Source organism: Parambassis ranga, chromosome 17 (genome assembly GCF_900634625.1).
Source record: "Parambassis ranga chromosome 17, fParRan2.1, whole genome shotgun sequence".
Lineage (NCBI taxonomy): Eukaryota > Metazoa > Chordata > Actinopteri > Ambassidae > Parambassis > Parambassis ranga.
Genome location: NC_041037.1, coordinates 21637046 through 21779517, shown reverse-complemented (window position 1 = coordinate 21779517; position 142472 = coordinate 21637046). Strand labels below are relative to the sequence as shown.

Below are 142472 nucleotides of genomic sequence, written 5' to 3'. Positions count from 1 at the left end.
CACTTGGTGCCAAACCCAAAAAGGCACAGAGTGAGAAAAAATAATGCTGCATCACCAGGCATGCAGCTCAGACACAAATATCAACCACTGTCTGAACTGACTGTCAACGAGCCAGTAAGAAACGGACATAATGTTGTGTTCAGTGAGGAAATTGGACCCAAATGCAGACCAAAGTAGCGTTTAAACAAAGGTGAGCTTTAATGAAGCCAAAAACACAGTCCAGGGTACAAGAAGGACCAAACTAAACTACGACTGAGCAACAAAAAATACAAAGCAATACAACAAACCTGGGGAGAAGAAGTTCATGGCACGGGGAGTGACAAACACAATGATCTGACTAAGACAAAGGGAAGCACAAGGCTTAAATAAGGAGGGTGAAACACAGGTGAACACAATCAGGGGGGAGCTAATAATCAGGGCGGAGGAACAGAAGGAGAGAGGGAAGGACTGAGGAGGAGCAGAGAAAGAGGAACCAAATCTCAAAAATACTAATAAATGACAAGAGGGATAAACAATAAGAATACAAAACCAGGAACAAACACAGGATCATAACACATAAAGAATAAAACAGAGAGGGAGATGAAGATGAAACATCGGGCACACAGAGACAGAGAATCCATGTCAGAAGTGAAGGACAAAGATATCTTGCTGCTTGGAGACGGCGCTATCAGTGAATCGGAATCAGAATCAGAATCATGTTTATTGCCATGTAAGTGAAGAGGATTCACATTACTAGGAATTTACCTTAGTGATTGGTGCGTACATAAAACATATAATAATTAACATGAAATGAAATTAAATTAATTAAGAAACCTTTATTAGTCCCACAATGGGGAAATTGCTTAAGGCAGCCCAGCAAAAAGCGCCATACACCCGTGAGTACACTGGAGGCTATGCATGTAAAGTGCCTTGCCCAAGGACACACAACAATAAGATAATAAGATAAAACCAAGATAAAAATAAGGTAAATAAGATGAAATAAGGTCAAGTAATCTAAGAGTAAAGCTATGAACTGACATGACATTACAGACACACAATGAACAGAACAGAACATGAGTGGTGGTTGTAATGGCAAACAGACCATGATATGAACAGTGTAACAGCTACCACATGGATCAGTGAGGTGGTACTGGTGTGCAGGTAGTGCAAGATAGACGTAACAGTGCAGAGAGTCATCATTATGCAGTGACTATACACAGTGACTGCCGCAGGAAGTACATCCTCTGCTGGGCCTTTTTGATGAGGGAGCTGATGGTGAGCTCCTACTTGAGGTCCTGGGTGATGGTGGTACCCAGGAAACGGAACGAGTCCACTCTGGAGATGGGGGTGTCTGTCAGGGTGAGGGGGGGCGATGGAGCTGGCACTCCGAAAAGTCTACAGTAATTTCCACTGTCTTCTGGGCATTCAGCTCCAGGTTGTTGTCAGCACACCAGGACACCAGACGGTCCACCTCCATCCTGTAGGCAGACTCATCCCCGTCTGAGATGAGTCCAATGAGGGTGGTGTCATCAGCAAACTTAATCAGCTTGACAGACTGGTGGCTGGAGGTGCAGCAGTTGGTGTACAGGGAGAAGAGCAGAGGGGAAAGTACACAGCCTTGGGGGGTACCGGTGCTGATGGTCCTTGTGTCCGAGACATTCATCCCCAGCCTCACATGCTGTCTCCTGTCTGTCAGGAAGTCAGTGATCCACCGGCAGATGGAGTCTGGAACATGCAGCAGGGACAGCTTGTCTTGGAGGAGATCTGGGCGGATTGTGTTGAAAGCAGAGCTGAAGTCCACAAACAGGATCCTAGCATAGGTTCCCAGGGAGTCCAGATGCTGCAGGGTGTAGTGAAGGGCCAGGTTGACAGCATCATCCACAGATCTGTTAGCTCTGTAGTTGAACTGCAGGAAGTCCAGGAGTTCAGTTCAGTTCAATACAGTTTTATTTATATAGCGCATATTACAATCAGAAATTGTCTCAAAGCATTTCACAGAAACCGTGAGACCCAGAGCCTGAACCCCCTTAAGAGCACTGTGGCAAGGAAAAACTCCCTTTAAGAGGAAGAAACCTTGAGCAGGACCCGTCAACTTAAGGAGGAACCTTCCTGCGGCCAGTCAGCCGGGTAGAGGAGAAGAAGAAGAGGGAGACAGGACAGAGCGGATGAAGGAGAGAGAGAGAGAGAGAGAGAGAGGAGCAAACATGATACAAACATGATACAGTACAGAGCAAACATGACAGCAAGATGAAACAGTAATTATATTATAATGGATATCTATATATATCGTCAGTCCATAAGTAGTGATAGTAATTTGATAGCAAAGGTGAGCAGCAGGGGCTGATGAAGTCAATGAGACTTCTGCAAAGAGAGAGAGTGAGCGAGAGTGAGGTACAAAACTATGAGAAAGACAGTGAACACAGATTATGAGATTAAGGAGAGTAGAGGAGAGGTCAGAGGTCAGAGGGAAACTGCTCAGAGGATCATGTTTGTGCCCCCTGACAGTGTAGGCCTAGAGCAGCAAAGCTGTGCTAAAAGTTAAGATTTTGTCAGCCCTATGACACCTGTTATACCTGTGGCTGAGGCGACTGTATCTATACCTATCAGCCCTACACACTATGTTTGAGGCTAGCAATGTGGGCATCCTGACAATAAAGAGTTGCAGTAGTTCAGTCTTGAATTGACAAAAGCATGGATGAGCTTTTCAGCATCACTCTGAGAGAGGATGCTCCTGATCTTAGTAATATTACGCAGGTGAAAGAAAGCGGTCTTGGAGACCTGTTTAATATGAGAGACAAACGACATGTCTTGATCAAAGATAACTCCAAGGTTCCTCACAGTCATACTGGAGGCCAGAGTAATTCCATCCAGAGAGAAAGTATTATCTGATAAACTAGTTCTGAGATGTTTAGGTCCAAAAACAATGACCTCAGTCTTGTCCGAGTTTAATAGTAAAAAGTTGGAGGTCATCCAGTCCTTTATGTCCTTTAGACACGCCTGTAGTCTGACTAGCGGCTCCGTTTCTTCAGGCTTCATGGATAAATACAGCTGGGTATCATCAGCATAACAATGAACGTTTATGCCGTGCTTCTGGATGATGTTTCCTAGAGGGAGCATGTAGAGGGTGAACAGGATCGGTCTGAGCACAGAACCCTGTGGAACACCGTGAGTAACCCTTGCACCTGTGGAAGAAACATCGTTAGCATGAACAAAGTGAAATCTGTCAGATAAATATGATTTAAACCAGCGCAGTGCAGTTCCTGTAATCCTGATCTCGTGTTCCAATCTGTGTAGCAGGATGCGATGATCTACTGTGTCGAAGGCAGCACTGAGATCCAGTAGAACGAGTACAGAGACGAGTCCACGGTCCGATGCCATGAGGAGGTCATTGGTGACTTTAAGCAGTGCTGTTTCTGTGCTGTGATGGGCTCCGAATCCAGACTAGAAAGCATCAAGCAGACTGTTTATCATGACGTGACAAGATGCTGTCTGCTCAGCTTCATCACACACACTAATGCTTATTATATTACTCATGTTATGAGGACAGTAGATGATAAACATGATGCTTGTACAGCATTGGAAGATTAGAAAATGTTTCTTTACTTACCAGAGACAGAGAAAACCAGCGCACAGCAGTGACTCAGACACACACACTGCAGTATCCTCCTCTCCTCTTCCTTATTGGCATGGCCACTCCCTTATTGATCCACCTCAGGACCCCAGGTCCAAAAGTGCCTGCATAACTACAACCCTGACCATAACAATAAATGTAGAGATATCCCACATCATCATGGATCACAACAATATTACTAACAAAAAAACACAGACATGATAATAATAACTAATAAATCGTTTTCACTGTCACAGCAGGATGTTTCTGAAAACCTGTTCAGCAGAACGCTGTGAGATTCTGAGGCTGATCTCTGGACTCTGAGAGGCCTCGGACTTAGAAACGAAACCAAGATCATTTTTCAGATGTGACCTGTGTGAATTCCTCAGGTGTAGATGAAGCAGAGCATGAGTTCCTTCCTCATTCTTCACCACTCCCAGAACACATCCTGTACAAACCTGTTTCACTGCAGTTTAAAGGAAACAAAAATAAGTCCAAACCAAAGCCGCCCTGCTTTAAGGTGATCAACATTCACAGTGCTGTCAGTAGTTAGAAAACATTTCTTAAAGTCTTCAGGGCTCAAATCTGTTCAAAGAAGACGCTTCATCTGCTCCTCCGATCAATGAGAGGGAGAGAGAAAACAAAGGAAGCACACAAGTATGACTCGGGGTCATGATGCCTGCTCACCTGAACAGGTTTACTGACTATAACTCACATCAGGATGGAGCAGGAAGCAGCAGGAACAACAACCTTTTCTAACAGCTTTATTGATCATCATCAAGTCGAGCAGCTTCCTGTCACACATGTAGCTCTTAGCGTAAGTTCAATCAGGAAGACTCAGTTTCCCATCATTCACCATTTATCCCGATCCGCTCCTAATCTCTCTCCCTCTATCCCTCACTCCACTGCTCCCCCTCTCTTCCCCCACTTAGTCAGACACTGAATAGAAAGCACCTCCCTCACCAATCAGCTGTCGCTTTCTGTCCCTCTCCTGACCAATCACAGCTTAGCACAAAATTTAAAAGTCTCCATCTCCTCTCCAGCTTTCTTCTGATCGAACCCGGCAACCCTCCTCCACCCCAAGCACCACCAGATCCACGCCAGTTCAGGCCTCCTATCTCCTGCCCTCCAGCTCTGCGCCACCACCAGGTCTAGACCCCGGGGGGATCTTCTGATCCAGCGGCCTCCCCTCTTGCAGTTTCCCCCTCTTCGGATGTGGTCTTCATGGCGGGGTCTAGGACGCCAATGCACATTCAAACTCTGTACTTAATAAATCTTTCTCATTCAGTTCGCCGAGTCTCTCGTGATTGAAATGTCTATGGGGGCGCCGCCATCTTGCATGTGGCAAAAGTGGAGCGAACCTCTGTATAGACGTGTGTGTGTGTGTGTTCATATGTTCGTAAATGTTCATCAATGTCAATATAAAAAATGATTTATGACAACGGGAATCAGATTATATAAAATAAGAATGAGAAATGTTGTCTTTGGTGCTGGTTTGATTTCCAAATATGTTACTGTTTGTGTGTGAATGGATCAATGATGGACATCAGCTTAAACACTTCGTAGAACGCTTCATTGTATTAGTTTAGTGGTAAATTTGCCACATCCAATATGGCGGTCAGGCTTACGTGCCGCAGCGGCGGGCCGACCCGCTCAATGAGGCGTCTAGGAATATATGTCTGTGGGCTCCCCCTCCCCTCTCGACATGTGCATATATCCACGTGAAGGCCCACGCCCTGTGCACTTCGGTTTTGGTTCTGCCTAGCTTTGCTTTCCCCGCTTGCTTTTATAAGGTCACATTGTTCTATTATTGGGATAGTGTTGAAGTAATCCAAAAGTAACTGAAAGTAATCAAGTTACATTACTTGAATATTAAGTGTAACCCACATAACATAGAGCATCTCACTTCCTGTCACCACTTTATTGTGGCAGGGTGTGTTTCCTATAAGTTCCGGGGCACAACCCCGCACTTCCGCATTTCCTCTTGCTCCATGGCTGCTGCTGTCCCTGTGGTTGGCGTGCTCCGGTTAGCATTCGGGAAAAATTAATGATTAAACTGCTTCATAACCCAAACAAACCCAGCCGATTGAACCTACCTCATCTCCGTGAATATCCACTCAGCGGTGAGTCAGTTATTACGACTGCAAACTTTGTTTTGTTATTGAATACGTTGCCGCGGTCGCCCATTTAACCCTCATGCGTTGTTCGGGACATTTTTGTCCTCTGAGAGAAATTTTTCTGTTTATTTTGGCCATAACTTTGTCAATATGTGGACAAATTGAATCATTTTTCCTCAATAAGCTTAATTTTACATAAATTTTGTTAATATGATTTTAAAATTTTTCATAGGTCAACGGTACACTGTGGGCAAATTTTACCCCCTAATGTGTTGTTCGGGGACAAAAACGTCCCCTAACTTTAACGGTTTTAAAAATATATTAGATAAATATTTTTTTGAAATTTTTTTGCATAGACCTTTTAATTAACTTCAGTTCTAATCAACAGTAGTGAAAAAATCATTTTCCCCCAGGATTTTAACCCTTTAATCACCAATTTTATAAGGGGTGGTGCTGAAAATTGAAAAAAAAACACACAAAATGGCTCATTTTTAATAGAAAAGGTGAATGTGGACTGGATTCTTTTTAACCTTTATTATAGTCTTGGTCATGTCAAACATCAGTAAAAAAATTGACTTTATTGCATTATTAGTTTTTGCACAGCACTGGATTTTCTTTTTTTCTCCCATTTTGTCCCATAGACTTACATTATAAACACACTTTTTTTGACTGCACAGCCATGGCACTAAATAATCATGCATTCTTGATTGTTGGTGGTTTACCCTGTTGGTAGGAGGTAACATTTGTGATTTTTACAGTTAACAACTTAATTACCATATTAACCCTTTACCTGCAGGCCTGTGCTCATGTACTGTAGTTTCTGGCTTAAGTATATGGAGTTATAGGGAGTATTTTAGCACATAATTGTGTGTCTACACACTGTGTGTGTATGTTAGAGAGGAAGAGAGCCATTTGCACACTGTCAGGGAAGGAAAGTCAGGAAAATAAAGTTACTAAGTAAGTGAAGTGTACCTAATTCAGACGTACAACGGCAATGCATAAGCATGTAAAATGAAAACATCCAGGAGTTCTGGCGTCTGAAGTTGTGGATGGGTAAAATAGCTGTTTTTTTTTTTTTTTAGCTTTCGGAAAACACGTCCTCCAGTAGAGTGACTTTACTTTTAGGTTAGTGTCTCAGTTGAGATCACTGAATTAGTCTAAGTGAGGTCTAAGTGCCCCTTTTCCATGGTGTGTTGCGCTCCACACGACCATACGTACATGTGCATGTTACTAAATAGACACCATAGATAGATAACTTGATAACATAATAAATAATCATTGACTAACCAAATCTAATCTACAGTTTAGTCCCCTACTAAAATTAGTATTAAAAGTAGTTTAGTAAAGTAAAGTAAAGTAAATTTGTTGCAGCCCTAAAAGTAAGTGCCGGGCCCTTTGATGCTGAGAGGTTCAGACTAAACAAAACAAAAACACTAGTGGACTTGCATGCATCCTCCTGGTCATTTAATGGTGACAAGAGCAGCAAGCAGCATGAAGAGAGGATTCACCTGTGCATGAGTGAAGGATTCACTTGTGAACGAATGAAGGATTCGCTTGTGAACAAGTGACGGATCTACTTGTGCAGCCTTCACAGCTTCACAGCCTGGCCCTTCATAGAGCCAGGCTGCACAATCATTTCCAGAGATTGTGCACAAGTGAATCCTCTCTTCATGTTGCTTTCTGCTCTTCTCACCATCAAATGACCACAAGGTCACATGTAAGACCACTTGCCTTTTTGTTTTGTTTAGTCTGCACCTGTAGACATCAAAGGGCCACACGTGCATAGCAACACTTTCTTTGTTTTTGTTTACTATGAAGACTCTGTGGTTGTGTGTACTCACAGACAACAAGATCAGTGTGCAAATGGCTCTCTTCCTCTCTAACATACACACACAGTGTGTAGACACACAATTATGTGCTAAAATACTCCCTATAACTCCATATACAAGCCAGAAACTACACTACATGAGCACAGGCCTGCAGGTAAAGGGTTAATATGGTAATTAAGTTGTTAACTGTAAAAATCACAAATGTTACCTCCTACCAACAGGGTAAACCACCAACAATCAAGAATGCATGATTATGTAGTGCCATGGCTGTGCAGTCAAAAAAAGTGTGTTTATAATGTAAGTCTATGGGACAAAATGGGAGAAAAAAAGAAAATCCAGTGCTGTGCAAAAACTAATAATGCAATAAAGTCAATTTTTTTACTGATGTTTGACATGACCAAGACTGTAATAAAGGTTCAAAAGAATCCAGTCCACATTCACCTTTTCTATTAAAAATGAGCCATTTTGTGTGTTTTTTTTTTCAATTTTCAGCACCACCCCTTATAAAATTGGTGATTAAAGGGTTAAAATCCTGGGGGAAAATGATTTTTTCACTACTGTTGATTAGAACTCAAGTTAATTAAAAGGTCTATGCAAAAAAATTTCAAAAAAATATTTATCTAATATATTTTTAAAACCGTTAAAGTTAGGGGACGTTTTTGTCCCCGAACAACACATTAGGGAGAAAAAAAGAAAATCCAGTGCTGTGCAAAAACTAATAATGCAATCAAGTCAATTTTTTTACTGATGTTTGACATGACCAAGACTGAAAAAAAAAAAACACAAAATGGCTCATTTTTAATAGAAAAGGTGAATGTGGACTGGATTCTTTTGAACCTTTATTACAGTCTTGGTCATGTCAAACATCAGTAAAAAAATTGACTTGATTGCATTATTAGTTTTTGCACAGCACTGGATTTTCTTTTTTTCTCCCTAATGTGTTGTTCGGGGACAAAAACGTCCCCTAACTTTAACGGTTTTAAAAATATATTAGATAAATATATTTTTGAATTTTTTTTGCATAGACCTTTTCATTAACTTCAGTTCTAATCAACAGTAGTGAAAAAATCATTTTCCCCCAAAATCCTGGGGGAAAATGATTTTGATGATGATGGCGAGCTGCCCGATCACCGCTGCGACGCGGTAGGATTACTATGGACCTATTTGAGTTTCCCCCATTTTTTTGTTCTTGAACTCAACCTTTTTTCCCTTTGGAACATTGAATGACCTATTCTCTCCGGAATGAACTGCCTTCTGTTATCACAGTTTTGATTACTTATTGTGAATATCATTATTGAATACCTGTATATATATATTACATAGTAATATATACATTTATTATAATTCATAACTTGCTATTACTGCTATTACATAATAATAATATATTTATTTGAGCTCTATTTTGTTGTTTGGTGTCTTATTCACACACTTAGGCTTCATAGCCGAACCTACTTCTGTCGCTTAATTACATCTATGGCCGCAGTCAGGCCCCTAGCCCCATAGTGCGTAATATGTGGCGAGCTAGCCAGGAGCCTTTGTGTGTGAATATTTTGGGTTGTTTTTGATCATTTATTACGTTTTTGGTTTAAAAAGGGAAAAAAATGGATTTTGTTGCGGAATCTGGGGTGATCGTATTGCAGTCTGTCATGATATCCGGTGTGACTAACACTAAATCCAATGAAGAAATAATAGACTGTTTGCGTAGTTATGGTAAGATAAAACGCACATTATATGTAAATGATTCCGCCAGTATTTTTTTCAAAAACGTGATCGTTGAGTTCATTGAAGCAACTACATTTGCCGCATTAGAACCACTTCTGCCTTACACTTATCCTTCTCGAACTGTTGCTGACCTTGTGTTCCACGTTACTGCTTTGGCTCTCGAGTACGCCGCCATAGAGGACAGCAGCAGTCACCCCCCTGACTACCTCACTGAGCTCAGACAAATCGCTGACCGTAGCGGATACCGCTTTGAAGACGTCCTCAAGACAGTAATGAGCCAGATTGGCCAACATTTATATGCAGCAGGAGCAGAGGACGATGATGATGATGATGACGATGATGAAAGAGAGGAAAAGAAAGTGGATAAACTTGTCACAGTACAGCCAGTGCCGGAACAACGAGGGCCACTGTCTTTACCTCCCCCCAGTCAGTCTTACACTGACCAGCAGGGGGCAAGACCCCGTCAAAGCCAACCTGGACCACCTCCAAGAGTCTCACTGTCAACAGATGACCTCAATCCATCACAAGTACAGAGGGTTGTTGTTGAACATGTGGTCCGAAACACTGATTTGAGTGCTTCAACTTTGCTTCGTCTTCGTGCCTTTTCTGGAAGGACTCCAAAGCCAAGTAATGAAGCAGATTTTGAGTCTTGGCGTTCCCAAATTGATCTACTGCTTGCCGATCCCAGCCTTTCAGCATTGCATGTCACCAGACGAATTATAGAGAGCCTGTTATCACCCGCTGCTGATTTGGTTAAGGGTTTCAGCCCAAGCACGTTGCCTTCAGTTCTTTTAAGTGTACTTGACTCAGCCTTTGGAACTGTACAGGACGGTGAAGAATTGTATGCACAATACTTAAATATTCTTCAAAATCCAGGAGAGAGACCGTCTGCTTATCTCCAAAGACTGCAGCTCACTCTCGGCACTGTTGTAAAGCAAGGAGGAATTTCACCTGATGACACCGATAAACATCTCCTGAAACAGTTTTGTCGTGGATGTTGGGACAACACTGTAATAACCAAGTTACAACTGGAACAACATAAAAATAATCCACCCCCATTCTCGGAACTGTTGCTGAAACTTAGGACAGAGGAAGACAGACAACTCGCTAAGGAGTCGCTCATGAAGAAACACATTGGTACGGCAAAACCGAAAGTTAACATCCAGTCCCAGAGCGTTCCTGTGGGCACGGTACGTCCAATGATGAGCTGAAAGAAATGAAAAAACAACTTCAAAAACTCCAGCAGCAAATGTCTCAGCTTCTGTCCAGGAAAAATCCAGCCGAGTTCAAGTCCATACTACAACCAAACAAACCAAATCGCCCTTCACCTCAGTCAGCTACCAAGCCCAAACCATGGTACTGCTTCAACTGTGGAGAAGATGGCCACCTTTCCTCCACCTGCACCAATAATGCCAACCCCAGTCTTGTTCAGCAGAAAAAGAAACTCTTACGCCAAAAACAGCAAGCATGGGATGCCAAGAACACAAAGTCGTTAAACTAGAACCAGCTTCTGCAATGGGACACTCAGGAGCTGCACTTACCAGAAGTCCCAAAGAACAATGCAAACTTCCATTGTTGCCAAGAGGTCTTGTGGGTACTAAAAGTACAGGTCAAATTCAAATCCAAGGAAATCACTTCAGTTGTCTTCTTGATTCTGGTTCTCAGGTCACCACTGTTCCTCACTCCTTCTACAATACTTACCTCTTGGATCATGAAATCAAATCAATTGACAATCTGTTGGAAATAGTAGGAGCAAACGGACAAGCAGTACCTTACCTGGGTTTCATAGAGCTCAAGATGACCTTTCCGCCAGATTTCCTCGGTTCACCTGTAGAAATCGACACCCTTGCACTTGTTGTACCTGACATGAAACAGTTTCACCCTCAGATACTCATTGGTACTAACACTCTGGATGTCGCATACAGCAAACATTTTGAAACTCACCCTGATCAGTCATTCCAACCCACTTCCTCCGGTTACATCGCTGTGTACAAGATCCTCCAGCACCGTCATGCCCAGAACTTGGATGACCAGTATTCCACTGTCACCTTACAGTCAAACCAGCCACTTACCATCTCAGCAGGCCAAACTACTGTCCTCGAGGGATGCCTGGTCGCAAGGCTGTTGCAAGGAGAAAAGGCAGTCATCCTAGAGCACCCAAGTTCCAGCCCTTTGCCAGGTGGACTCATGGTAAAGACCTCCCTCATTGACTTACCTCAGCACCGGCCATGTCATCTGCCTGTTGTGGTAAGCAATGAGTCTGACCATGAGATCCACATTCCAGCCCGAGCAGTCATAGCAGAAATCAGCACCTTCCAGACTATTGTCTCAAGAGAGCAAAGTGTCCATAATCCAGTCCAGTCTACAGAGTCGTCTCAATCGCCTTCACCGCAATACAATTTCGGAGACTCACCTCTAACTCCAGAGTGGAAACAACGCATCATTCACAAGCTCAACAGTATTCCCGAGGTGTTTGCAAAGCACGATCTGGATTTTGGCCGGACAGACAAAGTTAAACATCAAATCAAGCTGTCTGATCCAACCCCTTTCAAACAAAGGCCAAGACCGATCCACCCTCAGGATGTTGACGCTGTAAGGAAGCACTTGCAAGAACTTTTCAGTTCAGGAGTCATCCGTGAGTCAGATTCACCTTTCGCCTCTCCAATTGTGGTTGTGCGCAAAAAGAATGGGAGTGTACGTCTCTGTATCGATTACCGGAAACTAAATCTTCAGACAATAAAAGATGCTTATGCGTTACCCAAGCTGGAAGACACATTTTCTGCCCTTTCCGGATCCAAATGGTTTACGGTGCTAGACCTCAAGTCGGGCTACTATCAAATTGAGATGGAGGAAACTGACAAATCAAAAACAGCATTCGTCTGCCCGTTAGGGTTTTGGGAATTTAACCGGATGCCGCAGGGGGTTACCAATGCACCAAGCACATTCCAACGGCTGATGGGAAAATACATGGGAGAGTTAAATCTAAAAGTTTTGGTGTTTATTGATGACCTGATCATATTTGCACCAACCCTGGAGGAACACGAAGAACGCCTGATGAAAGTCCTCAACAGACTTAAAGATTTCAGCTTGAAATTGTCAGTCGAGAAATGTGTGTTCTTCCAGACATCTGTGAAATATCTGGGTCACGTTGTGTCCCAGAATGGTGTCGGAACAGACCCTGACAAGATCGCAACTCTCACGTCCTGGCCTGAGCCCAAGAACCTGAAGGAGTTAAGATCGTTCCTCGGTTTCGCTGGGTATTATTATTAGCAGAACGCAGATGCTGATGGTTTGTCTCGTAGACCTCATGGTGAGCTGTCTGATGATCCTGTTTCCCGCAAAGAACAGGAACGAATCCTGAGATTTGCCCAGCAACATCTCAATGAACCGGATTATGCCTCCATCGACCAGCACACCATAAAAGCAGTTTGTGAACGTCACCTGGTGTACAGCTCAAATCATGATTCTGACCATGCCTTGGTGCTATCCATGTCCATCCATGCTGACAGCTTGCCTGACAGTTTCATGGATGATGCTCAATTTGCCTCCTCTGTACTCCCTCAATTCTCCACAGCTGACATCGCAGCCAAGCAGCGTGACGACCCTGTCATCCGACACGTCATAGCCCAGCTTGAGCGGGGAGAATCGCCACCATCACAGTTGAGGGAAGAACTTCCTGATTTGCCCCTGTTACTGCGAGAAATAAATAAATTGGAGCTCCATAACACCCTTCTCGTCAGGCGGAGACAAGTGGGAAGTGAACCTTCATACCAACTAGTACTGCCGGAGGAGTATCGAGCTGTTGTTCTGCACCAACTTCACAACCAGATGGGCCATATGGGAATTGACAGAACTCTGGACCTGGTCTGCTCCCGATTCTATTGGCCCAAAATGTCTATGGATGTGATCAACAAAATCAGAACCTGTGAAAGATGTGTAAGACGCAAATCCTTACCTGAACGAGCTGCACCCCTGGTCAATATCAAAACTACTCATCCCTTAGAGCTGGTGTGTAAAACCTTTAGTGCATGCCTACAATTGCACCAAGAATGATGTTACAGGATTCTCACCGTATGAGCTCATGTTTGGCCGACAACCTCGCCTAGCTGTGGACAGTGATGAACCTGAAATTGTGTCTGAAACAATTGATCCTGCTGAAGTCTCTAGAGCTGAAGAAAATCCCGCTTCAGAACCTTACACTTCAGAGTTAGAGCCACACTCACCTGCTGAATCAGAAAGCATGAGTCTCGACGGCGAACCACCATTAAGGCGCTCACACCGCTCCAGAAATCCACCTGATCGGCTGCAGTACACTAAGCCCGGCAAGCCACTATTAAAGAGCATTCAAGCCTTGTTTCATGGCTTAACCTCTGCTTTTTCCTTTGCCCTTGAGGAAGAAGAGGAAGATGAGATGCTTTCACGTCCCAGCCAGCCAGCTATTCGCTGCCAGCCTGGTTCATGTCCGAGGACGTACATGAGATCAGGGGGGGACCCTGTAACCCACATAACATAGAGCATCTCACTTCCTGTCACCACTTTATTGTGGCAGGGTGTGTTTCCTATAAGTATAAGCACAACCCCGCACTTCCGCATTTCCTCTTGCTCCATGGCTGCTGCTGTCTCTGTGGTTGGCGTGCTCCGGTTAGCATTCTGGAAAAATTAATGATTAAACTGCTTCATAACCCAAACAAACCCAGCCGATTGAACCTACCTCATCTCCGTGAATATCCACTCAGCGGTGAGTCAGTTATTACGACTGCAAACTTTGTTTTGTTATTGAATACGTTGCCGCGGTCGCCCATTTAAAAGCCTTTAGGCTAACCGCTAAGCCAGCGTAGCTAACGCTGTTTATACCGGTCTTTATTTTAATAGACCATGCTATTTTTGTTACTTTTATGGCCGAACGTTAGGCATAGTATTGAAGTATTGACTGAATACTTTATTACTGGTTGTTTTGTTCGTTTTGTATTGTTTTTGTTACTTTTCTGGTTAAAGCCAAAACGGCATATGGTAATTCTGTATTGACCAATCGACATGCACAAACAAATTGTCTGTTTGCCTAGACATTTAAATGTTATGAACCTGTGATTAGCTTATTGCTAATTTAATTTGATTTATTATAAAGTGCACTACTATTAGCTTGAAACTTGAATGATTGATTCATATATGTGTTAAATGTTATCATCAAGATAACTTAAGTATATGCTGTATGACCAATAGCATTAATAGTATTATTTATTTAGCATTATTTATTGTTATTTATGAATGTATTTATTTACTTTCTTGATGGAAAATTATTTAATTCATACTGAATTTTAATTTGTGTGTTTGACCTTGTTTAGGTCAGGTTTTTTTTTCCTTTAGTTGAAATCGAGTTCAAGATGGCGAGCTGCCCGATCACCGCTGCGACGCGGTAGGATTACTATGGACCTATTTGAGTTTCCCCCATTTTTTTGTTCTTGAACTCAACCTTTTTTCCCTTTGGAACATTGAATGACCTATTCTCTCCGGAATGAACTGCCTTCTGTTATCACAGTTTTGATTACTTATTGTGAATATCATTATTGAATACCTGTATATATATATATATATATTACATAGTAATATATACATTTATTATAATTCATAACTTGCTATTACTGCTATTACATAATAATAATATATTTATTTGAGCTCTATTTTGTTGTTTGGTGTCTTATTCACACACTTAGGCTTCATAGCCGAACCTACTTCTGTCGCTTAATTACATCTATGGCCGCAGTCAGGCCCCTAGCCCCATAGTGCGTTACATAAGCTTCTTGGATTGTGTTACTGAATACATGTTTTAACAGGTAACTAGTAACTGTAGCAGATACATTTTTAGGGTAACTGTCCTAACCCTGCATATCTGTTACATTAAACACAGACATGATAATAATAACTAATAAATCATTTTCACTGTCACAGCAGGATGTTTCTGAAAACATGTTCAGCAGAACGCTGTGAGATTCTGAGGCTGATCTCTGGACTCTGAGAGGCCTTGGACTTAGAAACGAAACCAAGATCATTTTTCAGATGTGACCTGTGTGAATTCCTCAGGTGTAGATGAAGCAGAGCATGAGTTCCTTCCTCATTCTTCACCACTCACAGAACACATCCTGTACAAACCTGTTTCACTGCAGTTTAAAGGAAACAAAAATAAGTCCAAACCAAAGCCACCCTGCTTTAAGGTGATCAACATTCACAGTGCTGTCAGTAGTTAGAAAACATTTCTTTAAGTCTTCAGGACTCAAATCTGTTCAAAGAAGACGCTTCATCTGCTCCTCCGATCAATGAGAGGGAGAGAGAAAACAAAGGAAGCACACAAGTATGACTCGGGGTCATGATGCCTGCTCACCTGAACAGGTTTACTGACTATAACTCACATCAGGATGGAGCAGGAAGCAGCAGGAACAACAACCTTTTCTAACAGCTTTATTGATCATCACCAAGTCGAGCAGCTTCCACCTGGACCTCACAACACAACATGAACATGGTGACATTTCTCAGTACAGCCCAGACACCACAAACACAGCTTTGTGTTCCTGTGGCTGAGTGCTGACGCCTCCTCTCAGGCTGTTCTTCTGTCCACACTGTAAACCAGCATGATGCAGGAGCACCCAGCACTCACAGCAGGAGAACATCTGCAGAGCTTCACTCACAGAGTCTGTCGGAGAACAAACCTGAGTGTCTGTTCAGAGAAAGCAGTGGACATGTAGTTGTTGTTGTCGACAGTTGTGTCTCTGCTGTGTGTTTCTCCTGCACCGTCCATGCTGACAGCACAACAAACAGCCTGTTGTCAGTTCAACAAAGACAGCAGCTGAGTGTCTGCAGGTTTTCTCCACACACAACTTTCCATTTCATCCATTACAACCAACACAACAGCACCCCCTGCTGACAGAGTCTGTGCTGCACAGCCTGACAGCAGCTGAACTGCTTCCAAGTCACAATGAGTTCAAAGAAGGAGCTTTTTAAAGTGGTGCTTCTGGTCTGTCAAATAACAGCACATTCTGTGTGTTACTTCCTGTTTCAGACTGAACAGTGATGCTGAAGCCCTGAAGGATCTGAGTCTCACAGACTGTTTCCCTCCACAGATGTTCCTCCGCCGTGCTCTCCATGGGCCTTCATGTGTATCTCTAAGTTTCTGTGCAGTACCTCTAACCAGCACATTGTGAACACAAAGCAGGTTCACTCTGCCTTTCTCACTGTGTTCTAACCTTCTTCACTTACTGTAGAGACTGTAGCTGCTGAAAACTAAGCCGTACACAAAACAAACATCCAAAACATGGCAGCAGGTCGTGGTCGTGGCAATAAACAACAATGATAGAATTTAATTAGAAACTATTTACATTTTATAAACAAGCTGTTTAGACATCCAATAATCAATAGTTATGTTATTTTTGTGCTCATATGTAATCAATAACTCTGTTTTCCCTGTGTTGGAAGAATTCTGGAAACAACCTAACCTGTGTCAGCAGCATGGCCTGCTGGACTTTGTGGAGACAGTCTATCCATATGTCTTACTATGGAAATGATGTTACACCTATGATCTCATACATGATATGTTACTGTCATATATGATTGTGCTTGTGCCTATTCTAAGATGTGTGTATTTTGAGAAGTTGTGTCTGTTAGATAACAGAGGGTATAAGAAGGGAGCTGCTCTGAAAAGACCTTCAGCACTCCTACAGAGGCTACTGTCTGTGTGTGTGACTGCTCCTTCCTGCAGGAACAAAAGCACTTGAGTGATTAACAGCTGATATTTTGGGTTTTATTCCTAACATAAATTGGTCCTTCGAGCCGGATCCCAATACGCACTCACTTCTCTGGCGGCTGCTTGATAGTGCACACTGATGAGGGGTTTGCCTCCGCTAGAAGCAGGGAGCCGCTGGAGGAGGGAGAGCTGACGGGATCCTCATTTGAACCTGCTGTCTTTCACTCTCGTGTACACCGGTGAGAATTTTTTGTTTTTTGGGTTATTCTTGGCCGTAGCAAGAAACAGGGTTATTCTTGGCCGGAGCAAGAACACTGCTACCAGAATTCCTCTTTTCCCGAGGGTAAAGAGGGGGGAGTGTATAAGTCGGGGACTCACACTCAGTACACCCGAGACTCATTCATGAGAGTTTCAGTCTGGGTGGGGCAGGGTAACCAATTTTCACTAACTCTTTCATTTTAAAGATTCATTCTTTTGATGATTTTGGTTTTCTTTTGAAGTGACGGGGTCACTAAAAGGGTTACCGAGGAAGTCTTAGTCGCGGACTAAGCCTCACCGAAAGGGTGAGTTTTGTTTGGACCGTTAAGTCGCGGACTTAGCGAAGGGTACCGAGTACTTTTGAGTACAGAGTAGAACAGGCCTAAAAGTAAAAAAAAAAAAAAAAAAAAGGGGGGGATTATAATAATAAATATATAAAATAAAATAAAATAAAATAAAAATCAATAAAAATAATATAAAAAAAAATTTCTTTGACCGATCCTTCGAAGTCTCATGTGTCTAAGCATTGAGTAAAAAGAGAGCTGATACCTCACGGTGATAACAAAACTCTCTGCACTCATTTGCATATGGGTCAGTTGCTCGGGTGAACTCCATACAAACTGACTGGCTTGAGAATTTTGACAATAATGGGGTCAAACAGTTCTAAAACCCTTAGTGGGGATGCAAACTTTACGCAGACTAAGAGTGAGACATTAACCCACTTTTTCCAAGTGCGGGAAAAGGTATGGTATTAAGAGATGTTTGATTTTAAATGTGAAATGTGAAACACTTGTGAGCCTAATAGAGGCAGGAGTAGAAAGAAAGAGAGAAGGTCTAAACTAGAAGGTCTAAGGAGTGGCTGAAAGAAGCACAAAATAGACAGAGAGGCAAGGGAGAAGCAGCCGGACGACGGCTACTCATAAAGTTTCTGATGTGCATTTTTCTAGGGAAAAAGAGGACTTAATGTACGTTGTATTGGAGAAGGAATCCTCTCCCGGGACCCAGCGCTGACCCCCCACCTTATCCTCAGCCACCGCAACAACCGCACACCAGCTCTGCTCCCTCTGCACCCCCTCCCTCTCCTGAGCCTGCCGCTGCCTCCTCTCCTACCACCCCAACACAACAGACATCACTATTCTTTCTGGCTGTCAAATTCCACGGGAAGAGGACGCCTCAACAATAAGGTCAGGAACAGTTTTTCTGATTTAAACATAATGAAAAATAAAGAAAAAACTGCTAGAGACAATGCCAGCTCATGAATCTAACACTAAAACCAAAACCGCTAAAATGGTGAATGGGGAAGAATTTTTTTTTTTTTTTTTTTATCTTTTATTTATTAAAATATTCATTTAAAATATTTACAGAAAACAAAAAACAAAATACAATAATTCATTCGTGTCCTAAGAGGATACCTCAAAACCCCACTTTAGTAACACCCAGGTGAAAATATTTTCAGAAACAAAAATACACGATTTCATTCTCTATGTAAAATAAATTGTGCCCATTCAAAATCTTTGCCCGAAGGCGTGCTCCCCTCCCCACCAGTGCTCTTACATATTGTTTTAGTGTCAATGTGAAAAAATCCCAGGTGTTCAGTTTCCGGTTTTCCTTCAGTTTTGTGTTTCTTGTGATGTATATTGCATGTTTTGCGAATTGTCCAGTTAGGTTGATTATTGTATTGTTCTTGTAGTTGGATGTGTCCCCAAAGAGGAGGAACAGTCTCCACTCTTCCTCCTCCTCCCATGCCATGCCTGTTCCATCCTTGAGGAGGGTTCTCAGCCTCCTAAGAAAGGGGGTGAGCGCCGGACAGTCCAGGAACATGTGCTCTATGGTTTCCTCCGCTGCTCCGCAGATAGCACAGCCCCTGGCAAAGACCTCCTTATTTATCTGATGCAGCACGATCCCAGGGTCTGTCTTTCTGTGTCTTTGTCTAAAGTCGGTGTTATAGACATTGCCAGGGGCTGTGCTCCTCCTTAGGGTGGCCCAGATACGTTCTCCCCGCAGGCCGGGGAAGGCCCTCCCCCATGCCCGGTCAGCTGCTGGGGCTCTCCGTCTACCGTGGACAAACATCTGGTAGAGGGCCTTCGTCTTGATGTCACTAAGGTTGGCTCCGGCCTGCGGGAGAGAGAACTCGCACACATTCCCGTTAGTTGGTGCTGGCTGCCTCTTCTCCCCCAGTAGCTTAAGCCACCGCTGAGGGATGGAGGCAGCCAGCTTAGCACACACCTCCTGGATTGCACCTTTCCTGTGCCTCACCCCCTTCTTCCTCAGAATGGTCAGGATCTCCGCAGCATCGAGGCCACCGGCTTGGGTGACAACGTCCCCCAGCCTGACTAAACCAGCCCTCTCCATCACGGCGCAGACCACCTCCTTCCCTCCCCAGGTAATCTCTGGGTTATTGAAGAGGGGCTGCGCCCTCGCCTGGAGGACGTTGTCCACCCTAGCCTCCAGCAGAGGCCTCAACCCAGCCCACGCTGTCATGATCTCCTCCGCCAGAGAGTCGGTCACCCCCGCGCTCACGGAGGAGCGCCTCCGGCAGAGTGCCCAGAGGCCCAAAGGCGGCCCGAGATGCAGGTCCTGCATGAGAAAGTGTTTCCATATGAAGCTGTTGCTGTCGGGTGTTATGATTTTTTTGACCAGTTTGACTCTTGGTGCGTGTTTTCTGCAGTCTAAGCTGACTAGCCTCAGGCCGCCTTTGTCCTCCGGCTGGATCATGACATCGTGGGCTACCTGGTTCATCTTTGACCCCCACAGGAAGCTGCCGATGACCTCGTTGATGTTCTTTTCCCGCTGCGGAGACAGGGGACAGACAGCCAGCACATGGTTCACCAAAGAGAGCACTAGTGAGTTTATGACAGTGACCTTCCCTTTTATCCCCATCCTTCTCTGTTTCCACATGTTTATTACCTTTTGCATTTTTCCCTGCACTCCCTCCCAGTTCTTTTCGTTTGCCTTCTCTTCGTTCTTCCCCATCCATACTCCAAGTATTTTAACCATATCTCCCGTGTCCTGGAACCCCCATGTGTTCACCGTGCTTTGCTCCGCCCCACACCTCATGATTTGTGTCTTTTTTGTGTTCATTTTAGCTCCCGATGCCTCACAGTATGATTTTACTTTTCCCACCACCCTCTGAACGCTATCTTTATCCACCACTGTGATATTTGTGTCATCTGCATACTGCACTATTTTGCAGTACGCAGAATCACCCACCTCTACGCCCTGGATGCCCTCGTCACCATTGACCGCTGCCGCCAGAGGCTCCGTGACCAGGGTGAAAAGCATGGCAGACAGCGGGCATCCCTGTCGGATGGACCTGCCCAGCGAGAACGCACCGCTGCACATGCCATTCACTTTAACGCAGCTGGTGGCCCCGCTGTACAAAGTCCTGATCCATTTAATGTACCGCTCTCCGAACCCCAGCCTTTCCAGGACTCGCCACAAAAAGGCGTGTTCAACACGGTCAAACGCTTTTTCAAAGTCGATGCTAATCAAAAAACCCCCGGTTGTGCACATGTGTCTGATCAGGCACCTGACGGCCAGGACAGAGTCCGAGATGTCTCTGCCCGGCACGCCGTATGCCTGACCAGGATTTGCCAGTGTTTTCGCCAGAATTTTATAGTCAGTGTTCAGTAAGCTGATTGGTCTGTAGTTTTCCAGTTTATTTTCCTCCCCTTTCTTTTTAAACACCAGTGTTATGACCCCTTTTGAAAAGTTTTCAGTTGTTTTTCCCTTCTTTTCTATTTCTGTGTAGATCGCCAGTAGGATGGGGGCCAGTTGTAATTTGAATACCTTATAAAACTTGGCCGTCAGGCCGTCCCATCCTGGGCTTCTGTTGCTGTTAAGCCCATCAATGGCTACCATGAGTTGCTGTAGGGTAAGGTCGGAGTCACAGATCCCTCTATCGGCTTCATCCAGTGTTCTGTGTAGGTGAGCTATGTTTCTGTCCATGTGTTCTTCGCTGATGTTTTGGCTGGTGAACAGTTCTTTATAGAAATCCTGCGCTGCTAAAAGCACATCTTCGAATTCACTAACAGTTTTTCCCTCTTTGTTGATTATCTCTTTTATATATGCCCTTTGTTGTTTTTGTTTTTCCATGCCCAGAAAAAATGCGGTGGATTTTTCGCCCTCTATTAAGTACTCCGCCTTCGCCCTGATCGCTGCCGCCTTGCATTTGTTCACAGTTATATTGTGTAGCTTGGACTGAGCCACTGACAGAGCTGTTATGTCTCTTTTTGGGTCCTTTTCCATCTTTTTCTGTTCCGTCTGGATTATTTCAAGCAGTTCCCTCTCTTCCTGCTTTTCCTCCCACTTTTTCCTTTTGCAGTATCTGATGCACAACTTTTTGACTCTTTCCTTCACTCCCTCCCACCATCCCAGTAAGTCATCATTTTCTATCATTTCCTCTCGCACATCGTTCAAAAATTTTCTAGTTTTGTTAATGAATGTTTCGTCTTTTAAAATACTGCTATTTAAAATCCATAACCCCCCATTCCTGGACCTGCCGGCCATCCGTATTTGGATCTGGAGAAGTGAGTGATCGCTCCATCTGTTCTGTATATATTTGACTGAGTTTATGATGGGGACTACTCCAGGAGACACCAAAGCCAGGTCGATGCGCGATTGCTTCAGCTCCCCTCTGACTATCTGCCTCCTGGAGTAGTCCCTAGTGTCCGGGTTGAGTGTTCGCCAGATGTCTGCGAGGTTACGGGTTGAAATGAGGTGGTTGAGCTCTTGCCTGCTGACGTCATTTTTCAGTGTATTGCTGTTTGAGGTATCGTTTGCTGTTAAAATAATGTTAAAATCTCCCACCAACACGCATTTCCCAGTTATCCATTTATTTAATTTTTTCCTAATAAATTCTTTCCTTTCTGTTTCCTCATTACTTCCGTAGATAATCATGATTCTTAGTTTCTCTCTGTTCTTCCCCAGATCTGCCACGACTAGCCGGCCCCCGTCGCCAGCATGCACGCAGGACACATCGCCGGGGAGGCCCGGTTTGCACAGAATTGCTGCGCCTGCCTGGCCCGTGGGTCCAGGGGCATAAAAAATGTCCCCTCCCCAGTGTTTTTTCACCGTTTCCAACAGGTCGGTGCTCCATCGTACCTCTTGCAGGCAGAGGATGTCTGAGTGTGTGTTGTTTAGTATGTCCTTAATTTTTTCTATTGCCCTTACCCCCCTGATGTTCAGTGACGTTATAACAATCATGATGATAGTTAATATAGATGGTTTTATTTTCATTTCCTTGTTCTCCGAGTTACTCTCCCCGGTTTACTGTCCTGCGCTTTCTTCCTGTGTTGCAGTCTTGGTCCTATTTCTCTTTCTAAATCTGAATCTGAGGAGATCTGCTTGTGGCCCAGGAGGGAGGACCCAGGCGTGCTCTCCTTCGCTCTCGCCCTGCCAGCGAGCAGGGATGCGGTAGAGCGGCAGGCGGGTCTCAGGAAGCCGTCGTCTGACACGACGCTCTCGGCTTGGGAGACTAATTCCGGGCCAACGTCATCAAGGCTGGACCCTAAGGCCAGATCCACCTCGTCTCCAGGCGGCCTCCGGGCAGGGTCTGTTGCCCCCCCATCTACACCCGCCTGCGTCCTGACCCCTGCGCTACCCCTCTCAGGGGCGCCTTTTGGCCTGTCAACCTCGGGGACCAGGGCAGGGCCCTCTGCGTGAGCCCCCCCTGCCCCCTCCTCCGCTGGGAGAACGCCCTGTTCCCCACCTGCTTCCTGCTCTGCCACGGCACCAGGCGCCATGGCCTGGCCAGCATCGACCTGCATCCCTGCAGCAGTGGCACTGCCCTGCGCCCCTCTCTCCTGAGCCACTTCCTCCTCCATGCTGGACTCTTCCTCTTCCCCGTCTGAAAAAAGTTCCCTGTCCTCATCGTTGCTTTCCTCTGCACATATACAATCCTCCATTTTATTATAGCATATTTGACATTTCTGTATCTTTTTATTGCATTCCCGGGCGTAGTGCCCCTGGACCCCACATTTATTACAGAAAAACTCCGGGCAGTCCCTCACGATGTGCCCTGGCTGTATGCAGATCCGACAGATCTGGATGACGCGGAAGAACTCGGGTCCTGCTGCCGTACTAAACTTTGCAGAGTAGGGCAAAGACTGAACCGTCTCATTAAATTTTACTTTTACAAATCTTGTACCGTCTGCCACCCTGGTCCCCGGCCACATACGCCGCTTTATTGGGGACACTGCTGACACCTTCCAGGATTCTAACTTCTCCAGAATCTCCTGATCCGTCACATAGGCCGGCAGGCCCAGAAAAGAAACCACCAACTCATCATTTGAAATCTCCCTCCCCTGCACTGATGTGTTCCCAATCTTAAATCCATCCAACAGTTTGCCTTTTCCTGCTGCGCTCCCCATCGTCACCTCGTACCTGCTTTGGCCTGTGCTCCTGCATGCGTTGATGTTACCACACATTAGACGTATATAACGTATTAGCTCTACTGGTGAGACCACTTCCTCACCCTTTAGCTCCACCAACACTGTTAGCTCTCTTTCATAGCTCACCTCATTCGTTTTCTTACTGGCTGACTCCGACCTCTTGCTTTGCTGGCCGTCTGTCCCCCTCCTGACCATCCCTCCTTCAGTGTGTGATGTGTTCTTACCATCCTCAGATCCTCTCGGTTTTCCTTCTTTTCGATTCATATTTGTCTCCGGGTTTTGTCCATTTTGCTGAGCCGTGGTCGTTTGTCCGTTCCTGGGCCTGTCACCGGGGTTATCCATCCTGCTGATTTTTCCAGTGAAAAGAAAAACGATTGCCACAAAGAACCCAAAACACAACAAAAAACTACTCCCCGACAGTCCTAGGACCACGGGGAGCGACAAAACACACTATAAAAGAAATAAAGTAATCAAAACGAATAAGGCCAAAAACCAAAGAAGGAACTCTGTCTGTCCCCGTCTGTCTCCGTCTGCTCAAAGCTCGCGCTCTCTGCCACTCTCTCTCTGTCACTTCCGTAATCGGGCACGTTCAGAGTGGTGTGGACAATGCCAGCTCATGAATCTAACACTAAAACCAAAACCGCTAAAATGGTGAATGGGGAAGAATGGGGGTGCTAAACGCCATGCCAATACGTAAAACTAAACAATGTACAGGCCATGATCGTGATGTAGAACCAAAATGTGCATCACTGACAACTACCAAAGAGAATGCTATTCATGCAGAGGACGTACTAAATTGGGAACCAAAGGAAAATGGTGACTGAAATATTTATCATTTATGATAATAATATGGATGATGATTCTAATGCCTGTGGCACTTATTTCCGAGGTAACATGGGAAGAGGAGGGCAGCACGGAGGAGGAAAAGGGGAGAGGAATGGAGGAGAGGACAGGAGGGGAGATGTGTGCTACAAATGCGGAAAAGCCAGACATTGGGCACAAATCTGTAAAGTGAGAAAAGGAAAAAGACAGGATGGAGGGGGAGATGGCTGGCAACCCTGGGATGGATCAGCATGACTGACCGAGGAGACAGGTCACGCACAAAGACATAAACACACACATGTTCTAACTGATGAAAAGTTTTCACCTTCACACTTCACACTCACACTTTTCACTGCACACTCACACCAAGAGGAGACAAATGATGTTGTTGATGTTATTGAGCTGCACCATGTAGAGACATTGTTGAATCTCTCTGCCACAGCTGTTCAAAACAAAAGGTATGCAGATTGTGTGTACGTCAAAACAGCTAGTGGTCAAATCAGCAAAGATTTTTAATCTGCAAAGCTCAAGGTTACAGACCCAGTTTCAGGAATGAGTACAAAGTGTTCCTTTATGCTGTCTGACTTTTGCCCTGTTAACCTCCTGGGGAGAGATCTGATGGCAAAATAAGGAATTGAAGTTATTCCTACCCCAGCAGGCATGTGGACACCAAATTATTATTACAGTTTAGATATGACTACCAATGGACCTTAAGCAGTTGTAAATGATTTACTAAAACTCACAAAAACTATAGTTCTCCACTACGATCATTCAACAACCCAAAGACGTGCATTGTACAATGTGTCATTGATTACACACATGGGCTGGACAGCTAATATGAGCACAGATTCTGTGTGTATTGTCAACAGCTGTAAAGGCTGCGCATCTGAGTCACAATTTGAGAAATGTTTTTGCTTTCCTCTGAGGAGGAACATGCTTAAAGTATAGCGCCTAATAGTCTGTGGTCTACTGGGCCAGCAGATATTGGGACTATGAAAGATACTGAGCTTGTAAAATAACACCTAAGAGTTCATTCAGGCCTTTTCAAAGTCAATACCCCATAAGGCCAGGGGCAGATGAGGGCATTAGCCATTAAGGCCCTTAATTGAGTCTGGTGTTATCAGAGAATGTGCTGATTCTCCTTGTAACACACCCTTGTTTCCTGTGAAAAGGCTGCACCATTCACCAGTTGCAGGATTCAGGATTTACAGCTGTAAATCAGGCTGTTATACCCGCATACTTTGCTAAATGATGTGAAACCTGAGACCAAGTTTTTCTATTATACTGTAGATCAGGCAAATGCTTTTTCTCTGTATATCCATATCTATCCATACAGTCAAGTCTGATTTTTCTTTTTAATTTGAGGAAATAAAATACACATATAGAAGAATACCTCAAGGTTATTGTGAGAGCCCAACTATGTTTTCGCAAGCAATGTCTACAAACCTTGCTAAGTGATACTGTTATATGTTGATGATATACTTGTCTGCTCAAAAACAGTGCAGAGCAGACACACTGGCCCTTCTGTGTTATCTTGCAGGCCAGGGCCATAAGGTCAGTAACAACAAGCTGCAACTGTGGAGACAACAGGTTAAATATTTGGGCTGGGGCAGCAGTGGCTCAGTGGTAGAGCAGGGTTGTCCAATAACCGGAAGGTCGGCGGTTCGACCCAGCTCCTCCCTAGTCATTGTTGTGTGTCCTTGGGCAAGGCACTTTACCCGCATTGCCTCCAGTGCACTCACTGGAGAGGCCGTAGGCAGCCACGTCTCCATCAGTCTCCCCCTGGGGAGCTGTGGCTACCACTTGTAGCTTACCACTGCCACTGTGTGAATGTGGTGTGAAAGAATAATGCATCTCAATGTAAGCGCAAGAAGACAAACCCGTTTTACCTATATATAGATACACTGCTCTTCTGAGTCATGCCTCAACAGGAGGGATGGTATCTATAGTTAACAGAGCTCACAGAGCTTATGAATTCACAAATGATTAAAAAAAAAAAAAAAAAAAGGTTGGGCTGTATTATCTGTGCAAAACACAGTACCCCTTTCAACACACATGCATTTATTGAGCTAAATCGATGTGAAAAATACCGTTTAGTGATTCTGGATGTGTTAACTAGGTGGATTGAAATCTTTCTCATAAGGACACCTGATGCACTACCAGTGGCCAAAGCACTAACAAAAGAAATCATGCCATGCATTGGAAAACCTGAAAGAATCTTTTGTGATAATGGTACACATTTCACAAACCAGATAATTAAGAATCTGGCCAGTGTTTTTGGAATGCATATTAAACACCACTGTTCTTATCACCCACAGTCAGCAGGGCTAATAGAGTGAACTAATGGCACCGTCACGCAAAGTTACAGAAAATGATGACAGGGTGGATAAAATGCCTACCTCTAGTGGCTCTAAGCAGGCACATCTTACCCAGCAGCAGAGGCTTGTCTCCCTTTGGGATGCTATAGGCCAGTCCTACTATATACTAAGGTCACAGAAACAAACTCTGCAAAAGAAATACTGCAGATTATATGTTGCGAGGAAAAGATATTACCTTTTCTGTTTCTTCTCCTCAACAAGAAGTGCCTGACCACACCTCCACAGTGAAACCTGGGGACGGGGTATTCATCAAGGTGATAAAGAGAAAAACCTGGTCATCTGAGAGGTGGAAGAGTCCCTACCACATGTTGCTATTCACACCCACTGCTGTTTGTATTGCTAAGAGGGAGGCCAACCTGGATTCACCTGTCTCCTCTGAAAGAGCTGTCCAAGCCAGACGAACCTACAAAATAATCTCATCAATCACACCTGCTCTGTGGTAGTTAACACTGCTGGCTACAAAGGGGAGTGATACCAATAGGGGTACTCATCTCAAACCAGTGAAGAGATTGGCTATTACCTAAATCAAAACTGACCCCGAGCACTAGAGTGAGCCGGTGAGACATTACAGAATGTGGACAGTGGAAGAAACAACATGATTCCAGGAAGACACCCTTTCAGACACCTAGGACTCTGTGAACTGCAGGACACACTGGCTTCACCCTGATTGCCCTAACCCTGATGGTAGCCCTCCTTTGGATGGAGGAATTGAGAAAGCTAGAGGCCTGGAGAAACTACAGAATGCCGATGAAGAACACCACTACCATCAGCGGAGCTATGAACGTCACCCACAAAGTGAGGGGAAAAGAGCTGCTGATGATGAGAAGTATTCCCCTGCAGAGGATGGGGAGAAGTTTTCCTGTGAACAAAGGAAAATGCCTGGACTAACTCCCACATCAACAAAAGACAGCGCTGGTCCATGATAAAAGGACCTCTGCACCCATCCGCCATGAGAGATTGCAGAAGACTAGTAAACTCTGTCATTACTGTCAAGTAGCCAATTGCATCTGAGGACGCTGGAATCTACACTTTAGGAGTGGACAAGGCAGGAGCTGATCTGCAGGTGAAGCTGAAAGATCAGGTAACCACCTGTACAGGAGTCTTTCCACCCAGCCGTTATGCCACTTCTACATCATCACAAGGGAGCCACAAAGAACAACACAGTGATATCTGAGACTGGCTACATGGAGATCAACATGTGGATGACAGCTGGTCATCCCGTTTTACCTATTCCCTGCCGACGCGGGAGTCGTAGCAGCAGCATTGGAGTGCCCAGAGGAGTGCCAGATGAATTCAAAGCCCGGAATCAGGTCTGAGCAGGCTTTGGATCACCATAAACAAGAACAAGAACTACATCTACTACAATCAACAGCTCTTCATTAACTTCACCTGCAACACCGTGAAAGGACTGAGTGAACAGTTGGACAAGACAATGGCCTGATTGTTGTTGCCACAACCTGAAGGAGAACTCTCATCAACCAGGTCAGGCACAATCTACCACGCTACAAACACAGAGCATGTCTGCTGCACATTCACTCCCAACAACAATAACCCTGCACTCTGTCACCAGAGCCCTGATTGGGCTGGAAACGCTCAACTATGAACTGGCTGAGAATTCAGGTGTAAGTGATCCTTTCACACACCTGCTTGAGAGCTGGTTCGGAAAATGGAAACATCTTGTTGCATCTGTCTCCACAGGACAGTGTATCCTGACTGGTGTGCTGATTGTCTGTAGATGTTACTTTATCCCCGGCCTGATAGGGTTGCTGATAAGACTGTTTGACACTGCTTTGACTAAATGTTAATTTTGTGGAGTGTGGGTGGACATAAAAGGGATCAAAACAGTGATGAGAGTTCTATCTTGTCTGATGACCCTGGTGTGCACCTCACAAACAACAAAGCCTGTATGTTCTCTGAAGTTGAACTGTAATCTTAATTATTCACTTGCTGAAGATCAGAAATTAAGTTGCAAGTTGATGACGTCCTGGTTGGTAAAAATAATGAATAAGAGTCATGATTTTGTTTTTGTTGGTTGTTATTATTCTTTTCTTTTATTACAGTCCTTAATTATTTCGAATCTATATCTTGAAGCTTACATTGCTTATTTTACTGTCTAATCACTCAGGTGTATTTTAACATGCATTATATCCAAAGCTTGTGTGTGTGTTTGATATGATTGTGCTTGTGCCTATTCTAAGATGTGTGTATTTTGAGAAGTTGTGTCTGTTAAATAACAGAGGGTATAAGAAGGGAGCTGCTCTGAAAAGACCTTGAGCACTCCTACAGAGGCTACTGTCTGTGTGTGTGACTGCTCCTTCCTGCAGGAACAAAAGCACTTGAGTGATTAACAGCTGATATTTTGGGTTTTATTCCTAACACCCTGAATGTGCACTAATATAACCAGAAACACAGGAGGAGGCAGCACAGCAGCAGACATGTTGCTTCAAGTGAAAACTACCCAGAATTCAGTGCAGTGTGGGTCTGAGAGCTCTGGAGGACCTGGTGTGAACAGAAACAGGACAGAGGCCCCAACACAGCTGAGCTGGACCAGAAGGAGAAGCCGGTCCTCTTTGTAGTGAACTCACAGTGTGAACACAAAGAGAACTGAGTCCTGATTCTGTTGCTCCTGTTGTGTGTTTTAACAGGACCCAAACACAGACATAAGAACTTCAACAGAAGCTGAGCTTTATTCAAAAGCCGGGATCTAAATCCAAAACCCAAGCACAACGATACAAAAGACCAAGTCCAGAAGTAGACCAAAAGACCAAGTCCAGAAGTAGACCAAAATCTACAGGAAGACAGAAGAGGAAAACTGACCGACAAAGGTAATCCAGCGGGAGGACGGGAGGACAAAGGAGCATGGAGGACGACACGATGGGAAGACACAGGTAAGGCTGCAGCTCAGGGTAGGACAACAGACCAACGACCCGAACAAAGGGGAGCACAGGACTCAAACAGACCAGGGAGACAAGACACAGGTGAACACAATCAGGGAGGAGCCGGTCATCACAGGAGGCGGTAAACAAGAGGAAGTAAATTCACAGAGGAGACACAGGGAGGACAGGACTGTCAAAATAAAACAGGAGGCACGATACATCAACACATGAGGGAGGTCAGGGCAGGAAGGAAAACAATACAAAGAACCAGGATGTAGAACTAAACAGAGAACTGGCAAAAATGAGGAAAAAGACCGAGTACAAGATGAATTGCTGCACTTAAAGAGTGCTGGGTCGGTTCTTTTAACAGGGACCTGGTGTGAAAACAAAGACAGGGGGCGCCTCAGCTCGGCCTCCTTCATGTACGTCTTTTCATAGAGCAGTGTCGGCAGAGCGCCCTCTAGAAAAACTGCAGACACTTTCATCAGAGCAGCAGGGACAGGAAGTGGACAGGCTCTCTGCAGGACGGCCCGGCTGCTGCTTCTCCCTGTGTGATCATCAGGACACACTCCGTCCTCTTCATGGCCTCCACCTGCAGAGAGAAACAGCTGCACCCACAGGATGGGAACCTGAGTCCTTACAGCAGCAGAACACATAATGAGAGAGAGCAGAGAGTGCTGCTGGAGCAGCATCAAAACTAGAAACCCATAAGGAACAATTGATCAGAACATAGGATAAAGAGAGGAATCAGAATAACATCAGATATACAGCTGAGATCTGTACAGTGGTGTCTTTGCATCCTACATCATGAATATCTGCAACTTTATTTATAACACTCTAAAAACAGCAACATATAAAAGAGCAGAACAAACACAAACAATACATGGAAGAGGTCCAGGTCCAACCCCTCCCATCTGTCAGACAGGGTTAGGGTTATGTCACAAGTTGAACACAGATGTGATGGATACCAACAGACCTGAACTAATAACAAGGAAATTTAAAAAGACCTAGCTGCTGTTTCGTTTGTTCAGATTCTTCCTTCATGGAAAAAGTGGCCCACTCCAGCCAAGTGTAACCATGACGATGCTTCGTCCAATAAAGAAGCAGCATGACAGTGATACACAGGAAGTTAGACTCAGATAATGAGAGGAGGCAACACGGGGTCAGAGAGAATCCAGACTGTAAAGAGGGCTAGAGTCCAGCAGAGACAACAATGAAGGCCAGACCCCTGATGACCGAGGACTGCAGGGCCCTGAGTAGTCCTGCAGGGGGAGCAGATCAGTCCAGCCTGGACTCTTTACCATGTGCTGCCCCCTTCTGTCTCAAAAAGGCAACAGCTATGAGACAAAATAAATCTGTCAGATGTCGCCACCCTGCAGGCAGTAAACATGTACTGCTGTCTCTGTCTGAGGACTCCAGCATGACAGGTACAGGACAGACACACACTGACACACACACAACTTGAACAAACTGTTCAAGTGTGTGACGCCTCACTCACTCTTTATGTTCCAAAACATTCTCATGATAAATGAAGGACATGATGTGAAGCTGTCTAAGACAGACATGAGATCCAGATCCCTTCATGTGTTCTACTTTAGGAGCTTTCATGTTAAACTGCTGCAGCACAGGACTGTGAGGGGCTCCATGGTCCTGCAGAGACCAGCAGACCCACATTGAACTGTAAAGAAGCTGCAGGATGAAATATTTGATGTGTAGAAAATATCCAGCAGGCTCATTGTGTCCTGTTTACAGAGTCACTGCAGGAATCAGTCATTCTACACCATGTGTTGATGATGAAACACTGGATGGAAGTGACTGGATCTCTTGCGTCGCATGCACCTGAAGTCCTGAACATACTAATTTGCTTTTTGCTTATTTTTAGTACCTAGCTATCATCAGAACAGAACTCATCAATGTACAAGAACACATCAAAGAGTCAAATTCAATTTTATTTTATTTTATTTATTCTATTTTAGCAAATCTTACAATCACAAATTGTTCAAAGCAAAGGTCACATGATCACTGTGACGACATGAATACAGGAGAACACAGTAATAAAAGAAAACAATGATCAGCAGTGATTTTCCCTCAGTTTCACTAAGACTAAAATCTAAACATTGTTTACTAAATAAACTGCATGTCATATTCCTTAATGAGTGATTTGCTGTACCATTGGAGATACAGTACAGACAATGACATTTATGTAGAATAACAAAATCAAATGTGAATAGAAATTCAATAAAATATGTCAGGCTGCTTTAACATGAAAATAAGTTCAGTGTCTCCTCACACATATGTCCAGGAGTCAGCTTGTTTACAGTGAGGGCAGCTACTGAGAACACGGGTTCTGTTCAACCAGCATCCTGATTAAAAAGAAAGAAAGAAACTCCAAGAGCTTCATGAGCGGCGTATTCACAGCGAGCACAAATGAAAACGCTGATTAACACGCGGCAGTCTCCTGGTTTGATCCATTCTGGGACTATATTCTGACGGAGCACTGCTACATGCGCACAGAGATCACACAGCACCTGAAAACACACACCGTCAATATACCGGTGAAATACTGAACATGCATGTGAAATACTGACTGTTTACACACTGACTGTTTACACACTGCCTGTTTACATGCACATTTATGTATATAGCTCTACTTATTCATGGTTTATATTTTGTGTTGCATGCTCTTTCAATTTGCCCTTTTGTAAAGGATTCTTTTTTGTTATTGTAGCTTAAACCTGGCATGGCATTCAGTGTGAACAGCAAAGTAAGAGTTTCATTGTACAGGGAAACCTATTTCCTTGCTGTGCACAGGACAATAAATGCTTTGAATCTTTGGATCTTGAACAATATAAGTGAACATCCTGGTACTTCAAACATGCTCAGACTACAAATACCATCATGGTGTATACTGAAAGCATGAAGCATCATATTACATCTTGATGCTGATACTCTTCAGCTTATATTACAGATATATGTCAATACTAGAGATGGATAATATCATAAAAGCATCCAGACCTTTGACAGACTGAATCCTACAGACAGACAGCAGAAATTTCAGAATTTTATTCAGTGTGTTATTTGACGGAAAAAACGTCTCATCATAAAATGTCCAAACTGCTTCTCTTCCAAGCACTGAACCCGTCCCCTCCAGCCCGGTTTGGTCTCTGATTTCTCTCCTTCAATAATCAGATTTTTGTACGCTTTAGTGGAGAGAGGATTTGGATTCAGTGACATCTCTTTAAGTCTGTTCAGACTGTTGGCGGAATTCTCAATCACTTTGTTCACCTCAGTCCACAAACCATCATATTCACATCTCAGGCCGGATCTCAGAGCCTCATCAGCTGTCATGTTGTTGCCTTTCAGAAACTTTTCCTTCAGCGCTTCCAGACTTGGTGTTTCTTCCACTTCCTTGTACTGCCATCTGTACTGCTGTATAAAATGTACACTCTGGTGACATTTGCCTGGACACTTGGTGCAGAATCCATCTTCTCCTGCTGCAGTGCAGCTCCCTCTACCAGCATCACTGGATGGTTCACAGGTCACATGACACTGCTGACAGTTGATGAAGAAACTTCCAGAACCCGAGATCTTCTCTTTAAAAGGCTTCATGATGGTGACTTCAAACTGGAAGGTCTCAATTCTGTTAATCCTGTATCCAAGCTGAAAGCATTTCTCACGTGTCTCATTTAACTCGTCCAGCTTGGCTAACCCGACTTTGATCTCCTCCTGCAGATTCTCCACTGAGACCTCGAGCTGCCGTCTCTCTCTGAGGACCTCCTTTGTCAGGGTCAAGCTTTTAGTTTCAATCTTAGACAGAGCAGCAAAGAACGTCTTCATGCTGCTGGTCCCCATGTTCCAACACATCTTATCAAAGCTTCCACCATCATCATAACCATCACCATCATCATCATCATCACCACCTGTGCTCTTAGCTTCAGATGGTTTGTTGTGTGCAAACACTGCTGAATTGTTGAATTTGAAGTGGACTGGTAGTCCAGCTTTTGTTTTAGGACAGGGGACACCTGACTCTGTGATGGCCTCTAGGACTGCTGGACACTGACCATCTGCAAACGTCACCAGAATTCTGATGTTCTCTGCCACATCTTTGCCAAAGATTGAGAGCACAGAGTCAAACACGTATTTCTGTGTTGGTGTGAGTCGTGCTAAAGAGGCCTGAACCACAAAACACACAGCATCAATCTCACTGACACCACATGGATCAGAGAAGAGGTTTCTGATCTGCTCTGTGATCAGTTTGTCTCTACGTATTCCTCTGGTCCCTCCAAAGCCTGGAGTGTCAATGATGGTCAGAGAGAAGGGCTCTGTGAACCCGTCCTGGTGGTTGAGTTTGTACACGGTGACCTCAGAGGTCTGACTGTGAGCCTGTGATGTGGACTGATCTGCATTAATCAGTCTGAATCTGAAACAGTCCTTCCACTCCACACCAACTATGTAGTTGATCATTGCATTGATGAGGGTGGACTTTCCTGATCCGGTTCCTCCAAACAGTACGACTGTACGATTCTGCCTGTTGCTTCTTTCTCCAAACTCAAACCTCCTGCAGTCCACTATCTGGTCTTCTTTCAGAGGCAGCTTGTAAACTGAGGGCGAGTCAGAGTCCATCCTTTCACTGGTACGTGAGGGATTCTGGGAGTGTGACTGCTGTGGTGCAGACATGGACAGTGATGCTGTCTTTGCTCCTGCCAGCTGCTCCACAATCACACCTGACCCTGACTGCATATCTGGTCTCTGACTGAAGCCCTGAAATGACCCCCCTTTCACCTCCTGACATCATTTGTTTCCACTGCAGTTCTTCTTCTTTCTTCTCAGGGTCTGTTTCTGCGTACTCCACCACGTAGCTCGATATCTGGACATCCTGTCCGAGCTCAGCTGGCTTCTCCCAGCTCACTGATATGTCACATGAGGTTGGTTCAACATGAGGTTCTCCAGGAGGGCTGCAGGGTAAGGTCTTCATGGAATCACTGAGAACAGCTGTCGGCCCAACACCAGCTGAGGTCACTGCTCTGCATCTGAACTGGTACTCTGTGTTTGGCCTCAGGCCGCTCACTGTGACCTCTTCAGCTTTTGGTTCAGTCTTTTGCTGCCATCCATCCTCTCCACTCACACAGAACTCCACAGAGTAGGAGGTGATGTTCTCTGCTCCACATGTGGGAGGAGAAACCTTCAGCATCACACTGTCGTGGTTTATGTCTGCTGCCACAGTTTCAGGCTTTGAAGGAGGCTCAAAGTTCTCACTGACAGAGAAGCCGTCTTTATAAAGGTAGATGGTTGAACCTTGGCGTTTCTCGTCTGTTAGACCCACACTCAGGAACTTGATGTTCTGGTTTTCTTTGTTGGCCTCTGCAAAGTCTCTGAAGAGCTTTGCTTTGTCCCTCATGTTCTCTGCCATTTCTCTTGACAGGTGCCACTGCTCCTTCTCCACATCATGCCTGTGTGGATGTTGGGGGTCGTCTGGTTTGGTTCCTCCTCTTAAGTAGTCTGATAAAGCTGAGAGGAACGTTTCAGCACGTCCCAGTGAGGTGAAAACAAAACACACAGCCGTCTCTGCACTCAGACTTTCCCTGTACAGGAGGACTTCAGATGGGAGGATTTTGGTGTTTTTCATCATGTTGGTGAAAGACATCAAGGTGTAGATTTCTCTCTCTTTACAGTCCATCCAGGCATTCAGGTTTTTACTGTTGAAAGGTGAAGAACGTCTCTTCTTCAGGACTTCTGCGAGCTCGGCCTCCTCTTCTCCACCTCCTCGGATTGATGGAAGTTTCTTCGCCAGAGTTTTTTGGAATACCAGCTTGAACTCAGAGCACATTTCTTTAAAGTGTCGAAGCTTGTCGGTGATCTGTGGGAACTGCTGTGCTGTGGGGGTCCTCAGAGCATCGTTGCACCTCATGTCCAGCTCTGTAAAGTCCTCCAGGAAACTCTGTGCTTCTTGAACTAGTCCCACACTGATCTCATGGACGAGTTCGGCAGCAGAAGAATCTAAAGCAGTCAGAGGCAGCAGCCAGACCTTCACTGGTACGGCCTTTTCTCCGTCAGCTCCCAGTAGTTTTGGCAGGCTTTGGTAGACCTGAACTGCATCCTGAAAGGTTGTTGGAGTTTTCTCCAGTAAAAAGTCTCCGTAGAATCTGCAGGAGAATTTATCAGCCTTTGCTGTGTCCTCGTCTTTCATTTTCAGGGAGCCTTCACCCTCTACAGAAAGATGAGGGATCTTGTTGACGACCACCTTCAGGTTCCCCTCAACGTCGTGACGATCTTCCTTCTCAGACACCTCGCGGTCAAACACGAAGAAGGCCTGTGCCCCATAAAGAATACCTGTGACCACATGTGTTGCTAAGCCTTTATCAAACACATCCTGATGCTTCATGTTGCCTCTTCCAAGATGGTTCATCGACAGCTCCTGGAACTTTGTGGTCACCTTGTACTTCAGCGTTACCCTGGCCTGGTTTCTGGAGGTCTTACTGTCATTCAGGTATTTGGCTGAACCGTCAACCTGAACGAGCCCACTCAGGAAACTGGCCTTCAGAGAAGCTTCAACATTCAGAGCTGAAGATTTGCCCTCAATTGATTCAGACGCAACTATTTCAAAATCATTAGAGGACTGAGGCCTCTCTCCCAGATGTTTCATCAGGTCTTCACTGTCCCACAGTGTCACACCTGCAGAAGAAGAAGAAGAAAGTTCAGCCTCAAGGACTCCAGTCTGGTAGATCAAACATTACTAATAGAAATAGTTGAGACTTCACTATAAGAGTATTCTTTGGATCAGACCAGTGTTGTGTGTTTTTACTCTGACATGTTTCGACTGCTTCCTGCAGTCTTCTTCAGAAGTCACGTGATGTTACCGGTGACGTGTCTGCCAGCTGATTTTGTGCAGGTTGTGGCGCCGTTCTCCTACTACTCCAGGTAGTAGGGGAACAGCACCACCTGTAGTCTGGCTTCTTCAGCACAGGTGTGGGACAGTGTGAATGTCCCCTCATCCTGGTTCACTTGGCCTGTTTCCTGATTTCAAATGCCTCCTTAATCCAAGGTTTGAATCTGTTGTCCTCATTGCTGATTACCTTTTGCCCCACCCCAGTCCATATGTGTCTTTCCCTTTTGCAGTGATCCGAGATTGCTGATTTCAGGTTTTCTTGTTGTGCTTTCTGTTGTGTCGCCCTCGTGCTCATTCCAGCTGATTCCTTTTCACATTCTGTTTTATGTTCTTTTTTGCGTGTGTTAATTGATCTTCCTGTTTCGCCGCTGTACCGGTATGTTTTATTGCAAGACAGGCAGGGTATTCCGTATATGATGTTGCATTTATTGTCTGGTTTGATCTTGTCTTTGGGGTGCACCAGTAGTTGTCTGAGTTTGCGATGTGGTTTTATGGGTGTATTAATGTTGTGTTTACTTATTAGGGGTGGGCGAATCGATCTAAATATCGATAGTATCGATACCAACGTTAGGATCAGTAATTACTCGATACTAGCGTGATGAGATCGATATTTCTGTGGAAGTTTCTCTTCTATACCTTCAGCAGCTTTACTCGTATTTACTCGCGGTGCAGACAGCGCTCCTCTCTCACTCTGCTCAGTGCGCAGGCACACTCCACCCCTCCCCCTCCTTCTCCACTCTGCCGGAGCAGACGGAGCTCCTGATTGGCTGTAAAGTGCAGCTAGCGTGCTGGAGACAGCAGAGAGGAAGAGGAGCGATGTTTGGAGTTAATTCACAGCGACAGACGAGAAGAAGAAACTGCTACTGTGAGGTGTGCAGGAAAGCGACCTGCCACTGTGGAAACACAACTAATTTACACAAACATAAAGCAGCAGAGCCTAAAGACCTCGAGCTGCAGAGTAAACAGAGGGAGGAGGAAGAGGCAGATCCCCAAACATGAACCAGAGACAGTGGTCACTGACAAAGGCTTTACTGCAAAACACTCATGAATATCCAGGTAGATGATTTAAAGAAGTGAAGGTTTAGATCGAGTAATCTGCAGCATGAATTAATGGTGTCTTTCTGAGTGCAGTGATAAGACATGTAATTTTAGCAGAAAGACTGAACAGTCATCACATCACCAGCTGAAATAAATCTAGTTTTTCTCAAATTCCAAAATATATCTAATAATATAATTATATAAGTTTATATAATGATATGTATTTCAGTATGATTAATATAATTATGCTTTGGTGATAACTGTTGAAGTTCATATTTAGGCTACATGCAGATAGGTGTTAAACTTTTATAAAAGTATCTTAGTCATGCTGTTTCACCTACATCAGCGGTCCCCAACCTTTTTTGCACCACGGACCGGTATCATGTAAAACAATACTTTCACGGACCGGCACAGAAAAAAAAAAAAAAAGAAAAAAAAAGTGCATAAAGAGACAACTTACTCTTATGCTTAATTAGTGGGAGCCTTTGAGCTTTCTCAGCAATGAGGCGGTCCCATCTAGGGATAATGGGAGACATGACACCCGAAGTGTGTTTCTTATGTCCAGTCCACTCCGTAATTTTGTTTTGGCCATCATTAATTGCTTCAGTCGTTCTTGTTCATGTTTTCTTCCATGGCTTGTCTTTTAATGCAGGGTGCTCGGTCTCGCAGTTTTGAAGGCTTCGTTGCCTCATTTGCGAGTCTGTCGCCACATATCACTCAGAGCGGACTTGGTGTGTGAGAATCACCTGTTGCAATAAATCCGTATTTTAAATAGGACTCCTGATATAGTCTTTTAAATGCGGGTTTCTTTTTCTTTGATGGGGTAGGCTCCTCTTCTTCTGTCTCCTCGTTAGGCCTTTTCCCCTTTCCGAAGAAGCTCTCCAAAGACGTTTGTTTTTTATTCATTTTTGCTGCTTGTGGGCTTAATTTTGGGGTTCCGTATCCCGTGACCGAGACAAGCGTCTGGGCAGGTGCTTAAAGACACAGGCGGATGAATCTGATCGATTTATAAATGAAACAGCTTTCAGACTCAGATAATGAATAATATATGTTTTGCTCAGTCTTTCTGTGCGGCCCGGTACCAAATGACCCACGGACCGGTACCGGTCCCCGGCCCGGTGGTTGGGGACCACTGACCTACATGATTCACAAAGAGCCATGGCTGTCACAAGGAGCATTGCTGACATGATTGTGAGGTTAAAAACACTTATACAGTTTTGCACTTTTGTTTGCAGCTTGATTTACTTAACAAATGTTTTTTTGTGCATTATTCTGCTAATCACGATCAACTATTTAAAGGCAAAAAAAGAAGTCAAAAAAAGAATTTTTATGATCATGAAACTTCAAAGTAAAAGTATCTGTATTGGTATCGGCGATACTGGTCCTGCATTTACTTGGTATTGGATCGATACTGAAATCTTCAGTATCGCCCACCCCTATTACTTATTGCTCTTTGCTCTTTGTACACACACTGTACACAGTGGTCTGATCGAAAGAATACTCTTATAGTTTAAAAGGTGAAGACCAAATGAATCTTGTTGAAATAGTTGAAACTTCAGATGTGGGAAAATCTTCATTCACAGTCAGGGCCCCAAGATTCAGGCCTGGTTAAATTGTTTAAGGAACCAGGATGTGCTGCAATGCACAGGTAGATGAGATGCAGGAGGTAAGCCTGAAAGCAGTACACAGAGACCACAGTCTCTATGGCAGCCCCACCAAGCCTCGCACAGGGAGGATTAACATCAGGTGAGCACAGACATGTAAGACTGCAGTTGGGGGTCAGCTCAAGGAAAATAACAAGGTGCTTCAAGAGGCAGCAGCAGGTGAAGGCGATCACAGTCTGCAGGAAATGGCAGACCTGGACCAAGTAGAAGGTCTACAATAGGGGCCTCAAACTTGTGGCCCGCGAGCCGATATTTTGTGGCCCCCGACTTGACATCAAAGTTTAGTGTTAGTGCGGCCCGCACATTTTTACACACACTATTTGCTGAGGCTTGCCCTGTGCTTTTTATTTTTATTATTATTCGCCCGTCAGTATTTCTCTGATATTTAGTTTGGGATTTTTTTGAGTAGTGGCAGCCTCAGTTCTGGTCGGCGTGTCGTTTCTGTCTCTACAGGCTCGCTCATTTTTCCGCTGCTCTCTGTACTGTGCACAGAGGAGTTCTGCCCCAACACACACACACAGGCGGCACGCACACAAATGTGAGCACACTCCCACCAGCAGACAGAGAGCGCGCATTGAAAACTGTGTCAAGCGACGCTCTGTTGGAAAGTTGGAAATAACCCCTGGTCTACAAGAACCTTATTATTCTTGATGTAGGTGATTTAAATGTAAACAAAATGAAGGAGTCGAGAATAAATTGTTCAATATGTTCTAACAGAAAATTCCCAAAAAACTGACAAAGGATAAAAACATAATCTGACATGTCTGCTTCTGGGTTGTAAGTTCGTCTCTTGTATATAGATATTGTTAGCTCTGGCTAACAGGAGTTTTAAATGTCTATGTGCAGGAGGAAGGACCACGCTTGAGATGATTATCGTGGTTTCACTAACTTTACTGAACGTTGGCAGCAAACACAGGTGTGTTACATGCACAGCCGAGCGCTCCAGCTCCAGGGCGCATACACTTAGGTCCGCACTGGAAGAAGCGAGTGTCCATAACAGGCTGTCAATAACACAGAACTAATTCTCTACCAGACAGGAACTAGGTCTCTCCTACACAGTTCCGGGAGCAGTTAATAGTCATGAAATTATATAATGAAACCTTCTATGGGTTATTAAAGGTCAAAACAACAGAACAATATTAAGGGCACAACACTATTCTGCTTATACTGTGAGGTTAATGTAGGTTCATGTTGAGGTTACAAGTGTACCTAAAAGCTAAATGTTTAACTTGAAATTACTCAATCTGAGCTCTCAATGTTAAACATGTTAAATGGATATTCAACACGTCCTTATGACAGTGCCACATTCCTGCCAGATCCAACACGTGGTTAAGTCTGCCACATGGACCACATGGTAAATGGTCTGGACTTATGTAGTGCTTTTATTAAGGTACTCAAGGTACTTTACACTACTTCATATTTACCCCTTTTGCACACACACATTCACACACTGCAACCACTGGGAGCCTTGCCCAAGGACACAATGGCCTGCAGCCATGGTAGGGGACTAACATTACAGTTAGTAGCCAACAAGTCCACCACCTGAGCCACAGCCACGGACGTCCTTGACTTCTCAAATGTGCTGGACAATAAAAAATAAGCCACTGGAAAATGCATCTCAAAAAAGCCTTCCATACTGTTAATCTGAGGCTACCGAGGAGCAGCACAGAATGCCACAGGAGCTCCTTCCTGCCAGTGGCCATCAGACTGTATAACCCCTCCCCTTTTTGTAGGAGAGGAGCTAGATGATCATGTCAGGCATCACTGTCATTCCCTCCACTGGTCTCTATTTGTATTTTTAGCACCTTTCATCTCTTATTTTACAGCTATGCAACATATATTGTGCTCAGTCGTACTGCTTACTGTACTTCTGATTTGGATTTATATTGACACTTATACTTCTTATCTTAATCACTCCATCTTGTTCCAAACTAGAGGAGGGGCCTGAATTGCGTAAACAGTGATTAAACTGCAAGAGTAATATGATATATGGACATTCTTGTATTATATGATTGTAGCGGCGCGCTCAGGTGAGTCTGTTTTGCTGCTCTGGGCGCGTACCCAATTACAGGGCGGGGAGTGGGGATAAAAGGAGGATAGTTTCCTCTCTGGGTCTCTCACTTCCTGGCATGATGGCTCGCCCACTTCCTGGTTGTAGCATCCGGTTTCCCTTCTGAGTGCAGCTCTGATAGTTGCAGCTGGCTTCCTCACTCAGGCATGGCTCACCCTGACAGACACCCCCATCTCCACAGTGGACTCTTTCTGCTTCCTGGGTACCACCATCACTCAGGACCTCAAGTGGGAGCTCACCCTCAGCTCCCTCATCAAAAAGGCCCAGCAGAGGATGTACTTCCTGCGGCAGCTGAGGAAACTCCGAATGGGGCAGAACCTCACGCCACAAGAACAGCTTCTTCCCCTCTTCTGTTGGACTGTTGAACTGTAATTAATGCACTGCTCTGCACAGTCACTTCACAAGGACACTTTAGTATAGTCACTGAACAATGATGGCTATTTGCACTGTTTAAGATAAGATAAGATACTCCATCTTGCACTACTTGCACACTAGTACCACCTCACCGACCCATGTGGTACCTGTTACATTGTTACACTGTTCCACTCGTTCATATAAGGGTCTGTTTACCATTACATCCACCACTCATTTCATGTTCTGTTCATTGTATGTTGTTGTCTGTTAGGTCATGTCAATTTAGCCTTACTTTAGTTTATTTACCTTAATTTTATCTTAGTTCTATCTTATGACATGTTAATTATTATATGTTCTCTGTATGCACCAATCACTAAGGCAAATTCCTAGTAATGTGAACCCCCTTCACTTACATGGCAATAAACACGATTCTGATTCTGTCGCCCTGTTTAGCGAACTGTCTGCGTGTGTGTCGGAGTGCGGGCAAGTATCGGTGTCTGGGAGTACACCAGTGTGAGTGTGTGTATGTGGGGAAATGGGGACTAAAGTACAGGGGGTCGTTTATCTGTATTGTTTGTGGGTTTATTGATCCCGCTGCTTATATTTGCTTGGACGCAGCTATTGGTTTTGTTTGGTTTTTGTTTTCATTAGTTTCCTTATTTTGTTGCTATTTCAGTATTTTTATTGGTTCTAATCAATCATAATTTGTTAGTGGCTGGTGTACTGTTGGTGTCATGAGCCTGGGCTTTGACCCTTGTCTTGTTTTCCCATTGTTTATTTTTGCTATTTAGTTATAGGTTGTCAGTTTGATTCTTCTCTGTGTATTTTCCTCTTCTTCCTTTCTCTCCCTCCGGTCATCTTCTTTCTTCTCTTCTCCTTTTGTCTTCCCTGCTGCTCCTCCTCAGTCCTTCCCTCTCTCCTTCTGTTCGCCCTCCCTGATTACCAGCTCCTCCCTAATTGTTTTCACCTGTGCTGTCTCTTCCTTATTTAAGTCTCGTGCTCTCCTTTGTCTTCGTCAGTTCATTGCGTTTGTCACTCCCCGTGCCGTGTTCGTCGTCTTCCTGGTCTCCTTCCGTCCTTCCGTCCTGCCTTCCTCCCGTCCTCCCATGGACTACTTCTCCCTGGTTTGTTGTTTTTTATTCTCCTTTTCTCTTGAACTTTTATTTCTTTTATTTTTTTTTATTTTAGATACTTTAGTAATCCCAGTAACCCCAGAATCCCTTAAAGAATCCCAGATTCTTTAGTCATACAATGACTAGCAAGGCGCGCCACAGGCTAGGGTGAAGTGCTAACCCCTGTCTGCATTTGGGTCCTATATCTGCACGGCACACAGTTGGCCACTAACAGGAGCTTATGAGTTGATTTTGCTTTATTTAGCTTTCTTATTTTTACATTTTCCTTATTGATAATTTCTTTTTGTGTGTTCTTTTTATGATCCTCCTGACGGTTGGCTCTCTTTCTCCCTTTCCTTTTAGTAGCATTGGTGGCTGACAGTGGTGGCAGTGGTGTCCTGGGCGGTGGTGTCCTCTTGGTGTGCTGTGTGACTCGGGCTTAAGGTTTTGCACATTACTTTGGAGTGAGTGGCACGTACGTGTGGGGTGCAATGTCATGCAAGGCGTGCCACACAAGAGTTAGTTTGCAGTTGCAATTGTAGGGACCAATTTTTGTGTTATTCAGAGTTTGGTTTAAATGGTTTGTGGCCTATGTTTTTTGTTGATTCTGCCAGTAGAGGGCACCTTTGTTTTACCTTTAAAGCCACACCTTTTCCGGTCTTCCTGGGCTTAGTTGGTAGGAAGGCACACAGTTTTTCTACCGTAGCCGTAGCCGTGACTGTAGCCGCAGAAGTTTTAGTTTCATTAACAGTTTAGTTACTTTGACCGTGCCACTTTGTTTCTTGAAGCACCTTTGGAAATAAAGCAACAAAAACTCAATGGACACTGGATTTATTTTCTGCACTAAACGGCACGCGTAGATCAACATTCCAACTGAGCACAGAGAAAAGGACCATTCATTAGTAGAAAAACTACCCTCGTTGATGCTACGTATGGAAACGAGGCCCTTGATCTGCGTGCACCGCTGCATTGACCGTGAGTAAAGGAGACACGCGTTTGGGATACAAAGGAGCCGGGAGCGCGCATGGTGGCGTCGCTTCATGGACTAAATCATCCCAGCGCTGAGGACTTTATAGCGGAGGTTTCGAGACGTGGGGGGAGAACCTATGGTCCGCGTGGTGGAGCATGAGAAATCACGGAGCGTTCAAGCCAGGGGGACAGCCATGGAGGAGGGGAACGGCGGCGCATGCACACGGCCGAAACGGGCTGAGAAGCCTACTCTCCGAGCCTTGGAGGAGGCCTTGCAGAGAAAGATGAACAACAGAAGAGGTAAATTAAGCCAACTTACCTTAAAGAAGAATGAGCTGATGCATCTTATGGAAAATGACTGTAATATGGACCTAGTTAAAACAAAGTTATCAGTGGAATTTACTCCGGGTTTTGAGGACTTCAGAGAGGCCAATAATGCAGTCAAGGAACAATTTATATGCATGGGCTTGGAAGAAAATATGCAGTACGACCAACAGAGCTGGTTTGAGCCCAAAGAGACTGCCATCAGTCGCCGCCCATCAGCTGCAGCCCACGCAGCCTCAAGTCGCCGCCCATCAGCTGCAGCCCACGCAGCCTCAAGTCGCCGCCCATCAGCTGCAGCCCACGCAGCCTCAAGTCGCCGTCCATCAGCTGCAGCCCACGCAGCCTCAAGTCGCCACCCATCAGCTGCAGTGGACAATCCCTGACCGCACAGAGCCACAAGGAACACAAGGTGGTCACCTGCAACTGCCACCTTTTAGTGATCTTTTAATGGACAGTAGTAGCAACTACTCGGCTCAGCAAGAGGTTGGCGGTGCTGAAACTCTTTTCAGTGTACTCCAGCGTCAAAATGACATTACAGAGTTTCTGGTGAAGCAGCAAAGACTTGCTACACTTCCACCACAAAGCATCCCGATATTTAAGGGTAACCCCCTGGACTATAGACTGTTCATAAGAGCCTTTGAGCATGCTGTGGAGAACAAAACTGATAACAATGAAGATCGGCTGTACTTTTTAGAGCAGCACACCAGTGGTCAACCTAAAGAGCTGATACGAAGCTGCCTACATATGGATCCAGAACTGGGGTATCGGATGGCAAAGAAGCTCCTCAAAGAACACTTTGAAAATAATTACAGCGTGGCGATGGCATACATCGACAAGGCTTTGAGCTGGCCTACAATAAAGCCAGATGACGGTGAGGCCCTGAATGCATTTGCCTTGTTCCTGGCAAGCTGCAACAATGCTGTGACAGAGATGGAGTTCAACTCTGGCTAATATGCAAGCCATCATATACAAACTTCCATACAAGCTGAAAGAGAGGTGGCGAAGTGTGGCCTATGACATCCAGGAGAAGCAAGAACGACGACCAAGGTTCAAGGACCTGGTGAACTTCATCAGTACTCAAGCTAAGGTGGCACTGCATCCATTGTTTGGTGAGCTAAAGGAGGGCTCAAAGGGACATCCCAAGTCTTCAGTACACACTATAACAGAGAGAAGAAACAAATCGGTTTTCAGTACCGCTGCATCACCAAATAACGTGCCTATCAATCAGCTTGAAGCTAGGAGCCCTAAAGGACTCTTGGACGAAGTAGAGACTGATTCCAGCTACAAGGATGCCTTTGCCAAGCCCTGTCTGTTTTGCCAAGGTAACCACAGCATGGCCGAATGCAACAAGATGAGACGAGCATTGAACAAGATTAAAATAGGCTTTCTTCGAAGCAATGGACTGTGCTTCAGCTGTTTAAAAGCTGGCCATATGAGCCGGCAATGTGGCAAGAAGTTGAGCTGTGAACTATGCTCAAAGACTCACCCAACTGTTCTTCACTTTAAGACGAGCGACAGGCCAAGGCAAGAGGAGGAGGCACACAGAGGGCAACAAGGTGGCAAGCGACCAGTTACAAGTGGTCTTGTGGACGCTAAAGGCGAGCCATGTGATGGTACTGGGGCCGGAGGTGCAGACATTATTCTTCCCATTGTTCCAGTTAAAGTGAAGGCTATCAAAGGAACTAAGGTTGTTGAAGCATACGCCTTCCTTGATCCAGGCAGTACAGCTACCTTCTGTACTGAAAGACTAATGAATATGCTGAAACTGCAAGGCAGAAAGATAAACATTCTTCTTACAACGATGGGGAACAAAAGAGCTGTTCCAGCTAATGTGGTGACCGGGCTGGAGGTGGGCAGTTTGACCAGCTGCAACTTCATCCAGCTGCCAGAAGTCTTCACCCAAAAGAATATACCAGCTCACCAAAGCAACATTCCCAAGCAGGCTGACGTAGACAGGTGGTCACATCTGAAGGGGTTGATTATTCCACATTTAAATGCTGGCATAGAGCTGCTGATTGGAACAAACGTCCCAAAGTCCATGGAGCCACAAGAGATCATCAAGAGCGTAAATGATGGACCGTACGCAGTGAGAACTCTTCTGGGTTGGACGATTAATGGGCCACTGCGGGAGGGCTACATTATGGACAGCAGGGCTACAGTGGCTGTTACATCCAACAGACTATCTGACGCCAAGCTGGACGACCTGTGGCACCAGCAGTTCAAGTGCGACTTCCCCGAAAGTAAGCAAGAAGAACAGTTTGAGATGTCAAGAGAAGACCTGCAGTTCTTGGAGAGGGTCACACAGTCAACAAAGATGGTGGATGGACATTACTGCATAGGTCTGCCCCTGAAGAACAAGACAGTCTGCATGCCAAACAATCGTGTTCTAGCAGAACAACGAGCTTTAAACATACGAAGAAAGCTACTCAAGAATCCAGTGTTTCTGACTGACTACATCAGATTCATGGCAGACATCATAAGCAAAGGCTATGCAGTAAAGGTACCACCGGAAGATCTCGCTCGGGATGATGGGAAAGTGTGGTACATTCCACATCACGGCGTGTACCACCCCAAGAAGCACAAGATACGGGTGGTATTCGACTGTGGCGCCTCCTACAAAGGTACATCTCTCAATGACCAGTTACTCCAGGGGCCAGATCTCACCAGCAGCTTAATCGGCGTCATTCTCAGATTCCGCCAAGCCGCAGTGGCTCTGATGGCTGACGTGGAAGCCATGTTCCATCAAGTAAAGGTCCCACCTGAAGATGCTGACCTCCTCCGCTTCCTGTGGTGGACCAACGGCGATCTCAACAAAGAGCTGTCCACGTACAGGATGGTTGTCCACATATTTGGTGCCACGTCATCACCAGCTTGCGCCAGCTACGCCCTTAGGCGCTCTGCAGAGGACAACAGAGACCAGTTCGATTCCACTGCAGTCGACACAGTGTTGCAGAACTTTTACGTAGATGACTGCCTGAAGTCAGGGGGAACGGACGCTGAAGCTATAAGGCTGTATCAAGACCTCAAAGCTATCTGTCTGAAGGGAGGCTTCAAGCTGATGAAGTGGATCAGCAATAGTCGTACGGTGTTGGCAGCCATACCAGAGGTGGAAAGGGCAAAGGAAGTGTCAGAGCTGGACCTGGATCGAGATCGTCTTCCTGTTGAGAGAGCACTGGGAGTCCAGTGGTGTGTCCAGTCAGACCAGTTCAAGTTCAAAATCACCATTCAAGACAGACCACCAACCAGACGAAACATTCTCTCTATAGTGAGTTCCATATACGACCCACTGGGAATAGTCTCCCCCGTGGTGCTACAGGCCAAGAAACTCCTTCAAGAGCTCTGCAGGTTAAAGACTCGGTGGGATGACATTATCCACGGCAGCCTGGCACATCAGTGGCGTGAGTGGGTTGGCAGCTTGCACCTGCTAAGCAACTACGAGATGGCAAGGTGCTTCAAGCCGGCAGATTTCGGAGAGGTAACTTCTGCCCAGCTGCATCATTTCTGCGACACAAGCCAAGAAGGATACGGTGTGGTGACCTACTTGCTACAGCATAATAGCAGCAACCAGACCCACTGCTCCTTCGTTATGGGAAAGGCTAGAGTTGCACCGCTCAAGCTCACTACCATCCCTCGCTTAGAGCTCACCGCAGAAACCATGGCAGTCCGCATAGACCACATGCTAAAGAAACAACTACAACTACAACTCAGAGACTCGGTCTTTTGGTCCGATAGCATGGCAGTGCTAAAGTACATCAACAACGAAACCACAAGATTCAGGACCTTTGTGGCCAACAGAGTGACAGAAATCCTCAAATTAACTACAGTATCTCAGTGGCGACACATCGGCACACATCTGAATCCTGCTGATTATGCATCAAGAGGACAGAAGGTAATACAGTTCGTCCATAATCGGAGTTGGACCAATGGACCTCCATTCCTCACAAAGTCCACAGAGACTTGGCCACAAAGCCCAGGCGATCTCAAAATACTTCCAGCTACAGATCCTGAAATGAAAAAGAATGCAACAGTCAACATACTTACCGTGGGCAGGACTGAGCCGATGGAGCAGCTGGTGCAGCACTTCTCCTCCTGGGACCGGCTGAAGAGGGCGGTGGCGTGGATCTCGAAGGTAAAGAGCTTCCTGCTGCAGTCAGTCAAAGACTCCAAGATCCTGCAGACTAAAAGGGCCACCAGGAACCAAACAAAGATCCGGAGCAGACAGTCTCTCACCGTGGCCGATCTTCAGGAAGCAGAGCTGGAGATTGTTCTTCATTGCCAAAGACACTCATTTCCAGACGAGGTCGAAGCTCTACAAAAAGGAGAAAACCTCAAGAAATCAAGTCACATCTACAAACTCAATCCGTTCCTGCAAGATAGTGTTCTTAAATTTGGGGGTAGACTCAGCCGTGCAGACATGCCTGAAGAGGGTAAGCACCCCACTATCCTCTCCAAAGACCTGAAGGTGACTGAGCTTCTCATCGAAGCCATCCATCAGAGAATTGGTCACAGTGGACGCAACCACGTGCTGTCTCACCTGCGCCAGAGATACTGGGTCCCCAACGCTCACTCAGCCATCAGAAAGGTCCTGTCTAGGTGTGTTGTGTGTCGACGGCTTCACAGTGCCATAGGCCAACAGCTGATGGCAGACCTGCCAAAGGATTGCCTCATCCCAGATGAGCCGCCGTTTACAAGAACTGGAGTGGACTACTTTGGTCCTTTCGACATCAAACGTGGGAGATCCACAGTCAAAAGTTATGGCGTCATCTTCACCTGCCTGGCCATACGTGCGGTGCACCTGGAGGTAGCCTCCTCATTGGACACAGAGTCCTTCATAAACGCTCTACGACGATTCATTGCACGAAGGGGACAGGTTTGTGAGATCCGCAGTGACAATGGGACCAATTTTGTGGGGCTGAGCGTGAACTGAAGAAGGCAATAAAGGAGTGGAACACATCAAAAATTGAACGCACCTTGCTGCAGCGAGGAATACAGTGGCGGTTCAATCCACCATCTGCATCCCATCAAGGTGGAGTATGGGAGCGACTCATCAGATCCGTAAGAAAGGTCATCAACGCCACTCTCAGGACTCAGAGTCTAGATGAGGAGGGCCTTCAAACCTTTCTGTGTGAGGCCGAGGCGACGCTCAACGGTCGTCCTGTCACCACCCCTTCCAATGATCCTAATGATGTCGAGGCCTTGACTCCAAACCACCTTCTCCTGCTTAAGTCCAGTATTACCACCAGGCCTGTTTCAAGAAGAGGACCTGTATGCACGTCGCAGGTGGAGGCAGGTCCAGTATATGGCGGATCTCTTCTGGAAGAGGTGGCTCAAAGAGTATCTACCGGAACTCCAGATGCGGCAGAAGTGGTCCAAAGTCAGGAGGAACTTTGCTCCAGGGGACATTATCCTGCTGGTGGATGAGTCAGCTCCCCGAAACTCCTGGGCCATGGGCAGGATAATCCAGGTTATCCCAGATGAACATGGACTAATAAGAAGCGTCAAAATAAAGACTCAAACCACTGAACTCATTAGACCTATCACAAAGGTCTGCTTACTGATTGAGCAGCCATAAAAGGACTTATTTGAGTAATTGTTCATTTTGTGTGTTTTGTAAAATTAAACAATTAGGGGCCGGAAATGTAGGGACCAATTTTTGTGTTATTCAGAGTTTGGTTTAAATGGTTTGTGGCCTATGTTTTTTGTTGATTCTGCCAGTAGAGGGCACCTTTGTTTTACCTTTAAAGCCACACCTTTTCCGGTCTTCCTGGGCTTAGTTGGTAGGAAGGCACACAGTTTTTCTACCGTAGCCGTAGCCGTGACCGTAGCCGCAGAAGTTTTAGTTTCATTAACAGTTTAGTTACTTTGACCGTGCCACTTTGTTTCTTGAAGCACCTTTGGAAATAAAGCAACAAAAACTCAATGGACACTGGATTTATTTTCTGCACTAAACGGCACGCGTAGATCAACATTCCAACTGAGCACAGAGAAAAGGACCATTCAGCAATACATACATTTAATTCACATAATGACATGATCCCATATTCGGGCTGTCTTCCGATGATATCAATCTGTCTTCGTCCTTCCCCAGATCAGGCTGAGATGTCACAGATCAGTTCTATAATCCGGCCCATCTTCAGCTAATTCAGCTGGGTGGCCACAGTTTCTGTTGACCGTAACGTAGCGTAGCATACATCACGCACCGTATACCTTTGCACGTTTCATCCCCGGTCTCATTCTTTTGGTTTTCAAGTTTTCATTTCCGCAATGCAGTGCTTCATTTCATGTTCATCTATACAATACATCAAGATGAAGACGGACTCAGCATCTTTTTTACCACACATCACAGTGCGTCATACAAATAGGTAGGGCCCATCCTCCTCTTCTGGCGACTTTGGAGTATGGAGGAAGTCGCTATACGGATTTTCATTAAAAAAAAATAAAAACATCCTGGTGAAGCAAATTCGATTGTGGTTGGTATAAAGATACCATTCCGACAACCTACTGGTTGGTGTTCGATCCATCACACCTTGCACATGAGGTATTTGCATTGTACTAAAATTCATTCTTTTTCAATTGCCATATACAGTGTATAGATAGATATTAACCCCTGTGGGGAAATTAAGTTATTAACAAGTTTGATAGAGCAGCATCTAATAAGCGTTTTAAGACTAAAATGGAGTCTGTAGCTTGAAATTTGTAGGGGGAGATACATTTGGCAGATGACCCTCGTTGAAGGGCTCTCCCATAGACTCGTATGTTAAAAATGACACAGAAAATGCTTAATAAGTGATGTGAAGATGGCAGCGCAAACACGTGCGGCGGCTTCTCTCTCTCCCGATTCTTTGTTGTTTTCGTGTTCTATGTTACACGTGCCGCAGACTTATAGTAAGTCATCGCCGTGTTTGTATGTCAGGAAGCGCACATACAGCCGTGAGCTACTTCAACATCAGCAGAACTGTAAATGTTGAGTTAGACCCTGCACTCGCTGAAGAGCTACGGGACTGTGGACTACTCTGCCTGCCGGCACCTCTACCGGCCCCTGAAACACCATCTCGCCCGTAGTGGAAGCGCCACAGACGGTGTGAAAGGAAGCAGAAGAGGGGCAAGCGCGGAGGGACACGGACCAGGCTAGCGGCTAACCCACATAAGCCGGCCATCCCTAGCATCGTACTGGCCAACGTACGCTCTTTGGACAATAAAATGGACTATATCCGGCTACTTCGCGCCACACAGAGGACTATAAGGGAGTGTTGTGTGTTTGTGTTTACGGAAACATGGCTGAATGACAGCATCCCGGACTCCGCCATTCAGCTCGACCGCCTAACGTGTTTCAGAGTGGACAGAGCCTTGGTTGAAGGAGGTAAGACCCGCGGCGGCGGGCTCTGTGTTTACATCAATGACTCTTGGTGTCGGGACGCTGCTGTGGTCTCCAAACACTGCTCGCCACTTGCAGAGCTTATGATTATAAAGTGCCGGCCGTTTTACCTGCCACGGGAGTTTACAGCTATACTGCTTGTAGCTGCGTACATCCCGCCGAGCTCCAGCAACAACAACAGGAGCGACGCACTGAATGAGCTCTACCTGCAGGTCAGTTAGCAGCAGACAGCCCACCCGGATGCTTTTCTCATCCTGGCGGGTGATTTCAACCATGCAGACCCCAAGACTGTTTCCAAAACTTTATAAACACATAGACTTTCCAACTCGTGGCAACAACACACTGGACAATGTTTACACCACCCAGAGAGGCCTCCCCCTCCCCCACCTCGGAGCTTCTGATCACATCACTGTTATGCTAATGCCAGCATACAGACCACTGGTAAAAGTTGCCAAACCGGTCCGAAAAGAAGTTAGAGTGTGGCTGGAGGGAGCCACAGGAGCTTTACAGGACTGTTTCAGCACAACAGACTTGGATGTGTTTAAGCAGGCTGCAACCCACTACAACTGCACTGACCTCCAGGAGTACTCAGAGACTGTCACTGCTTACATCACCAAATGCATTGATGATGTAACTGAAACCAGGACTGTCAGCATTCGAGCCAGTCAGAAACCATGGCTGACAGGGGAGGTTTACAGGCTGCTGAGGGCCAGGAACGCTGCCTTCAGAAGAGGCGACGACACCAGCCTAAGGTTAGCCAGAGCCGACCTGTCCCGTGGCATCAGGAAGGCGAAGAGACAGTACGCCCACCACTTCAGCGACAGCAGGGACACCCGGAGCCTGTGGCGGGGGATACAGACCATCACAGACTACAAGCCCCCACCACAGACTTGTGACAGCAACAGCTCTCTGCTGAGCCAGCTGAATGACTTCTTCGGACGCTTTGAAGCACTCAACAGCACTCCTGCACAAAAGATCACATCCTCTCCCACTGACCAGGTATTTTCCCTGTCCCCAGCCAGCGTGAAGACATCTCTCAGCCAGATCAACGCACGCAAAGCTCCTGGTCCTGACAACATACCTGGCCGTGTGCTCAGAGACTGTGCTGAGGAGCTCGCTGAGGTGTTTACAGACATCAACATCTCACTGAGCCAGGCTGTTGTCCCCACCTGCTTCAAAGCCACCACAATCATCCCTGTGCCGAAGAAGTCCACCCCCGCCTGCTTCAATGACTACCGTCCAGTAGCACTCACACCCATCATCATGAAGTGCTTTGAACGGTTAGTCATGAAACACATCAAGACGGCCCTCCCTCCCTCTCTGGACCCCTTCCAGTTTGCATATCGGCCCAACCGGTCAACCAGTGATGCTGTTTCCACAGCACTCCACACAGCTCTCACCCACCTGGAAAATAAAGACTCATATGTTCGAATGCTGTTCATAGACTTCAGCTCAGCATTCAACACCATCATCCCACAGCAGCTCATCAATAAACTGGACCAGCTGGGGCTGAACTCCTTGCTGTGCAACTGGCTGCTGGACTTCCTCACCGGGAGATCTCAGACAGTGCGGGTCGGCAGAAACACATCCAGCACCATCATAATGAACACCGGGGCTCCCCAAGGATGTGTGCTGAGCCCCCTCCTCTTCACTCTGCTGACCCATGACTGCACGCCAACACACAACACCAACATCTTTGTGAAGTTTGCGGACGACACAACTGTGGTGGGTCTCATCTCCGGTGGAGATGAAACAAACTACAGGAATGAGGTGCACCTTCTGGCCGAGTGGTGCAGAGACCACAACCTCTCCCTGAATGTGGAGAAGACAAAGGAGATGGTTGTGGACTACAGGAGAGCACACCCCTCTGACCATCGACGGTGCTGCTGTGGAGCAGGTGAGCAGCACCAAGTTCCTGGGTGTGCACATCACTGAGGACCTCTCCTGGACTAACAACACTGCATCACTGACCAAGAAGGCACAGCAGCGCCTCTACTTCCTCCGCAAGCTCAAAAGAGCCAGAGCCCCTCCCTCCATCCTGTGCACCTTCTACAGAGGGGCTGTTGAGAGCATCCTGTCCAGCTGCATCACTGTGTGGTACGGAGCCTGCACCGCCACCTGCAGGAAGACGCTTCATCGCATAGTGAGAGCAGCTGAGAGGATCACCGGCGTCCCTCTTCCCTCCCTCCAAGACCTCTACGACAGCCGTCTCACCCGAAAGGCTCTCCGCATCACAGGAGACCCCACCCACCCTTCACACCGCTTCTTCAGTCTGCTGCCATCAGGAAAGAGACTGCGCAGCCTCCGGGCCAGGACCAGCAGACTGAGGGACAGCTTCATCCACCAGGCTGTCAGGAAGCTGAACTCTCTCCCTGCTGCGCCCCACTTTCTCCCCCTTCCCTGACACCACCCCCCACCCCACCCCACCCCACCCCCTACCATAAGCCCCACCCCACCCCCTACCATAAGCCCCACCCCACCCCCTACCCCTACCCCTACCACCACCCCACCACCCAAGATAGGAACTCTTTGTACCAGCCACATTACCAAAGGAACTCTGTGCACCAGCCACTTTACCCTGTGCATTCTCTTGCACCTTAGTCATGTCATCAGAATCAGAATCAGAATCAGAATCGAGTTTATTACCATGTAAGTGAAAAACACATTACTAGGAATTTGCCTTAGTGTCTAGTGCAACAGTGCACTAAAAGCACCAGAGCGACCGTTCAAGGCGCCCTATTGGCTCTCGAAAATAAATTTGCAGATTGCGGTACATACAGACAATACAATCACATAATGACATTGACCTTTGATTACAGTACACGTGGTAACGTGATGGGATTTTTTCTTAGACATAGAGGATGGGGGGAGAAAACAACAGATACGGAGGCAGATGAGAAGGAAGGGAGGGGTAGGGAGGGGGATGTATGTGCGTCAGTTCCATGAGAAGTGTGTGCGATAGTATGACTGAGACCGCCAAGATGTTTACAGGCAGATCACCAGTTGTCCTTGACGGGAGATAGGAGTTGCACAGGAGACAGATAGGAGCACAGCTGCTGGGCTATACTTCAGGGCCGGGAGAGGGAGGGAGGGGAGACGGACAGACAGAAAATCAACCAAAATCATAACAACAATTTTCGATCTGTAATTAATTTGCCCAGATCAGTGATCAATAGGTCAGTCCGGCCTCAGTGCTCATTCGTCCCTCGCAGGTGCATGGAGAACCTTCGACATCTCTTCCAGCTTAACAGATATTCCTTCCATTGAGATCCTCAACTGGTCGGACTGTCTTCCGATGTTGTCCACCTGCTTCCAGCCCTCTCCGGAGCGGGCTGAGATGTTGCAGATCAGCCCATCCATCCGGTCCATCTTCTGATGTAATTCCGAGTTCCGAGGTCCCATGAGCCCAGGGTCTTGTTTTGTGTCCACGCTTAGCGGTAGTGCCAATTTGCCAGCAGCAGCTTTTCCAACTTTTCGGTACAGCAGGACAGCTCCCACGCAATTCAGAAGTATGCCTACTATCAATGTCCAATAGATGAATAGATCCTCCACATCTTCCAGGGTCAGTGGCTGGAGACATACCAGACGCCAGGTTTCCCAGGAATCACGGACATATCTACCAGCGAATGTCCCTTCAGGGCAGAGGGGTTCTCCCGGTGATGTCTTCCTTTGTGAGAAAACGCTGTCCAATGCACTGAGCGACCAATTTATTAGCTCCATGTCAAAAAATTATCCCAAGGATAGCAAAGCAGAAACACGTCTGCCCTCTTTGAAGGACAGATAAGAAGTCTCATATAAGCTGCTATAACTTAAACTATTCCTGGACTGTTTACATTATGCCAACTGCACTGTCTTGCACCATTACATCTTTTGCACTCTCATACCAGTCTCAATAAGCTGTTATAAGTTAAACCATTCCTGTTTATATTATGCCAACTGCACTGTCTTGCACTATACATCTTTTGCACTCTTACTGCATTGTGCCTTCATTTTGTGCCTTGTATTTTGTGTGTGCCTCATTGTAGGTACATTTTTTTACACTTTATATTTATCTTTAGTTTTTAGTTACATGTTATATGTTGCGGAGTGAAGAGTAACGCAATTTCGATTCTCTGTATGTCCAGCACATATAGCAGATTTGACAATAAAGCTGACTTTGACTTTGACTTGACTTTAATGCTTAAAAACTATAATTTTTTGAAAAAAACGTGAAGTTGACCTGGAATGTCCTCTGTGAGATGGACATGTTGATAGTTGAATGGCTGCGCCAAAAAGCCTGAGCCAGATGTAAGCCAATCTCTATATATCCCGGATATATCCGGATACAGCCCAAATCCCGCTCTAGCCGGATTGATTTCCCCAGTGTGAACATCTATGTGAATGTGTGCGTTTTGATGAATTGTAACTGTGTAATGATGGTTTAGAGTTCATAATTCATAATTCATTGGGCAGCAGTGGTTCAGTGGTATAGCAGGGTTGTCCAATAACCAGAAGGTTGGTGGTTCGATCCCAACTCCTCCCTAGTCACTGTTGTGTGTCCTTGGGCAAGGCACTTTACCTGCATAGCCTCCAGTGTACTCACTAGCGTATGGCGCTCTTTGCTGGGCTGCTTTAAGCAATTTCCCCATTGTGGGACTAATAAAGGTTTCTTAATTTAAATTAAATTAAATTAAATTAAATTAAATTAAATTAAATTAAATTAAATTAAATTAAATTAAATTAAAAACACATGTGACATCCAGCTGTAATTACAATACATTTATAACCATTTTCACAAGGAAAGCCACTCCTGTCATGATGCTGACATGTTAGCTTGTCTGGAAGCAGCAGGTTGTGCTGATCAGGGATCTCCATGTGTGTCTTCTTACCTGGTACGAGTGAGTCTCTGCGGCAGTCGTACAGCATCCCGAGGCGGAAAGGCTGGCCGAGCGCCGGCATCACCACGGCCCCCCCACCGTCCATCCCTCAGTGTGATTATTCAAACAACACAACACACACTGATGTCCTGAAATGAAGGTGTTCAGTTAGGCAGCCGTCATGTAACATCATGACATGTGTCTGTTCTGTTATGAGGACAGTAGATGATAAACAGGATGCTTGTACACTTGGACACAGGCGTGTATGGATTAGAAAAAGTTTCTTTACTTTCAAAAAACAGATAAAACCAGCGCACAGCAGTGACTCAGACACACACTGCAGTATCCTCCTCTCCCCTTATATTGGCATGGCCACTCCCTTATTGATCCACCTCAGGACCCCAGGTCCAAAAGTGCCTGCATAACTACAACCCTGTTTACTCACATCTATCTGACCATAACAATAAATGTAGAGATATCCCACATCATCATTGATCACAACAATATTATTAACAAAAAAAAAATGCGGAAAAAACAAGGAACAGGGAATGGCTTAGTAATCACTGTGAGTCCCACATATCACACACTGCAGGAAAGAAAGAGGAAGAGGAGATGTGTCCAAATTGAAACAGAGATCAGTCATATCTAAACACAGACGTGATGAAACAGAAGATATTTTGACATTTACTGTCACAGCAGGCTGTTTCTGTGAAAAAGTTTGAGTACTTACAGTAGAATGCTATGAGATTCTGAGGCTGATCTCTGGACTCTGGTGTCTGACTGAAAACGAAACCAACATGTTATTTCATATTTTGTTTATGTGACCTGTGTCCTCTGGTGTAGACAAAACAGAGAGAGCACGCGTCCCACAACACATCATGTACAAACCTGTTTCACTGCAGTTTAAAGGAAAGATAAATAATGCCAATGTCAATGTCACATTTATTTATATAGCACATTTCCAAGGCCACAGCCTACTAAAGTGCTTCACAGTAGAATACATAAAATATTAGTCACACACTGGTACAGTAAAAACAATAAAAAGATTAAAACTGCAAGCAGCGATGACGGGCCCTCGCACTCCTTGCGGTCCGCGAGACTCGCAGCTGTCACCCCCTATCGTCTTGCGGCCTCTGTCCCCCGTTACTGGCACGTGTAGTGGTCAGTAGGACAGAGGAGTACACCAAAATACATATATACAAAAGAATATCTGTGGCATATCAGCATAGCAATCTGTGCAGAGTCAGATGTTCAGCATGACTGTAAAGTTTCATCCACATTGGATGAAGTATGAGGGAGATACAGCCAAAAATACATCCATTACCTGTGTGTTGGCGAACAGTCAACTTCGTGGCGGAGCCACAGCCAGACCGTGTGACGAAGTGGTGCATTTTTGATAACTTTTGGTCCCTGACCCCTTAAGGGCAAGCACCAATTTTCAGCCATATCAAGCAATTCCCCTAGGAGGAGTTTACAAAACTGTGGGGAGTGCAAATTGGAACATGGAGTGTTTTTTCCAAAATGGCGGACTTCCTGTATGTCATGGAATTTTCATCCAAGAGGCGTTTTTTTCTAGTCACAAGGCGATACATCAGCGTACCGAGTGTCAAGCACTTGTGGTGAATATTTTCACACTTTAGGGGGAGCTGCAGAGCCATGCGGCCACACCCAGCAATAGCGACAGTGTCAAGTCACGTTTTTGAGCATGTTCAGGGGCTCAAACTCGAGATCCCGGGGGCGGAACAAGAGTGACGTATTATAAAAACTAGAAAAGCATTTCCTGAAGAAAATGGAAGTTTGATTACTGCAGCTGAAGCATTGCTTTACATGCTGATGTGAAGGGTTGTTCTGAATTTGTTGTAGTTTATGGGGAATTTGTTTTGTTTTAACCTGTGCTGTGTTCACCTGGCCTCCCGTTGGGAGGTGTGTTTTCTTAGATTGGCAAGGCGGAGTTCCTGGTACCTGAGCCTTGTTCTCTCATCCGCTAGGCATTTAAGCCTAGTTAAGTATAAATACATAAAAAATTACTTAAGTACAGTAACAAAGTACAAATACTTAGTTACTTTCCACCACTGGTTAGGATCAAAACTGTGGATCAGTTTCAGATGCTGTTGTGCAAAGACAACAGGTGGAGATTTTTGATTGAAATTGACTTTTTCAATTGGCAGATTCACCATTGGCACCCTGGGTTCTTCACGGATGAGAGCAGGTTCACACTAAGCACATGTGACAGACATGACAGAGTCTGGAGATGCTGTGGAGAACGTTCTGGGGCCTGCAACATCCTCCAGCATGACCGGTTTGGTGGTGGGTCAGTGATGTTGTGGGAAGGCATTTCTTTGGAGGCACAGCCCTCCATGTGCTAGCCAGAGGTACCCTGACTGCCATCAGGTACCAGGATGAGATCCTCAGACCCACTGTGAGACCACAGGCTGGTGCAGTGGGCCCAGTGGGTTCTGATGATGACAATGCTCAGCCTCATGTGGCTGAAGTGTGTCAGCAGTTCCTGCATGATGAACGCATTGATGCTATGGACTGGCCTGCCCGTTCCACAGACCGGAATCCAATCCAGTAGATGTGGGACATCATGTCTTGTTCCATCCACCAACACCACGTTGCACCACAGACTGTCCAGGAGCTGACTGATGCTTTAATCAAAGGTCTGGGAAGAGATCCCTCAGGACAACCTCCACCACCTCATCAGAAGCATGCCCAGGTGTTGTAGGTAGGTCATTCAGGCATGTGGAGGCAAAGAAGACGCTTCTCTGCTCCTCCAATCAATGAGAGGGAGAGAGAAAACAAAGAACACAAAGGAATCACACAAGTATGACTCGGGGTCATGATGCCTGCTCATCTGAACAGGTTTACTGACTATAACTCACATCAGGATGGAGCAGGAAGCAGCAGGAACAACAACCTTTTCTAACAGCTTTATTGATCATCATCAAGTCGAGCAGCTTCCACCTGACCTCACAACACAACATGAACATGGTGACATTTCTCAGTACAGCTCAGACACCACAAACACAACACAAGCTTTGTGTTCCTGTGGCTGAGTGCTGACGCCTCCTCTCAGGCTGTTCCTCTGTCCACACTGTAAACCAGCATGATGCAGGAGCACCCAGCACTCACAGCAGGAGAACATCTGCAGAGCTTCACTCATGAACATGACAGAGTCCATCGGAGAACAAACCTGAGTGTCTGTTCAGAGAAAGCAGTGGACATGTTGTTGTTGTTGTTGACAGTTGTGTCTCTGCTGTGTGTTTCTCCTGCACTGTCCATGCTGACAGCACAACAAACAGCCTGTTGTCAGTTCAACAAAGACAGCAGCTGAGCGTCTGCAGGTTTTCTCCACACACAACTTTCCATTTCATCCATTACAACCAACACAACAGCGCCCCCTGCTGACAGAGTCTGTGCTGCACAGCCTGACAGCAGCTGAACTGCTTCCAAGTCACAATGAGTTCAAAGGAGGAGCTTTTTAAAGTGGTGCTTCTGTTCTGTCAAATAACAGCACATTCTGTGTGTTACTTCCTGTTTCAGACTGAACAGTGATGCTGAAGCCCTAACTCTGTTTTCCCTGAATGTGCACTAATATAACCAGAAACACAGGAGGAGGCAGCACAGCAGCAGACATGCTGCTTCAAGTGAAAACTACCCAGAATTCAGTGCAGTGTGGGTCTGAGAGCTCTAGAGGACCTGGTGTGAACAGAAACAGGACCGAGGCCCCAACACAGCTGAGCTGGACCAGAAGGAGAAGCTGGTCCTCTTTGTAGTGAACTCACAGTGTGAACACAAAGAGAACTGAGTCCTGATTCTGTTGCTCCTGTTGTGGGTTTTAACAGGACCCAAACACAGACATAAGAAGTTCAACAGAAGCTGAGCTTTATTCAAAGCCAGGATCTAAATCCAAAACCCAAGCACAACGATACAAAAGACCAAGTCCAGAAGTAGACCAAAAGACCAAGTCCAGAAGTAGACCAAAATCTACAGGAAGACAGAAGAGGAAAACTGACCGACAAAGATAATCCAGCGGGAGGACGGGAGGACAAAGGAGCATGGAGGACGACGCGATGGGAAGACACAGGTAAGGCAGCAGCACAGGGTAGGACAACAGACCAACGACCAGAACAAAGGGGAGCACAGGACTCAAACAGACCAGGGAGACAAGACACAGGTGAACACAATCAGGGAGGAGCCGGTCATCACAGGAGGCGGAAAACAAGAGGAAGTAAATTCACAGAGGAGACACAGGGAGGACAGGACTGTCAAAATAAAACAGGAGGCACGATACATCAACACATGAGGGAGGTCAGGGCAGGAAGGAAAACAATACAAAGAACCAGGATGTAGAACTAAACAGAGAACTGGCAAAAATAAGAAAAAAGACCGAGTACAAGATGAACAGCTGCACTTAAAGAGTACTGGGTCGGTTCTTTTAACAGGGACCTGGTGTGAAAACAAAGACAGGGGGCGCCTCAGCTCGGCCTCCTTCATGTACGTCTGCTAACAGACCACACAGATATGTTTCCTGACTCGTCAAGTTCCCCTTTACTGTCTCAGATGTTTTACAGTGTCAATAATGACTGTAGCTCCATTCAGTTCTTTTCATAGAGGAGTGTCTGCAGAGCGCCCTCTAGATGAACTGCAGACACTTTCATCAGAGCAGCAGGGACAGGAAGTGGACAGGCTCTCTGCAGGACGGCCCGGCTGCTGCTTCTCCCTGTGTGTTCATCAGGACACACTCCGTCCTCTTCATGGCCTCCACCTGCAGAGAGAAACAGCTGCACCCACAGGATGGGAACCTGAGTCCTTACAGCAGCAGAACACATAATGAGAGAGAGCAGAGAGTGCTGCTGGAGCAGCATCAAAACTAGAAAGCCATAAGTAACAATTGATCAGAGCATAGGATAAAGAGAGGAATCAGAATAACATCAGATATACAGCTGAGATCTGTACAGTGGTGTCTTTGCATCCTACATCATGAATATCTGCAACTTTATTTATCACACACTCTAAAAACAGCAACATATAAAAGAGCAGAACAAACACAAACAATACATGGAAGAGGTCCAGGTCCAACCCCTCCCATCTGTCAGACAGGGTTAGGGTTATGTCACAGATGTGATGGATACCAACAGACCTGAACTAATAACAAGGAAATTTAAAAAGACCTAGCTGCTGTTTCGTTTGTTCAGATTCTTCCTCCATGGAAAAAGTGGCCCACTCCAGCCGAGTGTAACCATGACGATGCTTCGTCCAATAAAGAAGCAGCACCATTCGGACCAGAACCTCACGCCACAAGAACAGCTTCTTCCCCTCTGCTGTTGGACTGTTAAACTGTAATTAATGCACTGCTCTGCACTGTCTTCAGAAGGTCACTTTAGTATAGTCACTGCACAATGACGACTATTTGCACTGTTTACTCCATCTTGCACTACTTGCACACGAGTACCACCTCACCGATCCATGTGGTACCTGTTACATTATTACACTGTTCCATTCGATCATATAAGGGTCTATGTTTACCATTTCATCTGCACAGTATTTTATGTTCTGTTCATTGTATGTCTGTTATGCCATGTCTGTCATGTAAATTTAGCCTTACTTTATTTTATTTACTTAATTTTATCTTAGTTTTTATCTTATTGCATGTTAATTGTTATATGTTCTTTGTATGCACCAATCACTAAGGCAAATTCCTAGTAATGTGAACCCCCTTCACTTACATGGCAATAAACATGATTCTGATTCTGATTCTGATTCTGATTCTGACAGTGACACACAGGAAGTTAGACTCAGATAATGAGAGGAGGCAACATGGGGTCAGAGAGAATCCAGACTGTAAAGAGGGCTAGAGTCCAACAGAGACAACAGTGAAGGCCAGACCCCTGATGACCAAGGACTGCAGGGCCCTGAGTAGTCCTGCAGGGGGAGCAGATCAGTCCAGCCTGGACTCTTTACCATCTGCTGCCCCCTTCTGTCTCAAAAAGGAAACAGCTATGAGACAAAATAAATCTGTCAGATGTCGCCGCCCTGCAGGCAGTAAACATGTACTGCTGTCTCTGTCTGAGGACTCCAGCATGACAGGTACAGGACAGACACACACACAACACACACACAACTTGAACAAACTGTTCAAGTGTGTGACGCCTCACTCACTCTTTATGCTCCAAAACATTCTCATGATAAATGAGGGACATGATGTGAAGCTGTCTAACACAGACATGAGATCCAGATCCCTTCATGTGTTCTACTTTAGGAGCTTTCATGTTAAACTGCTGCAGCACAGGACTGTGAGGGGCTCCATGGTCCTGCAGAGACCAGCAGACCCACATTGAACTGTAAAGAAGCTGCAGGCTCCAACATGTGACTGGATGTTTGGCCTGGTCCATGTTGGCCCTCTGATGAAATATTTGATGTGTAGAAAATATCCAGCAGGCTCATTGTCTCCTGTTTACAGAGTCACTGCAGGAATCAGTCATTCTACACCATGTGTTGATGATGAAACACTGGATGGAAGTGACTGGATCTCTGTGGTGAGCTGTTCAAATGTTAAACACATCTCTGAAATACATGATCAAGCCTCCACTGCTGCTTTAGGACAGTTTACCTCCTGGTCTGGATCCTAGTGAACCCACAGCTGTCCTCACATGTTCCTATAGTTTCTAGAAGTCTTGAATCTGTTGAAGCTGCAGCCACCATGTTGGAGTGAGAGAGCCACAAAAACAGACCAGAGAACCTTCATGTGTCACAGGGACACTGCAGGTCCAACCATCAGAGACCAGACCTCTACACAGGAGACCACACACACACACACACGGTGAGTGGTGAAGACAAAGAAGAATTACATCCAACAATCCTTGAGTCCAATTGCCTCAATTTAAACTCTTGGAAATGACTATGACCTGGATGAATGAGAGCGTCCACAGATATTACATCCAATCACTTCTTTCTGCTTTATTGTACATGCATGTAGTAGATACATCTCATGCTGGCACCCAGCATCCTGCAGCAGTTTTTCACCCATGCACCTAGTCCTGTACATACTAATTTGCATTTTGCTTGTTATTTTTTAATGTCTACAAGAATACATCAAAGAATCAAATTCAGTTTTATTTATATGGCACATTTTACAATCAGAACGCGCCTCAAAGCAAAGGTCACATGATCACTGTGATGACATGAATACAGGAGAACACACACGAATGAAAGATCATGATGAAAACAATGATCACAAACTTCAGTGATTCAAAGATACTGACAGCATGAAGTAATCAATAATAAAACATACCTGATCAATCAGAATATAAAGGATGAACTGTGTGCTCATTATAGAAACAATCTTTGGAGTACATGAAGGATGACCTTTGACCTCTTCTGTTAAATCAGCAGCACAGGACTCAGCTTCAGTCCATGGACACTCTGCCTACTGAGGAGAAGCAGAATCCGAAGATCTCTGATGACGTAAGAGCTTCTCTCCTCTCTCTACTTTGGCCATGAGCTCTGCTTTTTGTCTCATGCTGATCAGAGACTGGACTTGCTGGTTCCAGCCTGGTTTGGCCTCAGATTTCTCTTCTTCAATCAGCAGGTCAATATATTCAGGAGTGGAGAGAGGGTTTGGTTTCAGTGCGATCTCTTCGAGTCTGTTCAGACATTCAGCAGAAGTCTCCATCAGTCTGACCACCTCAGCTTGTACATCATCATATTCAGCCTTCAGCCTGTCAATCACTCCCTGAACAGTTAGCTTCTCTCCTTTAGCTTTCTCGTACTTTTCTTTCAGGTCTTGTATTGTTCGTTTTTCAGTCACATCTTCATACCAAAACCTGTACTTCTGATTCCAATGTACATTCCAGAAACATTTACCTGGACACTGAGTACAGTATCCATTTGATCCCATTGCAGAACAATTTCTTTTATCTGAATCATTTGCTGTGCTACAGGGGTAGTGACAGATCACATGACACTGCTGACAGTTCATGACGTGTCCACTACCATAGATAGCTTCTTGAACAGGTTTTCTGACTGTTACTGTAAACTCAAACTTCTCATTTCTGCTGATCTCTGCTTCGTGCTCTTTAAGTTTCTCACTTGTCTCTTTTATCTCCTCCAACTTGTCTAACCCGACTTTACCCTTCTGCTGCAGATTCTCCACTGAGACCTCGAGCTTCCGTCTTTCTCTAAGGACCTGCTTTGTCAGGGTCAAGCTTTTAGTTTTAATCTTAGTCAGAGCAGCAAAGAACTTCTTCATGCTGCTGGTCCCCATGTCCCAAAACATCTTATCAAAGCTTCCACCATCATCATCATCATCATCATCATCATCATCATCATCACCACCTGTGCTCTTAGCTTCAGATGGGTTGTTGTGTGCAAACAGTGCTGAATTGTTGAATTTGAAGTGGACTGGTAGTCCAGCTTTTGTTTTAGGACAGGGGACACCTGACTCTGTGATGGCCTCTAGGACTGGTGGACGCTGACCGTCTGCAAACGTCACCAGAACTCTGATGTTCTCTGCCACATCTTTGCCAAAGATTGAGAGCACAGAGTCAAACACGTATTTCTGTGATGGTGTGAGTCGTGCTAAAGAGGCCTGAACCACAAAACACACAGCATCAATCTCACTGACACCATGTGGATCAGAGAAGAGGTTTCTGAGCTGCTCTGTGATCTCCCTATCTCTGTCTATGCCTCTGGTGTCTCCAAAGCCTGGAGTGTCAACGATGGTCGGAGAGAAGGGCACTGTGAACCCATCCTGGTGGTTGATCTGGTACCTGTGATGTGGACTGACCCTCATCAACCAACTTAAACCGATATGAATCCTCCCATTTAACACCTAGAATGTAATTGATCATCCCATTAATGAGAGTTGACTTCCCAGCACCAGTGGCTCCCAGAACCATTATGGTGCGGTTAGGTTTGTGTCTTGGCTTTTTCCCAAAACTGAAACGTTGGCAGCCCTGTACTTTGATTTTTTTCTGTTGAAGTGGAACTTTATAAATATCTGGAGGTCCATTCTGCAGCAGTTTGCTTTGTGCCTTAACAGTATGAGCCAGCTGCTTGGGGCCACCTGATCCTTTGAAGAAGGAGGATTTAACAGGATCTGGGAGTGTGACTGTTGTGGTGCAGACATGGACAGTGATGCTGTCTTTGCTTCTGCCGGCTGCTCCACAATCACACCTGACCCTGACTGCATATCTGGTCTCTGACTGAAGCCCTGAAATGACCCCCTTTCACCTCTTGACATCATTTGTTTCCACTGCAGTTCTTCTTCTTTCTTTGCAGGGTCTGTTTCTGCGTACTCCACCACGTAGCTCGATATCTGGACATCCTGTCCGAGCTCAGCTGGCTTCTCCCAGCTCACTGATATGTCACACGAGGTTGGTTCAACATTAGGTTCTCCAGGAGGGCTGCAGGGTAAGGTTTTCATGGGATCACTGAGAACAGCTGCCGGCCCGACACCTGCTGAGGTCACTGCTCTGCATCTGAACTGGTACTCTGTGTTTGGCCTCAGGCCGCTCACTGTGACCTCTTCAGCTTTTGGTTCAGTCTTTTGCTGCCATCCATCCTCTCCACTCACACAGAACTCCACAGAGTAGGAGGTGATGTTCTCTGCTCCACATCTGGGAGGACAAACCTTCAGCGACACGCTGTCGTGGTTTATGTCACCTGCTGCCACAGTTTCAGGCTTTGAAGGAGGCTCAAAGTTCTCACTGTCAGAGAAGCCGTCTTTATAAAGGTAGATGGTTGAACCTTGGCGTGTCTCGTCTGTTAGACCCCACAGTCAGGAACTTGATGTTCTGGTTTTCTTTGTTGGCCTCTGCAAAGTCTCTGACGAGCTTTGCGTTCTTCCTCATTTTCTCTGCCGTTTCTCTTGACAGGTGCCACTGCTCCTTCTCCACATCATGACTGTGTGGATGTTGGGGGTCGTCTGGTTTGGTTCCTCCTCTTAAGTAGTCTGATAAAGCTGAGAGGAAGGGTTCAGCACATCCCAGTGAGGTGAAAACAAAACACACAGCTGTCTCTGCACTCAGACTTTCCTTGTACAGGTGGAATTCAGATGGAAGGATTTTGGTGTTTTTCATCATGTTGGTGAAAGACATCAAGGTGTAGATTTCTCTCTCTTTACAGTCCATCCAGGCGTTCAGGTTTTTACTGTTGAAAGGTGAAGAACGTCTCTTCTTCAGGACCTCTGCGAGCTCGGCCTCCTCTTCGCCTCCTCCTCGGATTGACGGAAGTTTCTTGGCCAGAGTTTGTTGGAATACCAGCTTGAACTCAGAGCACATTTGTTTAAAGTGTCGAAGCTTGTCGGTGATCTGTGGGAACTGCTGTGCTGTGGGGGTGCTCAGAGCATCGTTGCATCTCATGTCCAGCTCTGTGAAGTCCTCCAGGACGTTCTGTGCTTCTTGAACTAGTCCCACACTGATCTCACGGACGAGTTTAGCAGCAGAAGAATCTAAAGCAGTCAGAGGCAGCAGCCAGACCTTCACTGGTACGGCCTTTTCTCCGTCAGCTCCCAGTAGTTTTGGCAGGCTTTGGTAGACCTGAACTGCATCCTGAAAGGTTGTTGGAGTTTTCGCCAGTAAAAAGTCTCCGTAGAATCTGCAGGAGAATTTATCAACCTTTGCTGTGTCCTCGTCTTTCATTTTCAGGGAGCCTTCACCCTCTACAGAAAGAAGAGGGATCTTGTTGATGACCACCTTCAGGTTCCCCTCAACGTCTTGACGATCTTCCTTCTCAGACACCTTGCGGTCAAACACGAAGAAGGCCTGTGCCCCATAAAGAATACCTGTGACCAAATGTGTTGCTAAGCCTTTATCAAACACATCCTGATGCTTCGTGTTGCCTCTTCCAAGATGGTTCATCGACAGCTCCTGGAACTTTGTGGTCGCCTTGTACTTCAATGTTACCCTGGCCTGGTTTCTGGAGGTCTTACTGTCATTCGGGTATTTGGCTGAACCCTCAACCTGAACCAGTCCACCCAGGAAACTGGCCTTCAGAGAGGCTTCAACATTCAGAGCTGAAGATTTGCCCTCAATTGATTCAGACGCAACTATTTCAAAATCATTAGAGGACTGAGGTCTTTCTCCCAGATGTTTCATCAGGTCTTCACTGTCCCACAGTGTCACACCTGCAGAAGAAGAAGAAGAAAGTTCAGCTTCCTGTTCACAAAAGGTGTTTTTATATCAAACAAGACCAGAAGCAAGTCTGCCTTTTTAAATCTATTCTCATGGTGCTGCAAAGATCTTTAATAACACAGATGTCCCACTCTCTCCTGATCACCCACAATCCACCCATAATCACAGCTGTGTTCCATTCTTACCTAATAATAGGACATGTTTAATCTCAGCCTGCAGCAGGACAAGCATCTCTACCTAGGGTGGGCTAAATGTTCCCTGAAAAAGATTTGACCCGTAGTTCTTCTATGAGATTGAATTTGTATACATGGGTTCTTTTTTGTTGACATTAATCATGCACAAGTTTACTGCAGGCAGCCCACAGCTTACAGGGCTTCCAGAGTAATTTAAAGACAAAGTGCACTCACCGGGGACAAGTGATTCTTGGCGGCAATCATACAGCGATGCCGAGGCGAAAGGGCCGGCCAAGTGCTGCCACCTCGATCGTGTTGCTGCCTTCAGAGGTCATATTGTATTCTAGAATACAGAATATGTACAGTGTGTTAATTCAGCTCACAGACTCACTGACATGTCAGACCCGAGTCCACTGTGTTTCTATAGGATGACAATAAAGATGGACAAAAACATCAGAGCTTATAACAGAAAGTCTGCTCACACCAGTGGAGCCAAACAGATGTTCGCATTTCTGGAAAGAAGCACAGATCACTTTTACTAATATCTGGTCTAGGCTGCAGCATTCACTGTCACATTGGAGCTGTTTTGGAGAACTTCACTTGTACAGCACGGACACTCTGATAGCAGGTTGTGTGTATAAGCACTTTTGGTCTAGTGGTGAGTTGTGACTAAGTGTTGAACCGGTGCTGTGCACCCTCAGAGCCCTCTGTGTTGCTGTAACCAATGGTGTGACGCACTGTGAGGACGCAGGCAGCAACAGACAATGGTCTGCTCAGAACATCATGTTACACAATGAGTCATATGTAGCTCTCAGCGTAAGTTCAGTCATGAAGACTCTATTCCACATCATCCACCTCTTATCTCTATCCCCTTCCCTCTTCACCATCCTCGCACTCTCTTTCACTGCACTCTGTCTAGTGACCTCCCACATAGTCAGGTGTTTAATAGATGGCACCTCCCTCACCAATCAGCTGTCGATCTGTCCCTCTCCTGCCCAATCATAGCGTAGCAAGAGATTTAAAAGTCTCTGTCTCTTCTCCAGCTGTCTCCCGATCGAATCCGGCAACCCTCCTCCACCCCAAGCACCTCCCCATCCTCGCAGTTCAAGGTCTCCCCTCTCCTGCTCTCCTGCTTCTACACCACCACCAGGTCTAGACCCGGGGGGGTCTTCGGATCAGCGGCCTCTCCGCTCGAGCTTTCCCCCCTTTCGGACGTGGTCCTCACGACGGGGTCTAGGACGCCAATGCACATTCACAATTATTGTATTAATAAATTCTTTCTCATTCAGTTCGCTGAGTCTCTCATGATTGAAATATAAATTGCCATTGCCTGTTGATTTTATATGATTTATTCTGTTTAGTAGGTGAGCCAAAAATAACACCATTTAAAGGTCCGGTAGGAGATTTCATTCTGATGCACTTTTTGTTAAATGTAGCTCTCAGCGTAAGTTCAGTCATGAAGACTCTATTCCACATCATTCACCTCTTATCTCTATCCCCTTCCCTCTTCACCATCCTAGCACTCTCCTTCACTGCACTGCACTCTGTCTAGTGACCTCCCACATAGTCAGGTGTTTAATAGATGGCACCTCCCTCACCAATCAGCTGTCGATCTGTCCCTCTCCTGCCCAATCATAATGTAGCAAGAGATTTAAAAGTCTCTGTCTCTTCTCCAGCTGTCTCCCGATCGAATCCGGCAACGATTCTGCGCTGCTCTATGCCGCAATCAACTGGCATTATTCCTCCTCCGGAACTCTCTCAATCCAACTTCAGATCCAATCCCATCTCCCCTGCCCCGCGCCGCAGTGGCTACCCGCGGCCTGTAAAAGGAGCAAGAAGTCAGCCTCCTCTGCTCCCAGGGCTACACGAGGGAACGCTTCTCGCTCTCCCGCTGCCGCTGCTCCGCTTTTCCCCCCGACACGCTCAATCAAACACTTCGGTGCCGGTCGTTGTTTCTTCGGTCAGTCGACCTCCACCTGAGTCCATGTCTCCTGCTCCTGTAGTCTCTGCCGATCCAGCCGCTTGCTCTCAGCCGCTGATCTCCCGTTCTCCTCCGCCATCTTCCGCCGCTACACTCTGGCATCTGCTCGGCCTGTCCCTCCTACAGGTAGGCCCTTCATTCGCAATCCACTAAAATATGAGGGCTTACTTCTGCAGGCAGAGACAATATTTTAGTAAACCTCATCCTGTAATCTCCTCAGCGTCATAAATTTGTGGCCAAGAATGGTCTATCTAGCTCTAACCGGAGACCTCCATCCCAATAGCCGGAAAACATATTCAATCAATATCACTAGCACTTCCAGTAAGCAGCGCTTATTCTCACTATTCGGCTACTAGCCTGGCCTGGTCTGTGGACTCCGAATTTGGCCTTGATCGCCGTGGTCCCAAATGATCTCAGCAAAAATGTGGCGCTCGCGGGCTCACTGCTCCGTGTCCCTCTGTGCTTCAGCCTACTTTTCTCAATCTGCACGGATATACAAGGCCGTCAGGCGTGCAAAAAAAAAAAAAAAAAAAAAAAAAAAAAATCGTAGCGCCTACAAGGCAAGCCATACGCAATACTCCTGCAGAATGGCATTATTCGATCTGTCCGCTCCTCACTCCGGCCTATTTCGGCAATTAGTCTTATTACGCCCGAACCTCTGTCCCCTCTTTATGCCAGTGGACAGCGCTTTAAACTTATTTATTCATGGACCAGGGAGCCGACTTCTCTGATGCATTTAGATTCCTCCATTCACCTGTTGCTATGGTATCTTTCGGCATTAAGTGGGATTTAAAATATATTTCTCTGTTCGTCTCATTTGCATTAGTACCTGCATCTTCAATCTCGCGTCAAACTCCTTATGCCAGATTCTGCTGAAGAAGCTAGTGTTCCCTCTATGCTCACATGCTGGATGATTTCCCCCTCAGACATCCCTGCTTAGTCATCTTCGATCGTGCTGCATGGAGCTTACTGCCTGATGCGCGTATTGATAATGTGAGTCGATCCCTGTACAACGCTATCACAACGATGACGTAGTCGAATTGTCTGCATATTAAGTAGCCATGTGCTTGTGTTTACATGCATTAGACGGTGAGTTCGCTATTCTGTCGTTATAGCTATTGTGCTACGTTTAAATTCATATGGTTCGATAGGACAAACGGTTAGATATTACTAATAATTAAAATAGTTAAATACTGGTTTAAAAAAAAAAAAAAAAAAAAAAAAAAACTCCCACCCGGAGTTCCTCAGCATACGCTCATCCCTTCCGACATGAAACCATCTCTCCCCGTTAGAAATGCTGATATAATTTAATAAATACAAATAAATGAATAAATAAATTTAGAGCGCTTCAAAATCTGCATTCAGATATCTCCAAGCAGCAACTATACCATTCATAAGGCCAACCTTTCACAGCTCCCTTTGGACGGTCCTCCACAGTTCCTAACTTCCGTGTCCATGTTGCCTCGAACCAAGGCTGCAGCATGATCGGTGGACCCGGTCTCTCCTGCTATGAGCTCGCAACATGGTGTTGTTCTTTTAATGATGACGTAGTGCATTCATCCGATTTTCTCAGGTTGTTCACAGATGGTGCACATCCGTGGGTTTTGGGGGGTTCTTTCCTCCAAGGGCAGTGGTCTGCTAGATGCCGGCCTTTAAATTCTCATTGCTTCATTGGAAACACATTTGGTTTAGATAAGGGTGCTCATACTACCTTTCATCAGAACCGTGGCAGCTCACATTCAATTCAATCTCAGGTTATTTATCAAACCATACTATTTAAAGGCATTCGAAGGCTTCTCCCTCTCCTCTAGACTTCCCGTGGCCTATAACCCTTTCAATTCTCCACTAATTGGTTTCAACCCAGATCGGGCGTATTTCTCCTTCCGTTGATCCTCTCCCGGAAACCCTCTTCGCGTAGCTTTTGGTTTTCTTAGAGAAGGCCTCCCATTCCTTCAATCCCTCTAGAAGTCACCTTCGCAGAACTAGTATTCCATCGAACTACTACAAGCTGTTGCAACACCCTAAATGCAGTGGCGCATGTTCAGTAGTCATAGCCTGCACAATTCGTCCTTATGTCCTTTTAAATACATGAGTGGTTCTCTACAGGTTCGTCCCATTCAGATCCTCAAGTCCCTCTGTGACCACAGGAATCTCTCCCTCTGTCTAGGAACTGGTCTTTGCTCATACAACCTCTCGTCAGATCCCCATTGTCCCTTAATCATTATTCGGGTCATCCCTTTAGAATAGGTGCAACTACTTCAGCAGCAACTCAGCGGCTCTGGTTCATGCAAGGCCCTTTAGCTATACTATCACAGCAGTGGGTTCTTTTCATGCAGGCCACATAACCAATGAATTCCTGCTAATCGGCACGCTCGGTCATCTTCTCTCTTCACATTCGTCTTCAGGCCCACCTGGCCTAGCTGGTAGGATTGTTAATAATATTACCGTGATTTCATCATTGTGAGTTTTTCATCATATTACTGGTGGTGGTGTAATGCTCGAATCATGCATGTTATCTCCATGCCCTCCTTTTCTCTATCCTCTCAGCTTTCCCTCAAGCTTTATAATTAATGTACTGTCAGCCGACGGGCTTCGTTTTATTCAAGGCAATGCATCTCAGCTAGTGGGCTTCATTCTGTCAGCTCAAGGTATCCCCTTCATCTCTGCAATCACTTGGTCGATGGTCTTCACTTCCTGTATTGGCCAAAACACCGGACACATGCTCGCATCTCAGAAATCTCTCCGTCCCTGGTGAGTTTCACCTATTATTGCTGTATCGTCAATTCATGTCTGCTAACTTAACTCTCACGGCATTCTCTAGGCCTCATATCAATGCACCAATGCTGGTGGGCTTCATCACGCAAGGCCTTAAACCATCGCATCCATAGCCAGTGGGTTTCGCTCATGCAAGGCCGTAATTCAATGCATCCATAGCCAGTGGGCTTCGTTCACGCTACCCTAAAAATCAGTGCATCCATAGCCAGTGGGCTTCGTTCATGCTACCCCAAAAAATGTATGCATCTATAGTCAGCGGGCCTAGATTCACGTAACCATATCCCCTTATTCACAGCTAGTAGGCTTCGATTCATGCAGACCATACCCCCATGTATTTATAGCCAGTGGGCGTCGATCCATGCAGACCATACCTCCATCCATTCATAGCCAGCAGGCTTCGATTCATGCAACCATATCCCCTTTATTAACAGCCAGCGGGCTTCGATTCATGCAACCATATACCGTTCATTCACAGCCAGTGGGCTTCGATTCATGCAACCTTATCCCCTTTATTAACAGCCAGCGGGCTTCGATTCATGCAACCATATCCCCTTTACTAACAGCCAGCGGGCTTTGATTCATGCAACCATATCCCCTTTATTCTCAGCCAGCGGGCTTCGATTCATGCAGACCATACCCCCATGTATTCGTAGTCAGCGGGCCTAAATTCATGCAACCATATCCCCTTTATTCACAGCCAGTGGGCTTCGATTCATGCAACCATATCCCCTTTATTAACAGCCAGCGGGCTTCGATTCATGCAACCATATCCCCTTTATTAAGAGCCAGCGGGCTTCGATTCATGCAACCATATCCCCTTTTTTCTCAGCCAGCGGGCTTCGATTCATGCAACCATATCCCCTTTATTATCAGCCAGTGGGCTTCAATTCATGCAACCATATCCCCTTTATTCACAGCCAGTGGGCTTCGATTCATGCAGACCATACCCCCATGTATTCGTAGTCAGCGGGCCTAGATTCATGCAACCATATCCTTCTTATTCACAGCCAGTGGGCTTCGATTCATACAACCATATCCCCTTTATTATCAGCCAGTGGGCTTCGATTCACGCAACCCTATCCCCCATTATTCACAGCCAGTGGGCTTCGATTCACGCAACCATATCCCCTTTATTAACAGCCAGTGGGCTTCGATTCATGCCGATCTATCCCCACGTAGTCACAGTCAGCTGCCTTCTTTCATGCAAAGTCTTCTTCCACGCCTTCCCTGCTTCCAGCTCAAGTATATGCTTGCTAAACTGTCTCTATAAATTTTCCCTACTTGAGCGGCACTCGCTAAACTCTCTCCACTCTCCCCTTGGCTTGAGCGCATGCTCGCCAAATCCTCTCTACTTTCCATAGCTCGAGCGCATGCTCGCTAAACCTCTATTCCTCCCCTAGCTTGAGCACTTGCTTGCTAAACACTCTCCCTACATTCCGCAGCTTTAGCGCACGCTCGCTAAAATCCCTATACCTTCTTCGGCTTGAGCGCATGCTCGCTAAACTCTCTCTATACTTAGCTATCCTTAGCTCAAGCATTCGCTCCCTAAGCTCTCTATTCTCCTCTCTATGCTTCGAATCCAACTGCATCTGATTGTCGTAATTTCATTTTGCATGCTGCCTCTAACAATTGTCTTTTCATGCTACATGGTATCTGTTAGTGCCCAAATCATGTAAGTATCAAACTCAATTTTCATCTCCTTCTCTTTTGGGGGGGTCTTTGGATCAGCGGCCTCTCCGCTCGAGCTTTCCCCCCTTTCGGACGTGGTCCTCACGACGGGGTCTAGGACGCCAATGCACATTCACAATTATTGTATTAATAAATTCTTTCTCATTCAGTTCGCTGAGTCTCTCATGATTGAAATGTAGCTCTCAGCGTAAGTTCAGTCATGAAGACTCTATTCCACATCATTCACCTCTTATCTCTATCCCCTTCCCTCTTCACCATCCTAGCACTCTCCTTCACTGCACTGCACTCTGTCTAGTGACCTCCCACATAGTCAGGTGTTTAATAGATGGCACCTCCCTCACCAATCAGCTGTTGATCTGTCCCTCTCCTGCCCAATCATAACGTAGCAAGAGATTTAAAAGTCTCTGTCTCTTCTCCAGCTGTCTCCCGATCGAATCCGGCAACCCTCCTCCACCCCAAGCACCTCCCCATCCTCGCAGTTCAAGGTCTCCCCTCTCCTGCTCTCCTGCTTCTACACCACCACCAGGTCTAGACCCGGGGGGTCTTCGGATCAGCGGCCTCTCCGCTCGAGCTTTCCCCCCTTTCGGACGTGGTCCTCACGACGGGGTCTAGGACGCCAATGCACATTCACAATTATTGTATTAATAAATTCTTTCTCATTCAGTTCGCTGAGTCTCTCATGATTGAAATTAGTGTAACTTCTCTTCTTCTCTCTCAATCCGATAGCAACCGAGTTAGTTCGGCAGTTTCTCATTAAACCGAAGAATATGAATCTGTGAAATCTGTGAATCTGTGAAAGCTATAAAACACTAAAAACATCAGCCAATCCTCCAGGTGGACCCTGTAGGAGTATTGACTGGTTGTCACTCTCTTCCTGCTCTGCGCACCAGAGAGGTACGTGCATGATGGCTGAAGTCACAGACCGCAACTTGTCTTATGGGGGTGCGCGTCCATGTGATTGGAGGCGTGGCTTCGGGGTGAGCTCCGAGAGAAAGGGGCGTGTGTTTATTTTCCAAATCTGGCTGACTCTCACTGAGTTTTCAAAATCTCCTACCCTACCTTTAAGACCATATAAAATCTGTATGGACTTTGGACACCCCTGTTCTAGATGGAAGCATCAGTGTTAGAAGTGTGAGAAGTGTTGGACAGAGAGGCAAATTAAAGCCAGTAGAAGCTGTAGATGTATGTTAGCCTGTTTGAGGAGGGGCTGAGGCAGGAAAATAATAAAAGGTTAATCATTAAATCATACACAGCATTTCATGATAAAAAATAAGACAAACACAAAACAGTCAATAAAATCTGCCACAGTTCAAACCTAACAACCACTAAAAGTACATTTATAACAGTATGTCTTTGATATAAAAGCAGACAGAAATGCAGCAGTTTGGTGGATGTGCAGTTTTTCTGTAGAAACACAGACAGGGGTAGGGTTCAGTACTGATCACATGTGAACTGACACTGGTACTGTTAAACTATCAACAAGCTGATCCAGCTAGTTAATGACCTGTAGATTTGAGTAAGAGGTCTTTGCAGCGTGGCCTGCATGAATGGGAATCAAAGCAAAACCCAAAATGTAGGAGAAAAGGAAGGAGAGCCTCTGACAGCCCAGGCATCTAGATATAGAGCAACCACCAGGTGAACCAGGTGTCAGCCAGTCCTCCTGACAGAACACTCCCAGGTCCCAGCACACTACAAAAGCTTCTCTTTGTGACATATTTAGGTGAGATAAACCATGTTCACAGTCTTTGGTTAATAAGCACAAAATGAAGGACTCAGCAAAGATACACAACAGGTGCATGCAAAAGACACAAAAAGCTTGTTTACTCACAGAGTGAATGTCTTCGGTCTGCTGAGGGAGTGCTGCCGTTTAGATGTTATATCCTCTGTGAACAAGACACACCTCCAGGGGGCAGTTCTTTCACTCCCAAGATGTCTGTGGCCACACAGCACAGCCCAGTTATCTTTGATCAATCCTGATAAATATGAGTAGGATCATTGTTGATATGGCAGGTAGATACTTCATAACTCTAAGCTCTAAGCTTCTGTTGTTCAGGTAATTGTTTACTCACCAATCAACGCTGAGCCAGAGTTCACACTGTTCTTTTTTTACTCTCTCCTATTCACTGTTCTTTTCAACATTTTCTTCTTTTCAATATAAAAGCTTCATCTTCTTAAATTTTCAATTTAACCGTGTTTCAGCAGAAGGCAGAGCGGTTTAAAAATCAAAAGCCTTTATTTTTTGTCAGGAGGGCAAAAATTAAACAGTCCAAAACTAAAAATCACACTTATAGTGGAAAAACGTCATGGCAAAGCAAAAACTAGAATAACGAGGTCACGAGGCAAGGCAGGGCAAAACATCATTGTAACCACCTGATGACAGATACTTTCATAGACTTTAACCTCTGCATCTTCCACCTTACCTTTCTTAACTTCTGCAACAATGCAATTCCGAGAACTCTACCATTAATTACCCAATAAAGGGACCAATAAAAACCTTATCCTACTGTTATCAGAAGATGAAGTGCAGCAGTGATGCACTTTATCAGAAGATGAAGTGCAGCAGTGATGAGTCGTGGTTATTATGGTCTTTTTGGTCTGTTCACTGACAAACACACAATCCTGCTCTCAACATAACTTCCTCGTCCTTTCAGCTGAAGCTTTGCTTTAAACGCTGATGTGAAGGATTGCTCTGAATTGCTGGAGAATCTGCAATCTGAATTTAATTTGCTGAAACATGGTTAAGACTTTAAAAAGATGAAGCTCTTATTTAGAAAAGTAGAAAATCTTTTAATATTAGGAAGATGCTTAACATGCTTAAAAGCTGTGTTCCAATTCAGGGTCAGCATCCTCCGGAGTGTGCATTTTAAGGCCGCTTACGTCACAAAGCTGTGCAAAGGCTGTCCCAATTCGCCTGATGCCACTCTTTCGTGAATCTTCACATATCTGTTATAGTGTGATCTTGTGTGTTTACCTGTTGTCATGCTTTTCTTGTGTGTAGAACAATCCTGCACAGAATGGGCCTGGAGGGCACAGTGGAGCCCCAACAGGCAAAAAAAATGGGACAACTTGAAAAAGAAATATAAAGTATGTGCAGGTTTGGATAATGATTGGGAAACTACATATGTTGTACCCAGATTAATTAACACTTGATTATGTAGAAAAAATCTAGAAAAATCTCCAAGTAACTGTTCCCAAGTAGTTAAAATACCTTTTGGCATCAAGCCTTTGTCAGGAAATCACACAGGTTGATTGTTTCTGCAGGACTACCCGAATCCCATTCCAAACAGCACCTTAAACATATTTGAGACCATCAAGCACTCATTTAGACTTTAAATAAACACTGCAGAAAATTGCATCTGCTGACATGATTGATTTCCTCTGCTTTAGGAATGCAAAGATCCAGGGACAGGGCTCGGAGTCGCTGGAACGCCCACTGCTGCCACCTGGCCCTGGTTTGTCCTCATGGATGAGGTTTTAGGACAGAGGCCCTCTATTTCCCCACCTGTTCTAATTGCCTCCATCCCTGAGGACACACCAGGGTCAGGTGCTGCAGAGGGTGAGCAGCAAGAGGAGGAAGAGGAAGAGGATGATGATGACGATAATGACGAGAGGATGCCAGGACCGCAAAGGAGAGCAAGGAGGAAGAGGAGGAGAGAAAACGAGTTGTTGGAGCTAATAAGTGAGGACATGAGGCTGCAGAGGGAGGACATGAGGCTGCAGAGGGAGGACATGAGGCTGCAGAGGGAGGACATGAGGCTGCAGAGGGAGGACATGAGGGAGGACATGAGGCTGCAGAGGGAGGACATGAGGCTGCAGAGGGAGGACATGAGGCTGCAGAGGGAAGACATGAGGCTGCAGAGGGAGGACATGAGGGAGGACATGAGGGAGGACATGAGGGAGGACATGAGGGAGGACATGAGGCTGCAGAGGGAGGACATGAGGCTGCAGAGGACATGAGGCTGCAGAGGGAGGACATGAGGCTGCAGAGGGAGGCTGAGGTAAGGAGAGAAAGGGAGAGCAGAGAGAGGATGGACAGACTTTTTGGTTTGTTGGAGAGGATGGTGGACAGGACGTGATGTTTTTGTGTTGTACATTCAAATTTCTATGTTGTTTAAGTTATTATTTACATTGTTACTTGTTAAATATTTATTTCCATTGTGTTTATAAAATGTTCTGACGTTACATGATCTGGATCCGTTTGTTGACTTTATAATTTATAATTTAAATAAACGTTAGAAATTCTCAGTGACAACAGTGATTTATTTCTTCTATTATATACAAGTATTTACAAAAGCATAGCAGACATGACTATATACAAGGAACATATATACATTTTCGGCTGAGCAGGAGTCCCTGGTGGTGCTGCTGGACTGGATGGGATGCCACATATAAGACCTTGGAGTCCTCTGGCTGTGAGTGGGACATCATTTCAGGGGGAGGGAAGCCTGTCTTCACTGTCCACCGCATCGTCCATCAGGGTTTGCAGAGCTGACGATCGGCGGCTGCCATTTGCTGCCGCTCTTTGATGGAGCGTGCCCTGGAATGATGGCTGTTGAAGCGCTGGGCTGCCACACCTTGTACCGGCTGCTTGTAGGGACTGATGAGGGGGAGTGGATGCTGGAGACATGGGTACCCGACATCTGCCAAGATGAAGTGCCCTGGAGGAGGGTAGATGCCACGCCTGTACAGTGGGCTGTGCCGGAGTACTCTGGAGTCGTGCACCGACCCCGGCCAGCCCACGTACGTGTCCATGAAGCGGCCCTGATGGTCACACACTGCCTGCAATGTAATGGAGGAAAACAGTTTCCTGTTGCGGTAGCAGTGACCATCAGGGCCGCTTGGAGGCTTGATCCTCACATGGCAGCCGTCGATTGCTCCAGCAGCTTTGCAGAAAGCTCTGTGTCTCGCCAGCCCTGCAAACCCCTGGGTTACTGCCGCCAGGTCTTCTGCGGTATTGGGGAGGTAGATGACCTTGTGGCGGATAGCCACCACCTCCCCAGTAACCCGATGGAGGATGCGGTGAACAGTGGAGCAAGGCATCCCAAACACCCTTGACACCACTCTGTAGGATGTCCCACTCGCCAGCCAGAAGAGGAAAACCAAGGTCTCTATTGTGGCACCCCATCCCTGTCTTCTTTCCTGGTGTAGAAGCTCCAGCAGCACCACCAGGGACTCTCTGCTCAGCCGGAAGTCTTGGGTGGTGTCATGGTAGTTAAAAAAGGTTTGTAGAACAGGGACCTGTACATTTATGCGGCAGTACATCAGCCCTGTCTGGAGACATGAGGGTAAGAACAAGAGGATTAAACTACAGCTATTGATTTACAGCTGATACAATTCTAGTGAATGTTAACAGTTCTTACACATTTAACTAATCAGTTTAAAGTATTCAAGTCTTACAAATGAATAAAATACATATTACATTTAATCATATTTGTCAAGCTACTGTTTATATGGCAGGTGTTTGCTCAGTAACTGGTATATTAATAATGATCAATAGTATGGGTTATTACAGCAGCGGGTTAACGTTACCTCTCCACTGCGCTCTCCCAGCCTGAAATAAACGAATCGGCGCCGATTTCACTGCTGCTGAAGCTGCCTTTCCTCTTCCTCCAACAACATAAATATTACACAAAACAAAATCCAAATCTCGATCTCCATTTCCATCTTTCATTTTTCTGCCTTTTCGTGTCTTTCCTCTCTTTTCACTCCGTGTCCGTCTGCTGTCGTCTGTCTGCGTTTGTTTTTCCCGGGCTTGGGGGGCAGAATTTGTGACGTCGCGCCACAATCAGGAAGTGCTTTGAAGGCCAGCCCGTCCCATTTACCAACAGTTGAGGACGCGGCATCCTTAGACCGCGTAGGCTGCATCCTCCGAAGGATGCAGACCCTGAATTGAGACACAGCTTATATAGACCACATGTAGTGATCAGGGAGTGGTTACAGACAAACAGACAAAGTATCTTTTCCAAAACGTATGAAAGCAGGACATACAAACACAAAACGGTGCCAAACACAAAAGGCACAGAGTGAGAAAAATAATGCTACATCACCTGGCATGCAGCTCGGAAACACACACACACACTGCAGCTCAGGTCAACCCAACCCACCCCTCCCTCTTCCACTCCCCTAAGCACACCATTTAAGCCTCCCCGGCCACCACCCAGAGCACTGGCCTCTAAGGCCTTTAACAGCACCAAGACTGCAATCAGGGACTAGGACACCCAGGGCTTCTGCTGTTTGAGGACTTGTACCCATAATAATCCCACTACCAACCTGAGGCCCAGGGAGAGAGCACTAAAAGGAAAAGAAAGCCCCATCATCCAAGAAGTGTACTATCAAATGTAAAATCTATTCAATGTCAGCCAGAGTCTGTCCCCGAACATAGACAGGACAAGGGTTTTAATACATTAAATTTAGCTCTCTTAAATGTTAGGTCTTTGGCAGGCAAATCATTCTTAATTAATGATTTTATTCAAAAGCACCATCTGGATTTTATGTTTTTAACTGAAACTTGGTTGGGGCAAGACAATAGTGCAGCAGTTCTTATTGAGTCTACTCCTCCTAACTTTGGTTTCATGAGTGAAGCAAGATTGCACAAGAAAGGAGGAGTCGCCATCTTGTTTAATGACTGCCTCCAGTGCATAAAGGTATCCTATGGAAAGTTTGACTCTTTTGAATATGTTGCTCTTCAGCTAAAATCCTCCTGTCAAGCAGCCTTTGCAGTTATTTACAAAACCCCGAAATACAATGCAAAGTTCTTCAATGAGTTTGCCAAACTATTGTCTATTATGTGCATTGACTTTGATTGTGTTGTCTTAGTGGGTGACTTTAACATTCATGTTGATAATCCTAATGATGGAAGTGCCAAAGAACTCTTTAACATCCTGGATAGCTTTGGGCTGTCATAGCATGTAACAGACTCAACACATAACAAGGGACATATACTGGATCTAGTTATTTCCAAAGGTCTGAACATCTCTGAGGTTGTGGTGACCGATGTTGCTCTTTCTGATCATTACTGTGTTGCATTTAAAACGACCAACCCTGCTAATCCCAACAAGGTAGAAGGAAAGGTGATCAGAAAGCGTCACATTAACGATAACACCTGCCCACAGCTCCTGGTGATGACCTTGTAAACAGTTTCAGTTCCAAAGACTGTCATTGATTCAATCAGGAAGGAAAAAGTCACCTTGGAGAAATGCCACACTGGTTAAATAGAGTCTGCAGAGAGAACGCAGATGGAGGAGTTTGTGTATCTCGGGGTCTCGTTCACGAGTGAGGGAAAAATGGAGCGGGAGATTGACAGACGGATCGGTGCAGCTTCCGCAGTAATGCGGTCGCTGTACCGGTCTGTTGTGGTGAAGAAGGAGCTGAGCCGGAAGGCGAAGCTCTCGATTTACCGGTCAATCTACGTTCCTACCCTCACCTATGGTCATGAGCTTTGGGTAGTGACCGAAAGAATGAGATCGCGAATACAGGCGGCCGAAATGAGTTTCCTTCGAAGGGTGGCTGGGCGCTCCCTTAGAGATAGGGTGAGAAGCTCAGTCACCCGAGAGGAGCTCGGAGTGGAGCCGCTGCTCCTCCACATCGAGAGGAGCCAGCTGAGGTGGCTCGGGCATCTGGTTCGGATGCCTCCTGGACGCCTCCCTGGGGAGGTGTTCCGGGCATGTCCCACTGGGAGGAGGCCCCGGGGAAGACCCAGGATGCGGTGGAGAGACTATGTCTCTCGGCTGGCCTGGGAATGCCTCGGGATTCCCCCAGAGGAGCTGGAGGAAGTGTCTGGTGAGAGGGAAGTCTGGGTGTCCCTGCTTAGACTGCTGCCCCCGCGACCCGGCCCCGGATAAGCGGTGGAAGATGGATGGATGGATAGGAACAGCAACAACGCTCGCACATTGTTCTCTGTTATAGACAGACTAACAAACCCAGGAGTATCAGTCCCACCTGAACTGCTGTCTAAAAAGTCATGCACTGATTTTGCGGATGATATATTAACTTATATAAGTGAACCTTATACCTCATTGGTAACCCTGATGAGTAACCTGAGTGAATATGGGGAGATATCAGGATACCTGACCAATGAGGCTAAATCAGTAGCTATGCTGAATTGGAAGCGAATATTATTATGACGGATGAACAATGGAAAGAATCTCTCGGGGTCTCGTTCACGAGTGAGGGAAAAATGGAGCGGGAGATTGACAGACGGATCGGTGCAGCTTCCGCAGTAATGCGGTCGCTGTACCGGTCTGTTGTGGTGAAGAAGGAGCTGAGCCGGAAGGCGAAGCTCTCGATTTACCGGTCAATCTACGTTCCTACCCTCACCTATGGTCATGAGCTTTGGGTAGTGACCGAAAGAATGAGATCGCGAATACAGGCGGCCGAAATGAGTTTCCTTCGAAGGGTGGCTGGGCGCTCCCTTAGAGATAGGGTGAGAAGCTCAGTCACCCGAGAGGAGCTCGGAGTGGAGCCGCTGCTCCTCCACATCGAGAGGAGCCAGCTGAGGTGGCTCGGGCATCTGGTTCGGATGCCTCCTGGACGCCTCCCTGGGGAGGTGTTCCGGGCATGTCCCACTGGGAGGAGGCCCCGGGGAAGACCCAGGATGCGGTGGAGAGACTATGTCTCTCGGCTGGCCTGGGAATGCCTCGGGATTCCCCCAGAGGAGCTGGAGGAAGTGTCTGGTGAGAGGGAAGTCTGGGTGTCCCTGCTTAGACTGCTGCCCCCGCGACCCGGCCCCGGATAAGCGGTGGAAGATGGATGGATGGATGGATGGATGGATAGGAACAGCAACAACGCTCGCACATTGTTCTCTGTTATAGACAGACTAACAAACCCAGGAGTATCAGTCCCACCTGAACTGCTGTCTAAAAAGTCATGCACTGATTTTGCGGATGATATATTAACTTATATAAGTGAACCTTATACCTCATTGGTAACCCTGATGAGTAACCTGAGTGAATATGGGGAGATATCAGGATACCTGACCAATGAGGCTAAATCAGTAGCTATGCTGAATTGGAAGCGAATATTATTATGACGGATGAACAATGGAAAGAAACATTCAAAGCAGGACATAAGGTAACTAGTAGCCCCACATGGAGGGTTTTGACTGGAAGATCAAAATGAGATATTTTATCACTCCATCTATCGCCTCAAAGTACAGTATATATACGCTGTTTATGTTATTGCAAAAGACTGTCTTTGGGTTTGAACCTCTGTCCGGTGTACACATTCAAACACTGGATCTAAGAGCCATTTATTTTGGGTAGGGCTACAAAGGATTTCATACATGGATGATGTTTCTAAATGAAGAAAAAACAATAAATCATATATTATCATGCATGCCTCAGTAACTCAAATAAACAAAGGAAAACAATACTCTGACATGTTAATGCATCCATCAAAGGATAAGGGGAGTACATCGTCTCACTGGTGTGGCAGCATGTCAGGAAACAAAGGGGGGAGTGTGGAGAGCACACAGCCTCTTATTACTTCCTGTCTCCTCCCCTTTGTATGTTTGACGTTTTTAACTGCAGATGTGTTGCAGATAACATTTCTCTTCAGTCAGGGCAGTTTCCCCGAGCCCTGAAGATCAAACCTCTACTCAAAACATCTAATCTGGATGCTTCAGCTATAAATCGCACAGTCTGACAGCAGCTGAGCGTCTGCAGGTTTTCTCCACACACAACTTTCCATTTCATCCATTACAACTAACACAACAGTGCCCCCTGCTGACAGAGTCTGTGCTGCACAGCCTGACAGCAGCTGAACTGCTTCCAAGTCACAATGAGTTCAAAGAAGGAGCTTTTTAAAGTGGTGCTTCTGTTCTGTCAAATAACAGCACAGTCTGTGTGTTACTTCCTGTTTCAGGCTGAACAGTGATGCTGAAGCCCTGAAGGATCCGAGTCTCACAGACTGTTTCCCTCCACAGATGTTCCTCCGCCGTGCTCTCCATGGGCCTTCATGTGTATCTCTAAGTTTCTGTGCAGTATGTCTAACCAGCACACAACAGCAGGTTCACTCTGCCTTTCTCACTGTGTTCTAACCTTCTTCACTTACTGTAGAGACTGTAGCCGCTGAAAACTAAGCCGTACAGAAAACAAACATCCAAAACATGGCAGCAGGTCGTGGTCGTGGCAATAAACAACAATGATAGAATTTAATTAGAAACTATTTACATTTTATAAACAAGCTATTTAGACATCCAATAATCAATAGTTCTGTTATTTTTGTGCTCGTATGTAATCAATAACTCTGTTTTCCCTGAATGTGCACTAATATAACCAGAAACACAGGAGGAGGCAGCACAGCAGCAGACATGTTGCTTCAAGTGAAAACTACCCAGAATTCAGTGCAGTGTGGGTCTGAGAGCTCTAGAGGACCTGGTGTGAACAGAAACAGGACCGAGGCCCCAACAAAGCTGAGCTGGACCAGAAGGAGAAGCCGGTCCTCTTTGTAGTGAACTCACAGTGTGAACACAAAGAGAACTGAGTCCTGATTCTGTTGCTCCTGTTGTGTGTTTCAACAGGACCCAAACACAGACATAAGAAGTTCAACAGAAGCTGAGCTTTATTCAAAGCTAGGATCTAAATCCAAAACCCAAGCACAACGATACAAAAGACCAAGTCCAGAAGTACACCAAAAGACCAAGTCCAGAAGTAGACCAAAATCTACAGGAAGACAGAAGAGGAAAACTGACCGACAAAGGTAATCCAGCGGGAGGATGGGAGGACAAAGGAGCATGGAGGACGACACGATGGGAAGACACAGGTAAGACAGCAGCACAGGGTAGGACAACAGACCAACGACCCGAACAAAGGGGAGCACAGGACTCAAACAGACCAGGGAGACAAGACACAGGTGAACACAATCAGGGAGGAGCCGGTCATCACAGGAGGCGGAAAACAAGAGGAAGTAAATTCACAGAGGAGACACAGGGAGGACAGGACTGTCAAAATAAAACAGGAGGCACGATACATCAACACATGAGGGAGGTCAGGGCAGGAAGGAAAACAATACAAAGAACCAGGATGTAGAACTAAACAGAGAACTGGCAAAAATAAGAAAAAAGACCGAGTACAAGATGAACAGCTGCACTTAAAGAGTGCTGGGTCGGTTCTTTTAACAGGGACCTGGTGTGAAAACAAAGATAGGGGGCGCCTCAGCTCGGCCTCCTTCATGTACGTCTGCTAACAGACCACACAGATATGTTTCCTGACTCGTCAAGTTCCCCTTTACTGTCTCAAGCTGTGTCTCAATTCAGGGTCTGCATCCTTCGGAGGACGCAGCCTACGCGGTCTCAGGAGGCCGCGGCCTCCTGAGGATCCTCCACCGTTGGTAAATGGGACGGTCTGGCCTTCAAATCACTTCCTGATTGTGGCGCGACGTCATAAATTTTGCCCCGGGAAAAACAAAAGCAGCGACAGCGACACAACACGGACTAGACAACAAGCGGGACAACAGTGTGGATTTAGACATTTGGAATTTTTTAATATATTTATTTGTTGTTGGAGGAAGAGGAGAGGCGGCTCCAGCGGCAGCAAAACCGGTGACGGCTTATTTTCTTCAGGCTGGGAGAGCGCAGTGGGGAGGTGACGGTAAGCTGCTGTTTAACCATATTATTGATCATAATTAATATACCAGCTACTGAGCAAACGCTAGATATATAACCAGTAGATAGACAAATATGATTAAATGTAATTTATATTTGATTCAATTGTAAGACTTGATACAGGGTCTGTTTGTAATTTTAATACTTTAAATAAATAGCTAAATGTGTAAGAACCCTGCAAATAACCCTGAAACCACTGCTTTAATGTGTCATTAAGCATCAGGTCTGTCACTGCACCAGAGAATTACTGCTGGGTGGAGGAGAGTGGGGCTCCCTGCAGGACCAGCTGTCTGTCCTGGAGGAGGTGTACTGACCATCATCACCTCTGGAGGGTGAGGATACATATTTTATAGCTTTTCATATTTTAAGCTGCTTTGGAAGCCGCTCTGTTGAAGTTATTATTTTTATTTTTGCCCTTTTTAAAAACATCTTTAGTAACATGGCAGCCGCCGATCGTCAGCTCTGCAAACCCTGATGGACGATGTGGTGGACAGAGGAGACAGACACCCCCCTCCCCCAGATGATGTCCCACTCACAGCCAGAGGACTCCAAGGTCTTCACCGTGGCATCATCCAGTCCAGCAGCACCAAGGACTCCTGCTCAGCCAAACATTTATATATATGTTCTTTGTGAATAGTATTTTCTGCTGATCTTTATAAATAATAAACTGTACATTTTCATAATGCCCACTGGTAAATAGTTAGAAATGTTCAAACTGTGTCTTTGTAAATATTCTACATAACAGAACAATAAATGATTTACTGTGGTCACTGAGAAGTTGTTCAAATGTTTACTTAAATTATAAATAGGTGATGAAACACATGATGTAACAATGTTAGAAGAGTTTAACACAGAGACAAGAACAATTTAATATACAATATAATAAGTGACATTTAAATAACACAGAACATAAAATCAACTCTCTGTCCTGTCTCCCTCTTCTCCTCTCTCTCTCTGTCCTTCATCCTCTCTGTCCTGTCTCCCTCTTCTTCTCCTCTCTCTCTCCTTCATCCTCTCTGTCCTGTCTCCCTCTTCTTCTCCTCTCTCTCTCCTTCATCCTCTCTGTCCTGTCTCCCTCTTCTTCTCCTCTCTCTCCTTCATCCTCTCTGTCCTGTCTCCCTCCTCTCTCTCTCTCTCCTTCATCCTCTCTGTCCTGTCTCCCTCTTCTTCTCCTCTCTCTCTTCATCCTCTCTGTCCTGTCTCCCTCTTCTTCTCCTCTCTCTCTCCTTCATCCTCTCTGTCCTGTCTCCCTCTTCTTCTCCTCTCTCTCTCTCCTTCATCCTCTCTGTCCTGTCTCCCTCTTCTCTTCTCCTCTCTCTCCTTCTTCCTCTCTGTCCTGTCTCCCTCTTCTTCTCCTCTCTCTCTTCATCCTCTCTGTCCTGTCTCCCTCTTCTTCTCCTCTCTCTCTCTCCTTCATCCTCTCTGTCCTGTCTCCCTCTTCTTCTCCTCTCTCTCTCCTTCATCCTCTCTGTCCTGTCTCCCTCTTCTCCTCTCTCTCTCCTTCATCTGGAGAAGGACTCAACTAGGCGTCTCCAGAGAGAGCAGGGCAGCTCTGCAGCTTGTGATTTCAACACTATCATTAAGTAAATTAATACTAATAATGAATCATCATAACATGATTGATGAGTGTATTTGTGTGGTTGTATGTACACAGATCTAGTGATGGTTTTTGAGGCTTTGTTGAAGCTTCGACACCTGATTCAATAAAAAGGTTCATTACTCGAGGCTTCGATGACACAGTGCTCGAGGAGGACATCTAGTGGTGAATCAATTGAACTGCGGTGTATTACTGGTTCATGGACTGGTTGGGATTTGAATCTCGTCTCGTTCGACTGCACTACCTGGTGAATGGTTTCAGGCTGACACAATAAAATACATTAAACTTTCAGGTTCACTGCACACAGTTGGTACAAAGTTATATTTGAAGTGGAAACATAATAATCAGGGCTGATCAAACATCATGATTAATCCGATTAAAATGTTTAACACATTTAAAGCATCTGCGGCAGAGAACGAAGCTGGATGGTGGTGTAGGGGAATCATTGTCGGTTTGGGTGCGAGAGGGTCCAGGTTCAAAACTTATGAGACGCGAGGAAGTCCTCCACACACACACAGACACAAACAGAGAGTTTCGCCTATGCAAGAGAAACGTGATCAATAGAATTTCTTTTACTAAAATGTACACAATGACAAATTGCGATTAACTGCATTTAATGATATGGAATTCTTAGTGAATTGTGAAATAGTGTGTGCATCTAAGTAATATATTTAACTCATATCTAATAAAAGTATCATGTAGCTGATATATTTCACTATCTAACTGATTGATCTATTACTATATATTGATATATCTACATTAAATATATCCCTGAACACACTCGGTCCCACCAAGCGATTCACAACCCGATCCAATCACATGACTCTATACCATTCGAAGCACTCACCTGCTTCAAACGTCACTGAAGTGGTTCAAACGTCACTAGTCACGTGACCGAAGCAAGCCTCTGCACAGTGGTTCGAGACAATCGCTTCATGAGCTGCCGAGCATGTGTCAGAACCTCGGTGTCAGAGGACCGTCCTTACACAGATCTATACTGTGGTGTCGGCGTGCTGACTGTGTTCTGATGAAGAACGGGGTTAAATAAGTTCCACTTCCTTCCTCGCCCTTTAGAGCAGGGGGGGTGGGCAATTAGTGTTTTGCGAGGGCCACATGGACTTCCATAAGAAAAACAAAGGGCCACATTTTTCATAAATAACAATATAAATCAGAGACCACTGGAACAGTATCTACCTCTATACATATGCTCCTGTTACAGTTTCATCACTGTAAGAATCTGTTGCTGTCATTTACTGGTCCCTCCTCTGTCCTCTCTGTGTGTGGTGGAGTGTGCACCTGATTTGATCTGGGAACCTCCAGGACCCTCAGGTTGGCTGAGCGGAGGTCTCTGGAGGCCCTGTGCAGTCTGACAAGGTCTGAGAGGTACTAACCCGTTGAGACATTTAAAAAGAAATAAAAGAATCTTAAAATCAATCCCGTGCCTCCAGCAGTCCGCGTCAGGCCCAGAGTGGCTATTTAGGAGATTCAGGAGGATTCCCGATTTTGGAGTTTGGAATTCCTCTCAAAGTTTGGTTGGGCTCATGACTCCTGTGTTCTGACTGGAGCGGTAAAATTAAATACAGCATGAAGCATCAGTCGGTGGTGATGGAGGGTAGGAAGAGGCCAGGTGTAGCCGAAAAGGCCAAATGTGCCAAATTAACAGATGTGTCTGTCAGAGGACAGACTGCAGCTGCAGCCGGTAAACAGAGATATGGAAGTCATTTGTTATTGCCAGTGTATACAGCAACATTCAATATGTCAGCTTAGCTTAGTGGTTTATCATGTAGAGCTCAATGCACACCATTAATCACAAATATCCAGTTTCAAGTACAGTAGGGACAGGTAGAGAGGATAACAGAATGAACATCGATATGTCACAAACACAGATGTGATGGATACCAACAGACCTGAACTAATAACAAGGAAATTTAAAAAGACCTAGCTGCTGTTTCGTTTGTTCAGATTCTTCCTCCATGGAAAAAGTGGCCCACTCCAGCCCTGAGTGTAACCATGACGATGCTTCGTCCAATAAAGAAGCAGCACGACAGTGACACACAGGAAGTTAGACTCAGATAATGAGAGGAGGCAACACGGGGTCAGAGAGAATCCAGACTGTAAAGAGGGCTAGAGTCCAACAGAGACAACAGTGAAGGCCAGACCCCTGATGACCGAGGACTGCAGGGCCCTGAGTAGTCCTGCAGGGGGAGCAGATCAGTCCAGCCTGGACTCTTTACCATGTGCTGCCCCCTTCTGTCTCAAAAAGGAAACAGCTATGAGACAAAATAAATCTGTCAGATGTCGCCGCCCTGCAGGCAGTAAACATGTACTGCTGTCTCTGTCTGAGGACTCCAGCATGACTGGTACAGGACAGACACACACTGACACACAACACAACACACACACAGCTTTAACAAACTGTTCAAGTGTGTGACGCCTCACTCACTCTTTACGTTCCAAAACATTCTCATGATAAATGAAGGACAAGATGTGAAGCTGTCTAACACAGACATGAGATCCAGATCCCTTCATGTGTTCTACTTTAGGAGCTTTCATGTTAAACTGCTGCAGCACAGGACTGTGAGGGGCTCCATGGTCCTGCAGAGACCAGCAGACCCACACTGAACTGTAAAGAAGCTGCAGGCTCCAACATGTGACTGGATGTTTGGCCTGGTCCATGTTGGCCTCTGATGAAATATTTGATGTGTAGAAAATATCCAGCAGGCTCATTGTCTCCTGTTTACAGAGTCACTGCAGGAATCAGTCATTCTACACCATGTGTTGATGATGAAACACTGGATGGAAGTGACTGCATCTCTTGCGTCGCATGCACCTGAAGTCCTGAACATACTAATTTGATTTTTGCTTATTTTTAGTACCTATCTATCATCAGAACAGAACTCATCAATGTACAAGAACGAGAGTCAAATTTTATTTTATTTTATTTGATTTATTCTATTTTAGCAAATCTTACAATCACAAATTGTTCAAAGCAAAGGTCACATGATCACTGCGACGACATGAATACAGGAGAACACAGTAATAAAAGAAAACAATGATCAGCAGTGAATTTCCCTCAGTTTCACTAAGACTAAATCTAAACATAGTTTACTAAATAAACTGCATGTCATATTCCTTAATGAGTGATTTGCTGTACCATTGGAGATACAGTACAGACAATGACATTTATGTAGAATAACAAAATCAACTGTGAATAGAAATTAAATAAAATATGTCAGCTGCTTTAACATGAAAATAAGTTCAGTGTCTCCTCACACAGACACATGTCCAGGAGTCAGCTTGTTTACAGTGAGGGCAGCTACTGAGAACACGGGTTCCGTTAAACAAGCATCCTGGCAAACCTGTTTCCTTACTGTGCACAGGACAATAAATGCTTTGAATCTTTGGATCTTGAACAATATAAGTGAACATCCTGGTACTTCAAACATGCTCAGACCACAAATACCATCATGGTGTATACTGAAAGCATGGAGCCTCATATTACATCTTGATGCTGATACTCTTCAGCTTATATTACAGATATATGTCAATACTAGAGATGGATAATATCATAAAAGCATCCAGACCTTTGGACAGACTGAATCCTACAGACAGACAGCAGAAAAATCAGTGTGTTGTTTTACCGAAAATCATTTTCTCCATAATTTCCTCAAAGTGAATTCTACAGTGCTCATTTTTCAAGCACTGAACTCGTCTCTCCCAGCCCGGTTTGGTCTCTGATTTCTCTCCTTCAATAATCAGTTTTGTGTACTCTTTAGTGGAGAGAGGATTTGGATTCAGTGACATCTCTCTAAGTCTGTTCAGACTGTTGGCAGAATTCTGGATCACTTTGTTCACCTCAGTCTTCAAACCATTATATTCACGTCTCAGGCCGTCACTCAGAGCCCAATCAGTTGTCATGTTGTTGTTGCCTTTCAGAAACTTTTCCCTCAGCGCTTCCAGACTTTGTGTTTCTTCCACTTCCTTGTACTGCCATCTGTACTGCTGTATAAAATGTACACTCTGGTGACATTTGCCTGGACACTTGGTGCAGAATCCATCTTCTCCTGCTGCAGTGCAGCTTCCTCCATCAGCATCACTGGATGGGTCACAGGTCACATGACACTGCTGACAGTTGATGAAGAAACTTCCAGAACCTGAGATCTTCTCTTTAAAAGGCTTCATGATGGTGACTTCAAACTGGAAGGTCTCAATTCTGTTAATCCTGTATCCAAGCTGAAAGCATTTCTCACGTGTCTCTTTTAGCTCCTCCAGCTTGGCTAACCCGACTTTGATCTCCTCCTGCAGATTCTCCACTGAGACCTCGAGCTGCCGTCTCTCTCTGAGGACCTCCTTTGTCAGGGTCAAGCTTTTAGTTTCAATCTTAGACAGAGCAGCAAAGAACGTCTTCATGCTGCTGGTCCCCATGTCCCAAAACATCTGATCAAAGCTTCCACCATCATCATAACCATCACCATCATCATCATCATCACCACCTGTGCTCTTAGCTTCAGATGGTTTGTTGTGTGCAAACACTGCTGAATTGTTGAATTTGAAGTGGACTGGTAGTCCAGCTTTTGTTTTAGGACAGGGGACACCTGACTCTGTGATGGCCTCTAGGACTGGTGGACACTGACCATCTGCAAACGTCACCAGAATTCTGATGTTCTCTGCCACATCTTTGCCAAAGATTGAGAGCACAGAGTCAAACACGTATTTCTGTGATGGTGTGAGTGCTAAAGAGGCCTGAACCACAAAACACACAGCATCAATCTCACTGACACCACGTGGATCAGAGAAGAGGTTTCTGAGCTGCTCTGTGATCTCCCTGTCTCTGTCTATGCCTCTGGTGTCTCCAAAGCCTGGAGTGTGAATGATGGTCAGAGAGAAGGGCACTCTGAACCCGTCCTGGTGGTTGATCTGGTACATGGTGACCTCAGAGGTCTGGCTGTGAGCTGCTGATGTGGACTGACCTGCATTAATCAGTCTGAATCTGAAACAGTCCTTCCACTCCACACCAACTATGTAGTTGATCATTGCATTGATGAGGGTGGACTTTCCTGATCCGGTTCCTCCAAACAGTACGACTGTACGATTCTGCCTGTTGCTTCTTTCTCCAAACTCAAACCTCCTGCAGTCCACTATGTGGTCTTCTTTCAGAGGCAGCTTGTAAACTGCGGGCAAGTCAGAGTCCATCTTTTCACTGGTACATCTGAGGGATTCTGGGAGTGAGGCTGCTGTGGTGCAGACATGGACAGTGATGCTGTCTTTGCTCCTGCCAGCTGCTCCACAATCACACCTGACCCTGACTGCATATCTGGTCTCTGACTGAAGCCCTGAAATGACCCCCTTTCACCTCCTGACATCATTTGTTTCCACTGCAGTTCTTCTTCTTTCTTCTCAGGGTCTGTTTCTGCGTACTCCACCACGTAGCTCGATATCTGGACATCCTGTCCGAGCTCAGCTGGCTTCTCCCAGCTCACTGATATGTCACATGAGGTTGGTTCAACATGAGGTTCTCCAGGAGGGCTGCAGGGTAAGGTTTTAATGGGATCACTGAGAACAGCTGCGGGCCCGACACCTGCTGAGGTCACTGCTCTGCATCTGAACTGGTACTCTGTGTTTGGCCTCAGGCCGCTCACTGTGACCTCTTCAGCTTTTGGTTCAGTCTTTTGCTGGCATCCATCCTCTCCACTCACACAGAACTCCACAGAGTAGGAGGTGATGTTCTCTGCTCCACATCTGGGAGGAGAAACCTTCAGCGTCACACTGTCGTGGTTTATGTCACCTGCTGCCACAGTTTCAGGCTTTGAAGGAGGCTCAAAGTTCTCACTGTCAGACAAGCCGTCTTTATAAAGGTAGATAGTTGAACCTTGGTGTGTCTCGTCTGTTAGACCCACAGTCAGGAATTTGATGTTCTGGTTTTCTTTGTTGGCCTCTGCAAAGTCTCTGAAGAGCTTTGCGTTCTTCGCCGTTTCTCTTGACAGGTACCACTGTTCCTTCTCCACATAATGACTGTGTGGATGTTGGGGGTCGTCTGGTTTGGTTCCTCCTCTTAAGTAGTCTGATAAAGCTGAGAGGAACGGTTCAGCACGTCCCAGTGAGGTGAAAACAAAACACACAGCCGTCTCTGCACTCAGACTTTCCTTGTACAGGTGGACTTCAGATGGGAGGATTTTGGTGTTTTTCATCATGTTGGTGAAAGACATCAAGGTGTAGATTTCTCTCTCTTTACAGTCCATCCAGGCGTTCAGGTTTTTACTGTTGAAAGGTGAAGAACGTCTCTTCTTCAGGACTCCTGCGAGCTCGGCCTCCTCTTCTCCTCCTCCTCGGATTGATGGAAGTTTCATTGCCAGAGTTTGTTGGAATACCAGCTTGAACTCAGAGCACATGTCTTTAAAGTGTCGAAGCTTGTCGGTGATCTGTGGGAACTGCTGTGCTGTGGGGGTGCTCAGAGCATCGTTGCACCTCATGTCCAGCTCTGTGAAGTCCTCCAGGACGCTCTGTGCTTCTTGAACTAGTCCCACACTGATCTCACGGACGAGTTTAGCAGCAGAAGAATCTAAAGCAGTCAGAGGCAGCAGCCAGACCTTCACTGGTACGGCCTTTTCTCCGTCAGCTCCCAGTAGTTTTGGCAGGCTTTGGTAGACCTGAACTGCATCCTGAAAGGTTGTTGGAGTTTTCGCCAGTAAAAAGTCTCCGTAGAATCTGCAGGAGAATTTATCAACCTTTGCTGTGTCCTCATCTTTCATTTTCAGGGAGCCTTCACCCTCTACAGAAAGAAGAGGGATCTTGTTGATGACCACCTTCAGGTTCCCCTCAACGTCTTGACGATCTTCCTTCTCAGACACCTCGCGGTCAAACACGAAGAAGGCCTGTGCCCCATAAAGAATACCTGTGACCACATGTGTTGCTAAGCCTTTATCAAACACATCCTGATGCTTCATGTTGCCTCTTGCAAGATGGTTCATCGACAGCTCCTGGAACTTTGTGGTCGCCTTGTACTTCAGCGTTACCCTGGCCTGGTTTCTGGAGGTCTTACTGTCATTCAGGTATTTGGCTGAACCGTCAACCTGAACCAGTCCACCCAGGAAACTGGCCTTCAGAGAAGCTTCAACGTTCAGGGCTGACAATTTGCCCTCAATTGATTCAGATGCAACTATTTCAAAATCATTAGAGGACTGAGGCCTTTCTCCCAGATGTTTCATCAGGTCTTCACTGTCCCACAGTGTCACACCTGCAGAAGGAGTAGAAGAAAGTTCAGCTTCCTGTTCACAAAAGGTGTTTTTACATCAAAAAGACCAGAAGCAAGTCTGCCTTTTTAAATCTATTCTCATGGTGCTGCAAAGATCTTTAATAACACAGATGTCCCACTCCTATCACCCACAATCCACCCATAATCACAGCTGTGTCCCGTTCTTACCTAATAATAGGACATGTTTAATCTCAGCCTGCAGCAGGACAAGCATCTCTACCTAGAGTGGGCTAAATGTTCCCTGAAAAAGATTTGACCCGTAGTTCTTCTATGACGTTGAATTTGTGTACATGGGTTCTTGGTACATGGGCCGGCCAAGTGCTGCCACCTCGATCGTGTTGCTGCCTTCAGAGGTCATATTGTATTCTAGAATACAGAATATGATTGTTTCAATATGTGTGTTAATTCAGCTCACAGACTCACTGACATGTCAGACCTGAGTCCTTTGTGTTTCTATAGGATGACAATAAAGATGGACAAAAACATCAGAGTTTATAACAGAAAGTCTGCTCACAGCAGTGGAGCCAAACAGATGTTCGCATTTCTGGAAAGTTAAAGAAGCACAGATCACTTTTACTAATATCTGGTCTAGGCTGCAGCATTCGCTGTCACATTGGAGCTGTTTTGGAGAACTTCACTTGTACAGCACGGACACTCTGATAGCAGGTTGTGTGTATAAGCACTTTTGGTCTAGTGGTGAGTTGTGACTAAGTGTTGAACCGGTGCTGTGCACCTTCAGAGCCCTCTGTGTTGCTGTAACCAATGGTGTGACGCACTGTGACGACGCAGGCAGCGACTGACAATGGTCTGCTCAGAACATCATGTTACACAATGAGTCTTATATAAATAAGCATCGCCTATTGATTTTATATGATTTATTCTGTTTAGCTGGTTGGCCAAAAATAACACATTTTAAGACAGACAATTTAAGACCATATAAAATCTGAATGGACTCTGGACACCCCTGTTCTAGATGGAAGCATCAGTGTTAGAAGTGTGAGAAGTGTTGGACAGAGAGGCAAATTAAAGCCAGTAGAAGCTGTAGATGTATGTTAGCCTGTGTGAGGAGGGGCTGAGGCAGGAAAATAAAAAAAGGTTAATCATTAAATCATACACAGCATTTCATGATAAAAATAAGACAAACACAAAGCAGTCAATAAAATCCGCCACAGTTCAAACCTAACAACCACTAAAAGTACACCTATAACAGTATGTCTTTGATATAAAAGCAGACAGAAATGCAGCCGTTTGGTGGATGTGCAGTTTTTCTGTAAAAACACAGACAGGGGTAGGGTTCAGTACTGATCACATGTGAACTGATACTGGTACTGTTAAACTATCAACAAGCTGATCCAGCTAGTTAATGACCTGTAGATCTGAGTAAGAGGTCTTTGCAGCGTGGCCTGCATGAATGTGAATCAAAGCAAAACCCAAAATGTAGGAGAAAAGGAAGGAGAGCCTCTGACAGCCCAGGCATCTAGATATAGAGCAACCACCAGGTGAACCAGGTGTCAGCCAGTCCTCCTGACAGAACACTCCCAGGTCCCAGCACACTACAAAAGCTTCTCTTCTGTGACATATTTAGGTGAGATAAACCATGTTCACAGTCTTTGGTTAATAAGCACAAAATGAAGGACTCAGCAAAGATACACAACAGGTGCATGCAAAAGACACAAAAAGCTTACTCACAGAGTGAATGTGTTCGGTCTGCTGAGGGAGTGCTGCCGTTTAGATGTTATATCCTCTGTGAACAAGACACACCTCCAGGGGGCAGTTCTTTCACTCCCAAGATGTCTGTGGCTACACAGCCCAGCCCTCTGCTCATAAAAGAGGATAATTCCTGGAGACATAAGACAAAGGTGGTGGTGTGTCTTTCTTTCACTTTTCAGTTATTGGACTGAGTTTCTTGGAAATGTCTCACTTCGTGTAAAGAGATAGAACATGGCTGAAAACTGAAGAAAGAAGAAAGCAGCAGAAAAAACAACTGCAGTTAAATGGATCATTATCTTTGATCAGTCCTGGTAAATATGAGTAGGATCATTGTTGATATGGCAGGTAGATACTTAATAACTCTAAGCTCTAAGCTTCTGTTGTTCAGGTAATTGTTTACTCACCAATCAACGCTGAGCCAGAGTTCACACTGTTCTTTTTTATTTCTCTCCTATTCATTGTTCTTTTCAACATTTTCTTCTTTTCAAAATAGGAGCTTCATCTTTTTAAATTCTTAATCGTGTTTCAGCAAATTAAATTCAGATTGCAGATTCTCAGCAAATTCAGAGCAATCCTTCACATCAGCGTTCAATCATTGTTCTGAATGCTGATGTGAAGCATTGCTCTGAATTGCTGGAGATGTCAGGGTTTGTATGGTGGAGTGGACACAGGTGCAGAAGGCAGAGGGGTTTAAAATCAAAAGTCTTTATTTTGTGTCAGGAGGGCAAAAAGCAAACAGTCCAAAACTAAAAATCACACTTATAGTGGAAAAACGTCATGGCAAAGCAAAAACTAGAATAAGGAGGTCACGAGGCAAGGCAGGGCAAAACAAGGACTAAACACAAGGCAAGGTATAACCTGAGTTTCCTGGCTGTGGCAATGCAAGGCAGCAACAAGGGCGAGACGAACACACAATCTCCTTGGGTGACGGCGAAGCAAACTGGACAAGAGTGCAGGGAAGGAATACGTCATATCAATGATCCAATGAAAATGAACGCTGTCACAGCAGTTAAATAATATGCTGTGGCACCACCACAAAAATGAGAAAATGTATGTGCATGTGTATATGTATGTTTCCTTCCTGTCTGGGGAGAAGTGTTTCCTGTGTCATGCAGGTTAGCTGGGTGTGGCTTAGATTTGAAAAAGGGCAACTGAGAAAAGTTTGGGAGAGGGGAGAGATAGACTGAGGACCAGGAAGGAAAGGAGTCTGTGTTTCTTCAGGGCCCACGGGGGGTTTTCTGTGAAAAGTGGACCCCAGCGAACTACACAAGAAGGGACTCTTAGCCTGAAGTGAGAATAAAGACTGGGAAGAGAATCACCTCACCACAAAGCCTGGATGGAAACCCCTGGTGTCCAGGGTGAGTGAGGGAGAAGCTTCTAATTCGTTTTTTGCTACAACTGGTATTTTGGACTTTATTTTTGTTACCTTTTCAAAGACTTTGGGATTTATGGGACCTTTTCATATGGAATGGACATTGCCACCCACAGGATAAGAAAACGGACATTTTTTTTTCCTTTTCTTCTCTCTTAGTAGGATGTGCCTTCGGCCTCCTTTTGGACTGCCTGTTGTGGTGAAAGTTTTGCGGGAATGGGGTGGAATTTTTGTTGGGTGAGAAATACTTAAATAGAAAAAAACCTTTGTTTCCTTATTGGGAGTGTATTGTTTTGCGGGGCAAGCCCTTTAACAGGACACTGTGGTTGACAGTGAAATTTAAGTTATCCAAGTTGGTCTTTTCTTTTTATTAAACAATTGAAATTGGTAACGTCCCTAGTTTGTTTTTTTGTGGTAACGTTGACTGTAAATGATGGTCGAGTGTTACAACGCGTACAGATAAAATAAACCCAGAAGCCATATAAACTCAAACATTAGATAAATAAAACATCATCCAAGCATTTAATTTCTAAACTCAAACTAAACTTATTAATTGGCTCTTACATTTCCGGCCCCTAATCATATAACATGAAAGATATGATTACTTAACGTGTAGCATACAAAATTAGAGCCAATACCAATAACACAGTTTTATAGTTTACATCAAACATAAAACTTTTGTTTACAGATATGAATATGGGGCAGCGATCCGCCTACACCCCTTGACAGATGTGACAGATCATTTTCTGACTGTCCAGAAACTTCTCACATGTCCATATCATCCACGAAGCAAAGTTTGTCCACGGGCCGATCCTAAGTACTGAACTTGGTTTTCACCAAAACTCTGCAAACCTGACCCTTTGCATCTGGGAAAGTCTGCACAATCCTACCCAGTGGCCAGGAACCCTGTGGGGCATTGTCATCCACGATCATCACAATTTAGCCTGGTTTCAGATTTTGCCTGACTTTGAACCACTTTTGGCGCTCCTATAAGGTGGGCAAATGTTCACGCACCCACCTTTTCCAAAATAGGTCAGCGAGATATTGAACCTGCTTCCATCTACGATGGCCATAGCAGTCCCCTTTGCTGAAGAGCCCAGGTGGTACCATGGGTTGCTTCTTCATTAACAATAAATGATTAGGTGTCAAGGCTTCAACATCTCCTGGATCATCAGACGAAGAGGTCACTGGTCTGTCGTTGAGTATTGCCTCCACCTCGCATAGTAAGGTCTGCAGGTACTCGTCATCCATTGTTTGCTCCCGCAGGATGGATTTCAAAACTTCCTTCACAGACCTCACTTGTCTTTCCCATACCCCACCAAAATGTGGTCCTGCTGGAGGGTTGAATATCCACTGGACTCCCCTTTGTGATAAAGAGTCCTGCATCTTGGCTTGGTTCCACTGCTGCATGGCTGCCCTGAGCTCCTTCTCTGCACCAACCAGGTTGGTGCCGTTATCTGATCTAATAATGGACACTTGCCCTCGTCTACATATAAAGCATCTCAAAACATGTATGCACGAGTCCGTGTCTAACGTATGAGCTCCAAGTGCACTGCACAGGTAGCCAAACATGTGAACCCTGTACCTCTTGACAATACTGCGACCTCTTTTTACCTCAATGGGTCTGAAGTAGTCCACACCAACTTGGTGAATGGTGGCTTGTCAGGTACCAATCTGTCGGCAGGCAAGTCAGCCATTTTCTGTCCATGAGCCTTGGCTCGAAGTTTTCTGCATGTGACGCATCGGCGGAGCACCTTTCCGCAGAGTTAGCTGCAGGGATCCAAAACTTTTGCCACGGGCGAGAAGGCATATAATTTCTTCCTGAGTGTCCAATGCTTTCGTGAATTGCACGTAGAAGCAAAGTTGTTACATGTGTGCCCTTTGGCATAATCATGGGATGTTTAGCATCTTCGTGCATTGCAGATTTGTTGAGTCGACCTCCGACACGCAATATACCATCTAGCAAAATGGGGTCTAATTTGCGGATAGGGCTGTTCTTTGTCATCTGCTCCCCCCTTTCCAAGGCATGGATTTCAGTCTGGAAACACTGCTGTTGACAGTAACGAACTATCTCTAGCTCGGCCTTGCCCAACTCTCCCACAGTAAGAGGCTTAATGTTCAATGTACCCTTTTGATGCTGCACTTTCTTGCCTGAGCAAGCAGTTGAAGGGTGGCTAGAAGCTGCAGCATCTTGCAGCTGCTTGCACCTCTGTAGCAGACTATTTCTTATCCTCAGCAACCAAGCAATGGCTTTCTTGAGACGATGCCAAGAGGAGTAGTAGCTCATTAGCTTGTCTATAGCGCTAGCGCCTTCAGAAACAGCTGTGCAATGCACCATGGCAGCCTGCCGAACTTCATCATCATCTTCTGAAAGCTTAGCGCTATACTGCTTTCCTAACCTTTGACTGCTTGGATCTGTCAACATCGGTGGTCCTTCCATCCAGACCAATGATAACCCCCGCGAGGCACAGTCCGCTGGATTTTCTTTGGTGTAGATGTAGCACCACTGATCTATCCGTTTCGTCTTTGAGGGCAGCCACCCTGTTGGCGACAAATGTCTTGAGGCGTAGCGCTTCATTGCTTATGTACTTCAGTACAGCAGTACTGTCGGTCCAGAACACTGAATTTTGCAAATCAAACTGAAGCTCCTGCCGCAATAATCTGTCCATACTAACCGCCAGAACTGCAGCAGTCAACTCCAAGCGTGGGATTGTGGTTTGTTTTAGCAGGGCCACACGTGCCTTTCCCTAAGGAATGCACAGTGCACTCGTCAGTTTGAGATAGGACACGGTCCCATAGCCATTCTCACTGGCATCTGAAAAATGGTGAAGTTGTGCAGCCACAACAGAACCAAATCCTTTAGACTTGACACACCTCCTTACACGGAAGGAAGCAAGGCGAGTTAGCTGTTCTAACCAGGAGTTCCAACATTGAGCCATCTGGTTTGGAATGTCTTCATCCCATGTCAGTTGTTCTTTGCATAGCTGTTGTAGCAAGATTTTAGCTGGGCAAGGAAACCTGAAGGGTCGTATATGGAACTCACAATGGACAAGATGTAAGGCTTTCAGTGTAGGACCCAAAAGCAGGACATGAGAGGGTGGCGTTTTTACGGTGAGTTTAATATTTACAAGTGGTTACAGAATAGTTTGTGAAGATGAGGTGGCAAGGCACAGGCAACTGGCTGGAGGAGCACAATGAATCCGAGGTTCGTACCTGAAACAGAGCGGAGAGCACCGTGAGTCTTTCTCAAAATCTTTTCCCAAAAATACAACTGATCAAAGAATTCCTTCTTAAGAGCAGCGGCGAGAGTGTACCACAAAAGGAGACAATCCAGCGTCGAAGGTAAGTCGCGCTCCAGCTTTAAAGGAGACCGACAGGAAGTGAGGTGTCATAGATCCGCCTTCAGCCAAGCTCCACTGCGCTCCCACCATGGGGACCGAGCGCCCCCTACGGGAAAAAGGAACAACCAACACCCCAAAAACACAGAACACCAACACCCTCAACACGGATACACAACACAAGACCCCTCTTCTTGTAGTTGCTTTCCTGCCTAAGTTGACCTTGAACTCAAAGCAATCTGACTCGATGCTCCACAATACACCCAATGCTCTTTCGATGGGCAGCTCTTCCTCAGCCAGGTCTAGATCTTCGACTTCTTTAGCCCTTTCAGCTTCAGCAATGGACCTTAAGAAGACCCGGCTATTGCTTGTCCATTTAGTTAGCCGAAAGCCTCCTGAAGCGCACAACAACACTAAGTTCTTACTCAGGTCGATAGCATCAGCGTCATTCTTCACTGACTTTAGGCAGTCATTGACGTAGAAGTTTCTTAGGACTGTGTCTACAGCTGCGTCCGATGCTCCAACTGCATTGTCTTCTGCCACTTTTCTTAAAGCAAAGCTGGCGCAGCTGGCAGAAAAAGTTGCACCAAAAAGATGGACCACCATTTTATATTCCACCAGCTCCTGTGTCAAATCTCTGTGTGGCCACCACAAGAACCGCAACACGTCTGTATCTTCTTCTGGTACTCTTACCTGGTGGTACATGGCTTCAATATCTGCAATCAAGCCAATATACTTCTGCCTGAAACGTGTCAGTACTCCTACAAGGGTGTTTGTCAGATTAGGACCTTGGAGCAACTCTTTGTTGAGTGAATGTCCCTGGTAGCTAGCAGCACAATCAAAGACAACACACAGAGTTATTTTTTGTGGGTGGTACACCCCATGATGCGGGATGTGCCAAACTCTCCCATCTTGCCGTGTCAACTGCTCCTCTGGCACTTCAACTGCATAGCTGTGTTTTAATAGGTTGTTGATGCAGTCAGTATATTCTTGATGGAGCTTGCCATTTTTGCTGAGCCTCTTCTTGAGGTGAAGAGCTCTTTGCATTGCAGCACTTCTGTTGTTTGGTAACTTAACTGCAGGGTTTCTTATGGGAAGATTGATGTAGTAATGACCATCTGCATGCCGCAAAGAGCTGGACACAGAATCCATGAACTGCTTATCTTCATGAGACATTTCTAACTTCTGTTTGTGCTGATGCACCGGGAAGTCAACGTTGTACTGCTGCACCAGAGGTTTTCCAACTGTCTCCACTGAAATCCTGTTCACTGCAGCCTTGTGGTAAGCATTATCCATTGTGTCACAGCCACCATGTTCCCTTAGGAAGGGCCATTAATAGTCCACCCAAGCACTGTCTTCTAGGGTTGGGCGATATTGGCAAAAAAATTAATCACGATTAATTGTGGCATTTAGCCGATAACGATTAATTTGACGATTATTTGATGACAATTGCACTGACATGTTTTTGACTCTAAATCGCTGCATTGTTCTAAAATGATCCTGACAAATCATCAGTCAAGTTAACTACTTCATTCTGACAGGTTAACATGTTAAGTAGTGATTAGGCACAAACCAGCAATGTTTGAAATATGTACTTTTAATGGATGCATTGCACAAACTGCTTCAAAATAATAATGAAGCAAAAACTTACATTTCCTTTGTCCTTCAAATCTTAAGATCACAAGAGTGCATATCAACCTAAAAAAATAAACAGGACAAAGGAAAAAAGTCACATCATTTCAACTTAAAAAACTGTCTGTGCAAATTAACCTGCACAAGTGCATTCTCACAAGTGCTTTCAACATAAAGACCAGCAGCAGCATGACAGCAAAAATAAAATTAAATATTATATGATGTTTACACAACAGTGCAGAAGAAAACAATATCTTTTACAAATATGTAAGATAAGAAAATTAAATTAAAACAAGAACACTTGAACAATATGTCAAAATGAGGTAGACAGGAGTATCCTGAACAGTGCAAACACAATAATGACTGTGAATCCTCCTGTGCAACACTTAGACCTTAGTGAGATTTTTGGTCAAGAAGACCAGCATGTTAACCATGGAAGGTTTCAGAAGAGATCTCTGACATGTCACAATATTCCCCCCAGCACTAAAAACCCTCTCTGAGGCTATGCTTGTAGCAGGGATGCACAAGTACTTTTTGGCCAATTGGCTAATCAAAGGGAAATTCCCCTTGTGCATATGCGAGAGGATCACTATCACCATCTGCTGCTTGTCCAAGCAGATAGCTGTTCAGTTCACCCTCAATTTTCTCTCTGTCAGAGACACTGTTGACCTCTGCAGCAGGGTTCCTCAAGAAGCTTCCAAAACTCTTCTTCTGTTTCTTGGATGGAGCCTGGTTCGTCTTGTCAGATTGAGGTGATGCTTCAGAGGTAGCAGCAAGGAGAGATGGCACGCTAGCAAGAGATTCCACTTCTCTGATCACTCTGGACTTGATGTCCTGGCTCTCTTCCTGACTTAAGTGCTGGATGCGAAAGCGTGGGTCAAGAAACGAAGCCATGTTGATCAGTTCTTGAATCTCTGGATCCTTGTATCTGTTCATCAGGTACTCCAGTGTGGATTTTTTGATGGTTGCTGTGAGCTCTGTGTCTGCATCTTTTTGTTTCTGAAAAGATGAAGAATGGGTTTCAAGCATGACACTGTGACATAACTCTCAAAGGAGAGGGCATCAGTGAATTCTAGGAGAGGACCTAATGCCTTGCTGACTGATTCCAAAACACTGATGTCCTGCCACGTCAGCACCAGGTGTCTGGTAGACCGCTCAGCAGCCAACACTTGTGTGATGGCCTTCTCTTGCTCAAGGAGCCGCTGGATCATTTCTTGTTTGGATCCCCATCTTGTTGGCGAGTCATTCATCAGCTTATGCTGGGGAAGTTTAAGCTCCACTTGTGCCGCTTTGAGAGCCCGTTGCCTTTTCCAGCTGTGTGAGAAGTGTGAGACAATCTTCTTGCAAACTTCATACTTGTCTCTGCAAAACATAACAAATACATTTTATTAAAAAGGCTAAATAAAAAATCTTAAATACACATTGTGAATGCATTTGTCTAGCTTTTACATCACTGTTATGTTATTGCTTATGTTGCCAAGCATTCTACAACCCAGTGTTGCATTTTAGTGTGTATGAAAAATTAAATGACTACCATTTAATATGCTTTTAAATGTATAATGACATGCTAGGCATGGTTTGTCCATAACGAACCCTCCGCTAGGGAGATCTTCAACTCCCACCTCCGGGAGAGCTTCACCCAGATTCCGAGGGAGGCTGAAGACATCGAGTCGGAGTGGACCATGTTTTCCACCTCCATTGTCGATGCGGCTGTCCGAAGCTGCGGCCGCAAAGCCTCCGGTGCCTGTCGTGGCGGCAATCCCTGGACCCGGTGGTGGACACCGGAGGTCAGGGATGCCATCAAGCTGAAGAAGGAGTCCTATCGGGCCTGGTTGGCTTGTGGGACTCCTGAAGCAGCTGATAGGTATCGGCAGGCCAAGCGTGCTGCAGCGAGGGCAGTTGTAGAGGCAAAAACTCGGACCTGGGAGGAGTTCGGGGAGGCCATGGAGGAGGACTATCGGTCAGCCTCAAAGAGATTCTGGCAAACCGTCCAGTGCCTCAGGAGGGGGAAGCAGTACTCAACACTGTATTCAGTGGAGGTGGGGAGCTGTTGACCTCGACTGAGGGGGTGGTTGGACGGTGGAAAGAGTACTTTGAGGGTCTCCTCAATCCTACCAACATGCCTTCCATCATGGAAGCGGAGCTGAAGTTGCCGAGGTAGTCAAAAAGCTCCCCGGCGGCAAGGCACCGGGCGTGGATGAGATTCGCTCTGGGTATCTTAGGTCTCTGGATGTTGTGGGGCTGTCTTGGCTGACACGCCTCTGCAACATCGCGTGACAATTGGGGGCAGTGCCACTGGACTGGCAGACCGGGATGGTGGTCCCTCTTTTTAAAAAGGGGGACCGGAGAGTGTGCTCCAACTATAGGGGGATCACACTCCTCAGCCTCCCTGGGAAAGTCTATGCCAGGGTACTGGAGAGGAGAATTAGGCCTATAGTCAAACCTCGGATTCAGGAGGAGCAATGTGGTTTTCGTCCTGGCCGCGGAACACTGGACCAGCTCTATACCCTCAATCTACGTTCCTAAAGAAAGAATGAGATTGCGAATACAGGCGGCCGAAATGAGTTTCCTTCGAAGGGTGGCTGGGCGCTCCCTTAGAGATAGGATGAGAAGCTCAGTCACCCGAGAGGAGCTCGGAGTAGAGCCGCTGCTCCTCCACATCGAGAGGAGCCAGCTGAGGTGGCTCGGGCATCTGGTTCGGATGCCTCCTGGACGCCTCCCTGGGGAGGTGTTCCGGGCATGTCCCACTGGGAGGAGGCCCTGGGGAAGACCCAGGACGCGGTGGAGAGATTATGTCTCTCGGCTGGCCTGGGAACGCCTCGGGATCCCCCCAGAGGAGCTGGAGGAAGTGTCTGGTGAGAGGGAAGTCTGGGTGTCCCTGGTTAGACTGCTGCCCCCGCGACCTGGCCCCGGATAAGTGGTCGAAGATGGATGGATGGATGGATGTATAATGACAATAGGCAATAAATGCTTTGACATTTCTTAAAATGTTATTATGATAAATGTTATTACTAGCATGCATATAGCTCAGAGCACATGTAAATAGTCTTACCAACAGCATTGTGGAGGATGTGCCCAAAGCAGGGCAGTCTTGTCCAATTATTCAGCTGGGCCGCCTTCACCACATTAGAGCCATTGTCTGAGGTTAGGCACACCTGTTTGCTTTCCTCCAAATCCCAATCTTCCAAGAAATTCCTTTAGGCCAGCAGCATTATTTTCGCCGTTATGGTCCCCCGGAAAGAAACTGGTTTGAAGGCAAAAACTGTTCAGAGTCCAATTCAATGTAATGAAATGGACCATCAGGCTAATATAAGGACCATCAGGCTAATATAAGGATCAGTTTTCCTGCTGCTCCATAGATCCGTGGTAGAGGCATAGAACTCGACTGAAGACAGGGTTCTTTTTATCTCTCCCCTTGTTTTATCATACATTGCGGGTATGACTGTATGGGAGAAATACTTTCGAGATGGTACAATGTATCTCGGGTCCATTTTTGTCATTAGATGTTTGAAACCCACCTTTTCCACAGTATGGAGTGGCAGCATGTCTTTTGTAAGGCAATATGACACGGCCTGCGTTATGTCCTTCCAGCGCTTACTTTGCCGGTCGTAAGGGACAGAAAGACTAAATGCATCGTGGATTCTTTGCTGCATGGAATTCTTTCCTGCTAGAGGAGACTTCACAGTAGCCGGCGTTGTGGCATCGCGTCTTCTTTGGCTTTCTTCATACTCAGGCTTATGGTGATGTTTCAAATAATTGAACAAGTTTGTTGTGTTACTACTTTTGCACACCTTGCAAACAGCCCTACTCTGCTCAGTGTCAGATGTTTCAAACCCAAACCAATTCCACGCGACAGACGTTGAACCTCTTTTAGGATTGAGCTGCTCCGCATCATTTAAATGAATATCACTGCCTTCCGCCATGTTATTCTGGGCTCACATGTGCGCGCTTGCGGGTGACGTCAGAGTACGTCGCACACAAAAATGTGTCATCATGACAAGGCACTAATCACCGTAATCGATTAGTGGCAAATATTAATCGGACAGTTTTTCTGACGATTAATCGCTAACGATACGATTTTGCACAAGCCTACTGTCTTCACTGCACAAGGACCGTTGTTTTGGCTATGAATGACCTTCCATGGCTCAAATGCTTCATGCACATTGTTTCCAATAAGGAGCCCTATTTCTGCATCGATCTGTGGTAGCTTAACCTCTTGCAGATACGACCATTTTTCAATGTCTTTCTGCTGTGGAATGTGCTCCCTTGTTACCGGAATGCCTGCTTGTGTAAAAACCTTTGGCAAAGTTATAAAGTTATCTTCCTTGACTCCTCTGACTTCTAAGTCTCTGAGGAGGCAACTCTTTGCTTGTGTGGTTGAATTCATTGTCGTTAAGACCAGGTCAGTTCCCTTTCCGTGAAGATTCAACTCTTTGGCCAAAGAATCTGTGCAGAAAGTAGCTGAGCTCCCTGGATCCACAAACGTGTATGTTTCAACCACTTTGCTCCCTTTCCTTGACTTCACATAGACTGGGAGGACTGATAGAACACAATTGTCTCCGGCCCCGTCAGAGCTGCTTTCTTCCTGCTTTAAGCTCACCAGAGCGCTGGAGGCAAGCATCTGTTCTGATCCACTCTCTTCAAGGTGACTCGCACTTTGCTACTTAGTTTGCTACTATCCTTCTTACCAACTATATGCAGAAGTCTTGGATGCTCTCCTGAACATGTCTGACATGTCATTTTTCTTTTAAAACTGCTGCTTACATGCCCTTTCATTAAGCATCCAAAGCAAAGACCAGCCTTCCTTATGAAGTCCAGCTTCTCTTTATGTGGTCTTTCTGCAATTCTGAAGCACTCCACTAACTTATGGTTCTTCTTGCAGAACATACAAGGCTTGATAAAGGCAACATTGTTTGATGAGCTATTGAGCTTGCATCCTTACTAGGTGCGGCAATGTCTGTAACAAAGCTACTTCTTTTCACTTTGTCCCTGTTGCATTTCCGATTCATCATGTTAGCTTTCTTTTCTTTGATTTCTGTGGCAGAACCTTGCAAGTCTCCAAAAAGTGGATCTGTGATACTTTTGGCTTGCTTATCTACAAACCCAACAAGATCTTTCTTGAATTTCAAATGCCTGCGCTCTCCATCTTTCTCTGATTTTGTAGGGCAGCTTCGAGATGATAACTCTCATGCTTGTTGGGTTATCTAACTCGTCCATATAGTCTACATCTTCCAGGGCATTACGGCAACTCAGCAGGAACAGCGAGAAGTTACTGAGTGCCTGAGGGTCTCCTGTTTTTACCTGTGGCCACTTAAACAGCCTTTCCATCAGAGCAGCAGCAATTTTCATTTGATTGCCATAGTGGTCCTCCAATAGACGCATGGCCTCCATATAACCACGACCTGATGGCATATGTTGACAACCTTTCACAAGGTCTCGTGGCTCTCGTATATCGTGTATACTGCTCCTGGAAGTATAACTTGTCTGCACTGTTGTCATTTTTAGAGTCCTGAATGCTTTGAGAATTGACCTAAAATCAAGAGGGTCTCCACCAAAAACTGGGATATCTCGATGAGGCAGACCAGCCAGCTGCTGGTGCTTGCTTGGGGACTGGGCAACTCATCTCGCTTCGTCTCTTCCTTAACTGCTTTTATCTGACCAACTTGCGTACGCCCAGCCCTTTCCACATTGGTGACCGGCTCACCCTTACTGCTGCCACAATGCTCTGTGTGATCTCCTTCTTGTGAGTCATGTGCTTTATATATCTGTATCTTAGCCTTTGTTACCGCTAAGGCAGTTTCAATCTCCAATGCTTCCCTCTCCGCCTTTAGCTGCGCTTCATTCAGCGCTAACTGCTGCTTCTGCCTATGTGAAGCTTTGGCTTCTAAAGCAGCATACTGGCTTCCTCTCTTAGACATGCTGAAGATGCGGAAGATGCACCAGAGTGTCCACAGCTAGACCTGGAGCCACTGGATCGCATCACCACAGACACACTATCCATCGGTGTGATTTTCTCATCAAATAATGCAGGTTTTTCTCTTGCTCAGCATCTTTAATCCACAAATTTACTGTGTGAATAAAGTCCACAAATGTATCCAATTTAGGCTTGTACCAATCCTTTTGATCATTCTCTTTCTCTTCTCCACCTAACAACAGCAGAACTGTGTTATTGCTTTCCTTAAAATCCTCTAGGACTTCATTGACATTCCACAGCTTGGCTTTAACTTCTTCCAGTTTAGACCAATCGTCCATTAATTTCTTTGTTTCATTCACTTTGGCAGTTAACAGCCTTAGCTTACCTCTTCTGGCATTTACACTCAACAAAAATATAAACGCAACACTTTTGTTTTTGCTCCCATGTTTCATGAGATGGACTTGAAGATCTAAACTTCATTCCAGATACACAATATTACCATTCCTCTCAAACATTGTTCACAAATCTGTCTAAATGTGTGATAGTGAGCACTTCTGCTTTGCTGAGATAATCCATCCCACCTCACAGGTGTGCCACATCAAGATGCTGATCTGACATCATGATTAGTGCACAGGTGTACTTCAAACTGCCCACAATAAAAGGCCACCCTGAAATGTGCAGTTTTGTCTCACAGCAAAATGCCACAGATGCCACAGATGCCACAAGCATTGAGGGAGCGTGCAACAAAAGTGTTGCGTTTATATTTTTGTTGAGTGTATTTCATGCTGCAGCTGCTCATCCATGAAGCATTCAGTGTGCTTGAGTGCCCTCTTGTGGCCTTCGTCCGCAAGTGCGCCGCCACTGGCCTTGCCTTCGGCCATGGCGCACCGCAGTCCAATTACATTGCACAAGCACTACCTTCTGGCTGCTAACGTGTAACTATAATCCAACATACAGATGCAGAAGCTAGCTGGCAGATGGAGTACACATATTCCAAGGTATACTTCCAAAGTCCGACCGCGTTCTGCAGGCACCACCGTGGCTGCAGTAGTCTATGTGATGATCCAGCAATTAGTCGTGTCCCATTGACTCCAATTACCTGTAGCATCAGTCTGTTGTCGCAAGTTTTTGACTTAATGTAGTGGCGAGAACAACATTTATTTGTTACATTTCAGAGCATAAACCCGATCCACTACCGAGCACAAAAAGAAGGCTTATCCATCTTAATGTTCTTAAACATGCTCCTTATATTAAACAGGATTTTACACGTGGTTATACACAGTCAAAAACTTATTGCGTTCCACACGTTGACGTCGCTAGCCCTATTTTAGGGGGGCTTCAGCCTCCCTAAAACAATCCAAAGCCCCCCTATAATTTGGGGCTTGATTATTTCGGAGTTGACCACGTCGTATACGATATGAGAGCATATGTCTTACAAAGTCGCTCATATATCAGGAAAGTAATAGCTAGAGACATTCTGTTTCAGTGTCCAATCGGACCATCGAGCGATATCACAAGGGGCTCAAATATCCAATTGTAGAGCCTTGTGCCTCTGACGTGGGTTTTCAAAGATGTCTTCTGAAGACAAGAGAAGTATCTCCACTAACTAGCTGAGTCGTCTACATGTCTGAAAAGCGGCTCTGAACACAATAATAGACGCGTAGCGGACTGTTATCTCAGCCGGAAGGTGCATTGTTCTGCATACCCCTGTTATACACTGTTATTCACTGTTATTTCTTACTGGAAACTTTTATTTGACTTATTAGCGGTGCTATGTTTTGTTACGCTAACCCGGAAGTTACGTCGAAGACGTTCCGGATGAACAGGGGAGCTCGCTCTCAGACGCTCACAGTAAACAGCGCTTCTTTCATGTAGCGCAGCTTCATTTTTTGGGGGGTTGGTGATTAGCCCCCCCTATCTGTCAACCCTAGTGACGTCCATGGTTCCACACTACCCTTTTTCTGCTGCGGGGTTACACACTGCTCTATATATTGTGACTGCTACCTGGGGAATACGTCATATCAATGATCCAATGAAAATGCACGCTGTCACAGCAGTTAAATAACAATACGCGTACAGATAAAATAAACCCAGAAGCCATATAAACTCAAACATTATATAAATAAAACATCATCCAAGCATTCAATTTCTAAACTCAAACTAAACTTATTAATTGGCTCTTACAAAGATAATGTGAAACAGAAAACCCAAAACAAGGAAACAAAACCAGAACTAAACACCAGGCCGTGACAGAAGAATCTGCAAACTGAATTTAATTTGCTGAACAATGGTTAAGACTTTAAAAAGATGAAGCTCTTATTTAGAAAAGTAGAAAATCTTTTAATATTAGGAAGATGCTTAACGTGCTTAAAAACTGATAAAGACTACAAATATGGCTGCTTTGTATGCTTCTTGTGTCAGCCTGTCACCATGGTAACAGCTCTGCCTCACTGGTTAATTAAGCCTTATTATGGTTGGAGAGATAGGTGCTCCTTTCACTCCTCTCAAGGCAGATCCCATGTATTTTACTGGGGGTTGCACCCTCCAAACAACTGCTTCCTGTGTCCAATCCGAAGCCTTCAGACAAACAATTTAAAACCCGTGAGCATCAAAGTGTTTACTTTACAAATGTGTGTGCGATTTCATGTTGATCCAGTAAAATATGTGGAGATGGCGGCGAGTTAGAAAATAGGTTTGCTCTTTTCCAGTCGCTTCACCATTTCTATGGGCTGTGAATGAAGAAAAGAGCGGCACTCTCCCCGAACAGCTGGCTCTACAGGCAAAACGGTTTGGTGTTGTCATAGTGGCACCAGTTTTTCCCCTCCCACAATGTAGGTGATGACATCATCCACTCCGAGCCACGTAATACACACTAATGCTAACTTCAGAAAACCACTCCAACTTTGACGTTGCTCTCTCTGATCATTACTGTGTTGCGTTTAAAACGACCACCCCTGCTAATCCCAACAAGGTAGAAGGAAAGGTGATCAGAAAGCGTCACATTAATGATAACACCTGTGCACTGTTCACACAGGCTTTTGTACCATCACCAACCCTGCCCACAGCTCCTGTTGATGACCTTGTAAACCAAAGTTCCAAAGTTATGACTGTTATTGATTCAATTGCCCCAGTCAGAACCAAAGTTCTGTCAGGAAGGAAAAAGTCACCTTGGAGAAATGCCACACTGGTTAAAGCTCAAAAAAGAGTCTGCAGACAGGCAGAACGCAGATGGAGAAAAACTAAACTCCAGGTTCATTATAACATTTACAAAGAGAGCCTACATAACTACAACCAGGAACTGAAACATGCAAGACAATCCTATTATTCAGAGATCATTGATAGGAACAGCAACAATGCTCGCACATTGTTCTCTGTTATAGACAGACTGACAAACCCAGGAGTGTCAGTCCCACCTGAACTGCTGTCTAAAAAGTCATGCAATGACTTTGCGGATGATATATTAACTTGTATAAGTGAACCTTATACCTCATTGGTAACCCTGATGAGTAACCTGAGTGAATATGGGGAGATATCAGGATACCTTACCAATGAGGCTAAATCAGTAGCTATGCTGGTCTCAGGTCAATGCCCAGCAGGTTTAAAAGACAAATTCAAACTTAAATGGGCTACTACAGGGTTTAGATATCTGGGTATCTTTATCACTTGTCACATCACAGCTATTTGAAGTGAACTATGGGAAATTGATAACGGAAATAAAAAGATTTGGCTAGGTGGGAGGTTTTACCTCTGACTTTGATAAATCCTTCTTATCAAAGTCAGAGGTAATCAGCAGCAGAGGCATCACTGGGCCCAAACAGTATGACCTCTGTCTTAGAGTCATTAAAATGTAGCAGGTTTGCTGACAGCCAGGATTAAATTAGGATTAAATTTCCTTGACACAGTCTAAGAGTTGTTGAACAGAGTGAGTTTGCTTTCGGTTTAAGGGCATGTAGATTTGTGAGTCATCCGCATAAAAATGGAAAGAGACACCATGTTTACGGAGAATGGACCCAAGAGGAAGGAGGTATAGGGATTGAGTATACCAAGATGGCGCCAGTGTGTGTGGCCAGCTGTCTGTCTCTCCGAGCCTTGATTGCTTTTATGCTGTTTTTATCATTTGTCACTCTAAATGTTGACTCACTGTACGTCTATGATCGACAAACGCTTCTAAATCTGTGATCATTTGTTGAAAACTTTGCTGAGTTTCATCAGGATGGTCAGAAAACCTGCCCTCCATTACTCTCTGGCATACCAGCTTACCTGTGCCGCATGCCGTGGAAGGAAGTTTTGAAATTGGCCTAGAATGTGAGAGGACAGAAATGCACCACAGCATGCTTAAAACCATCAGGGACCGTACTATTTATCAGACTGCTGTTTATAATATTGAGCACATCTGGAGCTACTGTTGGAAAAACCTCTTTAAAGAGACGGGGTGGAAGGAGATCCTTAGGGGAACCAGAGGGCTTCATATGACCAACAGTGCTCTTTAACAGAGGCAGACCAACAGGCTCAAATATGTCTAGGACAGCAGCACCTCTGACCTGATAAAAGCCAGATTCTAAAGGAATGTGTTTTTCTCCTGAGTGCCCATGTTATGGTCATCCCTAGATCGGACTCACAACCTATGAGATTTAAGGAATTGGAGCTTTACCTTGTTAGGGAATAAACACTAATAGTCTATTCGCTGTATGACCCAGGGTCTGCAGGGGGATAGTAGATGCCCCTGTGGGCAGGCAGGCAGGAACGCCCATGTGGTATATCAATGTGTGAATTCCATGTCCAGTTGTTGTTGCGTTGTTCGTTGTTGCTGTGTGGTTGTTTGTTCTTGTTGGTTGTCCTGTTCTTGTGTTGTTCTTCACTGTAAACCCGAACAGTACTACCAACTCATAACTATTGCATGCAAAGTAAGTCAAAGTGGGCTAATTAGTTCACCTGACACTGAAACATTAAGTATTCGAACGAATAATTTCATTTTGATTTCACATGGCTTAGTAAGTGTAAGTGAACACTGTCACTTAACTTCAAACGTCTAAGTTAACAGTTGTACGTGCGAGGACGTGACGTCTGACGTCACTATACCCAACCGATCAGGGCACGTACCCAGAAAATTCAAGATGGCTGGATCGTAGCGGTGGATGCAAAGAAACGAACAAAGGAGGAACAACAATAATATTCAGCGAAAAACCTGCACAACGGAACAACAGAACGCGGATTTTATCGCCGTGCTGTTGTAAAATTGTGTTATTATCTTTGTTTTGTGTTCTGGGACGCCGACTTCAGGATTTGAAAGTTTCGCGCGCGAACCGGTGAGTAACGTTACAAAAGTTTAGCAAAAGTTCACTAACTTGTATACAGTTATCTTTTGTTAAACGCTGTTTAACGATATTTATGTTTAAACTAAAGCTTAATTAGTGATTATCATCAGTGTTGCTGCTCCTCCCAGGTCGGTAACATTACTTACGACACACACGAGGAAAGAGCCGTTCTTTGACTTGAGAAATATTCAAATATTGTTGAAATGTTTTAATATAAACAGTTGCTGCATATGTAAAAGTTTACGTTTTATTCGGCATCAAAAAATCACATTATGTTGAGAACGGTCGTCTAACGCAGTTGCCCTCGCCAGTAAGGAATTGACAAAATAATATATAACAACAAATAACATATACAATAATATACGTTACACCTTAAGCATCATTAAATTGTGCTCTCTGTTATGTTTAGTGCCATAGAGCGGTTGGATATGAGAAGTTTGTAATTGTGACCAACCAACAGTATTGGTGAGTAAAGTATGTATTTAAAAAATTTGATTATGACGTTCATCATGATTTGGAAATAAATTTGTTCATTCTTTCCCTGCAGGATTTGTGGGACCTCTTCCGCCCCAGTTCAAGGAAAACATGGCTGAAACAATGTACAGCTTCAAGCCATATCCACATGACAAAGAAGTGGGTATGGCTGCTGAAGCTCTAGCAGCTCATCCATGCCTCAGAGAACATGGAAGTAAAAATGGATGGTATGGATGGAAGGTGGCCTTGAAGTTCAAGATGGGGAATTATCGCTCTAAGTTGGCCAGATCTGGTTGTGTGGAGGTCTCTGTCAATGCAGGCAAGAGGAGCCGTACCAACCCTGAAAATGATCATCCTCATTCCAAAATCAAAAGAGCGAGAAGAGCTGAGGTGAATTACCTGCCCAACTTTCCCTGGGGAGAGAATGAGGCAACTTTGGAGGAAATGAGAGTACAAATTGTACAAGAGACTGAAAAGATTGAGAGAGACCAGATGCTAATAGAAGCTCATGCACACAACCTTTGCTCTTCACCGCCAACAAATTGTTCAAGGAAGTCCACAGGTGAGGGAATTCCTGGAGTACTGGCCAGCATTGCGAAGGCAGTCACAGGTAAATATATAGTATGTTAAGTTAATAAAAGCAATTGATATTTAACATTTCATGTAGAAAATATTTGACAACTCCACATTGTTCTTACACCTAAATATTTATACGTGTACAGGTGTTTGCAGAATTCCATCGAATTACAAACGTACATCTACGCAACCAGTTTTACAGTGAACTTGACTGATACACACCAAAGCTAGTTTCGCTGTATCGACAGAAGTCCTCAAGGACAGGAAAGGGAGCAGAGGCACTGCGAGAGATGCTCAGAATTTATGACTTGGAGGTAAGTTTATGTTTGACTTTAACACGGGGACATTGTTGATCATATAATGTGTTGTCATTACAGATCACAAATATTTTTGATAGTAGTCGATTATCCTGCTGAATCATATATATAACTATTTTTAACATTGAAACACTGAAGCATTCCACTGCCTTACCAAGATATTTCTATAATTTGTCTTTTTTCTCAATCTAGGAAGAACGTGATATCAACAGCCGACGCACTCTGGCTCTTCGTGCACTTCCAGTGTATCTCCGGGAGGATGACACTGAATTCTACAAAACCTGGAATGTAAGTATTCACTTTCACTTCACTCTTGCACACACAGACTGATCTCTCTGTTCTTGGCATGACTCTAGCTCATGTTGCTCTCTCCAGTACTCCTTAGGTTTTGTTGTTTGTTTAGTTGGTGTGAACTTGTTAACTACAAACAAGGATTGTGTGGCATCCTTCTGGATTTGTTGTTTTAATTGGTTTTCCTGTGTTTTGCAGGGTGAGGATGACATGGAGACAACTGACATACAGCTAGGGCTCTTCTCTGTGGTCCCTGACTCGACTGGTTCCATCATCCCTGATAACATATCCATTGTGATAGAGGATGAAGTTGTTATGAGCGAGATTCCCAGGTTGGCTGATGCATTTGTGGTGCTGCTTGGTTTAATCTATGCATTACACATGGATTATCCAAAGAAAATCACTCATACATTCACATTCATCCAGAAAGTGCTGATGTGCTTGGATGATAACAAACCTTTGAAACCATGCCTACTCTCCCTGACAAATGATTTGTTAAAAGAATAGAAAAGGTGAGAAATGCACACCTGCTGAGTGCAGGCATTCATGTCAGCAACATGCCAGGCTATGGCTGACAGCCATGTTCTGTTGTTCATTCTTAGATGTGTCTGATATTATAGACCAGTCCATTTAAATGTTGAAAGCACTTTTGCATATGCTGTTTAGAATGAGAGGTTCATTTTTTGTTTATTATGTTGTACTGCCTCCTCATTGATCAGTATGCCCTCATTGTTAATGGCAATTCAGTTATTTATTTATATTATAGTTTAATTCTGTTATTTGGTATGTTTTTCCTCTTTTGCATAAAAATTAGATGTTCATGCTGCTACTATGGGAACATTTGTTCATTCCCAATTATTTGAAATTGAAAACATACAAATGTTTACAATATTTCAGTTTTAGTAAGCCTGATATTTCAAAAAAAAATAAAATATAAGAGTTGGTAATACCTTTTTAAAAGGTTTTAAGGTGCTGTTTTATACCTTAATAAATTTTTGGAATTTTGACAGAAACACTTTAGTCAAGAACCTTTTATTGCATGGATGATGTTTCTCTTGCACAATCATACATATATGGTTACAGTTCTACAGTTACATATACACAACTTTATCTGCACAATTTGCAGTTATTTTTTGGCATGCCTTTGGGGGGCAGAACCCCTTTTTAGCTGGACCCCTGGTCTATAGCAGCTATTTTGGTTTTGAGCATTACAAACATGTACGTTTTAAGTTTGCAAGTGGTAAATATTTTGAGTTCATTAAGGTATAATATTTTGAGTAGATACTATTGATATAATACATTGTGTACAGTAGATTTTTTCAAGTCCATATAATTTATTTTTATAAGTGTCATTAAATTAAATCATTAAAGTGTGAAGAAGACATAAATATTAAGTTAAGTGAATTAATAAAATGATATTGAACTCAGAATATAGATTAAGTTAACTGCACACATATTCTAAGTATTGTGTAACTCAAAAATTTTAGCAGAGTAACTCAAAAGTTTTTATGTAATCAGTTACATCAAAAATTTTGAGTTTACTGAACTTGTTCGGGTTTACAGTGTTGTTTGGTTCTTTGTGTGCAACAACCCAGAGCTCTGCGACTCAGAATTTGCCTCATTGTTTAATAAATCATAATTTTGAGACCAGAATTTATCCGCTCCTTCCTTACAAACTAATTCAGGGGTGATCAGAAGGAAACAAGGGGATTTTCACCCCGACAGGAGAGAGATGCCAGTTGTTTCCAGGAGATTCAACATTTCAGTTAACAGTGAGACATGGAAAACTATTGCACCCTTACACGGCTCAACAAAGCTGAGACGGCCATGGACCGACATACTGTAGAGGAGTTTCAGAAAAAAGAATCCTCGCTGTACCCTTGCATTCAAGAGCCAAAACATCAAAACATCCACATAGCCGTAAAATCAATAGTCCATATCTAAACATTACAGCAGTCTGCACAATCCCCTCCTGCAATTCAAGGTATATTTTCAAAAGGACATGTAAGCCAGAAGAGAACACTGCAGTCACAATTGCAGTGCTACAAAAAGGGACAATCACCCACAAGACAAATGAATGGAAATTCAGGCCAGCAATGAGAACCAGAAGAGGGAGAATTGCTAAAGCTCTCCATAAAGGTGTTGGCATTTTTTTTTACAGTAAACTTAAAACAACCCCAGTCGCTGGGCTAAAGGCAGGAAACATGACCCGCAGCCTGAACAAAAATGTGCTTAAAAGTATACATTATGAGGCTGGAAAAAGGGAAAGACTTCATGAGGATGTTTTTATGGAGATGTATCTCACCCAGTCTCTCGTGAAGGAATGTGATTTTAAGTATCACAAGGTGCCTGGATATATACAGCATTACCAGATTGATCCATTTGGAGTACATATGTACACAGAGACTGGAGTAAGCATCCTCATGCAGCACCTTAGAACAGGAAAACATGTGGCTGTATATCTAGATGCTACAGGGAATGTGGTATCCAAGGTCCCTAATCAAAGTAAAAGACTGCTGTACTATGCCCTGACCCTTCCAGGTTGTGGTCAAAATGCACCCCCCCCCTCCCAGTCTGTGAAATGCTGACCAATGAACACTCCATCCCAACCATCACTTTCTGGCTAATGCAGTTCCTCACAATACACAACCCTAAAAGTAAAACAGGTCCAAACAGACCACAGTTGGGCACTAATACAGAGTGTGCTGTTGTCGTTCAATGGGGAGAGCATCGACAGCTATTTAAACAGAGCGTTTTCGATCTGTTCTAAAGGGAAGGCAGACAGCCAAACGCAAAAGCAGTTGTGTCCAGAAACATCTTGAGACATTGACATCATCACACGAATCTCTTCAAAACTTGCGAAGAGATATGACATAAGAGATTCTCAAGGCATCAGGTGTCATAATAAATGATTATATTGGGCACTTCCTACAAACTATGTTGTAATACCTGTTATTGTCATTATCTTACATTTTTCAGATTCCAGGGAAAGCTTCTGTTCCTTCTGTGGAAATGAAGACTTGCCAAAAACAGCTGAAGATGCTATTTGGGTAGGAATTATTCCTTTATTGTTAATTGTCAAATGCCAGTCCAAGTGGTGGATAATTTATACTCACTGGACATGGCCAACATTCCAATATAATGTTAAACAAACAGAATTCTTTCCTACTTTCAGTTAGTTGTCTTTGTTGTTATCCCCTTATAGATCCAGTGTGACGTGGAAGGTTGATGGTTGAGTTATTAACAGTCTGACACACACAGACACCAATATTTCAGACTATAAGATAAAAAATAGAGCCAGTATTACCATGCATTGCTTTAACATTATGTATTATGTATTGCAATACATGGTAATACTGGCTCTATTGAGCAAAACAGGCAATATAAATTCCCCCAAATCAGGCAACACCAATGGGTGTAGTATAACAGTGATGGTGTTCTGGACCTGTGATGACGATTCGGTGGTCCAACATTGTATATTATATTATATCATAGTATATATTATAAAGAAGATATGCAATATTTCTGTAGCATTATTCAAGAATTTCCTTCGGGATTAATAAAGTTTTATCTTATCTTTTATCTTATTATTTCGGTATTGCACTTATTGCACTTATCCTCCGGAGGATCCTCCACCGTTGGTAAATGGGACGGTCTGGCCTTCAAAGCACTTCCTGATTGTGGCGCGACGTCATAAATTTTGCCCCGGGAAAAACAAAAGCAGCGACAGCGACACAACACGGACTACACAACAAATGGGACAACAGTGTGGATTTAGACATTTGGAATTTTTTAATATATTTATTTGTTGTTGGAGGAAGAGGAGAGGCGGCTCCAGCGGCAGCAAAACCGGTGACGGCTCATTTTCTTCAGGCTGGGAGAGCGCAGTGGGGAGGTGACGGTAAGCTGCTGTTTAACCATATTATTGATCATAATTAATATACCGGTTACTGAGCAAACGCTAGATATATAACCAGTAGATAGACAAATATGATTAAATGTAATTTATATTTGATTCAATTGTTAGACTTGATACAGGGTCTGTATTAAACCACTGCTTTAATGTGTCATTAAGCATCAGGTCTGTCACTGCACCAGAGAATTACTGCTGGGTGGAGGAGAGTGGGGCTCCCTGCAGGACCAGCTGTCTGTCCTGGAGGAGGTGTACTGACCATCATCACCTCTGGAGGGTGAGGATACATATTTTATAGCTTTTCATATTTTAAGCTGTTTTGGAAGCCGCTCTGTGGAAGTTATTATTTTTATTTTTGCCCTTTTTAAAAACATCTTTAGTAACATGGCAGCCGCCGATCGTCAGCTCTGCAAACCCTGATGGACGATGTGGTGGACAGAGGAGACAGGCACCCCCCTCCCCCAGATGATGTCCCACTCACAGCCAGAGGACTCCAAGGTCTTCACCGTGGCATCATCCAGTCCAGCAGCACCAAGGACTCCTGCTCAGCCAAACATTTATATATATGTTCTTTGTGAATAGTATTTTGATCTTTATAAATAATAAACTGTACATTTTCATAATGCCCACTGGTAAATAGTTAGAAATGTTCTGTGTCTTTGTAAATATTGTACATAACAGAACAATAAATGATTTACTGTGGCCACTGAGAAGTTGTTCAAAAGTTTACTTCAATTATAAATAGGTAATGAAACACATGATGTAACAAGGTGAGAAGAGTTTAAGAACACAGAGACAAGAACGATTTAATATACAATTTAATAAGTAACATTTAAATAACAGAACATAAAATCACTGCTGTCCACCATCCTCTGTATGAGCTGAGGTCTGTCCGCTCTTTCTCTGCTCTCCCTCTCTCTCTCTCTCTCTCTCTCTCTCTCTCTCCCTCCCTCCCTCCCTCTCTCTCTCTCCCTCTCTCTCTCCCTCCCTCTCTCTCCTCCCTCCCTCTCTCTCCCTCCCTCTCCAGCCTCATCTCCTCCGTTATCAGTTGTCAGGTTTCTTCTGTTTCCCTCTGCTCCTCCTTCAACAAAATGCCAACAGGCAGAATGACCGTTTGATATAATAACGATAATATTGCTCCTCACGTGAACTATACTTTATACTATACTACAGTAAACAACAAGAAACAACATTCAATCAAAGCGTTTAGTTTACAGCGCCTCATATCAACAGGACGTCATGTTTGTAAATATAAAACTCATTTTTTAATGCCACTATCACTACTAGCATTTTAAAACTCTCCAACTACTGCTCTTTACTTACATTTAAATGTGAATTCGGCACTCCTGCCGCTGCCGCTCGCTTGGTCCGTCGTTGTACTATTGGACAAAAAGTAGGCCCGCAAAGCATTGTGGGATATTTAAGGCCACGAAGGATGGTAGCGATGCGTCCTCCAAATTCAGGCAAAAGGAGGACGCATTTGGAGGACGCATTTGAAGGACCCTTCGACTTTTGGCGAATTGGGACAGCCTTCGCGCAGCTTTGTGACGTAAGCGGCCTTAAAATGCGCACTCCGAAGGATGCAGACCCTGAATTGGGACACAGCTTCTGTGTCTTGTGTGAATTATTGAACCCGGAAGTTCGAATCTGTCAATCTGTGGCTGTGTCCCATTTCAGGGTCTGCATCCTTCGGAGGACGCAGCCTACGCGGTCTCAGGAGGCCGCGTCCTCCTGAGGATCCTCCGGAGGATCCTCCACCGTTGGTAAATGGGACGGTCTGGCCTTCAAAGCACTTCCTGATTGTGGCGCGACGTCATAAATTTTGCCCCGGGAAAAACAAAAGCAGCGACAGCGACACAACACGGACTAGACAACAAACGGGACAACAGTGTGGATTTAGACATTTGGAATATTTTAATATATTTATTTGTTGTTGGAGGAAGAGGAGAGGCGGCTCCAGCAGCAGCAAAACCTGTGACGGCTCATTTTCTTCAGGCTGGGAGAGCGCAGTGGGGAGGTGACGGTAAGCTGCTGTTTAACCATATTATTGATCATAATTAATATACCGGTTACTGAGCAAACGCTAGATATATAACCAGTAGATAGACAAATATGATTAAATGTAATTTATATTTGATTCAATTGTAAGACTTGATACAGGGTCTGTTTGTAATTTTAATACTTTAAATAAATAGCTAAATGTGTACGAACCCTGCAAATAACCCTGAAACCACTGCTTTAATGTGTCATTAAGCATCAGGTCTGTCACTGCACCAGAGAATTACTGCTGGGTGGAGGAGAGTGGGGCTCCCTGCAGGACCAGCTGTCTGTCCTGGAGGAGGTGTACTGACCATCATCACCTTTGGAGGGTGAGGATACATATTTTATAGCTTTTCATATTTTAAGCTGCTTTGGAAGCCGCTCTGTTGAAGTTATTATTTTTATTTTTGCCCTTTTTAAAAACATCTTTAGTAACATTGCAGCCGCCGATCGTCAGCTCTGCAAACCCTGATGGACGATGTGGTGGACAGAGGAGACAGACACCCCCCTCCCCCAGATGATGTCCCACTCACAGCCAGAGGACTCCAAGGTCTTCATCGTGGCATCATCCAGTCCAGCAGCACCAAGGACTCCTGCTCAGCCAAACATTTATATATATGTTCTTTGTGAATAGTATTTTCTGCTGATTTTTATAAATAATAAACTGTACATTTTCATAATGCCCACTGGTAAATAGTTAGAAATGTTCAGACTGTGTCTTTGTAAATATTGTACATAACACAACACACACACAATAAATGATTTACTGTGGTCACTGAGAAGTTGTTCAAAAGTTTACTTAAATTATAAATAGGTGATGAAACACATAATGTAACAAGGTTAGAAGAGTTTAAGAACACAGAGACACGAACAATTTAATATCATCCTTTAATTTAATAAGTAACATTTAAATAACACAGAACATAAAATCACTGCTGTCCACCATCCTCTCAATGAGCTGAGGTCTGTCCGCTCTTTCTCTGCTCTCTCTCTCTCTCTCTCCCTCTCTCTCTCTATCTCTCTCTCCCTCTCTCTCTCTCTCTCTCTCCTCTCTCTCTCTCCCTCTCTCTCTCCCTCCCTCTCCAGCCTCATCTCCTCCGTTATCAATTGTCAGGTTTCTTCTGTTTCTCTCTGCTCCTCCTTCAACAAAATGACAACAGGCAGAATGACCGTTTGATATAATAACGATAATATTGCTCCTCACGTGAACTATACTTTATACTATACTACAGTAAACAGTCCAGAAACATTCAATCAAAGCGTTTACTTCACAGCGCCTCGTATCAACAGGACGTCATGTTTGTAAATATAAAACTCATTTTTTTAATGCCACTGTCACTACTAGCATTTTAAAACTCTCGAACTACTGCTCTTTACTTACATTTAAATGTGAATTCGGCACTCCTGCCGGTGCCGCTGCCGCTCGCTTGGTCCGTCATCGTACTATTGGACAAAAAGTAGGTCCGCAAAGCATTGTGGGATATTTAAGGCCACGAAGGATGGTAGCGATGCGTCCTCCAAATTCAGGCAAAAGGAGGACGCATTTGGAGGACGCATTTGAAGGACCCTTCGACTTTTGGCGAATTGGGACAGCCTTCGCGCAGCTTTGTGACGTAAGCGGCCTTAAAATGCGCACTCCGAAGGATGCAGACCCTGAATTGGGACACAGCCTGTTTCTAACTTTACTGAACCCCTCCACGTCTGCGGTACAAGGATCCGCAGCTGAAAGCAGTGACATCACCGTCCCACTCAGCTGCACATACAGCAGCTGCTGCTCTCTTCCTTCTCAGGCTTCTTCTTAATATTAATTGTAATCATGTCGGCTACGATCGGACATTAACTTAAACAAAGCCACACACGCGCACATTGTGTGACGTCGTGTCCTCTTCTGCGCATGCGGGTCACTTCAGGGCCGCAGTCCGTTCACACAGGAGAGTGAAAGCAGTCTATAAAGCATATTATTTTGTAAACGCCAAAAAATCAGATTTTGGGCATTAAGACCGGCAGTCCACAAAAATACCCTGGGTCAGAACTAAGAACAGGGTGTGGCCGTGCTCGAGTGGGACCAACGACACGCTGTACAAGATTAAAAGAGTTAATGATATTTAAAAAGTCTTTGGCCAGTAGTTTACACACAGACACAGTCCTCACTGAGACACTGAGACACACAGACAGACAGTGAAGAGTTCAACTAATCAACACGAACATAAACATCAGCCACATTCAGACCGGCAGGTGTTGGAGGTTTGATGAATCAGCCGCTGACCTGGCTTTACTGACGGAGCCTTCTCAGAATACCCCCCCCCCCCAATGGCCCGAATACGCCGTCGTACTAACATGTCTCTGCTCCTCCACAGTCAGACCCACAGAGAGATGTATTCATTTACATTAGATGGAAATATAAATATGGAGACAGAGTAAACACTGCTTACACCAACACAAATGCTAACGCTACCCGGTAGCCGTGCTACATGAAAGGGTCGCACTGTTGATGCGCAGATTGATGATTTTTGTCACATTCAAACATGAATTCGGGGTTTTCCTAAATCTCCACTTTTGCTGGAGTTTTCAGAGGAGAAACTGTTTATGCAACTGAAGGCAGAAAGGAAGCAACAGTCTTGGTGTTTACAGATACCCTGTATGTGGAAACCAAACCATGTGACTCCAAGTAGGTCCCACTGCTGTGAAATCAGCCTGTGCAGTTAGGACCAGTGGTGGAGGAAGAACTGAAGCTGCCTCATCAGGAGCACGCCCAGGCGTTGTAGGGAGGTCATACAGACAGGTGGAGGCGCTTCATCTGCTCCTCTGATCAATGAGAGGGAGAGAGAAAACAAAGGAAGCACACAAGTATGACTCGGGGTCATGATGCCTGCTCACCTGAACAGGTTTACTGACTATAACTCACATCAGGATGGAGCAGGAAGCAGCAGGAACAACAACCTTTTCTAACAGCTTTATTGATCATCACCAAGTCGAGCAGCTTCCACCTGGACCTCACAACACAACATGAACATGGTGACATTTCTCAGCACAGCTCAGACACCACAAACACCGACACAGCTTTGTGTTCCTGTGGCTGAGTGCTGACGCCTCCTCTCAGGCTGTTCTTCTGTCCACACTGTAAACCAGCATGATGCAGGAGCACCCTGCACTCACAGCAGGAGAACATCTGCAGAGCTTCACTCATGAACATGACAGAGTCCAGCGGAGAACAAACCTGAGTGTCTGTTCAGAGAAAGCAGTGGACATGTTGTTGTTGTTGTTGATAGTTGTGTCTCTGCTGTGTGTTTCTCCTGCATCGTCCATGCTGACAGCACAACAAACAGCCTTCACACGTCAGTTCAACAAAGACAGCAGCTGAGCGTCTGCAGGTTTTCTCCACACACAACTTTCCATTTCATCCATTACAACCAACACAACAGCGCCCCCTGCTGACAGAGTCTGTGCTGCACAGCCTGACAGCAACTGAACTGCTTCCAAGTCACAATGAGTTCAAAGAAGGAGCTTTTTAAAGTGGTGCTTCTGGTCTGTCAAATAACAGCACATTCTGTGTGTTACTTCCTGTTTCAGACTGAACAGTGATGCTGAAGCCCTGAAGGATCCGAGTCTCACAGACTGTTTCCCTCCACAGATGTTCCTCCGCCGTGCTCTCCATGGGCCTTCATGTGTATCTCTAAGTTTCTGTGCAGTATGTCTAACCAGCACATTGTGAACACAAAGCAGGTTCACTCTGCCTTTCTCACTGTGTTCTAACCTTCTTCACTTACTGTAGAGACTGTAGCTGCTGAAAACTAAGCCGTACACAAAACAAACATCCAAAACATGGCAGCAGGTCGTGGTCGTGGCAATAAACAACAATGATAGAATTTAATTAGAAACTATTTACATTTTATAAACAAGCTGTTTAGACATCCAATAATCAATAGTTATGTTATTTTTGTTCTCATATGTAATCAATAACTCTGTTTTCCCTGAATGTGCACTAATATAACCAGAAACACAGGAGGAGGCAGCACAGCAGCAGACATGTTGCTTCAAGTGAAAACTACCCAGAATTCAGTGCAGTGTGGGTCTGAGAGCTCTGGAGGACCTGGTGTGAACAGAAACAGGACCGAGGCCCCAACACAGCTGAGCTGGACCAGAAGGAGAAGCCGGTCCTCTTTGTAGTGAACTCACAGTGTGAACACAAAGAGAACTGAGTCCTGATTCTGTTGCTCCTGTTGTGGGTTTTAACAGGACCCAAACACAGACATAAGAAGTTCAACAGAAGCTGAGCTTCATTCAAAAGCCGGGATCTAAATCCAAAACCCAAGCACAACGATACAAAATACCAAGTCCAGATCTAGACCAAAATCTACAGGAAGACAGAAGAGGAAAACTGACCGACAAAGGTAATCCAGCGGGAGGACGGGAGGACAAAGGAGCATGGAGGACGACACGATGGGAAGACACAGGTAAGGCAGCAGCACAGGGTAGGACAACAGACCAACGACCAGAACAAAGGGGAGCACAGGACTCAAACAGACCAGGGAGACAAGACACAGGTGAACACAATCAGGGAGGAGCCGGTCATCACAGGAGGCGGAAAACAAGAGGAAGTAAATTGACAGAGGAGACACAGGGAGGACAGGACTGTCAAAATAAAACAGGAGGCACGATACATCAACACATGAGGGAGGTCAGGGCAGGAAGGAAAACAATACAAAGAACCAGGATGTAGAACTAAACAGAGAACTGGCAAAAATAAAAAAAAGACCGAGTACAAGATGAACAGCTGCACTTAAAGAGTGCTGGGTCGGTTCTTTTAACAGGGACCTGGTGTGAAAACAAAGACAGGGGGCGCCTCAGCTCGGCCTCCTTCATGCACGTCTGCTAACAGACCACACAGATATGTTTCCTGACTCGTCAAGTTCCCCTTTACTGTCTCAGATGTTTTACAGTGTCAATAATGACTGTAGCTCCATTCAGTTCTTTTCATAGAGGAGTGTCTGCAGAGCGCCCTCTAGATGAACTGCAGACACTTTCATCAGAGCAGCAGGGACAGGAAGTGGACAGGCTCTCTGCAGGACGGCCCGGCTGCTGCTTCTCCCTGTGTGATCATCAGGACACACTCCGTCCTCTTCATGGCCTCCACCTGCAGAGAGAATGAGTGTGGAGGTGAGTGTTGACAGAGACTCCCTCCATCAGCAGCATCATCCAGTATGAAGTCCTGTCTCCCTCTTCTTCTCCTCTCTCTCTCTCCTTCATCCTCTCTGTCCTGTCTCCCTCTTCTTCTCCTCTCTCTCCTTCATCCTCTCTGTCCTGTCTCCCTCTTCTTCTCCTCTCTCTCTCTCCTTCATCCTCTCTGTCCTGTCTCCCTCTTCTCCTCCTCTCTCTCTCCTTCATCTGGAGAAGGACTCAACTGGGTGTCTCCAGAGAGAGCAGGGCAGCTCTGCAGCTTGTGATTTCAACACTATCATTAAGTAAATTAATACTAATAATGAATCATCATAACATGATTGATGAGTGTATTTGTGTGGTTGTATGTACACAGATCTAGTGATGGTTTTTGAGGCTTTGTTGAAGCTTCGACACCTGATTCAATAAAAAGGTTCATTACTGGAGGCTTCAATGACACAGTGCTCAAGGAGGACATCTAGTGGTGAATCAAGTGAAGCGGCGTGTTACTGGTTCATGGACTGGTTGGGATTTGAATCTCGTCTCGTTCCACTGCACTACCTGGTGAATGGTTTCAGGCTGACACAATAAAATACATTAAAGTTTCAGGTTCACTGCACACAGTTGGTACAAAGTTACATTTGAAGTGGAAACATAATAATCAGGGCTGATCAAACATCATGATTAATATTAAAATGTTTAATAATGTGATGATTCAAACGTCATCTAAGTAATATAATTCACTCATATCTAATAAAAGTATCATGTAGCTGATATATTTCTAACTGATTGATCTATCACTATATATTGATATATCTACATTAATCATATCCCTGAACACACCCGGTCCCACCAAGCGATTCACAACCCGATCCAATCACATGACTCTATACCATTCGAAGCACTCACCTGCTTCAAACGTCACTGAAGTGGTTCAAACGTCACTAGTCACGTGACCGAAGCAAGCCTCGGCACAGTGGTTCGAGACAATCGCTTCATGAGCTGCCGCGCATGTGTCGGAGCCTCGGTGTCAGAGGACCGTCCTTACACAGATCTATACTGTGGTGTCGGCGTGCTGACTGTGTTCTGATGAAGAACGGGGTTAAATAAGTTCCACTTCCTTCCTCGCCCTTTAGAGCAGGGGGGGTGGGCAATTAGTGTTTTGCGAGGGCCACATGGACTTCCATAAGAAAAGCAAAGGGCCACATTTTTCATAAATAACAATATAAATCAGAGACCACTGGCACAGTATCTACCTCTATACATATGCTCCTGTTACAGTTTCATCACTGTAAGAATCTGTTGCTGTCATTTACTGGTCCCTCCTCTGTCCTCTCTGTGTGTGTCCATGTCTGCTCTGAGTGTGTGCTGGTTGTATGTTGAAACACACACAGTGCAGAGCAGCACAGATGATGTGAAGATATTTTTACAGAAGAAACCCATTAGAGTTAATTAGAGTTCTGACAGTCGGGCAGGATCTGAGCTTTTTAAGAGCAGATGACGATGAAATGTGTCGGCTGCAGCTCCGCAGTAACATCTGAATGCACCGTGGAGCTTCTGTGTGTGTTAACGTACATTTCAGCATAGTCAGCATTTTTAAAGTGTACACAGCGACTGTGTCTCTGCAGAGAGTAGATGGGATGACGCAGCGTGGAAGAGACAAGGAGTGTGCACGGTCCGCATTGAAGATGCAAGCGGGCCGGGTGTGGCCCACGGGCCGCGCTTTGCCCGGGTCTGCTTTAGAGTGTATAGTGTAGATGATGCATGTATGTGAATGTATGTCTCCCTTTATGTTGTGGGCACATCTACCTTCACATGCCTTTATATGTCTATTGACACATGTATGAGTGTGTACATACGAACATGTGTTTTTATATTATTTGCTTTTTTCTTCCATGTATTTTTGGACCTTTTCTCCTCCTGTTTCTCTTTGTTACATAATACACTACGTACCACTTACAGCCTTTGAATAAATAACTGCAATCAATCAAACCTGGTAGGAGTGAGTCTCTGCGGCAGTCGTACAGCATCCCGAGGCGGAAAGGCTGGCCGAGCGCCGGCATCACCATGGCCCCCCCACCGCCCATCCCTCAGTGTGAATATTCAAACAACACAACACCCACTGATGTCCTGAAATGAAGTGAAGGTGTTCAGTTAGGCAGCCGTCATGTAACATCATGACATGACAAGATGCTGTCTGCTCAGCTTCATCACACACACTAATGCTTATTATATTACTCATGTTATGAGGACAGTAGATGATAAACATGATGCTTGTACAGCATTAGAAAATTAGAAAATGTTTCTTTACTTACCAGAGACAGAGAAAACCAGCGCACAGCAGTGACTCAGACACACACACTGCAGTATCCTCCTCTCCCCTTATATTGGCATGGCCACTCCCTTATTGATCCACCTCAGGACCCCAGGCTGCCCAAAAGTGCCTGCATAACTACAACCCTGTTTACTCACATCTATCTGACCATAACAATAAATGTAGAGATATCCCACATCATCACTGATCACAATAATATTATTAACACACAGGGTTCACAATAAAACATAACGCTATTAAAAGCAGCTGCTCTCAGCCAAAGTACTGAGACCAAGTGAGTCTTAAACAACGATTTGAAAGTGGACAGGCTGTTGGCAGACCGCACAGCTAGGGGCAGCGTGTTCCAGAGAGGGGGAGCTGCCGCTGAGAAGGCTTGGTCCCCTTTAGAGCTCTGATTTGATCTGGGAACCTCCAGGACCCTCAGGTTGGCTGAGCGGAGGTCTCTGGAGGCCCTGTGCAGTCTGACAAGGTCTGAGAGGTACTAACCCGTTGAGACATTTAAAAACAAATAAAAGAATCTTAAAATCAATCCCGTGCCTCCAGCACTCCGCATCAGGCCCAGAGTGGCTATTTAGGAGATTCAGGAGGATTCCCGATTTTGGAGTTTGGAATTCCTCTCAAAGTTTGGTGGTGATGGAGGGCAGGAAGAGGCCAGGTGTAGCCGGAAAGGCCAAATGTGCCAAATTAACAGATGTGTCTGTCAGAGGACAGACCGCAGCTGCAGCCAGTAAACAGAGATATGGAAGTCATTTGTTATTGCCAGTGTATACAGCAACATTCAATATGTCAGCTTAGCTTAGTGGTTTATCATGTAGAGCTCAATGCACACCATTAATCACAAATATCCAGTTTCAAGTACAGTAGGGACAGGTAGAGAGGATAACAGAATGAACATCGATATGTCACAAACACAGATGTGATGGATACCAACAGACCTGAACTAATAACAAGGAAATTTAAAAAGACCTAGCTGCTGTTTCGTTTGTTCAGATTCTTCCTCCATGGAAAAAGTGGCCCACTCCAGCCCTGAGTGTAACCATGACGATGCTTCGTCCAATAAAGAAGCAGCACGACAGTGACACACAGGAAGTTAGACTCAGATAATGAGAGGAGGCAACACGGGGTCAGAGAGAATCCAGACTGTAAAGAGGGATAGAGTCCAGCAGAGACAACAGTGAAGGCCAGACCCCTGATGACCGAGGACTGCAGGGCCCTGAGTAGTCCTGCAGGGGGAGCAGATCAGTCCGGCCTGGACTCTTTACCATCTGCTGCCCCCTTCTGTCTCAAAAAGGAAACAGCTATGAGACAAAATTAATCTGTCAGATGTCGCCGCCCTGCAGGCAGTAAACATGTACTGCTGTCTCTGTCTGAGGACTCCAGCATGACGGGTCCAGGACAGACACACACTGACACACAACACACACACAACTTTAACAAACTGTTCAAGTGTGTGACGCCTCACTCACTCTTTATGTTCCAAAACATTCTCATGATAAATGAAGGACATGATGTCCTAATCAATTGATTGGGTAACGTATTGCGTCACTTCCTGTTTCGACACTGTCCTGTTTGTTCACTTGGTGTGCGCTGTTGGTGCTACGGACTTTCTGCATTAGACATATCGTGTTTGCTTTTATTGTGGTAATACACAAGCACCGTAGTGTTAGAGTTAAGTGCACCAGTTTCTGGGTTCCCTTCTCGTTTACCACTGTAGCGAAGCTTACCCTAACTTAGCGGTTAGCATTAGCGCTTAGCATGGCTTCTTCCACTCGCTCTGCATCTCCCTCTCCTGCTCACTGCACGGTGTGTGACATGTTCAGCTGCTCCTCTGCCTCCTTTAGTGAGCGTGAGGTGTGCACAAAGTGTAGCTTATTCACAGTCTTGGAGGCGAGGCTAAGCGAGTTAGAGGGTCGGCTCCGCATGTTAGATAATAGACCTGTAGCCACAGCAGCAGTTAGCCTGTGCGGACCAGCCTGCCTTAGCTGATGTTATCCGCCCCCCAGCAACCGGAGAGGTTGGGTGGCGGTTCGAAGGAAGCGTAGCCCGAAGCAAAGGCCCGTGGTTCACCACCAGCCGCTTGACATATCGAACCGTTTTTCCCCACTCGGCGACACACCCGCTGAGAAGCCGACCCTGGTTATTGGCGACTCTGTTTTGCGGCATGTAAAGCCGACACCAGCGGCTATAGTTAAGTGCATCCCGGGGGCCAGAGCGGGCGACATAGAGGGTAGCCTGAAGCTGCTGGCGAGAGATAAGCATAAATACAGTAGGATTATAATTCACGTCGGTGTTAATGACACCCGGCTTCGCCAGTCAGAGGTCACTAAAGTTAATATTGAGTCGGTGTGTAATTTAGCTAAAACCATGTCGGACTCCGTAGCGTTCTCTGGTCCCCTCCCGAATCTGACCAGTGATGACATGTTTAGCCGCATGTCCTCGCTCCGTCGCTGGCTGTCATGGTGGTGTCCAGAAAACAACGTGGCCTTTATAGATAACTGGGAAACTTTCTGACGGAAACCTGGCCTTATTAGGAGAGACGGCATCCATCCCACCCAGGGTGGTGCAGCTCTGATTTCTAGCAACATAGCCAAGTTTATTAGACCAACCTGACAACCCAGGGTCGAGGCCAGGAGGCAGAGTCGCTGTCCTACACACCTCTCTGCTGCTTCTGGAGGACTGCCGCCCTCAGTTAGAAACACATTAAACACAAATACACATAGAAACACTAAGCTTAATAATGTTGTTGAAGTGGTGACGGTCACACGTCCTCCCACAGTTCATCAAGCACACAAGTTAAGATATATTAATAATAATAACCTCATAAAAATACACACTAACACACACAAACACATAGAACAAGGTAACAGAACACTCAGGTGTGGATTGTTTAACATAGGATCCCTACACTCTAAGTCGCTCTTAGTTAATGATCTAATTATTGATCATCACACTGATATACTTTGTCTCACTGAGGCCTGGTTACAGGGTGAAGAATATGTTGCTTTAAATGAATCAACTCCGTCCTGTCATACTAACTGTCATGTTCCTAGAGTTACAGGTCGCGGAGGAGGAGTGGCAGCAATCTACCGCTGTCATGTTTGTATCATGTTTGCTCCTCTCTCTCTCTCTCTCTCTCCTTCATCCTCTCTCTCTCTCTCTCCTCTCTCTCTCTCTCCTCTCTCTCTCTCCTTCATCCTCTCTGACTAGCAGCAGGACTGGTTCCTCCTTAAGTTGACGGGTCCTGCTCAAGGTTTCTTCCTCTTAAAGGGAGTTTTCCTTGCCACAGTGCTCTTAGAGGGGTTCCTGTGAAGCGCTTTGAGACAATTTCTGATTGTAATATGCGTTATATAAATAAACTGAATTGAATTGTCACTGCAGGAATCAGTCATTCTACACCATGTGTTGATGATGAAACACTGGATGGAAGTGACTGGATCTCTTGCGTCGCATGCACCTGAAGTCCTGTACATACTAATTTGCTTTTTGCTTATTTTTAGTACCTATCTATCATCAGAACAGAACTCATCAATGTACAAGAACACATCAAAGAGTCAAATTCAATTTTATTTTATTTATATGGTGCATTTTACAATCAGAAACTGCCTCGAAACAAAGGTCACATGATCACTGTGATGACATGAATACAGGAGAACACACACGAATGAAAGATCATGATGAAAACAATGATCACAAACTTCAATGATTCAAAGATACTGACAGCATGAAGTAATCAATAATAAAACATACCTGATCAATCAGAATATAAAGGATGAACTGTGTGCTCATTATAGAAACAATCTTTGGAGTACATGAAGAAGGATGACCTTTGACCTCTTCTGTTAAATCAGCAGCACAGGACTCAGCTTCAGTCCATGGACACTCTGCCTACTGAGGAGAAGCAGAATCCAAAGATTCCTGATGATGTAAGAGCTTCTCTCTTCTCTCTACTCTGGCCATGTACTCTGCTTTTTGTCTCATGCTGATCAGAGACTGGACTCGCTGCTTCCAGCCTGCTTTGGCCTCAGATTTCTCTCCTTCAATCAGCATGTCAATATATTCAGGAGTGGAGAGAGGGTTTGGTTTCAGTGCGATCTCTTTGAGTCTGTTCAGACATTCGGCAGAAGTCTCCATCAGTCTGACCACCTCAGCTTGTACATCATCATATTCAGCCTTCAGCCTGTCAATCACTCCCTGAACAGTTAGCTTCTCTCCTTTAGCTTTCTTGTACTTTTCTTCCAGTTCTTTCTTTGTTACCTTTTCAGTCACTTCTTTGTACACCCACCTGTACTTCTGATTAAAATGTACACTCCAGATACATTTTTTTTTACACTGAGTACAGTGTCCATCTGATCCCATTGCCCAACAATTTCTTTTATCTAAATCATTTGGTATGTAACAAGGGTAGTGACAGGTCACATGACACTGCTGACAGTTGGTGATGTATTTTCCACTACCAGAGATATCTTCTTGAAAAGGTTTCTCGACTCTTACTTCAAACTCAAAGTTCTCATTTCTGCTGATCTCTGCTTCGTGCTCTTTAAGTTTCTCACTTGTCTCTTTTAACTCCTCCAGCTTGGCTAACCCGACTTTAACCTGCAGCTGCAGATTCTCCACTGAGACCTCGAGCTTCCGTCTCTCTCTGAGGACCTGCTGTGTCAGGGTCAAGCTTTTAGTTTCAATCTTAGACAGAGCAGCAAAGAACTTCTTCATGCTGCTGGTCCCCATGTCCCAAAACATCTTATCAAAGCTTCCACCATCATCATCATCATCATCATCACCACCACCTGTGCTCTTAGCTTCAGATGGGTTGTTGTGTGCAAACAGTGCTGAATTGTTGAATTTGAAGTGGACTGGTAGTCCAGCTTTTGTTTTAGGACAGGGGACACCTGACTCTGTGATGGCCTCTAGGACTGGTGGACGCTGACCGTCTGCAAACGTCACCAGAACTCTGATGTTCTCTGCCACATCTTTGCCAAAGATTGAGAGCACAGAGTCAAACACGTATTTCTGTGATGGTGTGAGTCGTGCTAAAGAGGCCTGAACCACAAAACACACAGCATCAATCTCACTGACACCACATGGATCAGAGAAGAGGTTTCTGAGCTGCTCTGTGATCTCCCTGTCTCTGTCTATGCCTCTGGTGTCTCCAAAGCCTGGAGTGTCAATGATGGTCAGAGAGAAGGGCTCTGTGAACCCGTCCTGGTGGTTGATCTGGTACACGGTGACCTCAGAGGTCTGGCTGTGAGCCTGTGATGTGGACTGACCCTCATCAACCAACTTAAACCGACATGAATCATCCCATTTAACACCTAGAATGTAATTGATCATCCCATTAATGAGAGTTGACTTCCCAGCACCAGTGGCTCCCAGAACCATTATGGTGCGGTTATGTTTGTGAGGCTCCGTTCCAAAACTGAAACGTTTGCAGCCCTTTATTTTGATCTTTTCCTCTATAAGTGGAATTTTATAAATATCTGGAGGTCCTTTCTGCAGCAGTTTGCTTTGTTTGGGACCACCAGAACCTTTGAAAAACTTTTTGACAGCCTGCATTTTCTGCACCTCCTTTTTTTGTGCAGTCTGTGTCTTCTGGGTCTCTGTTCTTAGATTCAAATCTATAAGATATGGAAACACCATCATTACAATCACATAGATTAATGCTAGTAGTGATAACTTTATATTAATATTCACACAGATAATGTACATCAGGCTCCTCAGAGTGTTTAACCACAGGTCAGGTGCTTCTGGTCAATGTGCAGTAATACGACTGTTAACTGTGATCTTTACTCACAGTTTGGGTAATAAAACATTAACAGAGTACAGGGTTAAAGATCAACTTTCACCCTAACACCACATACTTACAGACAGTTACGTAATTAGAATACAAAATATGAGTAACTGTATTCTGTTACAGTTACACTCTAAAGAGATGGTAATCAGAATACAGTTACATTGTTCTAATCAGCGGATTACACAACGGTCTGCTGGATGAAACAAGTCATGTAAAAAAATCATCTTCTTACAACAAAGATCTTGTTTACCGCAGATGTCTGACTCCTGACGGTAAATAGCCATTGGAGTGAGAGCTCTTATCATCAATACAACATCTTTGATCAAAGCTAAAGTTTTTGGTTCATGTCGGCAAACTGGACAGAAAGCTGCAGCTGCAGGGGACAGAGAGGACAGATTCTGGGGATGAAGCGCTGCGTCCTCAGTCATGATGCCGGTATACTGTAAGTGTCACTTGAATAAATGAACTAGTTAGCTGTTTCCTGCTAGCTAACTCCGTCCAAAACAGAGGCTGATGAACATTTAAGTAGGAACATGTAAGGATGGTCCTCTGACACCCGAGGCTTCGACACATGCGCGGTAGCTCATAAAGCAATTGTTTCGAACCACTGTGCCGAGGCTTGCTTCGGTCACGTGACTAGTGACGTTTGAACCACTTCAGTGACGTTTGAAGCAGCTGAGTGCTTCGAACCATGTGATTGGTTTGGTTTGTCATGTGAATCACCAATGAACCCCAAAACAGACTTTTCTATGCATTTCAAGTATTCTTAACACAACATATGTGATTATAATTATTAATTTATATTATCAGTAATTATCCATGTCAAATCCCATAGCAGTGCAACTGAAATGTGATATTATTTCTAGGTCCGTCATAGTCACACTTACAGTGAAACGTAAGTGCCTGCTTTAGGAAAAATCATGTGACTTACGTCATATGAAACACTTCACTCCTTTACACAGGATCGAAACCCTGTCACTAGGTTTGTGTTACTTACTGCAATTAAACATCTAAACAATATATTAGTATAATGGTAATAACATCTTTCTTTAATAGATGTACTGTATTGTGTTAGCTTGAAACCAGTGAAACCTGTAGTGGAACGAGACTGTGCATGGGCAGTCAAATCCCAAAGATCCATGAACCAATAACACACACCGCAGTTCACTTTATTCACCACTAGATGTCCTACTCGAGCTACTGTGTCAATGAAGCCTCGAGTAATGAACCTTTTTCTTGAATCAGGTGTCGAGGCTTCAACAAAGCCTCGAAAACCCATCACTGGGAACATGTGGCTGCAGTTAGCTGGTTTTATACATGGTAAAATGAGTCTGTTTCATGGACGACTATTTTTTTGTGTAAAATGATTTTGGGTTACATTGTTTAAAAAATATATAATTCTGACATTACGTTATGTTTCTCTAGAATAACTAATAACACTGAATGCAATCTGGACATTTTCTATTGAATGTTTTATAGCATCCTCTGTAGTCAGCAGGGACTGATCGCTGCACTGTCACTTAAAATGCAATTCAATGTAATCCAAGTATTCAGAATACATTACTCAGACTGAGTAATGTAACGGAATACATGACAAATTACGTTTTAAGGCATGTAATCTGTATTCTGTAACTGAATACTTTTTAAAAGTATTCTTCCCAACACTGCATACCACCTTGGGCCTGACTTCAAGCATTCAATGTTTGGAATGTATATAAAATGTGTTGAAGCCACAGCACTTGTCTTTTGCATCATATTAATGAACACATGATGAAGTGAAAGGCTGTTTCATAACATTGACAGTCCGTATAACAGTGTCAGATTTAACAATGAAGCTGATGAAGTTCAACAAACCTCTGTCGGCCGTTCACAGTGCTGCTTTACGGTTGAAGAGCTGCTGTGATTTCTGAATGCTGCTCAGGATTAACATGTCCAAAATCTCTGAAATAAAAAGAACACAGCTAAAGTTAAAGTTACAGCTTTTCTCATGAAGCCCTGTAATATTAAACATGTTTTAATAAATACAATTCAATTTTTCACTCTTCTAATTGTAATGTTGGAATTTTGTCATTTTCTGTTCAAAATGAAGAAAAGAAGCAGAAATTCCTTCAAGGATCTTGGTCTTGACAAACACAAAAAAGGCAACAGGACATTTATTACCAGGCTTGGCTGAGCTAGTTTCCTCAATATGACAGGATACATGCAGGATAACATAGGACTCTAACAACCAGGCAGTGGAAGGGTTCTAGACAGGGCAACCATTGTATCATTATAATTAAAAGCATTTTTAGTAGTGGTAACAGCCAGTTTTACTGTCTGAGTTCAACAGTCCACACACTGAAAGTAAAGTATGTGAAGATTCTCTCTTTGTATTTACTGCAGTAATCATTGATAAGGTGAAACACTTACCTCGTTGATCGATCACATCAAATGTCTGTGGGTCCACAGAGGAACACTTTGAAGTGAGTTTCCAAAGCTGATGTTTCTGGTGTGAAAAAACAGCAAAAAGGAAGGCTGGTGATGGACCACAGCAACCTAACAGTCACTTTGTATTATTACTAATTACAGACTTTACTTACATTTGTTTTGTTAGTTAATACAATATATAAAGCTTCTGATGGATCGTGATGGAAATCCACTATTTAGTCAAATTTAGTTTCAACTGGAACTTAAAGTGTGAACTGTAACACGTTGATATAGAATGCAACCTTAAAAACTTTTAGATGAAATATAAACATGCAGGTAAGACTGCTGCTAATTTTAACTGCAACTAAAAAGAGTACGGTCAGAATGTACAGCAACTTACCGCTCAGAAGGGAAGGACACGCTCTGCCTCTGCAGTCGGCTGCTGCTGGCTTTATACTCAACACATGCACACACACATGAATGTGGCTTCGGGTTCTTTTGATGACTCATGTAATTATCTTATCTTTTATGCCCTGTGTAACCACAGTCATCTTGAAAGTGAAAGCAACAACACAGCACATCCATACTTTAATACCTGAACACGTTTATGGTGCATTTGCACAATGTGACATAGAAGCTTGAAAATCTCCCACACACAGGCCAAATCTGACATCTACATTACACCACTAATGACTGTGTTCATACACTCATGTAGAAGCTATATAAAACATCCAAGTCTTGGGTAGTTTACTCCTGATCAAAACCTTAGGACCAAAAAAGGGTATTCAAATTCTGCTCTAGTGGATTGAACCCAGGGTGTAATAGAGCTTCAAAATGCAAAAAGAACGAGCAAGACACACTCAAAATGTAGTTGGGAATTTATTTAATTGAAACTTATGAATATCGACCGATACCGATATTGAGCCAATATTTACTAAACACTAAATCAGGGGTGTCAAAACTACGGCCAACTGCGGCCCGCGGTCGGATTTTCTATCTTAAAATGTGTTATTTTTGGCCCGCCAGCCAAACAAAGTAAATCATACAAAATCAACAGGCAATTCTTGTTTTTGTTTTTAACCTATTGTTTAACGTTTGCATGATTCTCCGTGCAGAACATTATCACTCTCTGTCTGCATCATGGTGCGTCACGCGGTGCTGCAGGGCTTGGTTGTTGGTTCCAGCTACGCAGAGGGCTCCGAAGGTGCACAACACCGGTTCAGCACTTCGACACAATTCACTACGAGACTAAACATGCTTCTGCATACAACCTGCTATCAGAGAGTGTCTGTACTGTACAAATGAAGTTCTCCAAAACTACGGAGCCCCTCTGTGACATGGTCAAAAAGAAATAAATTGTGGCCACGAATTATGTATAATGTGCGCACGAAATATTGTTATTATTAGTTGTAGTATAGTAGTCCTATTAGAATTCATGGACGGGGTGCATGGGAGCGGGCTGCCCGGCCAGAGAGCAACAATGAGCGTCCCTCTCTGGGGAATGTGCCGGAGTACTGGAGGGCTCCAGGAGTGCAGGGGAGTGGAGCGGAGCGTCCCTCTCCCTGTCCATCGTGTCCCGCGCCGGGTTTTACTGGTGCATCTGGGTCATAGTTTTGTCGACAATGGAATCGCGGCTAGGGATAATATAGCGAGGCTCAAGGTGCTCAAGTAAGCATTTGAACCCGACATTACTCACCACAGCCAGGGGCTGGTCATTTTCTGTTATAGCTAACGCCCTTTTGCTGTCCCGCGCGAGTTTGTCACGCTTTTGAAATGTTTCGCCCAGCGTTGGAAGGAGGGAGAGGATATTTGTTTTTTCGCCTCGGTGATCTTCTTAAACTCTTCATATTGTTGTTTGTGGTGCTGCTTCAAATGTGCGATGAGGTTGGTCGAATTAAACTTGTGATGGAGTGTGAAGCATCACCTACTTTTATCAGAGCGTTGATATGGGAGATTTTAGATGCCTTCCGATAAAATCCGATATTTGTTTTGTGGCTGATATCGGACCGATATCCGATATCAATATCGGATCAGGACAGCCCTATCATGATCTGCGGAGCTTCTTCCTTCAATGGAATAATGGACCTTCAGGTTGTGTGGGGGCATCAAACAGTAGCTGGCAATGTGGAGATGTTGCAGAGGGCGTCCCTCTTGACTGAGGGCCCTTGTCTGTGTGGTGGTGACTGGGTCTTTCAACAGGACAACACCACAGCTCACAATGCTCGCTTGACAAAGGACTCCTTCCAGGAGAATAACGCCTCCATTAAACCATCTTGGAGGATGGATGACATCAGTCCCAGACTGTGGATGCCCTTTGTTACACCGCCTTCACCACACAGAGCAATGTTCCCTCAGCCTCCTGGAAACACACAAGCATGTCTTAAACAACAATAGCAGGGTTACCCACTACTGAATTCTGTTTTTAACTTTTAAATGCTATGATCATTTCGATCAGCTGCTCAACAGCCTATTGAAGCTCTACTTACGACCTGGTTTTTATGCAGAATTCGAATATTTATAATTTCTACTTTGATTGCTGCAAGGCAATCAAACCCTTGTTCTTCAATTTCGTTCTTCTTTTATTCTTCTGTACTTTCAGCCATTCAACTATCAAAATGTTCATCTCACAGAGGACATTCCAGGTCAACTTCAAGTTTTTTTCAAAAAATTATAATTTTTCAAATATTAAGCCATTTCTGCGTTATTTTTAATATGGGAGTCTAAGGAGGAGCCTTCAAAACCACCTTCACCTTTGACATGTAACTAGTTCCACATGCTTTCAGCTAAAGAAACCATTCAAACAGCTCTTTGTCTTGTATTCAGATTTGTTCAAATTCAGGGTGTCCCACACATAGACCAATTCTTGGTGGGCCGCCACATAATCAACACCCACCGCCACAAATTGATTCCGTCTTTGTTTTGCCAATGCAATTTTATAATATAGTTATCCTTCCATTCATTCAACTCCGTGCAACTCTCTCCCTCTCCCTCGTTCTCGCTCACACACATAAGCGCACATGCAGCACACACATCGACAGCAGCTGATCCACCCGCTCCTCCTCTCCATGACCTACACCCGGCACCTATAGACTGTTGAAGGACAACTCGAATCAGCGGATATTTGCACAGAGAAGACAGTCAACGTTATTGATAATGGAACATCGCAAACCCTAACTCAGCACAGACAGCTGGTAACGCAGCAAACATTTAGGCAAATAAAGGTGAAACGTGGTTACGGTTGAGATAAACTACGTTATATGCCCACAGTCACATATGAATAATAACACCAAAAGTTGTTTTATTTATCAGTTAGCTGCCTTGTTGTGCCTTTAGTAGTTCCATATATCTAATTATATTATTTATGTTATTAAAGTAATATGTGGTTATAGCACATTATTTATTTTAACCTTTATTTTACCAGAAAATGTCATTTTACAACACAGCAGGTGGGCTGAGGCCAGTGTTGAGTTTATGTAGTGAAATAAACACCTTTGTGTAATCCATTTTTTGAATGAAACAGAATCTAAAGATTAGAAATAAACTAGGCACAAATTCAACTAAAAACTTTATTTTAATTTGGTGAGTAACTCATGAAACATGAAATTTAAAGACAGGAAGGCGAAGCTCTCGATTTACCGGTCAATCTACGTTCCTACCCTCACCTATGGTCATGAGCTTTGGGTAGTGACCGAAAGAATGAGATCGCGAATACAGGCGGCCGAAATGAGTTTCCTTCGAAGGGTGGCTGGGCGCTCCCTTAGAGATAGGGTGAGAAGCTCAGTCACCCGAGAGGAGCTCGGAGTAGAGCCGCTGCTCCTCCACATCGAGAGGAGCCAGCTGAGGTGGCTCGGGCATCTGGTTCGGATGCCTCCTGGACGCCTCCCTGTGTTCCGGGCATGTCCCACTTGGAGGAGGCCCCGGGGAAGACCCAGGACGCGGTGGAGAGACTATGTCTCTCGGCTGGCCTGGGAACGCCTCGGGATTCCCCCAGAGGAGCTGGAGGAAGTGTCTGGTGAGAGGGAAGTCTGGGTGTCCCTGCTTAGACTGCTGCCCCCGCGACCCGGCCCCAGATGGTGGTTCTTGTAGCTTTAAAATCCTGTCATAGATAAGCATACAGGTGTATATTTAACCTGTACAAACCCTGATGACTGACTCACAGACTGATGTCACACCGGCGCCGAGATGCCACCACACATTGCCAACTGGTCTGTGGGAAACACTGAAATAGAAACATATTAATAAAAATTCAAAAGCCATTTAAAGTTGAAGTCTATAAGAGAGCCCTTCAGCGAGGGTCATCTGCCAAATGTAGGCAGTAATTGTGAGAGCAGGATTTTGTGTTTGTCAGTGATCAGACCAAAAAGACCATAATAACCATGACTCATCAGCAGATTATGCTGCACTTCATCTTCTAAAACAGTAGAAAAAGGTTTTTATTGGTCCCTTTATTGGATAATTCAAAGTAGAGTTCTCGGAATTGCATTGTTGCAGAAGTTAAGAAAGGTAAGGTGGAAGATGCAGAGGTTAAAGTCTATGAAATCCACCTGTCATCAGGTGGTTATAATGATATAAGGATAAGGAGGAGGCAAAGTCTCTTTGGCCCCTTGTAACTCTCAAGCAAGAAAAGCCATGACCCTTACTGATAAATCAATAAATATGAGTAGGATCATTGTTGATATGGCAGGCAGATACTTAATAACTCTAAGCTCTAAGCTCCTGTCTGTTCGTTTAACTGAAGTTGTTTTTTCTGCTTCTTTCTTCTTATCAGTTTTCAGCCATGTTCTATCTCTTTACAAGAAGTGAGACATTTCCAAGAAACTCAGTACAGTAAACCTGAAAGTGAAAGAAAGACACACCACCACCTTTGTCTTATGTCTCCAGGAATTATCATCTTTTATGAGCAGAGGGCTGGGCTGTGTAGCCACAGACATCTTGGCAGTGAAAGAACTGCCCCCTGGAGGTGTGTCTTGTTCACAGAGGATATAACATCTAAACGGCAGCACTCCCTCAGCAGACCGAACACATTCACTCTGTGAGTAAACAAGCTTTTTGTGTATTTTGCATGCACCTGTTGTGTGTCTTTGCTGAGTCCTTCATTTTCTGCTTATTTACCAAAGACTGTGAACATGGTTGATCTCACCTAAATATGTCACAAAGAGAAGCTTTTGTAGTGTGCTGGGACCTGGGAGTGTTCTGTCAGGAGGACTGGCTGACACCTGGTTCACCTGGTGGTTGCTCTATATCTAGATGCCTGGGCTGTCAGAGGCTCTCCTTCCTTTTCTTCCACATTTTGGGTTTTGCTTTGATTCACATTCATGCAGGCCAC

The 142472-nt window shown here is 45.0% G+C and overlaps 5 protein-coding genes, 1 long non-coding RNA gene and 1 pseudogene across 9 annotated transcripts in view; 3 read left to right on the top strand and 4 right to left on the bottom strand.

Annotated features, from left to right (window-relative positions):
• The first annotated feature begins 12112 nt into the window (after nt 1–12112).
• On the top strand, nt 12113–26170 carry LOC114449601 (uncharacterized). Of its 4 annotated transcripts, none has more exons than XR_003672001.1 (6): nt 12113–13995; nt 18195–18431; nt 18938–20090; nt 22177–22332; nt 22548–24455; nt 24529–26170. XR_003672001.1 is itself a non-coding variant. In XM_028427411.1 (5 exons), exons 3-5 carry the CDS (start codon nt 19448–19450, stop codon nt 22664–22666), a joined length of 918 nt encoding a protein of 305 aa, XP_028283212.1. In that variant the 5' UTR covers nt 12113–13995; nt 18195–18431; nt 18938–19447; the 3' UTR covers nt 22667–26170. The 4 variants fall into 4 exon arrangements, 2 of the variants coding, with proteins under 2 accessions (XP_028283212.1, XP_028283211.1); XR_003672002.1 differs by adding an exon at nt 20999–21174 and having other exon boundaries at nt 22548–26170; XM_028427411.1 differs by having other exon boundaries at nt 22548–26170.
• Nucleotides 26171–34342: 8172 nt separating this feature from the next.
• LOC114449778 (neoverrucotoxin subunit alpha-like) lies at nt 34343–57189 on the bottom strand. The gene is made up of 3 exons (XM_028427612.1): nt 57095–57189; nt 56377–56513; nt 34343–36387 (listed from the first exon to the last, which is right to left on the bottom strand). Exons 2-3 carry the CDS (start codon nt 56468–56470, stop codon nt 34343–34345), a joined length of 2139 nt encoding a protein of 712 aa, XP_028283413.1. The 5' UTR covers nt 56471–56513; nt 57095–57189.
• A 7721-nt stretch (nt 57190–64910) lies between these two features.
• Nucleotides 64911–68007, bottom strand: LOC114449777 (neoverrucotoxin subunit alpha-like; annotated as a pseudogene).
• Nucleotides 68008–92513: 24506 nt separating this feature from the next.
• On the bottom strand, nt 92514–131627 carry LOC114449775 (neoverrucotoxin subunit alpha-like). The gene is made up of 5 exons (XM_028427609.1): nt 131559–131627; nt 128933–129069; nt 128611–128747; nt 92618–94550; nt 92514–92550 (listed from the first exon to the last, which is right to left on the bottom strand). Exons 3-5 carry the CDS (start codon nt 128702–128704, stop codon nt 92514–92516), a joined length of 2064 nt encoding a protein of 687 aa, XP_028283410.1. The 5' UTR covers nt 128705–128747; nt 128933–129069; nt 131559–131627.
• LOC114449611 (uncharacterized) lies at nt 113648–116304 on the top strand. Its single transcript, XR_003672006.1, has 6 exons — nt 113648–113840; nt 114259–114314; nt 114397–114933; nt 115046–115213; nt 115409–115504; nt 115706–116304. It is a non-coding gene; the product is annotated as an uncharacterized LOC114449611 (long non-coding RNA).
• Nucleotides 131628–132503: 876 nt separating the features above from the next.
• Nucleotides 132504–137632, bottom strand: LOC114449585 (uncharacterized). The gene is made up of 4 exons (XM_028427385.1): nt 137547–137632; nt 137150–137225; nt 136595–136681; nt 132504–134564 (listed from the first exon to the last, which is right to left on the bottom strand). Exon 4 carries the CDS (start codon nt 134500–134502, stop codon nt 132838–132840), a length of 1665 nt encoding a protein of 554 aa, XP_028283186.1. The 5' UTR covers nt 134503–134564; nt 136595–136681; nt 137150–137225; nt 137547–137632; the 3' UTR covers nt 132504–132837.
• Nucleotides 137633–142123: 4491 nt separating this feature from the next.
• Nucleotides 142124–142472, top strand: part of LOC114449572 (uncharacterized) — a 6580-nt gene continuing 6231 nt past the window's right edge. The window contains exon 1 of the mRNA XM_028427336.1: nt 142124–142178. The gene's annotated coding sequence lies outside the window, so the exon portion shown is untranslated. The remainder of the gene's footprint in view (nt 142179–142472) is intronic.

Bases quoted from the DNA above. Each gene is read 5' to 3' on its own strand.
- LOC114449775 (XM_028427609.1), bottom strand. From the start codon at position 128,704: ATGGGCGGTGGGGGGGCCATGGTGATGCCGGCGCTCGGCCAGCCTTTC. The intron at 94,551-128,610 runs GTTTGATTGATT...CTCCTTCTGCAG, and splicing joins CAGAGACTCACTCCTACCAG to GTGTGACACTGTGGGACAGT. The intron at 92,551-92,617 runs GTCAGGTGTGAT...TCTGCACCACAG, and splicing joins AGACCAGATATGCAGTCAGG to CAGCCTCACTCCCAGAATCC.
- LOC114449601 (XM_028427410.1), top strand. From the start codon at position 19,448: ATGGAGGCAGCCAGCTTAGCACACACCTCCTGGATTGCACCTTTCCTG.
- LOC114449585 (XM_028427385.1), bottom strand. From the start codon at position 134,502: ATGCAGGCTGTCAAAAAGTTTTTCAAAGGTTCTGGTGGTCCCAAACAA.
- LOC114449778 (XM_028427612.1), bottom strand. From the start codon at position 56,470: ATGGACGGTGGGGGGGCCGTGGTGATGCCGGCGCTCGGCCAGCCTTTC. The intron at 36,388-56,376 runs GTAAGAAGACAC...CTTCTTCTGCAG, and splicing joins CAGAGACTCACTCGTACCAG to GTGTGACACTGTGGGACAGT.